Below are 121,896 nucleotides of genomic sequence, written 5' to 3'. Positions count from 1 at the left end.
TAAATATGTAGGTCGCAAAATAATCTGTACAACTATTTCACATTCCTTAAGACGAAGCGTATTTCGACATATCCCGAGAAAGAATGAAACAGATAAAACCTATATTGCAAACTTACACATTATCACCTTCAGGCATCACTTACGCAAGATTCTAATCTTAAACCTGTCAACTCCATGATAGCTCAGCCTACGATCGAATTCTCCAATATTATCTCAAAATAAGAGTTACGCTATCTTTGACGAAATTGTGCCGTATCAAAATGTTTAGTCTATAAGCAGTAAGAAGTTCATGCAAGCGTGTGCGGTGAAACTGTGTAATTACGGTTCGGAGAACCCACAACGTTGCGAAGAGGTCAAAGATGGATCGACCAAGCACGAGTCAGCAATCAGTGGAGAAGGTGGAAATGTTTGAAGTCAGAGAACACGTACCTTACCAAGCGGAACTAACGCGAGCGCCAGCAGCGTATGACGAGGAAAGTGGTGAAATATATAGCTCTTCGTGGAATTCTGCGTGGAAAGCTATCTGTCAGTTGTTCAACCTACTTCACCATATGCAAATTGCGATAGTGGTATTTAGCATGTGGCGTTTTGCCTTGACTTCAGCGCCCAACGGATCCATCAGCAATCTACAATTGCATATTATTTTTGCCGGCACAGGTGTACGTATTACTTCATTAAGATAAATTAAACAATTATGAATGTGATGTATGAGTAATTCAAAAATATTTGCACTGCCTTATTCCTTTTTTTAGTATCAAGCTAGCGATGAATCATAGATAAGAAATTATTTTTCTTTAAGATAATTTGATATCAACTACTTAACATAAATTTCTTTTAACTGTATTATGTGGAAACTAATAAAATCTGTATAAACTACTTACTATCCCTCGCCTGCTTCTAATGGTTCACACTGTATGTTGTAAATATGATTTCATAACATCCATTCTAAATATTTTGTAACATTCCCAAATAATTATTCCGGCCAAGTTTTTATGAACTCTACCTTAACCACCCTTGCGGGTGTAATTTTGTAAAATCCGCTTAGCTGATTTCTACTCGACGTAAGAAATATTCTTACCAGATATTAAATCTCTAAGCCTTACGATAGTCATCGTGAGATATAGTGATGAGTCAGTAAAAATGTGAAGCTTTAACATATATACACAGACAAAAAAAAGTGTTTTTGTCTTAAATGATGTCTTTTAATTTGAGAACTTTATATAAATTAATAAATTACAGTATCAATTATTTTTGGTGGAAGCAGTACTAACCCTGCATCGGCACAACGCGTGGTCAGGTCTTTTGTCCAAAGATAGCAAACGAATCGTCCATGGATGTCTTCAACTGATCGGATCCGTATTCGTTATAGCGGGAACGTTCCTTGGCTTAGCTGAAGTCAATATGCAAATAAACACGCCTCATGGAATCTGCGGTAAGGCAATATAATTTTTATACCAACTCTTTCGTTTAGTTTAAAACAAAAGGAAATTTGTAAACATGCTACATGGCAAAATCCGAGAATGTAGTTGCTGCTTTTGTATATAACTGTAGAAGATATTACGGCCGTATTTTAATACAAAACACTTTTAGGGTTCCGCTTTATGCAGAGATGTTGTAAAAGCACAGAAGTTTTACAGTACATGAATTAAAATTCCAGTACTGTTATCACGAATTGCCCAACGCCCAATAAATTACTTCACGGATGACTAGACAACTCAATTTTCAAACCTTCGTAACCCCTTTCATCTTCTTATCTACAAAAAAAATTGAAAATCAGAAAACGGTAAACAGCGAAAGAGAGAAAGAAAGTAAAATTGTGAACGAAATATTAGAATAAATAAAATTAAATATGATACCAACTGTGTTAATCTACTAATTTAATGAGTAAAAATGGTTTAAACACTAAATAAATTGTGGTTAAAATAAAAGATAAGGAACCCAATACCTGTGACATTTGAGAAGTGAGATGAATGAAAATGAAAGGTCACGAAAAGGTGGAAACTAAAAATGGATGAGTATGTAAGATCATTAGAAGTATGTTAGAAGACCGAACTAATGTTGAGAAGACTGAAAGACGAGTAAAGAAATAAAAAGAAGGATGTGAAATAATTAATTTAAAATTGTAATTTTCCTGTCCTTTAACGAGATAGGAGAGAACGAAAGCCCTACTATATATATAGAGCTACTATATAAATAATAGTGTTTACTACTATAGAATACATTTTTATTTCGAAAAAAATTCGAAATTTCTGATTTGATAAATTATAAAATTCAATGTCCAATTACGTATGCATATCGGCTATTATGAAATGTACAGAAAAACACCATCTTGATGTTTTGATACTTGTATTGATCATTTTATTATTCTAGATTTTTTGAATCCCAGCATTAAGAACAGACCTCTATAATTTATTACCAAAAAAATATGCTACAGAATACATCCGATCATTCGATGTCTAATTATAAGTTACGATTGAAATAAGTATTGAATGATATATGTTATAGGTAGTCTAAGGAGATACAAATACATAAAAATCAGTATAAACACGCTGATTTAAAGAATTTTCACATCGTTTTGTTACTTATTACTAGGTAATTTTATAAAATGTTGAATGTTTTGCCTTGAATAAAATGTAATTAAATATTATTTTCAGGTGTAATTGCGTTAGTATTCTCCTTAATAAGCTTTATTACCGGAATCATAGCTCTCTTCTCTTCTAAAGTACGTTTATTAATTAAAAACGGACCAATGAAGATACTGCACATCGCTGTTGGACTGTTCGCGATATCAATGGGGCTTATCACGATGGTTATTGGATTCAACATGGACTATTTTAGCGCAACCGAAGGCGGATTAGCAACAGCGCTCATGGTTTTCGTCGTAATGATACTGTTATACGTGATTGTACAACCTATTGTTGACTTAATCTCTACCACACGGAATGTTATGTGACTACTATACATTGAGGACTCAACTGATGGGCACAGCAATGCTTAATTTTTTAAATATATCTGTATTTCTTATTAATATACAGATTGATTGGCGATAAATGTAAAAGCTTCAACGGGGTTTATTTGCTGACTATTTAACTATTGTAAACTCAATGCAAAAATACAAAGGTTTCAGAAATAATAATTTATTACCATATTATCATTACATTAATGATAATTTAGTAAGAAACATATTAAATTTATTATCGTTCTCTATATTTCTCTGCAGTCTTTGTACTATCAGAAGCTATAAAGATTTTATTGCTTCATAGCTTTTGCTGGCAAGTGAGCTACATATTTACCCTTTTAAATCTTTTACATATATAACTAATCAGCCTGTTTAACAGATTTTCAATTTATAGTTAATATATACATTCAGACGCGTTTAAATGTATTGTTAAAACACTATTTTATGTGTGAAGGTAAATGGATACAAAAATTTTTATACGTAATTCTTTATTACGATAATCATAAAAATTTTACCTAATGTCTGTACGTATTAAGGTACACTTGTGTGGTTAGATCGACAACTGGTGGATTTTATTTGTACTGCATGAAACGTTTTTATTGTGATTGTTACTGATATTGTTATTATGTCATAATAATATTAAGTTAATTAAGTGACCTAGTACGTGAAAGTGAATGATTTTAATAAATGTACATTTTTATAACTTTACCGCTACTTACTATATAAAATAAAAATAATTAAAATAAAATTCTCGTATATTACTACACAAAATTAATGCATTTTATACATACACACACATGTATAATTTAATTGACAATATTATTAAGACTGTTGTTCATATACTGCATAAGCCTTTTTTAATTTTTAAAATTCGTACAGACAAGTAAGTCACTAACATGAACTTTGACTTGAATTGATACATAATAAAAATGAAAGTTTGTGTGTTCATTTGATGTAAATTTAAAAGAACAAACATTACATTTGCATATTTAAATAAAATTTTCTTTAAGATATCATACCATAATTGGAGTAACATTTGCCATTCAATAATTAACGGCAACTTAAGTTATGGCTAAGTGTTGTTTAGTTGTCGACAATCCTGAATAACCGTAACAATACATATGTAATTGAAAGTATAAACAAATTCATATGGAAATATTGTTAAACGTTGCTTACGATATGAAAAAAAGAAAAAATTCATTCGTTCCATAGGCAACGCCTATCAAACATTTTAGACGAAAACCCTTACAGATAATGACAAACTTTTCTATTCAATAAATTAATGGTAAAATAATGGCAAATTAAATTTTGTTGAAAAATTAAACATGAAATCCTTTTCTATTAAAGCCAATTAATATTATTCTTAAAATACTTACAAATAAATAAAAAAAAACCAGGAACTTTTAAATCTTATTGTTTCTTCTAAAAAAATTAAACAAAAACTTAACGTTTTGAGTTTCTCTATTAACATATAATCATTTTCATTATACAATGTTAAGAAATCGTCTAAACTTAAATTTTTTATCTGTTTATAGTACAATGAGATTTATTGGTAACAACTGATTTTTCAGCCAACTCCAAAAATATATAATAATATTGGTATATTAAAAAAAAACTTATTCCATTTAACGCAGTTTTTATGTATTAGAAAAACCAAAGTAATTTTTTTCTTTACCGATTTTGATTAAAGCAAATTAACTTTCATTAGCCCTAAAAAATTATGAATAATACACTTTTTACTGAACAAACTCTCAAAACAAATTGATTAAAAATAGGCCAAAACTTCTCTCTATTATAATGACTACTTTAAAAAAAAACAACTTTCAGAAGCAAAAGTATGCTGTCATTGTAGATATTCTGAATTTGCTGTCAACATTGTCATCCGGCAAAGCTGTTTAAGTTGTAAAATTCATAAATAGCGTTAGTTGCTCATTTTTTTCAATTATTGTTTGGTTCAAATATGGTAAGATAATAATCGTTAGTAAAGTTTCTTACGAGGATTATTTTAATTGAATGAAATAAGGTTAGCTTCATCTTGCTTGGTCATTCTGGTCTAATACAAAACTTTTTGTTTTTTTCAGGCTCGTCGCTATGATACCCGCACAACTATATTTTCACCCGAAGGTGATTATTATTAAATAGTTAAGTACTCAATATCATTATCTTCATTAATTGTTTTTTTGTAATTTCCTCAGGGCGTTTGTATCAAGTTGAATATGCAATGGAAGCTATCAGTCATGCTGGGACGTCCCTCGGTATTTTAGCGACTGATGGCATATTGTTAGCTGCTGAACGCCGAAACACTAATAAACTGCTCGATGAAGTATTCTTCTCTGAAAAAATATATAAATTAAATGAGGATATGGTTTGTTCTGTTGCGGGCATCACGTCGGATGCTAATGTCCTCACTAATGAGTTGCGTCTCATTGCTCAAAGGTACCTTCTGCAGTATGGAGAGTCAATTCCATGTGAACAACTTGTCTCTTGGCTCTGTGATGTGAAGCAAGCATACACTCAGTATGGAGGTATATTTCATTAATAATCATTGTTTTTTTTTACTCAAAAACCTTTCTTGATGTAGATCAATAATTTGCCTTAATAATTTTTGCATAAATATTGAATTTAAAAGTGCATAAATTTTAAATTAGCTAAAACATTACAAGTAATATGAGGCACTTTTTAAAAGATACTTTAAAGGTTTCTTTTTAAATTATCAAACTATAATTATTTTACATTTAATAAAAAATTATTACTGTATGAATCCTTCCTTGCCAACCATGTGAGTATTAACTATCACTAGTTATTGGTGCTTATTTTGGTCTTTATGCTTTTAGGTAAACGACCATTTGGTGTATCAATATTATACATGGGCTGGGATAAACACTATGGCTACCAGTTGTATCAATCAGATCCCAGTGGCAATTATGGTGGGTGGAAAGCCACATGTATTGGTAACAATAGTGCTGTAAGTATGATATAAGAAATATTCATTTATAATTTTCATTACAATTTATATTAAATTAACAGATGTGACTTTCAACTATCACCCAACTAACTAACACAAAACATATTAACAAAACACCAGATCTCAAAAATATGTAATGAAAAATGTAACTAAAAATTCTTTATCTTGTAAAGGCAACAACTAGAAAAATTTTAACATCTTGAATTGAATGGGAATTATAATCAATATATATAGTAGTCCCAAAGTTAAATAGTGTACAGTTATTAATAGCAACCATAGATTTGCTGTAGATTATTAAGACCACAGCAAACTTTATTGTTACTAGTAATCTGGACCAATATGATTTTAAAACTAACAATTAAGAATACATTCATGCCTCCAAAGCATTATAGATTAGTTACGTGAGTTATTAGAGACAATACAGATTTGGTAGTTTTTTAAGTACCACCAATATACATGTATACATTTTTGACAATAAATCAGATTGAAACTGTTTCTGCAACCAAACAGTAGTTCAAAACTTAATAAACCTAACCTAACATCAACTGCTTTCACATAAAAACATTAATATATGTATTTCAAATTCACTATATTAGTGTAAACTTTTGATGCTTTGTGCTCATACAAATTGCATTTTGGTATCTGTGCAGAACTGGTTTGTTATAATGTTTATCTCGTGATAAATCTCCCTGTTCCACAAAAAAAAAAATACTAGTAGAAATATGCCATCAGTGTTTGACAGTGCAGGCAAAAATCACAAGAAAAAAATTGTTTCATTTAGCAGTATCTATTAAGGCCAACTTTAAAAGATTGTGGAATCAGACTGCTAAGTAACAGGAGAGCCAATGTCAGATTTGTCTCACCACTATACAGAGTATCAGATAGTTTGGTGTGATGATGGAAAATAGTTCATTAATGTTAGTACAAAAAACAACAAACCGTACCTCCAATAAATGAAGTTTTCATCCATGTATACATCATGTAGATTATATAGTGCGATTTACGTTATATACATAAATGCAATTAATATTAATGAAATGTAATTTTTTTTTATTACAAACAAGCACTTTACTGTAGTTAATCAATGATAGTGAGCCCTTGGCTGGCAAATTTCATTGCTAATAACACATTATTATTTAATTTTGTTAACGAAAATTATTTATTATCACAAATTTTATACAGCAGTGATTTACTGTAGTTGAAAGTCAAGGAAGGCCTAGTATTCAACTAGTTTAAAACATAAAATCATGCACTTAGGCTTAAGCATGTTAACAGTTATATTGTATTATTACAATGTCCAAGAGAACCGAATACTTTACAAAAAAGTCACTATTTCTCAATTGACAGCCAAACCATTGATAATCTCTAAAGATGTGTATATGAAATTGACATATATTGGAGGTCTCCAACCTCTGGGCTACCTTTGACCTGTGGGTCATGTTACAACCTGTATTTGTTACTAATAAAAATGTAGGCAAAGTGAACAGCTTTATTGTGAAACAAAATATTGATTAATAAATTAAAATATTAAAAATAATCATGAACCACTTACACCTAGACATTTAGTTATTTTGTGACAAAACATTATTTACAAATTTTACTCTTATATATTGTAAGAGTCTTTCTGGAGCTACGATTTTAAAAAAAAAACTTATAAATGGGCTGAAAATTGTTGATAGTAAATAAAAATAAATCCTTAATTAATATTTATAATATTGTTCCATTTATGAAATTTTAATATTTTATTAAATTTTTTTATCCTTTTTGACTGAACTGTTTAATGGAAGTACTAAAAAGCTTACAATTTTTTATAACCTACTCAAAATTTTATTTAATCATTTACAGGCTGCAGTTTCAAGTCTTAAACAGGAATATAAAGAAAACGAAACAACTTTGGCTGAAGCTCAGGCATTAGCAATCAAAGTCTTGAGCAAAACTCTTGATATGACTAAACTTACACCAGAAAAAGGTAATTAGATATCATCATTAAGTAAAATACAAAAATACATGAAATGAAACAAATGCAGGTCACTGCCATCCTATCAGTTTTATTGGAAATATTTGGGGGTGGCCTGTCTCTGGTACATCCTATGAATGAAATGATGCATAAATGAAAATTTTTACATATCTTTTAAGATTCTACTATCTACATATCTGTATGTTATAATGATGCAATTAGACATAAAAGCAATTACTTCGTTTTAATGTTTACTATTTCAACATTTTTAGGATACTGTGAAATACTAAACAGTAAATCTATTCCATGTTATTCCCATCTCTCAATATCCCCTAGTGTGCTGGATTGGTTCCTGAGTTGTCTTCAAAGAAGTCTTTTGTTTAGATGATTGTTCATCAATTTGGTGCAATATCAATGCTGGTGTTCATTAATTCTTTCTCCCTTGTTTTTGATATTTATTAACCCCGTTACTATGAACTTTCATTATGCATATCATTTGTATTCTGATGACTTACAGCTTTACAGCCAAATTGACATAGAGTTTGTTGTCTCTGTGCAATTAATAGAATTAATTTATATCTAGCAAATTTATTTATACATAAAAGACTGTTACAACAAATTTAGTTTAAAAGTAAATCATGTCAATGTCAAAATGTCGGGCCATAATTGTAAGAAGCCCAAAAATTTTAAGTGAACTAAATGTAGCAAATTGTCCCTCTAACTAATGTTATGGATAAATCCAACAAGCGAATATTTAATTGACAAGAATCCTTGGCAATGATGTTGTTTGATTTTTTTTTTTGTTTCATTTAGGCTTTATCTGACAAAATGTAGATGTATAAATCTGTATTGTTAAACTTTATTTAAAGATTTGCTGTGGAGATTCTTCCTGCTTCTTCTTCACAACTATAACACCTTGGGTAGCAGAGTAGACTCAAAAATAAAATAGATTAAAAGAAATGTTGATAATCAATAAGAGTTCAGTTAAAAGTTCTAATGTTGAAAAAACTAACTTTACCTTATATCTAATCTTTAACCATTGACGGCGTCGATATTCCTCAGTGCCAGTGTTTTAAGGACCTGAGACTCCTAATAGACACCAACTTAAGCTAGCGTCTGCAGATGAATTACATTTCTCAAAAGGTGCTTTTAATTGTCTCTACGGCCAGAAGAATTTTCTTATATTCTAGACAAAGATGATGCTCATGCTACCCTTGATTCTCCCTGTCATTGATTATACTAATATGTGCCATTCTGAATTGTATCCAAATCTTCTCAATACACTAGACCATATATTGAATAAGTGCATTCAATTGGATTTAACCCACGGAAATACGACCATGTCTCTCTTTTATCTGAATTTCAAATTATTACCCATCGGCGAGCGGAGAAATTTGCCTGCCTTAACTACTCTCTTTTCTTTACTTACGTCTACAGCTTTTGTACTTATCGCCTTTTAATCTTTCATGTCTTTTGTACGCAGTATATATAAAACAAAAATGCTAAAGTGCCAGAATTATATATTACTTATATGTCGTTATCTTTAATTTTTGTTTCCACTAAGTAAAATTAAAGACGTTTTGTATGTGACATTATTAATATTTTTTTAATTTAATTACAGTTGAAATGGCTACTTTAACACGCAAGGATAACAAGACCATAATAAGAGTTTTAACAAGTTCAGAAGTGGAAAAACTCATTGCTAACTTTGAGAAGAGTGAAGCTGAAGCAGAAGCTGCTAAAAAACAACCTACGAAATCATAATATTTGTATCATATTTAAGTATGCTATTTCAAGCTAATAAAGATTTTCATGGTTCAATGATCTTATTCTAATTCTTATTATTTTATTGGGGCCTGCTTACAAGCTAATACCTTTTAAACAACATAATAAAGATTATAGACAAAATATATACAAACTACTTAAAAAATAATATCCAATAAACTAACCTAAACTAAACTACTTAAAAAGTAATTCCCTGTTTAAATAAAAACAGCTACAAATTCTGGTGGTAAAAAAGTAGTAGCAGTCTCCAGGGATATAGTTGAAAACAGTTTTTCACCCACTAAGTGATTCTTGTCGCTAAACCATTTCACACTACTGTGACACATTATTAGTACCTACTAAAGTAGTCTTCTTGAATATAAATATTTTATCATGTTTTGTTCTTAGTGTAGACATGTCCTGTTTTATTTTTCTGTTTTGTATGTATTTGTGTGTGATATAGTACTGTATAAATGTTAATCTTATTTAAAGTAAAAAGATAAATCAACTAAAGAAGCTGACACTAATATAAAGCAAATACAAAGGACCTGAACAAAGCATCTATCCTTAGCTTTTTAGCTTATCCGGGTTTTTTTTTCGAAACTTTATTCCAATTTAACTTATCAAATTAAATACACGACGAGTTAATTTTTAATACAATTGCACTAATAATATTGAAACAAAATGTGATTAATGTAGTTTGAAAACATAATTTAAATTACAATAATCTATCTAATTTCAAATAGAATTCTATACATAAATGGTAAGTAAAATACTCTGTAATATGTTACTTCAAGGTAAATAATTATGAATTTTTAAAATTAGGCAAAAAATTTATATCTTCAAATCGTTATTTTACATACTCTCAAATATACATAGTATGAATAAATATTTTAGGGTTGGCTTTTATTTTTTTGGCTACTTGTTTAATGAGATACATTTGATTGTATGTATGAATTACCTACTTTTAAAAACTATTCTATTAGTACTTCACCGTAGTGATTATACTACATATGTCGCTCAAAAACTTTTAAAGGGTAAAAATCACGATTTTACAAAAACAGGTTTAACTTTCATTGTAAGATGAATTAAGTTTAATTTTTTTTATTTAATAAAAAATGTGAATATATAATGTTCATATTAAGTAATGAAAAACTGTATATTTCATTTTAAAAAACTAGAAATTATTAAAGTTTTTCTGATTCATTTTGTTATTTTCACATATGATGGTTTTCCGTAGTATTATAAAATTGAAAAATAAATTAGAGATATCAAAATCGTGTTATACTTTACTTGCCAGACAATTTTACTGCCAGAAAATGCCCAGTTTATGTTATTGGTTAATGGTAAAGAGATAAGGAAGTGTTAACAAGCATTTTTCGTATTCAAAACACTAAAGTACATGTGTTCTTCTAATAATTTCTATTCAATCCGTAATTGAAATATAAGGAGGAAAGAGATCAAAATATCAATGTGACGGATTCGTTGGTAGATGTTGTCAGTAATGAAAGAAACCCAAATTTGCCAGATAATCAAATGACTACACATTTAATCTATTTTTAATCTGTTTTAATAAGAAATGATGCTTGCACCTTTCTAAATATTATCAAGTAAAATAATCTTTAAATTTGTCTGCAACTATTGAAACATATTAATATCATCTGTGCCTTTCCTTGTTGAAAAATATGAAAAGTTGATAGAGCCCTTTTTTAACTCTCTCCGGTGGATATCCGATAGGTTCTTGAAAAAGTATGTTATCGATATTACAGAAGATAAAACTTCTATCGAATTTGTTTAAGAAAGTGTCATCCATTATAAGTTAAACTGTAGAAGAGCCTTATTAATTAAATATTTTATTAAACTTCATTGGCACATTTTGAAGGTATCTTGTTCTTTACGTGTCAGAGTTTTTTTGTTTACTAATCGATAATTTAACTGATCGTATCAATTGCGTAAATTGAATTGAAAATATTTTATCGATTATAAGAAATTTATCCATACATAGACAAGGCTACTGATACTGGTAGGATTGTCATTGGTTTTATATTGATTACCTTTATTTATTAATGGTTTAAGACAGTTTTAGTTTGTAATTAAAAATTCTGAATGAAGATGGCAGTTGTAAAACCAAGAGTTATTTCTGGAACAGTACCTAAAAGAAGTAAAGAAGAAATGAATATACGTCTACTACTGAATAAATGCGAGATAATTGCCAAACAGGAACCTGTGGAGGGAAATTGGAGACTAAACCAATACGTGGAGGCTCTGGGTGAAATGATAACTAAATTAAAGTCTGGACCTTAGTAAGTGCTAACTTTAAAGACACTTAAACTAAGGATTTTTTTTATCTTGTCTGAAATACTTTATTAAAAGACGATCATTTTTTAAAGTGCTAATAACAGACGAGTAAATTGTTTGGCTTATGTTTGATTGCAGTAAATTATCAAAGGACGTAATTAATGAATATTCAAAGCGTGCAGCGTTTTTAAAGGGACTTATACAAACAGCAAATTTAAATAGTCCCATTGAAAAGGTACAATCTTAGCTTTTGTAGAAGTTAAAATTATTAATTTGATTTTAAGCATAATTAAACAATAAACAGTATTTTTAGTTGGAAATATGTTAATAAATAATAGTATATAAAAAGCGATGGAAAGACGGTGGCATATTTGCCGAAAATTGTAGTCTTGGCTTATGAAAACACTTGTTTTGAAAATTTTCCGTCATAAGAATGTTTGAAACAAACAGCTTATATGCTGGTACAGACTCTGAATTTAATTCCTTTTATTAATTTATCAGTTGGTTAGATAAAAGGCTTCTTTCTAATTTCTTAGCTTTTAAAATTCCTTTGCATAAATTTGCTCTCGAATTTCGGAGTTATCTGACAAAGACCTACAATGATATTGTAGTTAATAAAATAGTAATATAGATTGTAGTAAGTTAAAATAAAAGAATGTTATTATATGACCAGCCCAGTTTTTATGTGTAAATGCTTGTTTTGTATGTACATATTTAATATTTATACTAAATGTAATCATATGTTTTTATAAAGATTAAGTGCAATGTTTTTACAGTTGGAAGCTGTACAACTTTTGTCTCATGGACCTGCAACAATGACCGCAGATGCTGCTGCTCAAGAAATTCATCAAAAAACAGTTGCTAAATATGGAGTAGAATTGAGATCAGAACTATTTGGTCTAGGTTAGTAGCCTTAAGCTTTGATAATATGTTATAGGTAAATCTCTGCAAAAGCATTTCAAATTTTGTTGAACTGTTCCCTCAAAGATAATAATATTTTATAACGAATTTAATTGTTTTGTGTTTTAATTTTTTTTTCAAAATAGTCTTGTAAAAAATTTGAATTAAATATATTGTAATAACCTAATAATGGAGCTGGGGACCCTGAATTCTTTAAATAAGAACTTAATGTGTGTAAACTTAGTGTATCACTATTCAATAAAAATAGTATTTTGGTTTTAGATGATAGTGATGAATCCCTACGTAAAAGGAATATCATAAAAGCACCTAATTTCACTAGTAATAATGCAAGCCAAGAAGACATTGATTCTCTTCTTAAATATCACCAAAACATGCAAGAGAAAGTAGCGGAAAATATGGTCTTACTGACAAAAAGCTTAAAGGAACAGTCACAAATAGCTAGTACTATTATAAGAGGTGATACTGAGGTAAGTTTTAAAAAACATTATTAATGTTTCCATGATTTAACTAGTTCAAATCAGTCGGTTTACAATTCAGTTATCTCTTTCTTGAAAAAATGCACTGAAATATAATGTGCATTGTTCTTAAAAGTCTATTTAATAATAAATATGGTGGAATGCATAACCACAACATTGCTTCTTTTAGTTGAAGTTGATAATAATAGACAAAATATAATAGTCAGTTATTTATTAGTTATGAAGTTAATTAATTGGGTTTTGTTAATTATTACAATTATTCATCTCCAAATTATTTAATCATCTATTAAAGACTGAAAGAACTTATGCCTCAACAAACCAATATTAGAGGTATTGTACCTCTGCTGCCCAAAAGAGTTAAAAAGTAGGTATAAATGATATTTGCATGGAACAATTTTTTCTCAGATTTTAAAAAACAGCTTATTTAAATATAACAGATATAATAAAGTTACAATTATTCCAAAAGCCTTGATGTCAATTTTTTTTTCAAAAGCTACAGTTCTATTTTTGCAATAAATCATTCAATTTCTCTGATATTTATAAGTTATATTTTGAAAAATATATTATGAAGGCTTCTATGGAATTATTTATATGCCTCGCTTGCCTGTTTGCTAAATCTTTAACAAAAATTCTGTCCATATTAAAGCAACAACTTTCAGGTACTAATCGGTAATCATATAAAATGTGGTTTGTTTTTTCACAGGCTTTGAAGAAATCCTCGGATCTCACAGACAGAAATACAATGTCATTAAAAGTGGAATCTGAACGGCTTCAGGAACACAGCCGCAGTGCATGGAAGTGCTGGTTATGGATTATGCTGGCGGCTGTTATGGTTATTTTCATAAGTATGTTATTAATCTCTATTTGTCTGTTTCTCTGTGATAACAAAATAGTAATACTACATTGTCCAAGTTACATTTGTTTTTTTTGATTGATGTTTCAGAATCAATAATAATTTTTTTTAAAATACTTTTTTTCTTACAGATATGGTTCTATTCATGAAGGTTATGAAGAAAAGAAAATATGAGGCATAATTCATATAGGCTTTATTAAATTATAATGTAGTCCTATATATAAATATATAAGTAAGAAAGGCTATGTATATGATATTATTTAACTTGATATTGAATAAAATATATTCAAGATCACTTTTCTATTGTATTAGTGACAAGATGAGTTACTAGTTTGAAAAAATGCACATGTATGGGCAACATTACATTCCACTTTGATAGATCAGTGACATTTATTTATGGTAATAATATATTATAGATGTTGATACTTAATGGGAAGGTTTGCTTACCATATGTCATCTTAAAAAAGGTTGCTATAATTATACTACCTCTGATCTTTAATAACAGGGCCTAGAGCAAGGCATACTCTCTTTTAAAGCAACCTGTGGCGATCTGATCATTGGTTTTTCTTTAGAAGATGTTTTTTCCCGCGGTTACTGCATTTGTTGGAAGAATTCAATAAGAAATGGAAGGTACAAGTTCACTGAAGAAGGAATGTCAAAATATTGTTTGAATGGAGTTGAAACTATTCTGTAATTCATATAGCAGATGTATTTTCGTATTAAATATAGAAAAAATGAAATAATATTTGTGAAATAAAATACATTCAATTCAGTGTAACGTTTTTTTAAGTTCTATTTCTGTAGTAAAAGTCCCGTCATTTATGAAAATGACTTGATAAAGTGATACATTTGCACATATACATATGTATAATGGATGTGAGGGTAAATATAAATCATATTAATTTTGTAGTTGTAGACAGGATTGCTCCAAATGTTATGCTTTTATTTGTCTAAGTTATATGGCTACACACCTGCGGGAATTTGATGGAATGTTCCCACAGTCGTGCAAGGTATAGTCCTGAACTTCAGCCAATGCTCGAAGTGGACGTCAGGTAACAAGGCGACTATTTTCACTACAGCCGGGACTAGCGGATTAGCAAACAGCCTATAAAAATAAAGGTTTAAGTTGCAGCTACATAACCTTGATTTTTTCTAACCGTATGGACAATGATTTAGTTTTTTTTTTTTTAAAGGATTCAATGTGAAAAAAATACCGATTACCGATGAAAATATACTATACAATAATGAGTATATTTAGTATAAGATAGCACAAATTTCGTAAAAAATATATATCATAAATATTGTTATTGGATTGAAATGAAACCAGTTTGAGATCTGACTTAAGAGATATTTTTATATATCCTCTACTTATACAGAAGTATAGATTTTTCTACATGTAATCGATTGTTGCCAAATATAAATTTTGTTTATACATTAACTAAAATGAATAGACCATTGATATTTTTTTCCAATAATTAATTGTACCCAATCCACCTACTTACCCCAAGATACTGCAGTAAATGTATTCTGAACAATTGAAAAAGGTTGTTTTAATTAAAAATAATAACAAAAGCAACGTTACATAAGTATATACTTTTAAGCGTGTTTTATATAACATATGCAACACCTCATCCAAAAAATATATTTAATAGACGATAATTTAGAAATAATATTATACTCTGTGCGTGATTTTATTGGACCGTCGAACTAGTTTTTTTTACAAAGCAGTAACATTAAATTTATTTTTAATAAGTTACAACATTAACAGGCTACTGGCAAGTAGCTAAAGAAATTTTAAAATAAAAAATATATTTTCCTCTTACACCGTTTTTGAACTAGTACAGTTAGTATAACTAACTACACAAATAAAACAAGTTTATTCCTACTATTATTAGTTTAAATATTTATCAATTCCATGATCAAAAAAATAATAGCGGTAAAAAACTAGTTTTTGAAACATCGAATACGTTTTCCTGGTAAAGTCTAGATTGCCGTTTTTTTCGGCGTTTCGGTTAGACATCGCCACTTGTCAGATAGTCATTATTGCAATGTGTGTTTTTTTAAAACAGGCATCTACTAATATTGTTTTAACAATAAGGATGCCAAAAAAATTATGCGTTTGACCCAAAAGTAACTATCTTATTATTGCCCATACACATAATGATTTTATCAAAAATCAAGATTTCACATATTTTTTTGATTTAGTCTCACTACATAATTAATTTCATTTTTAACATTAATAAACTCTGCATTAAGCAAAAAATGTAGTACAATAAACATCTTATTTCCTATATTGTTCTATTTATTTGTTCATCATTAAACGTGCGTGTTAGAATTCAGAGTCGGTAAAATTTACTTGCAATTGTTGTGAAATGTCTTCAAAACAGTTATTAATTTCTTTTATGCACTTGTGTAAACAAAATTTATGCAAAGTAGTCGGCGGACATTTTAAAAAAAATTAACAGTAAAAATGGTAAGCAGTAAAACCAGCATGTTAATTGTTTTTACTTCTCATCTTAACATATTCAAAAACTTTCTTCCACGGCATGTTATGTACGGTACTATTTTAGACATAGAAATATATTTAATTTACATTAGTTGAAAGTGTACTTATTTTAAATATACGTCTAATATACATTGTTAAATAGGGATATTTAAATATGTTGTCATATAACCTAAAGTTGTTTAAGCAATCTTACGTTTATTCAATGATTGTGCATGTACTATACGCACATATGCTGACTTGTTTTATTTAGCACTAATAAACTCTGAAGAATATTTGCGAATTTAATTCGCAGTTGCAAAAAGCCATAATAGGTTTAAAGCTTTTTAATAACATAAACATTGCTGTCATCTACTTTTTATCGTATACGTCAGTCAATTCGAACTTCCAAATTTTGTTCGGTCCAATCTCCGTGACGTATAAATGTGATCCATTTCTTGTAACCGCCAAGGAATGGGGATTCGTAAAACCCTGCAAAATAATTGTTTTTATTACTTTATTCTTTTATATTAAATATAATGGATCTATATAATAAGTGGGCAAACTTTACGTTTGCGCTCGTTACTTTGTTATATGACATGAAATGTCTTATTATTCCAATATTTTTTCGTGAAATAACAACTTCAAATATTAGTCTATTTTTTTACATATGTGTATATATTTTAAGTATATAAATGTGTATACACCATGTGTATGATATTTTATACTCTGTATTATCCTCTTTTTTGTTATGTACACCCTAAGCTGCCTTCTGGTATTTTTACCATTTCTATTCAAAGGTTTTCTTGCAGAGATTGTCATGAGCGATAAAATCGGCTTTTGTACCATCGCTGCATAAATCGCGTAAATTTCATTTGTACTTGTTATTTGTAATTTTTGTTACTTTTCAATTTGTACTTGTGTTTTTATTATATAAATATAAGTAAACAAAAAAAAATCTTCAAACGATCACCTTTTGTGATCTCTTACTATTGAATTATTTTGTTACCGATATCCCGTCGGGTAGATGTGTATATTCTCATTGCCAATTAAGAAGGAGAAGTTAATTAGCTTTTTACAAAAGTATAAGTCTCATCAAAAACTTACTGTAACAGGCTCCCATGTATCCAATATATTACCATAGACTGCGTTCACTGTAAAACCTCGAACTGCAATATTCTGTGACGTCGGTCCGTTAACAGCGTAAATAATATCTCCATGAGACGTGACGGCGAAGACTCTTCCTAACGTAGGATCTTCAATAATTGTAGCTGGTTCCATAATATCTACGTAGCTTTTCAGTCCAGCTTTTGGGCATACAATTCTCATGTTTTCTCTATCAGCAACGCATACCACATCCAATTGTTCCAACAATGTAACGCTATGCGGAAGGTTCAGCGTTAATGTGTCGGAAAATGCGGGTATAGTTAAAAGTAAAGTGCCGGCCGCGTTAAATTTTAATATCTGGTTGTTGCAATAGCCGTCTGCAACGAATATTTCACCTGTCGTAGCTATCGCTACAGAGGTTGGCATGCAAAGCAACACGCGCCGTCTGTACGGGTAGCCCGCAGTAAAAGCTTCGCCAATTGTCAAGCTAGGATACTTGTGATTACTCGGAATATACTGAAATGTGAAAAAAAGATATATTGGTTACCAGTCAATGAATTCAGATTAAAAATTAAATGTTTGTAATTATTTGTACAAACTGCCTATTAATGAATTTAATTAACAAATCCTTCACAGGTCAGTGTACATGCATATATAATAAAGTTCCACATGATATCTAAGACCTTTTTCTTAGTTTTAAACCTAGAATTACAAGAATGTTATTAATTATATATAATTATGGCATTCAAACGTTTTTAGTTGATCGAAATGTGTGTTATTTACAATATAATGTAATGTATACATCAGACAATGTTAAATTTCATTTTAAAAGAGCAACTGTTGAGTGTTTGCCTGTTTTTCTCAGCAGATCAGTATTCCAAGCCGGTGGTAGCTTAGCTGCCTACACTGGCCTTTTATAATGTTAAAATTGTTGACAATTCAAAGGAGCATAAAAATGCCTACTTAAATTATGCCTATATGATATTACTTTTGCAGCCAAATGAACATTCATATTTTTTCGCCCGATTGCTTTCCCGCGAGTACCAACTGACGCCAAAACAATCATCTTTTTGACAGGTATAAATAGCCATGTAATTTTAACAAACACATGTTTTGCTCGCCTGTTTCCGCGGGCTCGATTTCGATGAAGCTGCATAAAGCCAAAGCTGGCTTGTAGCATAACTTCGTTTGAACAACATTTATACAAACACACACAAGAACACAACAGCCATTTGATTTACTTCGTACAACTATCTTTTATTTAAATTAAGATCGATAACCTCTTTACTTCTAAAGTTCTTTACTTCTGAGCTACTATTCACCTTGATTAATACAACTCTAATAAAAAAACTAAGATCTCTACATTTTATTAGACTAATAAACTACATTATTCGAATTTCGTTTTTATTGGATGATATAGGTTCTTCTCTTAATATGCTCCATTCCGGAATTTCACCTTAAAAGGGCGGGATAAAGGAAGTCAAAAATTGGGGTTAAATTTTAATAAAAAGTTGTTGATTAGCAACGAATGTTTATCGAGGTAAAGGTTATATAATGAGGTTTAGGTCGTATATGTCTCTAGGTTAAGAAGAGTTAAACGGTTTCCCTTATTAGATCCGTACAGGTTGTACTTTTTGTGTAATATTACATACCATTTTTTTTGTCTCTGAGAAAGATAATATAAAATAATAAAGAATAATACCAACCTTGAATACCTGGTGTTTTGCAACGTCAGTAACCCATACATTGTCGTGATGGTCTACAGTTAACCCATGAGGCATATAAAACGCATATGCTCCCCAGCTATGTAATACCGAACCTGTATGTGGGTCCAGTACCAGTATCGTGTCTTCTATAATCGGACCTTTGTCCAGATTTTGATAAACGTTTGACTCGTTAAATGTACTAAAATAATTTTGAAAGTTAAACGATTAAATTTCATAAAACCTGTCTAGGAACATTAAGCATACCTTTCATCCCACACTCTCTCGGCCCTATGGAAAATAACAGGTTGTCCTAATGAGTTTATAGATACTGCAGTAATTTGTCCCACGTTCAGTGATTGTTGAGGCCATTCTTTTACTTCTTGTGGCCGTAGAACGATTTCATCTTTAGGCTGAAATATGATAGGGAATGTTGATGTAAAATGCTTATTAAATGCGTAACGAAAAATATTTCTTATATTTATTGGATTATGATAACATACTTACAATATGCGTATCCAGATTTTTCAACGCATCCTCGCCATTACCGTAACTAATGTAATCTATGTTATCTCTCACCGTCTCCGGTTCACAGTAAACGTTAATGATATGAAAAATTAACAAAAATATTTGCAACATTTTGTTAAACATTTGTTGTGATTAAGTTCTTGTCGGATATATCTTTTCGTTCGCACTGGTGCTGTATTGATTGTCGGCACTTTGTCCGGCTACTGCGCATGCGTTATTCAGTTTTGCTTCTATTATAAAAAAACTAACTACACAAAGAACATTTTTTCAAGGTTAAATTTTGTTGGGTTGTTAAAATGAAAATTCAATTACATTTTACACATTTTAATTTAAAGTATCGGCAAAATACAGTTAAATCAATCACTAGACTTAAAATTCATAATATTTTACAGTAGAAGATAAACGTTAAAAATAGCGAAGTTAACTGCTTCAATAACATTGAATTAAATTACATGAAATACTATGAGAAATTCTAGTCGGAGTCTCTTTTTAACCTTTATTAAAACTTGGCACGTTGAATTTTCTGTTATAACAATGGTTTAACATGAAAATTAATAAAAAAAAATTGTATGTATGTTTAAGTTAATAAGTTATAAGCTCTAAGTTATGAAAAGATAATTAAATATTTATTAATTACACAATAAAAAAATCGTTTTAAAATGTCACAATGTTACTTTAATGTAACAATTGTCCTCCGTAATTACTGACCGCGCCATTGTGAATTAGGTTGGTCCCAAATATATCCGGTCTCTGTCATTGAACAAACTGCGTTGTAATACTTGCCGGGACTTCGGCAGTAAGACCAGGAGGGACATTTACATCTGAACAGTGTTTGGAATTCTTCCTTGCAGACTTCATTCCACCAGCAGGTTCTCTGCAAAATTAAATATATAAAATTGTTTCATCACTATAAACGTGTAGAAGTAATACTCTATAAATCGACCAATCAATTTTATATTAAAGTAATAGACATAATAAATTAAATATTTAATTTTAATCGTTAAATTTATTTACGTTTCCTTTATTTTTTTTCACATTTGTCATCACGTAATCACTTTCTTTAACTAATTTTTTTAGTTTAAATCATTGTAATTTTTATAATGCAAAAAATTATATCCTTTTAAGGTTATTAAAGACGGTAAAAAAGTGTTTAGGAATTAAAATTTGCATTAAACATTACTTTTGAGTGTAAAAAATGAATAACTCACCTCAGTAATATATCCTCGAACAGATTGATCTGAATAGCTACGTTTCGCTATAGTGGCCGACTCTAGCGTTACGTTCATCATAAATAAATACGCAACCATCACATGTTGCGGCTGAAATAACGCACGTTTTTCACAAACTACTTCTTTACAATATCACTTAATGGTATTCATATAAGTATCACAATAACTTACCTGAATCATATCAATGGTTTAGTCTTAAAATAGAAAATAGTTGTCAAATTGCGGAAGCTTTCTAGTTTACGCCCTCAGACGGAGCTTCGCAATTTTCGTTGTGTGCGTCGAGGTAGTATTTTACTAAAACAACCATTGTCTAGGTGGGTGTATATTTTTAAATAAGTGCTCTATTTTAAGGATACCTAATTTTTTTTTCTACCAAGATCCAAAACTTTTTCCTTTCATACTAATACATAGTATGTATAAATACATTCATAATACTCAATACTAATATATAGGACCTGATAATTAACAACTTGGTGAAAACAGTTAAAGTTCAAATAATTTTTTTTTAATTTATTTATTTTAGGTCAAAAATAAACTGTCACCATGACCTATTTATGTAATCATATAATTTATATAGAATATTAAAAAGCACAGCTATAGCTACTTAAAACTGTTAAAATTAAGGTTCAAATTTCATTGTACTGTTCCGAATATGCGCGCGCAATGAAAAACGTAAAAATCATTACACGCGATAATAAAAAAGTTGCAAATGATTTAACAAGAATTAAGCTTGAATTGTTCTTTGTAGATTTATTACACGAATATGCTGTACATAAGATGTTTTAATTATTTTTATTTTGCGGATTTTTATTATTAGTTATTTCTTCACTTTTTAACGAACTATTTTTATTGGGGATTTTAAAACATTTCATCACGCCCACTGCAAGGCATAGGCCTCCCTTAAATACCGCCACGATGACCGGTCTTGCGTTGTCAGAATGCAATATCTTTTCATTACTTTAACTATGTGGCCGATTTACCTAAAGTGGAGGTTAAAAATATGTAGGAAGTACAAAAAAATGTACAAATTTAAAATAACAATAGTTTTATTACAAATAGGTTTTACAAAATTTACTAGCTAACCACTAGTAGGACTTCGACATTTATAACTACAAAATACAACACATTTCGTAATGATTTTGCTAAAATTACATAACACACTCCAATCAACAAGGTCTTGTAATATAATTATATTTTAAACACTTTGTAAATATTTTTTTAATAAATAGTTATAGTATATTCTAATAAAACTCTTAAACGTAGAGATAAATAATGTAAAGAAATGTAAATTTACAAAAGCAATAAATTAAGACTTCTAAGTTGTATTTACTAAACATAGAATGGCACTTATAAATATCAGGTTCATAAAATATCGTTTCCCCTATACTTCAGTGGAGATGTATGTATATAAATTAAAAGCCCATGGAAATAGTGAGTACTATGAACGGAAGTAAGGATTACTAATTTTTATACGGAACAATATAATGCTGAAACCTTAAAAATTGAAGGCCCGAATTGAAATAGTTTTTGTTCACAATAGAACATTTGACATTAATTATCAAAAACATCAGATGATACAATATCATTTTTATAATAATATGGGTGGGCCAGAAAGGCGTGCAAAATTCAAAACGTAGAGTACACAGCAATGTAAAATATGACATCTCAAACGTCCATTGAGTCCTAGTCTTGCCGAGAGGAGTCAGTCATTCTGTGGCTTCTCTGGACCCCAGATCTTAGATTTTTTTCTTTAGGATTACCTCAAGTGCCGTATTTACGTCAATAAATTAATATTGAATGGCCATAGGCAACATTTGTGAAGAAATATCCGCCCATATCCCACGCATATGCCTGCGAGTTTTCGCCAGTGTAAAAAAGTAGTGTGGACTTTTTAAAAATAAAACTCCCATGTATTAGCTATATGACTTTTCAAAGCTTTGTACTTTTTTCCATGATTTTTAAAATCCGGCCCACCGAGTATTGCTTCTATTAAATATAGAATTTTTAACATAGAAATTCTTTATGAATAGTTCTCATTATTTCCATGAAAACTAAGAAAAAATAACATTTGTTTTTTTATAGAGACTAATTTTCAATCAACTTTGGCTGGAAACTAGCACTACATTTGGGATACGCTTTTGGCCTCTCGTCTCAATCTTACATTGCCTTCACGTCTATAGTGTTTTTGTCGATGTCGTCTCCATCATGCCGCCTGTGTAGATTTTCTGCCTTTTCCCTGATAACGTAAAAAGTATTGTAAATTAAATCACTTCCTAATAAAATTACGCATATGTCTGAAGATAAATTTATTTAATAAAAGTATTACCATTTATAAAAGCAATACTTTAATTGTCATTCGATTAATCACATATTTTTAATTTAAATTATTGCTGCGGTCTCTAAAGTCTATTAATTATTGCATGCGCGTGTATACTCAAGTAATTATGCACACACAAACACGCATGTACAATCTCTTATATACACATATACCTAAACTTACACAATCACCAAAAGCAAGCGCATTATGCCTTTCTCTGATTTTTTTCTCTTTAGTGATATTTTATTTGTTTATTTTCTAAATTTTCCTTATAATTTTAATCATTACATAGATTTTTTTTACACTTTGAATCTGAAATTTAGATTAAAAATGGGAAGACATAGGCTTCTATAATACAAGAAAAACTAGATCAGAAGCATCTTGTGAGGCTCTAAAAATTTTAGTACCGATATTTACAAAAATAAAGATTTTTACTATTATTTATTAATATGATTTCAGCCGTTGGACGTTCACAGTTGGACATAAGTTTCTCCTAAAGATTGCCAAAAAGATCGGTCGGAAGCGGTCTAAATAAATAAAGCGTCTTCCGACGATTTAAAGAATGTCGTCTGTCTGTGACTGGATGTCTATCTATGTTGCGCCTGCCAATCCACGGTCAATACTCTAGAACCTTTAGTCTTCAGAAGCTACCTGCCTACAACCTGCCTACCCGTTGGGCAGCGTCGGTACGACTATACTAAACCTCCTAGGGAATATTCGAGCATTTTAAGTAATCATTTAAAACTAATAACTAAAATAAATATTTAAACAGTAAGTTGGTTATGAGACAATAAAGGATTTTATACGATTTCTGTTTTTTATCTAAATCGTGTGCCTTTTATACTGGTTTTTAAAGTTATTTTTTCTGCAACAGTGATAGACAAGCACTGTGTCTACGTTCATAAGTAAACCGGATGGACACATTGCAGTGTACACAACAAGATATTGCTACAGATTTTCGTAAATTGATATATGTTATGCCGTCCCATATCACAGTTTTACTATAAAATAAATCAACATTTTCATTAAAAGCAATGGTAAAGTGCTAGTTTATGTGATATTTTTATACTCCTTATTGTTATGTATTCTTTTTTTGTGTTTATACTTACGAATACTTATCAGCTGAGGATGGTTGGAAGATGCTCTTTGGGCAAAGACGATAATAAGGCCAACATTCGCCACCAGTCTCACCAGCGCGTTGTGCTTCGACGTACTCTTCCAGAAGGCTCGAATACGGAGACTTGCTGGGACTGAGGATTAGATTTTAACTTTACATTTATCAAATAAAAAAAACATATACATCATATTTTATTAACTATTAATTGTGCGTAAACTATAAACATCCGAATGTTCCATTTATTGAATAAACAACCTTTATTTATTTTTAATTCAAAGTTAAAACTATTTATTCTGGTATTGGATTAAATATATTTCTTAGTGACGTCATGTCACATCTACCATTTGTGCGGATGATAAACATCTAAGACCTAAGGAGAATAAGGAAAGAAACTCAAAGAATATAACATTACATATTTAATATAGATTTAAATAACATGGAATCGTACACATCATTTCGAAGCAATGCTATCACCTGTCAAGTTATTTACAGTTTTGTAATCTTTAGCACATATATATTTTTGACAATTTGTATAAATCTAGCAATGGAACTGCTTTCTGAACATTATTTAGGATTGTTTTTACAGAAGCGTATAAATTGTCCACAGAATTTACATTGTTTATTCACTCCCTAGGAAAATTGGTAATGTTTTTGTGAATATACATTTTCACATTCAGAAGAGTATTGACTTCTCGATATGAGAAATATACTTCATTATTATTTAAAATGTTGGCAGTGTTGTTGTTATTAGTGGATTAAAATAATTGAATTATATAAATAATGTTATGTAATTATATGTCTATTCTTAACTATAACATACTAACCTAAAGAAAAGCTTCATAACTTCTCCCAGGAATCCGAAATTTGTGAGAGGGTGGGCATGAATTTCACATATTGCTCTCAGGAGACACTCTTTACCAGATAAACCGAAATTTGCCAAAAGGTCCTCTGCAATACCGTACATCAATGCCCTGAAAAGTGTATATTTATTGAGCGATTTGTGTAAAGCGTGGAAAATACAACAAAGTTATTATTAATTAATGTAAAAACATTTTTAACATAATCTGCAGTGCTTTCTATGCCATGTTTATTATATTGAACACCTTATTCCTCAGCCCGGATTTTAAACTACAGTCTACAATTATACTGTTTATGCTTGAAATATTTTAACTCGGAAGTGAGATGGCTCACGGTCAGCTTTGCATTGTTAATAAGTATAAAAAAGTGGAGTTTAAAAATAAAACAGAGTTAAAAAGTTATCGATCAATAAAAATCTTGTTAAAAATTCAAATATTAAGTAAATTATTTTTATCTCTATCATATCTTAATACGGATTTAAAATTACATTAAATTCATAAAAAAGTTAGGCGAGTCAGCTAACCGTTTATTTTTTAATAACAAGCTGTCCTTTGTCGGTTTCGCACACTTAATCAACTTCCCTTCAATCCACTTATGGATAGAATTTTCCAAAAAAATTCTTAGGAGCTTTCTATCAAAAGGAATCGTCGTTGTCGTCATAGTTTCACTAAGACGTGCACTGTAAGGCAAAGGCCTTCCCTTAAGATATCTATGAGGGATATACCACAATCGCCAAGCATAGCATGCAGGTTGGCCATTGCAGTGTGATAATGGTAGGCAGAGAAGGTTCTAGAAACTTGTGTGTGAGCATTGGCAACCACGTTTAATTACTGCCCAAAATGTGAATTTTATAAAATTTTATCCCTTGAATCGAACCCGTGAGAGTTTCTCTTCCGATGGAGTACCACTACTAAACAGCGAAAGGAATATTCCTAACAAATTTCAAGTGCATAAACGTTATCAATTTATTACTTTATTTACAATTTTTGGAAAAATGACAGCTAAATTAGATTTTTTTTTTAATTTTAAGCTAAAAGAGAATATACACGATATATATACGAAGGCAATGCAAGGCAATTAAAAGTTTTCATAGATAACCAAACGTTACTTGCGTTACAAATCATATATAGATAAATATATGTTTTAGACATATCCTTGAAAAATTCTATTAACAGAGAATTGCAAATTATCAGGAAAAATGAGAGAACGAATAGTTTACAAATGATAAAAGTAAAAAAATATTTTAATATTTATTCTGTATGTCTTTGTATATATAAAAAAAGACCGAAATAATAGTAGTTTAATATCGTTACTATGCTTAGCCCACCGTACTTTCGGTTTCAAAAGTCCTAAATCTGTTTCAACAGTATTCTAAACTATTTAAATTAATTATAATGCATGTAACTTATACAACATTAGCAAGTAATCATGGCGTTAGCGGAATTCAAAGCAATCGCGGTAAAAGCACATTCCTCGCTCGTAACCTCCTTGTTCGTGAATTGCATACGAGAATTATATTACGAGTATCAATTTAAGGGTGAAAGTCACTTACGCCTGCCAACATTGGCACCCACGTGGATAATAACTTTATAAAATATGCACCAATTACATTTAGCACACGAGCTCTTTCGATTACCATGTTTAGATGTACACAGTGCTGCTAAATTATTTATGTGTAATAGTGTTTTTCGTGAAACTTTAAATCAGTTACAAAATATAGATTAAATAATATTTGGAAGAGTCCTTACCTTTCTCCACCATGAAACCTGTCAAGAATAGCTGCTTCAAGTTCAGGAGCTATCGGTTGACGAACTGATCTTTTCCCTCGGCGGTTGTCTAAATAATGACCGATATAACTTTCCAAAACAGATGTTGCTGCACCGCCCATAGACCTGGCGAAAATTGGTGGTAGGTCGCCATATGGATTTTCGTTATCGGTAAGGCCCAATTTATCGAAATCGACTAAAAATATCAAAATTAATTATTAATTATCCTCCCAAAAAGTTGTATTAACACTCTACATAAAGGAACTTATTGATTTATTTTTAATTTACTATGAAATATATAAAATAGTACAAGATATTTTACACACATTACAAAATAAACTTTAGGACCTATTTCACTTCTTTTATTGCTTAAATAATTACTTTCACTAAATGAAAAATCGTTATTAAACTTCGTAAAAATGTTTCATTATTATTATTTTAAACTTTTTGGTCATGGGGTTATTACTGTGTCGGGTCACCAGGAGAAATCGAAAAATATTGTCTCCAAAGCTATTCCCTTTCTTGTCATTTCTTTTGGAGGTCTGGCAACATCAGACGCGCTTTCGTTTTTTACTATAACGGCTTCAAATAAATGCCGCCACAGTTTTTATACGTTGGCATTTAAAATTACATCGGGTTTGCCTCTTTAAACCCAGTGCGCTAAAAGCGCTATAGCGATAAAGAAGCTTCATTAGACCTCTATAACGAAACTAGGGATCCCATAGGAACTATGGCTCGGGTCTAATATCATTTATTACACAGGATTGCATGTTTTGTAGATCGCACCATGGCGTGACTGGGTTTCTGAGACCCCAAAAAGCGGCAGAAACTCCAGAAATGATACCTTGGTCAATAAGGAAAAATCTGCCGGATATGTGGGTGTACTGCGAATGTATAAGAGGCCGCCAATGTGAGTGAGGCGACATGTGATCTGATTGCGGTGTAAACAACTTTGGTTCCTAGCTATTGTTTTATCATCTGATAGGTTAAGCACGTTTTCCCGTCTCCGGATGTTGAGATGCTTAAAATTCCATAATAGGCGCTAGTTTTTTCGACACATTGATATGAAGTGCCGATAAATATGCATAAATCACAATTTTGATTTAATATCATTATCATATCAGTCGATAGACACCCGCTGCAAGGCATAGATATCCCCAAAGACCGCCATGATGACGGGTCTTACCCTGACCGCATCCAGCTACTTCGCGTGACCTTGATTTTAGTTAATAATTGAAAATAATTACAAAAGCGAATTTAGCGCTATTCAGACGTGTAATTCGTTGAAGGCGGAGAGACTTGAAAATGTGCAACCGAGGTTCTCGTTCCCAAACAGGTATTGTAATTATTGTGAGCCGATAATTCCACTGTAGTAATAAAAACGTGGTTCGCTTTAGCTATAACGGTAATAAAATTGCATTTACTATCACCTGCTTCTTGTATAACTTAATATTTACAATTTACATAATGGCAATATAATTCTTGACTTTCTTGATGTCACTACGGTACTACTGAAGTAATCTATCGTTACATTTATACTTAACTGCTACGGTTAATTATGTAAATTTCTTAACATAAAACATACTCAACTAATATTTTTATGACTAAATTTTATTCCTCTATACACGTGTTATAATATTTCACTATATTATCTACATACAAAGACAGCATTTGTTAATCTATTACTTAAGTTATCTTTATTCTTATTGTTAAAATGTCTACGTACATATTATTTATTCGTTTATTGAAATAAATCTATTCTACATATTATATGTATTATGCAACATTTCTACTCAATCAAGGTAGAATCTTTACTGACTTTTGAATTCCAGTTCGTACGTCAGCTTACCTGTAAAGTTATTAAGTTCGCGTATTCAGTAAACTTTAAATAGTTACTACACTAGCCCAGTTCATTTTGTAAAATACACTGCTTTTATCACTAAGTCATCAGGTGGAATGAAGTTCATAGGCGCTTATTCATCACGTTTAAAAAGAAAAAGTATTTTTTAAATTTAAATATAGCCTTAAAGTATACCGTACTTTTAGAGCTGTATTTTTAAATTCAATAGCAAAAGATAACAATTCTGTATTCGCATATGCATAAAAGATTGTTTTGTTACAGATGTGATCGTTGCGTCGTCATTAAAGCGCAAAACAAATAAATGTAAAAAAGTTTCGTACTGAAATTAAAACTATCATTGATAAATGGATCCATAATAAGTAGACGGCATATATGTTATTGAAATAAATTGTAATTATTTTTGACTTACTCGAAAATGGAAAGCTGACTGTCATATTTGATAAAAATCCTTTAGGAGGATGCCGTACAAATGGCATCGATAACGATGGGGTGATAGCCATCGTAGTCCCGGGCGGAAGTGCTAAACGGCCATCGTTCGTTATCCAGAGTATCCTTTTTTGCCTCGAATGTGGTACATTCTCTTTAGCTGTCTGCTCCTGGTTTGTAGACGCCATAGGTAGCAAAGCTGCTAGTGCTATGCTAATTATCACACGGGGTACAGTCGCCTCCATCGCGTACCTCACCTATAAAAAACAAACTTTTAATTTATTTGGAACCTAACGATCCAAAGTGGAAATATAAAAACGGAATTATGTTAGGTACATCGTGTAATGGAATGCATTTTAAAACAATTTTCTGACATCACGCGTCAATTTGAATAATTTACTACAATCAGTTTTCTCTTTACATGTGTTTTTCTTTAATATTATTTACACCATAGAATATCACTTAAACTATTAATACTATTTTCATGAATATTCTATAACATATCTTCGGTATTACAAATTTTACTTAAAATGGACCCCGATAACTGTAAACACTATATATAGAATGGATGTTGAAAAATTTATTGAACGTATTGAAAATCAATATAAAATAAATTTCAAGACGTTACCACACTGGAAGGAACTTATAAGAAAATTAAATTTCGTGACAACCTTTTGTGACAGCAAAGTAGCCGAAGTTAAAAATCGAGAATCATTAATTATTAATAGACTTTATATAGAAAATGCAAGACAATCACCTTTCGAATTAACAGATAAACTTTCAAGGACAGCCGAAGTTTGGCAGAAAATTCAATGGACAAGTCGACAAGTATATAAGAATAAGAAATTTCAGGAGAATGAAGGCCCTGTGCCTTCTTTTGAGACTTCTAGCAAATCCGGAACTACTGACTCCACTCTATCGAGAGTAGAAGCTTCATCAGAAGATGCTGTCGTTGAAAACTTTGATAGAAATATTGAAAAGGAAGACATTCTTCGTAATGCTCCGACGAACATTAATCCAAATTTGCATAAATTATTGTCACAACTTGTTCTTCCATATAGCGACCTAAGTTATCACTCTATACCTTCAGTAGAATTACTTGAAAAGATTGAATCAAGCGAAAAAATCTGTCAAAAATTGGATACACAACTTATAAAATGTAGCCCTAAAGAATTAATTATTATTGGCGAGTCACATGATCAACAGACTATAGAATTTTCATTACAAAATATTTCCAATTATAGTTGCTCTGTCATATTTAAGAATAAAAATAATTGTAAAGTATTCAAAAAGGCAAGAGTATTTCCCTATCTCACCGTGAAATTATGTCCTGGTGTGCCAGCTGTGTTCAGATTTGTTTTCAAACTTATTCAAACGAAGGTAGATTTCTCAACATACATCTTTTTTAAAGTACAATATAAGAACCCAAAACGAAATTATGTCACTAAACTATGCATTCCTGTTTCTTCACAATTTGTTAAACCAATATGTATAGAGATGTCAAAAGTTGTTTATATTCCGCCGACTTACGTTTGGAATTTGAATCTTAAGTCTAATTGTCCACGTGGAATTCTTAAAATTGAAAATAAAGATTCTGTTGAATATGAAATAAGATTATTTAAAAACAATAAGGAGTTAACAGAAGGTACGTCTTTTAAATCTATCGATGCCATTGCTCCTGATACTGAGAGTATAATATATAGGAATGAAGACAACGAAACAATAAACGAAATGGGATCGTGGTCCTCGAAATCTTCAATGGATAATGAAATTGAGGATGACACTGAAGATAATTTTATTATATCTCTATTAAAAGATGTTATTGACACTGCTTTAAATATATTTATATTAGATATCACAAATTTACATTTACCACCAAATTGTAAAAGAAATATCACTGTTTATTTTAGCAAAAGTGAACACACAGGCTACCATCAGAATTATTACAGTGCAGAAATTCGAAATGTTGATACGTATGAAATAATTGAAACAAGAACAGTTAAGGTCTTCGCTGAAATTTTACCCCACCCACTAATACTTACTCCAACAATACTAGATATGGCTGATTCTCCGATTATACATGGTGTTTGCACAGACCACTTTACTATTACTAACAATCATAAAGTTTATTCCACTAGAGTGAAAATTGAAACCTTAAACATCGCTAAGAAGCTAATTTCTATCACGCCTATGTCAGATATTATTTTACCACGATCAAGTGTGAAGTTCCATGTAAGGATATGTTCATCGGAATATAATTTTGAAAAGAAATCAGAGGATATGGTACATTTCACACTTAAAATAATTGCAACAGGGGAGAAAACAATATATGAACATATGCCTCCTATTTATTATGAAATAATAGCTCCGTGTGCCTATGAATTTAATAAAATTTGCAGTGTAAACTATCAAGATATACCTTTAAATTTGTAATAAACATTATTGTTGGTGATAGACATTTTGACTTAAGTTTTTTGTACAACTTTAAGTATTTGAATACAAGTTGAATAAGTTTAAACATTTATCATTGTTAAAAATATTTCAATCGTAGACTTGAGTCGTAATTGGAACCAAAGGCGGCAACTAGTCAATTAAAATTATACACTGTTTACAAGGAATGCTATCCACTACACGAAGGATCAAACCTGTTAACGTGGCCGACTTTTAAGTATTACAGGTCAAGTGAGTTTGTTGGCTGCACCCGCATAATATTCCAGTTCAGATCCGCAGGTCACGTATAAACCGGTTTCACGCGACAATCCATATTAAATCAACGTAAATGACGACGTCTTACGATTGTCGTATGAAATGTTATGATTGTGCCAATGCCCTCTGTTATAGAAACAAACATATTTTGTCTTTGTAAATATTAAAACGATTAATGTTTGCTTATGTTAAGTAATGGTATTCTTCACTTATTGCCTATGTTATTTTTTTTTCAACTAGACGTTTCCCTAATTTAAAGTAATCTTTTAAAACAGATGTTAACGGTTACATGTAATAGGGTCCGTAATTTAAATATGTGCCACGCTTATTATTATTGACAGATTGACGACTCTAGTTTTTAGAGAGCTCTAATCGTTTTTGTGGTTGAAAATTATAACGGTTAGGCCAAATAAATAGTAAATGTAAAATTGGGAAATCAAAATGGGGTTTATTTTCTGAAACAGCTCAGATATAGATGTACACTGAATAAGTATTTGAAATAATTCAAGAAAGGCCTGTTAATTTCCAAAATAAAACTCAATCTTGTAGAATATTCAGTAAATTTTAACGATAATTGTTTCTATACATCTGACACTTGAACATGTTCTTTTAACGAGCGTTAAAACTTAGCTAACGTATTGTTTGTTGCAGAACAATTGGCAGCATTGTCACAAACTGCTCCAGATATAAACTGCTTCAAAATAACTCGTTCTTGTCATTTAAAGTTCTATATTACGTGGAATGTTAGAAACAGTTAATAACATTTGTTTAGCTTGAAGTTTTTGAAATGTGTACCATACGTCAACCTCACAAGCTAATGCGAAAGTGGGGTAATATGAAGTGTGGAAGGTTTTATTCTCTGTGAAAATCGATTTAATAATTTAAATTTTTTTTTTGAAATCTTAGATTTGAATGCAAATTAGTCGAATTAAATTTTTATTTCTTTAGGTAACTGTCGCCACTTGCTATTCACGTAACGATTTCCGAATTGAATCTTTGTGCAGAGGTACTTGATAACCGATAAAGTAACGATTTGTTTCCGATTGTAATCACGCAATCGTTTTGTATGCGTTCCGTCACCTGCTTTCACAATTGAAAAAAACATGAAACATCCTTTTGGACGAAAGTAAAATGATTAATTTATTACACACACTGACTACATTTAGCACGGATACAATTTACTTAAGGAAGCACGACTCATGCTAAAAACTTCAGCCTACTTGATGGGTCCTTTGGTTAATAAAATGGGTAACTTAACAGGCATAATTTATTTTAATTAAATTACTTTGTGCACTCTTACTTTGCAATACTCATAATTGGCAATTAAATTAAAAAAAAACTATTTCTTTTCTTTTCTTAAATAAAAAAAATATGATTGGTCGTAAATGTTTAGTAGTCATTATTTGAGTCTTAGGGTTCAATCGAATACGTTCTGCCACTTGCCACCTGTGCTACCACACAAACAACTTTCCAGAAGATGGGCAGCAGCTTCTCCTGCATACCATAATACCACAGAGCGGTACCCGCCTGCCAAGCGCGACGATTATGGTACAACCCCTCATAAATATCTTTGGGGGGAGGCGTATGCCTTGCAATGGGTTAACATGTACAATGATTTTGGTAAATCGTAAGGTATTGGTGTATTTTTGATAAGTTATTTGTATTTTGGATATAATTAATAAACTAAGTAAATGAAATTAATTTGAAATAAAAATGTCAGCTAATGACCACGCTTTGCAAAAAGCTTGTAAATTTATTATGGAGGACATCGGCAAGAAACGTTTTATTACTTCGAGTTAACGGTTGTCATTTCTTATACGTCAGTTAACTGGTAATGTATTGGTGTTGGATAATGGCTGATTAATTAAAACAACCGCACCGTAAATAACATATCGCCATTTTACCATGTGCGTACGGCAATATTTATGACTACCGGATTGTAACTTTTATATGTTTTTAAAAACCGACAGAAAGACTCATTCATTAAACACGTAATAATTTTTAATATAGTTTATATATTAAATGTTATTACGTGTTTAATGAATGAGTATTTCATTTTAGAATTCAAATATTGTAGGGTTTGTTTTTGATTAAATTTAAAAATATGCGTTTTTCTCAAAGAAATAAAAACCAATCAACCTGTATAAGCATTTACATAACTGATACATGCTGTTGGTATATAACGAAAGGAAACCGTTAAATCAAGTTGTTTTCATTGTATTTTTTTAATTTCTAGTAGTTTCTTAGTTTTTTATTTTGTAATTTTAATCATTTAAATTGCGTTTTATAGTTTGCCAGAACCTTATATCCGTAATTTGCCATATTTATTAAATAAACTAAACTAGTAATACAATTATAATAAACAGAATTTAAGAGCAAATTGTATTACGTTTGCAACGACTGTAGAGGCAGTGTACACGCAAAATTTGTACATAATATGCACTAAAATAGAGAAAAAGCAATGTTTATAGAGATTTATGTAAGAGTAATTCCTGATTTTAAACATGTATTTTCAAATGCATTTAATATATTTTTATAAGTATTTATGTGGCCCTATACAGCATACGTTGATTTTGCAAAAAAAGGATCAAGACCTTAATATCGACTTATCAGTAGCCTTATAACATTGTTTTGTTTAGAGATTTTGAAATATACATATATAAACACAATTAAAAAAATACTATAACGCTAAAGGTTCCAATACATCCAGTATTTTGTATTTTTAAAATTATGAATCGAATATGTTAAAAAAAAGACAGGTAGTCCAAATATCTTTGTAGTCCATATATAGGTACAGAAATTAGATTTTTATATCTATAACTTTTATATCTATAATATAAAATATTTACCCACATACAGAGCAGTTGTAGCTTAGCGGTAGAGGACTGAAACTTACGATCGTGGGACGCGGGTTCGATTCCCGGGATACAATCTTATGTAACTCACACTTTGTACAAAATTTATATAGCATTACCACGGCTGAGAAACAAGTTTCCATAGGATGGGCAGCAGCGTCCTCTGTTCATAACAACAAAGCGATCGCCAACTTGTCCGCCAAGCGTGGGGATATTTTCGGGTTGAGACCCATGCCTTGCAAAGGGCGTCTATGGGCTGACAGCGACATAAGAATAAAGAGATTTTCTTATTTACGCATCATATCTTTCAAACTATGACTACTGTATAAGGCGTAGATACTTGAAATTTGGTAGGAATATTTCTTTCGCCGAGTATATGTCTAGGAACCGATTTTGTAAAATTAAATTAGTGATATTCTTTAAGCGGGAAAAGATTGTGTTGTTTGTTATAATCAGAATTTCCAAATTATTTATTGGTGTCAGCGGACGAGGCACAGCTAGTTATTTATATTGCTTCAGTCAAGTCACAGAAGTTTCTCGAAATAAAATTTCGAATTAAATCATAGGCTGAAAACTTCTGGGTCACTTAGGAAATCCAGACGTAGAGTACGCATTGTAAGTATGAAAACTGACACTGCGCGACGAATCGCGACATTTCATCTCGGCCAAATGTGTTATTGTTTTAACTTGCGGGTCGCTTTATAGCACTGCTTGCTTGTGCCGTTCCTGCGTTTTGTACAACGTATATATGTATGACCTGATTTACAACTCATTTTATTTAACGACGAATTATTTGCATGTCATTTTTGCGTTTTTTTGTGTGGAGGACGGTGAAACTGATTTCTTTTTTAATATAAACTACACAATAATACTGTAGGATGCTAAAAAAATTTGCTTTTTGTATGAACGGGACAAATGATTTAATTTTTTGATGTACCGAATAGTAAAAAAAACAAATACATGAAAGTAATTTTTGATTTTTTACAATCTTATTATTATTATGAAAATAATCTATAAAACCTTTTATAGTAATTGCAACCTATGCCGAAACACTACAGCATATCTTCGTATTTCAAAACAGAATATTGTGCCCTCCTATTTTAGGCGCTGTGGTTAGTTAAATACTGAGTTAGGGAGAAAACACCTTTTTATGTTCCAAATTATCAAGCATAAATCTGATGAGTTGGATTTCATATTTAACTCTAAAACCACTACAAGAGATGCTTTTTATTGAACAGCCGTTTTACTTGCCAGACAGATAAATGTTGTATGTGCCTCCTAACTTTAAAACGAAAGCACGTAGAAGTATTATCAGTATCCTAATGGTAAAAAATATAATCACTAAACTCGAAAACATCAAGTCTAAAACAAAACTATTAACATCTCTTTTTTATTTTTACGGCACGATTTTATTTTTAAGGCACGAGAAAGATACTTAGGAGACAAAAATTTAAAAGTTTAGAGTAAAACAGCAAAAACTATTTTTCTCCTTAAGATAATTTCAAACTATAATAGAACTGCTCGATACGTAAAATCAAACCTTCAAATATTATATGCAATATAAAATCTGTATTAATCTATAAATACAATGTAAATAAATACTCTGTAGTAGATTTAAATTTTTTTATATTGGTTTGCGATGGCCTTTCAAAAAAAAAGTTTAAAAAATTAACGTGTCATTTGTCAGTACTTTGTAAATAACCTTCATAAAGACACAATTACCCTGTTATTATTAGGCTACTAAATTATTAGGTAGCGTTTATTAATGTTATTAAAAATATGTACGCATTTTTACTTCTGCGATAAAAAATAATAATTGTTTACCACAAATATTGCAGCTTTTATCTATCTACTGGCGATTTTGGAAATAAAGTTACAACTTAAAATGATCTAGCTTATTTGTAAAGAGAAATTTCAGGGAGTATTTATGTTATTCCACTGCATAAAATAAACAGTGACAAGATATCGAAATCGGATAAGGTACATAATTAATGAAAGTGACCATTTATATTTAATTAATGAAATATTTCAACCATAAAACAAATTGTCAGAAATTACGTCAAATATATCATCACGGTTTTAGGAATGAACTTAATCTAACTTTACTAAATATTTTTGTATACACATGATGTTACAGTATTCGATAAATTGAGGACATCAATATTACAAGGTGTTTGGTAATAGGTGGAAAACCCTAAAGGAGTGAATGTACTGCTCATTTGTTGTCAATTAATGTATCTACATCCCAAAATCAAGGAATACGGCATATTAGTAAAGTGAATTGTTATCCTGTATACAAAATTGTGAACGACGTCAGTTTAAAAAGCGCTAACGTTAAACTATTTCATTAATACCTAGTATATCTAATAACCTATGGAACAAAAAAGAAGAATATTTCTTTCAACTTTATTGAAACAGAATGATTTATGTAGAAAAAGTTTTTTTTTGTAAATCCAGAACTTTTATTCGTTTTTTTGCAAAAATAGCGGGCCCAAGGCCCAAGGCCCCAGGGTAAACGCAGTTATTAACTGTTTCTAATGACACTGCTATATTATCGTTAAATTTAAAAGCATTTTTTATTAAATATTCTGTGATGTTATATAAAAAATTTGACTAAAATAGCTGTAGAAATGTAACGGTCATTCATCTCTAAGTTGCCAAAGTTACCAAATGAGAGAGACTGTTCATTTAAAATATGTAACTAGTTTTTTATACCAAAGAGTAACGCGACGGGTCTGCGAATCTACATACTAGCTTAACTTTTTTATTAATGGCTAAATATTATAATAACATTACTTATAAAAACATAATAAATCAGGTGATTTACGAAAATTATTGGTTGCAATGTACAAATTACGTACTAGATATTTTAAAACTATAAATGTTCTATCTCAGCGTACGATTTAACCGTGTTTTATTAAACTTGCTAGCGCGAAGTGGTACGAACTGTCTTATATCAAGAATCGATTTTGAAGCAAGAAATTTATTATTGAAGCTCAATCAAATTTTTCAATTATTGGTAACACAAAAATATATTTGTTTTAAAGAAATTAAATATTATGAGGAAATTAAAACTCACCTATACAATAAATATAAACGTTGAAAGATTGTTCACCAAAGCACTATGTAGATACTTGTATAGTAATTCGCACTATCAATCACAGAGAATTGCGTCCTTCACATGCGATCATCGCCAGATGAAGTGATGGATTGTGTGTACCTTCTGCGCTGCTGTAATGCTGCAATGCTGCCAAAATTTCGCAAATTCGCTGATGCGCCGGTGCATAACAATGAGAGAATTTATTGTCCGCCTTAAAAAATCGCGATAAATTTCCCTGTACTTCGGACGTTACAAATTCGCGCGGTCACGTTCGTCCGCGGATCCTTCCGTCGTGTCAGTAATTTCTTCGAGCACGACAATATTGATGACGACTTTGTATTCACTTGCCGCCAAAACTCTCTTTGCTAATTGCGATGCACAGCGCGTACGTCGCTTTCCTCTTCGTAAGACAATGGCGTAGCGTCGCACCCCGGGGTGACAGGTGCGCGGTCGTCATAGTGTAAGTTGTTTACAGCGTGGCCATCGTAAGGTCAGGACTGTAATGGCAGGAGCGCATGCCTTTCGTAATCACTGTGCTCAGTATCTGGTTGCGAGCGCTGCCGCGGCGGTACCGGTATGGAATGATGGCACGGGCGGTGTAATCGTTCGACTTCGCCTCGCCAGTTGGCCACTGGGTTAGCGGTGTTCCTTTTCTTGCTATAACTCTTTAATGGATAACTTGCGCTCGTATACCGCACCTCCCGAACGATAAAAATTAATCACTCGGGTCTCCGGACGTTGTGTAACCACACAAAAAATACATTTTGTTAGATCTGTATGTTATTTACACTACATCGAAATGTTTTAAAAGTTAAATTAAGTTTGCCGTTGGAAAATATTTCTTGGCACCACTCCAATCCTTAAATGCTTTACACATATAAAAATGTTATAAATTTCTCTGATTCCGTTTAAACATAAACCAGCATAATGTTGGTCGGCTATGTAAGCCTACGACAGGCAAGCATATTTAATTTTGTACTTTGTTAAATTATACTAATCTACACTTATATTATGTATCACTGTTAGCGTATCTATTTGAATTTTAAGTAATTTGAATTAAAGATTTTATATTATTCATTAGATTTAAAAAGTTTTTGTACATTACGCGCAAACAAATATGTCATATGGTCAAATTAAAATTCTTAAACACTTCATAATTTACGTTAATGTAAATACAAAATGAAAATTACATACTTCATTATTGATACATCTGTAAAAATAAATCGAAGAATAATTTGTAATAGAATTAAGATGAACAATAATTTTATAACAAAAGTATATTAAAACGTATGAAAGTGCTTTTGTTTTACAATTTACCTAATTAAATTGAATATTTAAATTATATGAAGGTACAAAGTTATTTTATCTGTTAATTTATTTCTTGGTAAATTAATTTTATTCAAGTGTTAAAATTAATCATTAATACTGTTCATCAATGTTTAAAAGCTTATGTCTAACCATTACTTCTAGTTTAATGTTTTAAAACTCTTTCAATATTTCTTATGAATCTTTTTCAAACATAGGTAGTTTTGCATACTGTCAATGCACCATGCATTATTTATCGACAATAAAGTAAATAACTTGTTTGAAATTACATTACGAGTATTTAATAGTTAAGAAGAATCTAAATGCCGTTTCCTGTAGCAACAAAGGCGTATTTATTCAGTGCATTATTCATTAAGCACAGAAACCCCGCACTTAACTCATGCATTGCCTATGAGATTAAGTTATTTTAAATAATGTATTTAACGACACCATTGTTGTGATAATGAACTATTTAACCCACATACAGCGGGGTGAAAACCATTTGAGATTTACGCGCGCTTCAACAAGGCCTATTTGTTCTCGCTGGCACAGATTTCCCAGGAAGTTTCTTTCTAGAAATACGACCATTTTAATAACAACGAAATGTGACGTTTCCGTTAAAATGGCCCCTCAACAACATTATGCGCAGCATTGTTTAAGTAAACTATCGTGAGGCGGTACAAATAACTGGGATTTGAAAGACTTAACATTCCATACAAAAATTAATTTACTTAACAATGTGATTCTGCGTGGAGAAACCCATTGCGTATGCTAGGCAGGTGACCATATTCTGTTAGATGTTTGCTATTTTGCTGAAATGAAGACTCATAAAAGTCAAATCACGTATATTTAATTTCATAGATGCGATGTAACGAGCTGATTGAAGTACTGGCCAAATTAAGGTAAATGATGTATGATGTATACACAAGTACATTTATTACCCAATCATACTACAAAATGATAAAAACAAAGTTCATAAAAATCTCTTTTCTACAATATAGTTCAATTTGTGTGTTTACTATATTTTGCACTTTTGCTGTCTTTATCTATTACGGTCTTGTTATCTTTATGTTTTATTATCTGTTTTACTTAAAGATACAATAATATCCTTATTACACATTTTTGTTGTATCTAATTTAAATCAAAATATTGTGCCTATCTTTCATAAATCTATGCACTAGTTTTAAGATTTCTTATAATTTTTTTCGTATATGATTAAGTTATGGATTGCCTTTAAAAATGAAATATAGAAGTGGTATGCAGAGTGAATAATTATAAATAAAAAAGCTTTAAAGGGTTGAATGAAATGATCATGATGTATACTATAATACATGATGATCATAACAGTCGAAAGACGCCCACTGCAAGGTACCCACGATCACAACTACGTCGTCTTTCCACCTAGTGGAGAGCCCACCCATGTCGCGGCGGTATAGTTATGGCTATATGTATAGTTCAATGAAAGTGTGATTCACTTTAACAAAATTTCGGAAATAATGGTTTCGGAAATAATAAGTAATGTAATGATATTAAAGAAAGAATTACATATTTAAATCAATTTTTGTTTTCTACTTGTCACAGTAAACATTTTTTTGCCAGAATTTGCCTGTCACATTGTAACAGAGTTTCAGAGTAATCGCTTTGTACAGCATGTTTGTAAATAAATATAATACATTTAAAGGTTTTTGCTAACAATAGAGCTATACATTCATCTCCATAAAACTTTTACACCTATAATCAATCACTCTTTATATTAGTCTCCTAAGAAATTAAAGTCATCATCAACGTCTTCCGTAGGAAGTATTTATGTATTACACGTTTAATATCTCGTTCGACTTATAATTCAATTGTCTAGTCGTAATACATTAAAATTTTGAAGCAAAAATTCGATACCGAACACGGTCAGACACATAAGCGAAGAGATTTTTTTTTGATGTTTTTATCCCACTTTGAATCTGGTCATTGACTTGCGTGACATCTAATTCATTATGCAAAACGTTGTTATTAACTAGCTTGATTTTTATTACAACACAAACGGTTTTCTTTAAACTGTGTTGCGAAAAATTAATTTAGTTCTCGTAGGAATTGATATTAGTCCAATCTGTTCAATTTGAAATTGAAGCTTATATTTTTTAACTTCCTTTTAGTATCCATCACTAAAAAGAATGTAACTTTTCCTGGAACTTGTTCATCTCTAATGTCTTAAAGAATTTAAAATAAGGCTTACAGTACAGTAGGTCAGGATAATGATACAGTAGAAGTACATTTACAAATATTGCTATCACATAACCAGATAGTGTTCTATCAATTTTGCACATTAGAAATGTAGTAAACCCAGGAATAGGCATGGCCAGTTTACAGTTCGTTCGCCTACACACATTGCGCCGTTTGTTGTAGTTTATTTTGTACTAACATTAAAGAAAAAAAAAACTTTACTTGTGTGGACTATTGCGATCAATTTCATTGTGATAACCATACAGTTTTTAGATAACAGTGAATAAAGGAATTAAAAAGTAAAGCAATTCATAAATCTATTAGAGAAATATTAGAGCAATTATTTATCTTAACATATAATAGTATGATCTCTAATTTCACTTATCTTCCTATATGTACATACAGGACTTTCCACATACGTGCTTACTCATCACGATATCTCTAGGACCATAAGGCTAAGAGACTTGAAATTCGGTAAGAATATTTATTTTACCAAATAAAGATCAGCTAAAAACGAATTTTATGGTATATTACCCTCAACGAAGGTTGAAGGGCGTTTTTAAAAAATACTTATTTTCGAATCTTGCTAGCTCTTATGCGTATAAAATTGGGCCAGAGTATTTTTTTATATGTTAAAAATGTACAAAGATGGATTTTATGAAATTAAATTCACAAAAAGCAGTGCTGGTCACACCAAATAGACGAGAGACAGCTAGTACAAACATCATTTAAATTCATTTATTTATTCACCATTCAAAGGCATTTAAACCAGTAAACGTGTAGAAGTTACATCAATAAAATAGGTAACAATTGTTCACTAATTTAACTTTTTAATCATCATAATCATAATAGTATAAACGGTGACAAGTTCCTTTTTCTTGTTTAAATTTTAAAAGAACTTCGTGAGGTGAAGGGCGTGAGAAATTTTACGTGTAAGCAAATATTGTAAACAAAGTGAAACCTGATTTGGTAGCAATAAATGTTTCATACGCGAAAAGTCAAGTTTTATTTGCTCGATTGGCACCTCCTATGTTTTATTAAATTGGCCAAATTGTACATTCGATAATATAACTTTTTTATATTAGCTGGAAATGGAAAATTAAACAAATTCTATTTATGCAATATTCAATAGCGTATTTACTTTAGTTCGCTTGCCCATTAGGATTTAATTGGCAACGTAAAGTGCCTCGCAAACTTGTTCACCCTGATCTGCCGGACTGTATATACTTGACACAGTTACTATGGGACATCCCAAGCAGTTTGCTAAGTCCATTTCTAATACCACTATACAATTACATATATAATAAAAAGCTTTAAACGGCCTCGCGTTCATAAAACTATGAATATTATTTTTCGCACCTTACAGGAAAACATACAATTTTAAAAAATACATGTAGATTAAAACCATATTATTAAGTACTCTTTGGCACTGACAATCAACTTTTCAACCACGTGTTAAACATGGTGTGTTCGTCCTTTCGTATAATAAATATGGACATCTTTAACATTGTCCACCTACTCGCATGTATAAATAATTTCCAAGTCCTTACTGTAATCTCACACGTTTTCAAAATACCGTTACCCTACAATGATACCCTAAAATATTGCAACCTCAAAGCCTACATTGTTTTGGAGCTTGCAACCATGAAATCCTTCCAATAAATTTGGAGAGAAGTAACAATAAACTTTTTTCGTTAGTGGTATTTTGAATTTATGTACAATGTTTGGGATTTTAAAAACATTTCGGTTGTAAATTTTAGTATAATATTATTTTTTCCTTAAGCTCTATCTCATATTTCAAAAATTAAAAAAATCGTAGGTAGTCAGAGCTTTTAATAAATTTTATATCAATTTCGTAAACTGCTTTTCATAAATAACAGAATTTATTTTTTCATTGAATTATGTAGTATTATAGTCAACGATGTTTGTTTGTAGAATATTATGTCATTTGGAAAATAAAATGTTAATAGTTGTAAAACTATATTTATATAAAAATAATATAATTGTATTATATATATATATATATACTATTACATATATTATTTATATTATTATATAATAATAATACAATTACGCGAACAAAAACCTTCAACTAAAGCCAATGGGATAAAAGTGGGATTTGGAATAATCTTTATCGTAAAATCATATAGATATCATTAGATAGAGAGACGAGTATTTATATTTTTTTTAGGTTTTAATATGATATCAAGTTATGTCAATAATGATTATATCTGTCTCAAGAAAAAAAAAGCAAAGACAACAATTAATTAAAATAGTTTGTTTTTTTAATAGCTTTTTTCTATTTCGTTTTAAAATGGAATCAGAGGTAAACAAACTTCAATTAATTTGTTATCGAATTACGAACATTATACTTTTGATTAGAATAACGCAATCGCATTGGTTAATTATGTACTTATCTTATCACTTTATTCCAATCTAGTAGATGTCACCGGGCAATTGTTAAAATATCATATTGATAACTAAAACCGTTTCCTTTAGTTCATAGTCGGCATTTTAAGTGACCAGAGTTAAAATGGCGGAGAAAGTTAAAAAGAAACCACCGTTCTTCGCACTCAAGCGATGGAACAGTCAGAAGCAAACTGAAGAAAGCAACTACCCTAAAACTCCAAACACACCGCAAGTTCAAAATCCTTTACAATTGTTCAAACCAAACGTTTTATCACCGACAACACGTTCTACTGTCCCACCTGCGGCGGAATCGAAGCCAAGGAAGTAAGCTAAATTTACTATTCAGCTAATTACCCCATGATATACGTTATCCATGATGTACGTCACCACGTACGTAATTGCATTGCTTATTATTTAATGTAATAATTTAACCATTTTTAGTGATTATAAATGTGTTACGTAATTTATATATTAAAAGTAAAAATAATGAATGTACTCTTAAAGGTTGATATTTTAAGAATAAACATGTATTATAATAAACAATTATCATACATGAATATCCAAAGAACCAATCGTTCGAGTAATTAAGATGATATAAAATACAATACGTCAAAAGTGTTTGTTGAATAATATAACAAAAATTAATACGTGATATACAAATCAGAGTTAAACTACAGTTAAACATATATAGATATTACTCGTAAATTAATATTTATTATGTTGTCTCGTTTCAATTAGTTTACTCATTAAAGTTTATTTTTTGTATACTATATTACACACAGTCTTTTAAAGTTACATCCCTACTCACTACAAATGTAAGAATTTAAAAAAAATCCTAGACTAAGTAGACAACGTAAACTAGACAAAAAAGCGCTAAAGATTCATCAGCATCTTGTTTTCAGATAAAGTTTATTTTTTATTTTGGACTCGTTCATAAGTATTACTAATTCTATTAAAGTATAAATATCAAAAATCTCAATATCAGAAATCTCTTCATTCACCCAACGTTCGTATAAATATTGCTGAATTTTCTATAAAAAACTATCGCGAAAAATTTGAAAGCTATCGTGTGCCAAAAAGTGTGAATACTGAATTAGCTGTCAACACTGCAAACAAGTTTTTAATTGTAAACGAATAAATCTATATTGTTGGCAATAAAAACTATTGACAGTTCAATTTGTAAGGTGCGTCTTATAAGTCAGTCTTTGGGCAATAAAGTCGTATTGATATAATTTTTATTAATGAATACTCTCACTACTGAACTGGTTTGTCTACATATTCCACATCGTCAAATGGATAGAAGCCCACTGCCAGGCATAGGTCACCTCTAAAAAGCCGCCATGATGACTGGTCTTGCCCTGTACGCACCCATCGTTTTTCCGCGTCCTTAACTATGTCATTTGACCATCTAATGATCACTACCGACTTGTGATCACTACTATATGTAAAATATACACATAATCCAATAAAGATTTTCCAATGCTGAACAACAAAGATTAGTAACTGAGATAAACTTCAACTTGATGTACGTGCGTAGAAATGAAATAACAAAGTTGTAGGTAATATTTCAAACTTCTTTATTTCGAAACATTCTTGGTCAAATTTACCAATCTTCTTATATTTTTACTTTATTCAAATTTCTTTAAAAACTTATCAATCATGTTTAGAAATAATAATGAAGAATTTGTAAAAATGAATTCCTGTTTTCGGTGTCCAAGTTTACAGGCTCTGCCAAATTTGGGAACCTCTGGGAAGTTTCATATTTATACCATTCCTGAATTTTTAATAAATATGTATTCTTGATTAGTTACTTTAGTTAACAGCTTCTGTATTGCATTATGTATATGGCACCTGTAAAGATGTATGTTTCAATATCAAAAAAAAAAAAAACAATTTAGTGCCTTAAATTATTTATATCAACTTAAATATACAGAGTACGTATTTATGTCACATCACTATCTCGGTAAAAGTTACTTGGCGCCACAAAGTGTCGCGAAAACCTAATGTTTGGACAGTACAACAAGGATTTATTACTAGGTATTGGGATTCTGATGCATCGAGGAAAAAAGCATGATTAAATTAAGTTCATGTTAGACGATTAAGTATAAATGAGCTCACGCCTTAGCTACAAGCAATTCCGGAACCAGAAGGTTTTAAGCCTGTTACTATTTTAAAAGTGAAATGATAAACAAAACTTTATATTTAAAAATATATTTTTGAAAGTGCTATCGTTGAGATTTATGGCCATCGTTTAAATGTCTGTGAAAAACAAAGCTCTTGGCAATTCACATAATGAAGTGATTTAGTTTACATGTCGCATCTTGTTGTTAACTCATGTTAATACTAAATGTTTTATGTCCATTGTTATATTGCTTTTTGAACAGGGTATCAGCGGGTGGTATTAAAGAATTGGTGCAATGTCCTCTATGTTTAGAAGTACTTCACAATCCCAAGATGTTGCCATGTCAGCACACATTTTGCCTGGCGTGCCTTAGAGTTTACGTCGATGGTACGTAACATAACTTATTATTTATTAATATACTCCTTTTTATATCGTCGTTCCCTGACCTATACAGAGTATAAGTATTACGTAACTGAGTTTGTGTAAAATCCTTTGCTAATTCTCGTTATATTTTTTGCTCTTCTATTACTCAATAGATTTAGATTAACTTTATTGAATTTTCTGTTAGAGCTACAGGTCACGTTGGTTATTTCAACTTGTTTTGAATATCTTATATCAGAAAATAATTGGGTATGCACACTACGTCAGACCGACGCCACGATGGTACATAGATATCAAGAGAGAATATTGCGAAAAAGATCTAATCAATGTATTAGTATTTTGGTCGCACGGCTAAATGAAACGATAATATTTATATTTTGTTTTTTGCGTATAATCATTGCAGCCGAACCGATAATTGATTGCCCTATTTGCTACACAAGAATACAAATACACGGAGCAAATTACGTAGAGGAACTGCCCACGAATTTATATATCAATACATTGCTGCAAATGGTGGGCATCAGCAGTTCACCAGCGAAAGCACCGGACACTCCACCTACTACTCCAGCAACTGGTGTTGGTGGAATGCAGAGTGTTGATTTATTTGCCGGCGGGTTGCGTTGCTGCCATTGTCGCACCATGTGCGATGCTTGTGATATAACATCGTGTGGACATTGCAAATTGGTACGATTATTTGCTTTTATGAACATTTAATAATATACTCTCGATTAAGTGCATCTTTTCCATTCTTTCGAAAAGTACATAGGAACAATGTCAGAAGTTTGTGTAAAATGAACCGTATAGTATAATGGATCTCAAAGAGGTTCAGATGGACCCCAGTGGACCACAGGAGATTACTTTGGCTTGGAAAAGAGGTTCACAGAATCAGAAAGTCATCAGAAAGTTTTATCTGCATCTAATGCGAAAGACTAAAATATTGCAATGGCAGTACAGGAAGATTTTTAGAAGCTCCTCTCATAGCACAGTCAATTTATTGATTAATTAACAAATCAATTATCTAAAAAAAAAAGTATCAAATTATGGATGGAAGTCAGCCACAACGTAAATTTCCATAGTGAGGTGAAATTTTCACGTTCTTGTCGAGTTTTAGGAATATGGTAGAACTGCAGATGTAAGTCCACCGGAACGAGCTAAATTTTGAAAGAAGCTCTGCTCTAGAGTATTCTATGATATGGATGGATATGGATTATTGATTATTATTTGCATTGTTGTTTTAAAATCTTTCTATCATATCTATTTTATCATAATTAATAACAATATACTAGGATTTCATAGCTTTTGTAGCAGTGTTACTACATAGAACATTCGATGGTGAAACTTCAAACCGTAATATAATGATTCACCTAGCGTACTAATTACCTATAATTTACTTTTAAATTTCGATTAATCTCATATTATGAACAAATCTAGTTTTATAATAAAATGATAAGATTGTAATTAATGCGATAACTTTGATTTATTGGGGTCACCTAATGATTGACTGATATGATTTTAGAAATTTTGCCGAGTTTGTTGGTCGCAGCATTTAGAGGACATGCGCACACAAATTGGATCAATTTTAAAACAGTTAGACTCTGCTGCTAACCGTCTCGAACATAAAATTGAGCATTATAAGGTAACTGACATTTTAATTTTGTATGCAAAACATTTATGACTAAAAATTATATTTGGACATTACCTACCTTTTTATCATAAAAACTTAAACTTTGCTATAAATTAAATTGATTTAGCCATTCATCGATTACCTTACGAAATGTTTATAGAGGAATTGAGCAGCTGTTGGAACTTCTTACCCTTCTACAACTATTGCGGTGAGATTTCGATCAGGCTTTTTCACTAAAACTGTTAATTCGTAAGGTTTAGCTTGAAACATTATGCAAACTTCCGAAGCTATTTTATCCCGTTAATTTATCCTTCAGCCAGAGCGAAGCGGGACATATAATTTTGGTTAGTCTTATAGTAATGCTTTTGTTTTTACATCGTGTAGGCAAAATGGGGCTCAGTATAGACAATACTTATGTTTTAGATAACATAAGATTCAGTTCATATTTGATGATGCCATATCCTGGGTAGAATTTTCTTCTCCTGGAACAAATTTTATTGTTAGTGTAGAAAATATTTATAAATTCCCTAAGTAACAGCATTGATCATGGCTGAAAATTTGTAGCTCACATGAAGCCTATTACCAGGTCCGTCATAAATAAATGAAAGCTCATTATTATTACTTTTTATAATATTCATTATACAAAAAAACCAAAGAGACTTTATGAGGTTCATAATTGGATCTGGCGATTTGTTCGACTTAACGCTACCGAGTCAAGGATATTATTTATGTGACGCTAATTTGCATTTCTTCTTTAGAATTTTATATTTGGTATAAGCAACCAAATGTAAGGCCTGAATGAGGTTTGGGATAGAAAGGTTTGAACGATATATCAAATAATGTTATTGTAATTTTATTTTACTTCCAGGATCGATGTGAACGCATAACAGAACAAATAAATATCGTTGCAGATGAAAAAATTAATGCCATACTTACTGCTAAAGTTAATCTATTGCAAGAAGCGTCAGACCTTCAGAAATCGGGCGACATGTCAGCTTTAGCACTACAATCTTCTTTAAAAGAAGCTCGGGAAGTAGCTTTGAAAACGATGAGTTCTAAACAACTAATTGATGACAATGAGAAGGCAAGTGATTTGGACAAATAACACTTAAAGTTACGATTATCATCATTATTTCAGGTGATAAAAAAGAGCCTTACGATACGATAGATCGATCGATTACGATAGCCACGATAAGCGGTCTTGCCATGCTTGCATTCGGCTATCTTAACTATATCACGCCCATCCACCTAGAGAAGGCCAACCTTTTATTTCAGCTATTATACCAGACACTAATTCATTACATGTTGTTTCATGCATAAATATACTGGTACTATATCATTTTAAAAAAATACTGGTAATATTTTACGTTATGCTAGTTGCACGTTGCTGATCCAACTTGAGGAGGTTCTACCGGCTCTTGGTCGCAACTCGAGAACTTTTTGGCTCTGAGGTCTTTTTAGATGTGTGTAAAAAAGTAAAGCAAGTGAAGTATACTGGGTCTGACTAATAATATGAAATGTGCATTATTCACTTAAAAAGATTTTTGGAAAATTTCATGTTCATTCTGTTGTATGAAAAAATATTTATAATTTCCTTAAGATAATACATACAACAATGGTTATTTATGAAAGCGATTATTTTTTCTTATCGAAAGATAAGTTTGTACCTAGTAAAAATAATAGTTGATAATAACAAACTACGATTTCAGAATTCGATATCAAATCGAACATTATTTTTACCGAGAAAATTCTATTGTTTATGTTTGGTATTTTAAAAACACAATTTTGTTTGTTCGAGGAATTTTGTTCTGTATATATTATCACCTCTTTTTGTAATATTTACTTTTTAATTTTAGTATGTAATCTTCCCGAATATTCGATAAAAGAACATTTTCTTTTTTTACCTCGTCGTTTCAACACATAGACGTCCACTGGAAGGCATAGACCCCCCCAAAGATATCTATGAGGGTGATACACCATAATCGCCACGCATAGCATGCAGGTTGGCTATCGTCGTGTGGTATTATGGTACGCAGATAACGCTACTGCCCATCCTCTGGAAACTTATTAGCGAGTACTGGCAATTCTATATAGGATTACGTTTAATACACAAAGTGATGAATTATATAAGATTGTATCCCGGGAATCAAAACTGGAACCTACGATCGCAGACCTCAATTCTCTATTGCTGGGCTACCATTGCTTTTTTACTTTTTCATCCCCTTTCAACACAAAAAGTCAATTCGTTTAAATGGTAAATAAATAAAACAATATTATTGTAAAATATTCTTCCACTTCGTTATTTATAACATATATTTAATACATTCACAGGTAGCTACCTTCATAAACCTGCACCAAAATGCATTACAATTACTAACAGACGTTTCTAAATGGGATGCTAACAGCTTTGTCTTCGATAAAGAAAACTTTTGTATAGAATCAGATATTACAACACCTTTGGATGCAGAATCTGATGATCCATTACCGGAAATCGCTAAGCATAATAATCCACTTGAAAACGAAGAAAGTTTAATAATGTTCTACAGGTATTCCTTTTAAACATAAATATTTGTTTACATACTAAATAGCTGCCTTGACAGATTTCGTAGTATCAAATGTATACACAGGGTGATTAGATATAGGTATAAAAAATTCGTATTATTATATGTTAAAATTATTCACTATTTACTGACTTATTGTACTGTCAACAATTATTAATCAATTGCATTGTAATCGATTTTTTTTCACAGTGATCACTTTATGATCGCAAATTGATTCAAAAGCTTTATTCTAAATTATGAACTATTCACACATTCAAAGAATATACACTTATATTTTAGTAATAATATGATTAACAAAAGATAAAACTACTATATACTTTTTGTGTGGAAAAAGAACTGTTTGATTAATTATTTTCCTCACAGTTTTTTTTTTCATATTTTCCGTAAGAACCGGCCTTAACAAATTTAAATAGAACAGAAACATTTATCCGAAACAGTATATCCATTTTCTGGTTTCGTGTTTAGCAACACATTTGGCGATTAATTTTATTTACGTTGGTAATTTGCTAATTAACGTCTATTTTAATTATAAAAAAATAATTTCGAACACAGAATTTATGTCAGTGACAGTTTATATTTAAAAAAAGGTTATTAAAGTAATTATTAAGTGAATAACCAACTTCAGATCACGTAATTTCACGCCTCATTACGTATGGCGAAAGACGGCTCGACCTTGCGGAATCGGGATAGGTCCATGGAACGAACACCTGTATATCTGCGCAATGGACAGCCACAGTGTGCTGGTAGTAGAACGCTCACAAGCAAAAACTGTGATGCGTCTCACCTGTGAAGAGATGTTATGTCCAGTACACATCGCCTTCTTTAAGAGTTTGGGAGAAATATATGTAACAGGTAATACATTTTTTCACTTCCATTCTGTACCGATTTTTCAATTGGGCTTTAATTGCATAATTACAGGAGAAGTAAAATAAAACATGAAAGCAAAAATAAAAAAAAATCCTCTGATTGGCTTGAAAAAAACGGTCCTGACGGAAGAACAGCGCTATCGCAGTGCTATGTTTAACGCTCAGAAGCAATGCTAAAGCAGCGTCTTTTTTCTGGATGTTCAATTTATTACTCTATTACATATACCTACCATTGTTATAAGACTCATAACTATTTTGTTAATCCAGTAACGATGTAATTCATTCATTCTTTCATTCAAATAACTTTAATTAAAAAGATTACTTTTATAACGCGTAATCAAACTTGCTGATAAAATAACCATTTTATTTATAACATATTCTATGATGAGTTAATTTTTACTATCTATGCAGTAAATTTAAATTAATAATTAAACATGATAAGTGCGTAGGAAGGATTCATTCTATCTCTATTAATTAAGCTACGTGTGGTAACTGGCTCGTGAAGTTAAACATTAATCATATTTAAGTTTTTTCTTTCACTGAGTAAATAAACCGGTAATTTTGTGATTAGAATACTTTTTTTAACCTTTACCTATGTCGTCGTCTTATAACTCCGGACCAGGATTAGTTGCGAGTAATAATAATAATTTTCCCAACTCCTAAACATATTGTGCTGGACATAGGCCTCTCTCGTGGATTTCCAATTGGACTGGTTGACAGGCCTGCATCTAGCCATCTTGTGTAAAAACGGAAACTAAATGTGGATGAGAATGAAAGTGAATCATGTGAAGCAAGAGTGCAGAAATAAAAATAGAAAGTAGAAAAAGTTATTACAGATTGTAAAATACTCAGTCCCTCCTACAATCGGAGTGAATAAGGGCCCACCAAAAACGAAGCACATGAAAAAAGAAAGAAGGCCGCTTTCTTCACATCATCGCTGCGATTTCCAGTCCGCGGTCTCCATTCCTGAACCTTAAAGCCTCAACGCTCCCCACTACCACTTCAACTAGCCAATCTGCTAAACTATGTCGTTTACTTTAAGTATCTTACATATTTCAGATAAATGGAAACATTGTATTCATGTATTTTCCAAAGAAGGTGAATATCTTAGATCGATTGGCCAGAAGGGCAGTCGCGATGGCATGTTCCGATCACCAGAAGGCATAGCGATAGACAATTCGCAACAACTTATTTACGTAGTCGACACCGGTAATGACAGAGTACAGGTAAACTGATTTATTTATTTTACAAACTCTAAAAAAGACTATGTTATCATAATTATAAGCATATACATATTGTCGCCCTTACCGAATAAACTTGTAAACTTTCATTATATTCAACCTACAAGGGTATACAAAAATCAAAATTATTTTATCCATTTCCGTTATTTTATTTAATATCTGTTTATATATTCAGGAAATTATATGAGTTATTACGGAAAAAAGATTCTACTTGAATTAAATTTAAACGTTTTTAAGAGTCATTTTCTCTCTTTCGCCGCAATAGTTTTTTTACAGTTTTTTTTGAGTCACATTGGCTTGGTTTGTGATCGATTCATTAAAATAGATTATGGCAACAAGACGTTACTGTAAATATATTTATTAATTAAGGACACAAGTAACAATTTTTTCCGCGAATAATGTTGCAATAGCTCATACGATCGACGCTCATATTTTATTTACAAGAATTTCATTTCTTTCATTTTCCATTATAAAAATCCCAAAAAAAGAATCACACGGTGCAATACTACCTGTAAGTGCCGAAATTGACAGAAATGGCATAAGCCTGCAATAGCATAATATGGGCTTATTCGGTGGGACGACGATATGTAAGGCTCAAAAATGAAAAAAGGATAAACGCAAAGACAAATGCTTCTGCTTCTTTTTATTAATGAAAATGGATGAAGTAAACCTAAATAATAATCTTATTTTTAGATTTTGCAGCCCGATGGGAAATGTGTGGACCAAATCGGCGTTGCTACGAGGAAGCAACCATCACAGACTTCCAGTGTATGGGACACTAAAGAAATTCTGTGCACAGAGCTGAACGCTCCGACGGCCGTCGCAATATCCAATGATCGAGTAATCGTGCTAGACAGTGGAAACCGACGAGTGAAAGTGTACAACAAACAAGACAAAAGCAAACTTTTAGAATTTGGCTCCTTAGGGCATAGAAAGGGGCAATTCAGACAACCTGAAGTATTAGCAGTTGACCCTATGGGTTTTATTTTAGTCGGAGATTCTGGCAATTGTAGAGTACAGGTTTTTAAACCGAATGGACAATTGGTTAGAGTATTTGGAAGACTAGGAACAGAGCCTGGTAAATTTGGATGGATATCAGGAATACACGTCACAAAACAATTAGATATTATAGTCAGTGACACCAAAAATCATAGTGTCAATTTCTTTTAAATAAAACACCTTTACAACGTTACTATTTTTAATAAACTGTTGACTTAATATAAAATTAAAATATATTTAAAAACAAGGTATTGGATTAATCTAAAATTAAACATAGATATATTACAATCGTAATTTATTTTTAATCAAATTTCTATTTTAAAACTCAATGGGAAGTGTATGAATTTGTAATAATAAATACTATTGTATTCTATTGTATTGTGTATTACACAAAATTAATGTATTTTATTCACAGTGTAATTACTATACACATAAGAACAATAATTGTCAAATTTAAGGCAAAAGTAACGTAGTTATTACATAAATCGTTTATTTAAATTCTTTTTAATAGTTTGTGGTGTTAAAAAGCTATTACAAAATTTATATTTAGTAAAAAATATATACCGCGCGCATCTATTATTTTTTTTAACTCATAAGATTCAATCGTTATTAGACCCGTCTAATACATTAAAGCTTTGTTTTGCTATAAAATCCTTATAAATTATATTATTTTTAATAGTAATTACTTTCTTCTCCAGTGGGTATTTTTCGAACGGGTAATATTTTTAAAAGTAAAAAAAACTTGATCTACATGTTTTTGTATAATCTTACCTGTAAGTTAATTTTTATATGAGTGACTGAACAAAATAATTTCCATTTTTTAAATTGGCAATTTATTCCACAGAATACCATAATATTATATCGCCTGTTAGAATGGTATCGTTCAAAAAACTTGTTCCTGTAGCAAAAAGCTTTCGAAGTTATAAGTTTCACGCAAATCATATTTTCATGTTTAAAAATGTTAATAAATAAAATAGAGACAAAACGATACATTACAATCAATTTTGTTACGCAATTTTTTTGAAAGCATATTTCCAAACGGTTTGGTACAAATCTTTAAAAAAATGTCAGACTTGATCAGAACACGATATTTAAAAAATTTAAAAATTGCTTAAAAGCAAAGTAATCGCCGGTTTTTCGCCCTTTGTAAAAAGTTAGACATCATGAAATAATCTTGTTTTACTGTTTGTTACTCATATGAATTAATTGAATACTGAATATATTTTTTTTGTTTACATCATAATTATATTGCATGAATGTTAGTTTATTAAGATTATGGGAAAAATATAAAAACATCAATAACCTTGTATGTTAAAAATGTCACGGAATCATCATTTAGTAGATTATGACAAATTCATTGACTAACATCCGTGCTATCAATTATTTCCTTTGTAAAAGAAACCAATATTAGTGTATGTTCAAAATTATTAATTTTACTATAGTTTATATCATTAATAACATGTTAGTAAAAAAATTTTATGAACATCATGAAAATTTGAAAAAAATTGTTGTAAATATTCCTTTGTACACATTAATTGTACAATATGTATAAACAAACCAAAAATATTTCCATTTAATAGCAATTGAGCAAATAAAACATCACATCTCAAATAAATTTTTACGATTATTCTTTAGCATCTAAGAATTACTTGTTTTATATTGGATTTAATCAATTAGATTTGTTTTTCTTGCTCTTAGTTTTAATAAAATGATTTAAATTTAGTAATGCTTATAGTGCTACTGTTATTCTTAGCATTACCTATAAAAAATTGAAAATGTTAAAATAATTATTATCTAAAATTGTTAACAATTCATTTTGAAATGAATATTTTGTAAAAAACATTGCTTAATGATTATGAAAATACATATATTAATCAATGATATATAATTTAAAATAATGATAAAAATAAGAATAAACAGCATTTCATTGATGTCATTATGTTAACTACTGACATTTTGAAAACCATATATAGATCATAATATTCTATGCATTTGTTAAACATCTTGACTCAATAAAAACATTAATTTAAAAAATGAAAATGTTATCGGAAATAAAAAAAATGTTCTTAAAAATTACCAAGTTTCATTCACATTTTATTTCATTATATGGCTTACCTCAGTCTCGGTTAAGTGGTATTAACAAAATATTTACATGTATGTACAAAATAACACTAAGCTGTTAAGACTAATGAGTTTCTGATTAAAGCATATTCCAAGGAGACTCTTGGTTGACTCTATTCAAATTCAGAAATTACAAAATTCAAAATCGGAAATTCTTTATCCAAAACAAAAGTTTATAAATGTGAAATTGTATCTCTGAAAAATTAGTCAGGCTACTTTCCAAGCAATGGCAGCTTACTGCACTTTACAAATATAACATACCGATGAAATGAAATAAAAAGAAAATAAATTTTAATTTATTTACATAATTGAATTCTTAAAAGATTTATCATATTTCACACAGATATTTCATAAATATTTATGATCTCATCTTTTCATTTTTGTGTGAATAATATAGAAAAATATTTAGTGTTAATAAAATCGAGATTCAAGTTGTACATGATGATGATTGACGAGTACAGACAAAAATCAAAATAATTTGTTGAAAGAAAAAAAAAATTCTTAAGTTTCTAGACATTTTCAAATATAACTTGTGTATATTTTACTACATTGTTTATAAAGTTAAATTTTAATAATGTTAAAAACAGTAATTATTTTAAAGTTCTGCAATTTATTTATATAATTATAGAAGAAATCATTAGTTTGTGTACATGTTTTCACATAGAAGTTTATTTATTTATCCGATATTTTTAAATAAGAGTTTTAATTGCCATTTTAGTCTGAGCAATATTAATACCTTCACTAATTTCTGGTCACATATTGATTGTCACATTTATTTCCTCAACATTGAAAAACTTTCTGTGGTTTGGGATATTATGTGGATAATATGTGGATACTTGTGGTTGAAATAATATACCTATATGTAATTAGTTATAACCTGGAGCTTTTATGTCTATTTAACAATACTCCAACATTGTTAAAAAGTTAATTAAACAACTTAATTATTAATAAAGCTGTAACTTGTGACCCTTAATATGTAATTGCATTACTAACTAGTTTTTCATAGCCAAGTAAATGTGCTTTTGAGTCTAAAACCCATGCAATGACCATGGCAAGATAGCTTTTCTATGCCCCAAGAAATACAATGACATTTGAGAATGGGGTTTACAGGAGCTTCCAAAAATTAAGATCACTATAGATTATAAAAAACAGGATGTTGAACATCAGCAGGATTCTGTAATTATTGTTATTTTTACTTAAGAAACTCCTCCTTTAAACATGATTAAGACAGCATTGTACTTGTCGAGTGTTGTTTTCATTGCAGCTTATGATGTACGGCAAGGTTGACATCTTGTAACAGAGTGGCTTTCACCTAAAACTACTGAATCTTGCTCAGGTGGCGGACCCTCACTATTATCATGTTGTCTCTAAAATGATAAGAAACATTTTCATCATTTCACTTTGATTTGATGCAAAATAATTTACAGAAGTACTAATAAATTCACCTTTAATTCAGTAGCCAAGCTTCGGAATGTGTCTTCAACATTAGTATTATCTTTTGCAGAAGTTTCCATTACAAACATTATTTCCGGAACATATCGACAAAATGACTTAGGTTCATCTGGTTCTACTTCCCTCTGCTCTGTTAGATCACATTTGTTTCCAATCAAAGACACAATAACATTAGATGAAGTGTACCTTCGAACTTCTTCTATCCATTTTTGTAAAGACAAAAATGTGGATCTTTTTGTTATATCATACACTGAAATTTTTTTTAAAAAGACATTCAATAAAGAAATAAATACAATTAAAGGTATAGATATATTTGCTACAGGGTCCTTCTTCAACTGGTTATCTAAGATAACCCTGTAATTGTATATCCAAAACCCCTACCACTAAAATTTCTATGGTTTTGGCAGGCAAAGATTGTGCTGTATTTTACATTGTATTATGTAGAATATTGTTACAGAGTGGTTAATTGGTAGGCCGGTTACCTTTAGACAAATGATCTCTTTAAGTTGTCCCTTAATTGTATAAGAAAAATCAATTGACTGTCGCAAAGTACATTCATAATCGTAATCTGGGTAGATTAATAATAAAAAAAAATTGTCTCCAAGCAAATCACCTATAACACACAGTGACAGTGATTTGTTATATAAAGATGTAACTATTATAGTATAACGTACCGATAATTACCCCGTTTGCTGAGCGATAATAGCTTTGTGTAATTGTTCTAAACCGCTCCTGTCCCGCAGTATCCCATATCTGCAGCTAGTAACACCAAAAATTATAGATAAAACGAAATTTCAAAGAATTACAGTACATACAAATGATTAGTAAACACAAACCTTGACCTTCTTTCCATCCACAATTAAAGTTTTCATAGAAAAGTCTACGCCTATTGTATTTCCGTGCCTTTCTATAAAATTTCCTGACTTTAATCGTTGCACAATACATGTTTTTCCTGTACCACAATCACCGATAAGCACAATTTTAAATAGATAATCGAATTGTTCATCCGGAATGCTCATTAATGTATTAGGATTTCGGTTACTCATGACTGGATTTTCATTAACTTTTTGATAAATTTCTGTTTACGTTGTTAGCCTGACAACCATTTTAACTTTTGACAGTATATTTTTTAAACTTTATGGGCATATTGTATCAGAGATTTTTAAAGCCACTTCATTAATAAAAACTTCATGTGATGGATATACATATTCAATTTAATGTAAATGATGAATGAATCTTGTGTAAAAAAAAGTATTATTTTAAGTTTAAAAAAGACACTAGACAGAAAATAATTTCTTCGTCAAATCAAGTTTAGTAATTAGTGAGAGATTAATTTAACTAATTTATTAATTTAATTAATAATTTAATTAATTAAATTAACCTCACTTAATTCAATTTTAATATATAATATGGATATACATTTTATAACGATAGTGTGACGTCGGAATGAAAAATTACTATATGACAATACTATGTGACTGGCAATAAAAGAACACTAATAAGAAAATTGACAGTATTCAACTGATTAATATCCATATATGTGTTATAAAAGTTGGGGCGATAAAAAGGAGAGATAATGTTAATAAATCAAATATTCTTAATTGTCCTACCGTGTATATTTTTATTTCCTTTTAATGAAGCCATAGAGGTAGTCTTAAACTTGAAAAAATATACGTTAACATTAACTACCTATTATAATCTTTGAATGTTTTTAGATACCGAAACAATTTAAAAAATCAAACCACACAAATAACTGGGCGGTTTTGGTCGACACATCTCGGTTTTGGTTTAATTACCGTCATGTAGCAAATGTGTTATCAATTTATCGTAGCGTCAAAAGACTTGGTATTCCCGACAGCCAAATTATATTGATGATCTCTGATGATATGGCATGTAATCCACGAAATCCTCGCCCAGCCACAATTTTTAATAACGCTCATGAGCTGATAAGTGTCTATGGAGACGATGTGGAGGTAGACTATAGGGGTTATGAAGTAAGTATCAGAATGACCAGCTATCAAAATATATTTGATTGCATTTGCTACCATTGCACCTTGTGATATTATCACATTAACCTTAAGTACCAATTTATATCCTGTAATGAAAACTGTATTACTACATACAATTTTACATTTTACTTTTAACTTTTTTATATTAATAACTTTGAAAACTTCCTTTTTAAATTTTAATTTTACAATATTTAAGGTCAGGATGTCCTGCTGTTTCTTTAATTGAGAATTAATGTATTTTATCGCATATTTTCTGATTATATACTTAAAGAGAAAATTGCAATGTAAATTTAACTTTCATTTATTAACTTTTCAGGTTTCTGTGGAAAATTTTGTCAGACTACTTACGGGTCGTGTACATCCAGATACTCCTCGTTCTAAGAGACTACTTACTGATGAAGGCAGTAATATCCTTATTTACTTAACTGGTCATGGTGGTGATGGTTTTTTAAAGTTTCAAGATTCCGAAGAAGTCACTAGTCAGGAATTAGCAGATGCACTAGAACAAATGTGGCAAAAAAGACGGTGATAATTTTATTAACTCCATTACAAAAAGACCAAATATTGTTACCAATCTTTTATGCATTGTCCGTAACTTTTATGAAAGTTCTGCAGTGTATTAGCGTTTAAATACAATTATATTGGAACCAATTAATTAAAAATATACAAAAAAACTACATGAGTAGGTACCAAAAAGTTTCACAATTAAATTGGATAGTATTTTTATACAGCAAATAAAGGCTATGTAAAAAAGTTTTAATAGTCTGACAAAATGCATACTTTTTTGAAATTAAAAATGTTCGGAATCACTTGTATCACTTTAAGATACTATCTTGTATATTGCACACATATATTTTTGAGAGTACTGATTTGCCACATTATTATTAGTTAATTTATTTTTAGAATATTAAACTAAAATATACTGTTTTATCTTGCAGGTATAATGAAATTTTCTTTATAATTGACACTTGTCAGGCATCATCAATGTATGAAAAGTTTTATTCACCAAATATTTTAGCAACAGCAAGTAGTTTAGTTGGAGAAGATTCATTATCAGTAAGTTGAAAATGTTCTCTTTTAAGTTATTAGTGCCCATTGTAGTCCAAGTAAACCCCTAAGGGTCAACAGGAGATTTGTTGGGGGTCTATGTTAGGTTTTCCATTTGTAAGTGAAGCTCCACAAAAATTTATCTGCTTTTGGTAGTGAAGAAATAAAATGTTGACTTGACTTTGACTATCAATGTATGATGATAATATTTTAAGAAGCTCAGTAACTGTAACTTGTGAAAACTCATATATTCCATAATAAGTGCGTATATACACATATTCAGTATTAGTTGAAACTTGATCACATTTTTTTTTTCATAAATTCTAAATTTGTGGTAGGAACTGAGTTGCACTATAAGTTTACATAGTTAGATCTAATCTTCACATTTTTTGTCGAGTTTTGAAAATATGGTGGAAGTGTAGTTGCAGAGGGTTCACAAGAACCAGCTATGTACATGAGAAAAATCTAAAATGTGCAGAAAAGTAAAATGTGATTATTAGTTTTTGACAAATATTTGCTATATTTTTATGTACATACTTACAACTCATTTTTATTTTTTCCAGCATCATGTTGATTCTGCAATTGGTGTTTACATTATAGACAGATATACATACTATGTTCTTGATTTTTTGGAAAATGTCCAGCCTAATAGTAAAAAGACCATGTCAGAGTTTGTAAGTTTCTACCTATATTACTTATTCATTATATCTTGTTTAAAAAATTCTAATTTATTCAATATACATGATGTTAGAGATGTAAAAGCAAATATCACCAGTCAACCAGTCACACTGTATATATTCTACATATTAAATCATTGATTTATTAATTTTTAATGTTAAATCAATAAATATTTTCTGAAATTAGAATATAAATATAATTAACTTATAAACATTTTTTTAGTTAGCAGTATGTCCAAAAAGTGCTTGTTTATCCACCGTGGGCGTTCGAAAAGATTTATTTAAAAGAGATCCAAGCAAAGTACCAATAACAGATTTCTTTGGTTCTGTTAGACCTGTAATTCTTACCACGAAACCAATTGAAATTTTAGATACTCCAAAAAGGAAGAAAAAATCGGCTTTGTAAGTACTTACAAATATTTAATGTTATAATTAAGTCTATCATTTTATTATGTAACATATTTTTTACAGGAACAAAACTGTGATAGCAGAGAAAAGAGCATATCTACCTCAGTTTCCAATGCATCTAGTCCAGAACTCATAAACCAATAATTCCAATAATAATTTATGCACAATTTATTGTTTTACTCATAAATCCTTTTTACATGTTCATTGGCATATTCCCATTTATTATTATGCCCATGTTTGGGAGATTAAAGAAACATTTTATTTATTTATTATTCTTTATTGTACGCGCTATGTATCCATATTTAAGTAGTTTCATAGTAACAAAAGAGGTCTTGCGCGGTCTTATTACACAAGGCAATCTCTTTCAGACAAACGTCGTATGGAAAAGGTAGAAGTATAAATAATAGGTAGTACAGGTGTACAAAGCTTACATGTGTACAAACACATAGATATGTATATAATATATGTATTAATAATAAATAAGTTATAATGCATATTGCGATATAATACATAATATTATAAATATAATACGATAAACAAAAACATCAAACTGATTTATAGAAAATAATAAAACTTAAACATTACAATCAAACTTGGACAAGTGAAAGCTCAAGGTATCGCGCACATTTTTTCTCTTATAGAGGTTTCTCACTAGCCCTAATTGTTAGGTTATAGAATTATAGGAATCTGTCTTACTTATGGAGATCTATAAAAATCGGTTAATATGCGCGTATTAAGAAAATAAATACACGTAAAAATGTATACTACATCGACTCTAGTCGCCCACTGCAAGGCATAGGCCTTCGCCAAAGATATTCATGTAGGAATAGGTAATAATCGTCTAGTTTTGTAGGTGGGTTTGCGATCGCAGCGTGATAGTAAAGTACGCAAAGGACGCTGCTGCCCATCCTCTGGGAACTTGTTTGTTAACAGTGGAAATTGTATACAATTAATGAATAATATCAGATTGTGTCCAAGGAATCGCACACGCGTCTCAGTCCCCATTCGCTGGTCCACCACTGCTATTTCTTTTATTATCGTTTAAAATATAATTGGCATTGTAATAATATTTTTTTTTACATTTATCTCAAAGTGAAATCTATTTTTTATAATCTTTAATCGCCAGGAAATCTAAAAGTTATATGTACGTGATTATCATCGAGCCCGTGGTTTAATTGTCATAATAAAGAATTTAACTATAATTATAACCAGGTATTGATTATTGACAAGAGTATTAAGAAAATTAAAAATTGTATTTTAGTGTGTATATTTATGTCACTTATTACTGTTGTGTAATAGAAATTGTTTTCAATGTACATTATGTATTTATGAAAGGTGACACAAAAGAGATATGTAAGAAAATACCAATTGGAATATTAAACTTTTATTTCTCTATAAGTACTAAGAATAAAATTTCTTCAACATTATGTAAACACAACCGATTTAATTACAGTTGAAATCTATAACACAATACTTAATTAGCAACAAGTACGCACTGCAACCATATCTCACCTTCTGATATGAGATCATAATCTAAAGGACTATAGCACCATTTCTGTTACTATCATAGGCCATTTTTGGTCGTCTAGTATTCGTTCCATAATAATTACGTAGGTACCATCTTTCTTTAACTATTTTAACTACAAGCAATCGCTTTCTAATTCGTCCGAACAGCAGAAATCTGATAATACATTTAAGTGTTTTAAATTTCGAATCCTGCATTTTGATATTAGTTACAAAAAATAATTAATGAACAAGTATTTAAGGAATACTTTTATAAAGTCTGAATGACTTTTAACTAATTTACTTTTTCTCATTATAATACATATTACAAGTAAATCATATTCTCTTCTAGCATATTCTGCGAATGAGAAATTTATACGAATTTCTGCGCTGCTAACACTGATAAATAACTGATATTATAATATTTTTCCAATTGGTGAACCAAATTCCTCTATTCTCTGTTTATGTATATTATTTCTAATATATGTCATGGTGCTACCTGCCTCTACTCAAAACGTTTTGTCGTTGTATTTAAAAAAAAAACATCAGAAAATGTCATAAAATTGAGAATGACATACATATACACTTGCAATGATTGATAGTAATTCAAACACAAAACATATTTTAATACACATTACATTAATAACAATGTTGTATTTACTTAATAAGCCCAATAGAAGTAATTATTTTTACAGGGGTAATTAAATCTATAGATTTAAATAACAATGGGAAATTTTAAAACTACGACTAGTTCAAAAACAGCAATAAACTTGATTTCTAAAAAAAATTAACATTTTTTCTAAGATTATCAAGCTCCGGTATATGATATATTGAGTCGATTTTTATATAAAAGAAATTTGCGGTCACATTCATAGCAATGAAAAATAGATTTATTTATCAACGTTAACATATTTTCTGCAATTAACCTAAATAATAATTACTCAACTTTCTATTTATAGAGAAAAACATTATAGAAAAAACAAAATAAGAGTTAATATGTATTTTGGTACATTATTACGTTAATTACCATCGATATTACATAACATCAACATTATGGTAACTTTAAATGACTCTAAAAAATAACCGTATAATGTTTAGATGCAAAAATTGTCTTATATTTAAACATTAGTAATGTATACAAATTTGTTCATTGATTTTTGTGCGATGTTTATTATGACTACATGAATTGTTTTTTTCCATAAAAATATATATATATATTTTTGTATTTTTCTTAACGTTCTTTTTTGGAAAATTTTCTTTTATATGAATATTATAATCTAATTATACTTTGTACTTACAACGAATATTTTTTGGTACTTTATATACATGAGAAGCATGAGTTTCGATCACATATATATTGCCGTGGCTTGTGTTATAATATAAAAATATTATCAATTACAAATTTCGCGAAATATGTATTTTTAGTTATCAGCATTTAGCATGCACTTTTCAACTACTGTTTATGTGGTTCATATACAACTTCTAATAATTTAAATATCATAAATATATTTACGGAAGCACAATTAACTTTATTCGTAAATAATTAGATATACTGCTATTATATTTTTTCCGTTTATTTTAATTCTAAGTGTCTTAATGTGTATGATTTCAACATTTACTACACATTATTTATCTTACATTAAATAACAAAAATTGTTATATGAAAAATATGATGGTCGAGTGTTGCTACGAGCTAATGATGATATTATCTGAAGGTATTTGAATGATAAGAATATTTCGTAAAATCTGGACTTTTAAAAGCATAAGAATATATCAGTTTTTTTTATTAAAGTGAACAGAAATCGAGTGTGCACTAAAAGCTCTGTCTTCGTTCATGGTGTTCAATCTTAGAAATATTTTAATTCAATTCCTAATATCGTATCATATGAGGAGCGGATGAAATCTACAAATAGTTTATATTGGCTTTTGAATTGTCTTCAAGGGAATAAATCAATAAGCTGCCCATCAATCTTCGCGTTCTAACAATCAGTCTTTCCGTGTCATGAACTATCATTACTTCTTTCTTGTATCTTTGATTATTATAGTTTGCACGCACCAGATGTAATCAACTTTATCGTTAATAATTCACCCATGATTACTATTATCATCGTCTTGTACTATTTCGTAGTAATTATCAATGGTGTAGTTGAATAGCTGGAAGTCGTTCCTGAAAAGTGACGAAGTTAAGATTACACTTTAATAAATTATAACTGTTACACATTTTGTTTCATCTTATATGAATTTATCTCAAAATAACAGTGTTACAAAAATGTACAATAAAACACCGACAATTTTTTTTTGGTCAGTATTAACAACGTTGACTTTCTTGCATTTTGGGATTCCGCGGGCTTGAGGAACATGAGCGTGGAAGGCGCTTAAGCCTCTTTTAGGAATTCGTAACTAAATGGCAACCTATAGACTAAGGACTAATGCCTGTTCGTGGACCCACGGCTCGGTCACTCATTATGCTTTTAGCATTTCGACTTAGGCACGCGAGAATGCTTAACCTTGACTGGCGATAGACTGGTGCTATGCTGCCTGGTTAAAATTACTACCTCCTAGGAAAGCGTTATTGCTGGGAAAAGTAGAGTAAGAAACTTCAACTTCTTAGATGACAAGGAGTTGTCTCCCTCTAAAAATAAATTAAAAAATAAATCTAATATAGAAATAAATCATGTATTTTTAATCGATTGTGGATTTCTTTGTACGCTATTTGTCTTATTGTCAGAATGCTTATCTTGGCCTAAGGACGGTGGACGTTTGAATGACCATGGAGGGATTATTTTGTACATCTCTTTTCCTATAATTTACGTATTTAATGTTTAGACAGTTCTAGAAAATAAATATTGCAGAAAATTTATTTCAATAAAACCAATTTTTACTTATAAAGTGTATTGTTATCAGATAAAAAGTTAAGAAACTCCAAACAATGGTTACTTACTATACACCTGTTTATTATGTAGATAAATTACATTACTTTCTTGGGACATTAATATCTTCATTGGAATAAATAAATTCAGATTTTAATTTGTTGCCCGTTACGAACAGGACAATAAAAAAGTAAAAAAATATTTACTCTTTTTTTCTGCCGGCAGTGATCTCGCGCCAGTTACAGCTTAAAATTATAGTAATTAAATATTTTTCTTAAAACTGTATTACCTGTACAATTTGTATAGACCATCCAGCTGTGATTTCTTGAGTCTTGAATACAGGTGGTTGATGTTGTGTAGCGTATTTGTGCCTTTGCCACTATTACGCCACTCGGGCTTTACAACATCCTGGAGTCTTGCCATTTGTATAAGGAACCGTTGGTCTTCCTGATGAAATAAATGTATAGATATAAGAAAACATAATTATATTTTATTCTTTTTTTGTTTAAATTACTATCTCTTAATCTACTTACAAAAAAAAACCGATGAAAAGTAAAATCTCGCATAATACATAAATAATAAGTTGCTTTTGAAAAATTATCATAGCAACGCACGTAACTGAATACGTATGAATAGCGTTGGTATGTGCAGACACGAAACGACGGAAGAATTATTAATAAGGAATGTCATAACAGTCAATGGAGTCGTTAAATCTGACGACGCAATCATTACAAATAGCTCTATGAGTACTAACTTACATTTGTATATTGCTATAAATATTCATGTGTTAAGCTTTACTGTTTTACTTTCACTTACAAGACATTATTATATTAGTATTTTAGTCATTATCATATTATATATGGAAGATGCAGTATCATCATCATCCTGCCAGCTGATAGAAGCCCACTGCAAGGCCTAGCCCCGAAGCGAAAGCGATTTTCCGTGTCCGTGGCTACATCGTAGGTCCATTTAGTGTCGTTGTTAGGACCTATCCACTCTGAGTCTACCAGCTTGTGGTTGTCATTCGAGAATCTTTCCGCCCCAACAGCCTTCGATTGTGCCCCGCCCATTGCCAGTTCATACGGGTAATTCTACGAGCTACTTCGGTGATCTTGGTTCTTCTGCGCATCTCTACATTTATGATTCGATCTCGCAACGAAGCTTCGAGCATAACCCATTGCTCTCTGGTTAACCTTGAACTATCTAATAAGGCTCATTGTAAGCGACCACGTCTTAGATCTATGTTATCATTGGCAATACACACTGGACAAAAATTTTCATCTCCAGATATTGCAGTAGTTTGAACGAGACTATATAAAGTACAATAACTAAAATTCGCTAAACCATAAATGATAAACATTTATAAAGGATATAAAAAACGAATAACATTGTCTGTTACCTTAATAGGTAATTGAATGTTATAGGAAAGGCTTGTATATATTATACAGGGAATTCCCCGGTGTTAAATTTGCGACAAATCTTATGACGTAATTTATAAACCTGAATAACTTCAAACTCTGGTCTAGTTTACCAACGCAGTATTTTTTATATTATTTACAAAAATAGCAAATGTGTCATTTTCCTGTGTATTGAGAGCTTTTTTTATTTTTAACAGTATTTAACTTACGTCAAGTGTTTCAAACTTGAGAATGACGTCAAAGTTAAACTTGCACGGAGTACAGAAGTCGGTGTACGGGGTCCAATGCATGTCGAGCGTTCGCTTAGCACGCGCTTCGTCCAAGACGTACGACACAAACTCTTCGAACACCGGATATCTTTCGGTCGGTGTCAGCTTGTCGCCGTATACCTGGAATGTATTTATTTCAAATTATCGGTGAATTTTTGTTAATATATGTTATATCTTAACTAACAAAGATATTACTATAGTCCTAATCGTGGGCTCAATTTACGTGAAACGGAATTGAGTGGACAGAAATAATGCCACATTTCTAATTTATTTATTTCTAATTTCTCTAATTTATTTCCTATAAATAAGGTTTTATTCTGAAATATATTATATTATAATTACAATACAAAAATATCTGTATATTTTTGTATTGTATATCTTTTTATGAAAGTATTATTCTTGATTATACTTGACTCTTTTTAACGACATAAAATAAAATGCGTGACTCTACGGCTGAAAATATAAATCCTGCTTGGGCGATACTAAGGTAAAATTTTTGCGAAATAAAAACATTTCACTGTAGTGCAAGCAGTTTTGGGGCATAAAGAGGCCTTGTTTGGGTACATCGAACAGAAGAGTAGGACTTTTGGCTAAAGTCGGCTGGTTTCGGTATATATTCGGTTATAGAATAATTCCCCGACTGTTTGGTAAATATCTTCGTTTCAGCCCATAGATGCCAACTGCAAGTCATAGGTACCCTCCAAAGATATCTATGAGGGAATATACCATGATCGCCACGTTTAGCGGGCGCATTGGCATTTGCTGTGTGTGGTATTATGACGCAGAGTAGTGGCAATACTATATAATTATTGCACAAAGTGTGAATTAGATTGTATCGCAGGAATCGAACCCACTGTCCACTATTTTACATCACACTCTCGTATAATGTCTATGAATTATCATGTAATAAATTTTAAAAGTTTTTTTTAACAAAAATTGTGAGAAATCATATTACAGTGTAAAATGAATTTTCGATTTTTTAAAACGCTTAAAGATTGAGAATGGTAATTGCCACGCTTTAAGTGGTTTCTTTTCAGATCACAGCGTGTTTAGAACCTTTGTAGTTTTAAATTGTAGGTTGCCATTGTAGGAGGATTTCATTTAATACTAATTTATATCAAATTGTACTCTTTTAGAATTCTGATGACGTACACAATATAATGTAATGTGATCCTAAGCGGATTATAATACTAAATTATAAAACTTTTATTAAATAATACCTTTCTATATTTTCTTATGATCCTGCGACCCATTTTGTCGTGGAATGATTTCGGCCACGCGTGCACAATTTTATCATTATATGCCGACGCCAGTCGTTCCAGAGGATGCCTCACGATCAAGAACGTGATGGAGTCTGGTTGAGCTTTTCTTATCATCTCTACTGTAGGTCGCGCATACTTTTTCCTTGCCAGTTGTAGAGGAACTTCTTTTGTTTTATCCAAGAAAGCCGCTGAATAGTTTGCCATTAAATTAAAATTGTACATCCAAGACGTTGAAGCTGCTTTGAAAATATTGCACCTGTAGGATGGGAACGACATATAAATCCTACAGTTTATTAAAGTAATAACACATAGTTATATTACGCTAGGTTACGCCTTTTCTGTGTTTATAAATTTGTATTTATGTTGAATAATAAACATATTTATATTTTAGTCCACAACATTCATATGTGCATTATAACAGTACAGAAAAACATTGCTGTGTCCCATAGAGGGCGCTGTAGCTTGTTCAATTACTGCTAATGAGACGTACAATCTTATATCTCGAGGTCATGAATGCGCTTGTGGTGTAGCGAAGGGTATACTTAGTCTGGCCATAAATAGTGTAGCAATTAAAAAAAACAATGCTATATTTCAATTTGTAATTACTTATTCTTACGTGAATATTTATTACGTATTCTCATTTTCGCGCCAAGCGATGTAAAATATTTCGTGACTTTAAATGGTGATAAAGGGATCATAAATGCTGTAATAGCATTACACTAAACAGAAATGAGGTCAAATGCAATTTTGGAAACTAAACAATTGCTTTATATTTGTTGAATGTTTGTGTGTACTGGACTATTAACACAAACAATGAAACCTCTTTTGTTAGTGACAGAAACATATTTGGCCGTCAACGTGGTAGTACAAAAATAGCGAAAATTAATGAAGAAACTTTTCGCAGAAATCCTGTCTAAAAAAAAATCTAAGGAAATAAATAACTTATTTTGTACTCGTCGTTTATGGTTAGAATACGTATAACGTAATTCTGAGTCGACACTCATCATATTTTCAGCTAAAGTATGTCCACCGGTGGACATGTGCTTCCCAATAGATTTTTAAAATGGATTGGAAGCAGCCTGCTTCTAGCGATCGTAACAAAGTCATATGTCCACCTTGTGGGAGAACTTATAATACTTCGCTTGCCGACACGTGGTCTTCACTCCAAAATTAATAAACTATCTATCTAATAATTCAGAATAATTCCATCTAATAGAACATGTAAATTTACATAGATAACATCTCGATTATTTTATAGTGAACACACCTGTATAACAGATCATTAAGACAGTAAAAGACAGACATCAAACAGCACATTTGCACTGCTATATTCCGTTTTGATAAGTGGTACAGATATTTGTCTAATAAAACACCTTGTCTAAAATCTAAACGTATGGTGCGCGGAAGTGAAGATAAAAACGAATCATTTTGTACCGATCGCACTTCGCAAGGCAAAATTAATCTTATGATTAAAAATTTGGTAAAAGCAAAATTATTTTAAGTTAACACATTAGTTAAGATTAATTAACACAGAATAAATCTATACTATTTCAAACAGCTATAAGGTTAAAATACATAACAAATGCTGATGTTAACACATATGCATAATAAATTGAAGCATTGCGGTCATATTAAAGATTTGACGATATTTGTATAACCGCATTTCAAATTAGTTGCTCAATTTATTATATAATAGTACGAGTATATATTTTTTATGTCACTAAAAATTTCATATTAACCCAGTAACGAATATTTGAGTGTCTTGTATTGTCTCAACGGGCAGTTTTTCTTAATCAAGTGACATTACGCTAATTTGGCGTCCAATAATATATTTTGTTTGCCATTACCGTGTATAGTTAAATAATCTCGTAATTATCGCTAAACAAACATTCTCTCTTTTACACATTTGACGGTTTATTAAAATTTTCTGTGTTCGATAATTGAAAATAGATTTAAAAATATATTATATATGTATAATATGTGATATTCAGAAAGTAGTGTCAACTTTACGTAAATATCAAGTACCAGACCTACTGTGAACTATGTATACCCTTACACACACCATAAAGCCATATAAATGTTTTAAGTTCATTAAGGCTTGTAGTTGGCGTCTGACCTACAAATATTTTTAACAAATAATTACCTATATATAATATTAGATTTCTGTTTTAGATTAAATAAATCATTAGCTTTATAATATTCTCATTTCATTATCAACTTCATTTCGTAGGATGCTCGCTGTTGGACATAGGCTTCCCTTTTGGTTTCCAAAAGGACCAGTTGAAACCGACCCGAATTTAGCGTTTTACAACGACCTTAATTTTGTCTATCCACCTTGTGGGTGGACATCCTATGCTGCGCTTGCCGGTTCATGTCTCCACTTCATAGACGTGTTCCAATGGTTCATGGTTCAGAATAATGTTTCTCTTAAAATATTATTATCTGTATTTCTTATATAAAATTTTTCGCTTAGCGACTGTGCGATCTTTCATGTTTTCTTTGTCCTTGGATATATTTCTGGTTGATGTCGTTATCTTACGATAAAGACATTGAGAAATTCCGATGTTTATCTTTATCGGTTGTAACCTAAACTAAACATAGGTCATTGATTGGTGATTGATGTGTCTAAAAAGAGATAATTCTAGTGCCATGTTGTAACTTTAACACGTTTACTAAGTTATGTGTTAAAGAGCTAGTTTATTGGTTTCATCAATGTATTGACCTGAACAGTCGAAAGTATACTCCTAATAATTTTAGCTGTCATAACAGATGTACTACTTATTGTACCTGTTGATGTTAAACAGCTAGCCTCTGGGCTTTTGCAGCTTTGGAATTGAGTTCGCAATACGGAATGGTTCACGAACTTTACAAAATAAAACTGGCACTGAATTTGCACTTGAACGAAGACGATAGCACGAAGGTAGGCTACACGCGTGTGCTTGTATATAGTAAGGAATGTAAGTGGACGATTTGAGATGAAAGCGGCTATCGAAAGTGGGATTCAGGAGTAATTCGGACTGAAGTAACTGTGCGCGGAGACAGGGGCAGAATTGGCAATGCCCAGAATCGAAGCGATTTGTAAACTTTGTGCTGCTTGATTTCGCCGCATTCTACTCTTGTTTGTGTGTGATATGTCATGGGAGGAGTTGTTATTGTGGAATCTGCGTTTGCAGTGTTTTGAGTGACAGAGGAGGGTGTGATGTGATGAGTGGGTTGTGGAAACTCTGAGGTGGGATCAGAAACGTTTCTAGGACGCCTTTTTCTGGTCTTGGAGAATATTGCGTTCACTATTAGGGAAAACAGATGTATTGTCAAAAGTTATTGACTTGTCGCGATCTAATAGAAAATATAAATAAACGATACGTAATCTAAAGTAATTACAATTGTGTATATTGGGTGAATGGTTATTTATAGGTGTAAATGATTTAAATGAGGGAATGAACAGCTCATTTGTCAACAAAAAACTAAAAACTATTCTAAATAATCCAGTATGAAGTAATAATTTTTAATGTGTTATATTTTTATCTATTGGAAAGCAACAGGTCAGAAAGTTCGAGCAGTACAAAGTCTTTAGGGATGAAGCTTTTCCTTATGTATTATTTCTGAAATCATTGATTTCGGGATAGGGTGTATATTAAAATAACAGTAAATAAACTACACATTCACCGCTTCAAAGCTTTTACACCTATCACTAATCACTATGTTCTATATAAACAATAATTGTATACAAATTCCAATGAAGATGTGTAAAATGTTTATATCATTTTATTACCATATGACGTGGTACTGTCGATTGATCAGATATTCCCAAGCGTATGCTTTGTGACTGGAGCTGTCCAGGCCCAACCGGGAACACTCGCTTCTCAGGTAATCCTTTCGTACATCCATCCTTGCGCCGACTTCGAGGAACTTTTCACTAGGCAGTAGTTCATCGTGAGTGCCGTTCTCAAATAAATACTGGAACAAGAATAGAGTAGAAATCATTAATGTGTTTATTTTGTTGTTTCCACTTGGAATATTAGTTTTACCCAAAAGAGGGACGGGGAGTGAACAACTGTGCAAACCCAATACGGATTACCGGAATGCGTCGTATTGGAATAGGGAGAGTAGCAGGGAGTGAGGTTATATAATACATTATTTGTTCTTATCAGTACGTGCCGGTTTTATTTGTGTTTTCATTCACAGTTGTAAAAGTTTAAATTTTATACAATTCACATAAATTGTACTGGTTTTTTTGAACTGAACACGCCGACCACAGCTGGACATCAGCATGCGCTTTAAATTTCTAATAGGACCGGCTGAAAGCGGCCTACATTCAGCGTTTTTCGATGACTTGCTCTCCGTTCCAAAAACTTAAGATCCCAATGGCATTTTAAGCAAATTCGAAGCTACTTAAACTTGCTAATTAGCTGGGCTATATCGGCTACTTCCGTTCGTCTAAGGATCTGTTCATTCCTTTTTCGATATCGCTAAGAAATGCCGAGCATAGCCCCTTCCGTGGTACTTTGCAAAGCTATAAACTTTCCATTTCCATTTTCCTTTTTTTAATTTAAATATGCAATAATCTGTTGTTGAAGAGATTGCGATAATATTATTTAGGTGTAACATTATTTTAATGCAGCTTAAACTATTCACAGAAATAGCAAGTAACTTATTTGAACTGTACCAAGAAAACTCCTCCATGAGCGATATTCGTCGCATGGTTATAATTTATCTTGTAAATTTGTAGCAGATATTTACAAGATAAATAGAGATATAGATAATATATATGGTGCGAAATTTCGCAGACGGACTCGTGTATTGTAGTAGATTTTATTATACATGAGTTTTATAAAAAAATTCATCGCTAATTTAAAAACATCGAAGACAAAAAAATTAGGACCGAATAACTTTCAATATTACTAAAGTTTTAAGAGTAAAGTGACTTGATAAGCATTCTACTAACGGTATAAGATTACATCCATCAATAATAATGCGGTATTGCGGAGTTGAGTAATTTAAGACTGAATGCGCACGCATTTATACGCCGTGGTTCTCAATAGCCTAGTAATTTAACTAAATAATAGCACCTTCAGACTAGATACGTTAAAGTTTTATATAAAGATAGATTTGCAACTTTCTTTTGACAGATAATGATGTATATACTGAGCAATGGTAGCCATGCGGCCAATGATTAAGACTTGTGATCGCAGGATACATTCTTATATAATTCACAATTTATACATTAATTATATAGGATTGCCACTACTAACAAATAAACTTTCAGAGGATGAGCAGTAGCGCCCTCTACAGTCCTTAATACTGTGATCACCAACCCGCCAATCGCGGCGATTATGGTATACCCTTACAGATATCTTTGGTACTTACGATTTAAGGTGACGTCAGTATACATCAATGGGATGGAACGACAATGCATACATTTTACTTTTTATACTTTTTTGTTCTTAACGTCTTAACGAAAAGACTATGTTTTTATTTATTCATTTTAGATTATTAATATAAAATGTCAAATATAGCACAATAAGGCCTAATGAAAAATGAATGAAATAAAAACAAGTATAAAAGCCTTTTACTTTTTGTCCAAAATTTTCAATTCGTGAAACTCAAAACTAGATTACATCCTTCAAGACAAACGATGTTTAAGAGAATCCCTCAAGAAAATATTAATTCAACAGAATATTGTAAGCCGTATCGAAACAACAAAAAATAGGTTTTACACTGGACTAAATATAATTTAGTCCAGTGTAAATGTTTACTACTTGTGTACGTCATGAGAAAAATGCCAGAGAAGTTCAATTTGATAGAAACTATAATAAGACTTATCGCTCTTAAAAGGCTTTCTCCAACTTAAAGTTACGAGGGTTCCAAACGCACCCAGATCTGAGAAGAGTCCACAACTAAGATAGGATTTTTTATATTCTCTTTTACCATATCCTTAATACAATAGTTACAACTATTTATATTAAAGGTCAGAATTAAGATTATTTAGGTAAATAACATGGGAGTGTTTCCTAATACCGTGACTTAGTTAACCGTGAATAATCACATATTCGATTTTTTTTACTTTCACAATTCGTCAAAAATACTAACAACACAAAATATTGTGCAAGTTAAGTTTTAAATTTATCTTAATTGTTCCGTCATGCTTAGTGGACTCAGTGAATATATTGTCTTTAATTTAAAAAAAAAAAAACTTTTTTTATAATCAACCACTTTCTAACCTCATTAATTATATTTCAATTTACAATATTGTATTCGCACCTTCTTATAGACATGTTATGAACTTTTTCATATTTAACTTCAAAAATACTACAATATTGGTTTGTGTAAAAGGCTAACATGAAATTGTATATGAGAGATTTGTAAATGCAATCATAAATGATCTGCAAATATATGCGATATATAAATAATGACTAGGAAGTCACGAACACATCGTCACAACAACATCTTAAAATAATAAATAAAAAGCTTGCCTGTTAAAAATCCAAAAAAAAACGCTATAGATATGTTTGAATGATCTGTGAATCTTTGGTTTTTAGTTTAATTGATGACATGCATTTTTGCCTCAATTATCAATGTACACAATTTGTTATTCATATTTGTCAATTAATAAATCGGGATTACCTAAATAATTTATTGGGTTATTTATAACTCGCTAACAACATTTTTTATACCTCCGTGATCAAATTGTAATAGATTAATTTTGTTTTTGTAACCTTTAGATACCGAACGATAATTGATTTCACAGAGTAGTGAACTAGAAAATAAGAGGAGAATTGTATTGATCCGGTGTATCATTAATTATAGATATAAACATATGTCACGTCTCACATTAATTGTGAAGTCTATTAATTAAAGCAATATCGATTGGACTTTTTCTTACCCGGAGGCGACATCGATCACTAGTTAATTAAAGATCCACAATTATTTTATTATGTATGAACCGTTCCAAGTGGTTTGTTCTCGACTTTCTACCGCACATTGCAGAGAGTTAACGGTATGCGCATGTTTGACAAGTCCTTTACTTTCTCCAGCATATTCTTGACCTAATTACTCAAAATATCCAAGTATAACGTACTTTCGTTATTACTTCGATTCTTGTGCAAATAAGAAGTTAATTTTCATATTTTTATACATAACAATTTATTCATATTTGTCTTGGTCACGACTTAACTCGAGAAGTATTTTAACCGATTTCAGTCATCTTTTTTGAAACTTTCCTAATAGTTTTAATATATGCTCATTTCCTCTGCTTTGTTTGAGGCATAGATGTTACAATGCAGGTGTAAATTTTTTAAAGTTTTTATTACTATTGCTCTCTGTACTTTATTTCCTCACAAGTTCCTTCCTTCCGTTCCTCACATCCTACAAAATCTTCTATTTCTTTCTGTTTAATTTTCAATAATTTTTTTTAAAATTAAAGTCTCAGTTTATTCAACCCTTTCTTTCTTGGCCTCCTAATAATTTGTAGAAGGTTCTTATGGAAAAAAATACTCTTTACTTTGGTTGCATTTTATTCATGCAGCCAATGTACGAGTATGTTGCCTAGCGGGTATTGGAAAAGCATGCACATTATTTATGTACGCACCAGAATATAGAACTATCAATATTGTTTTTCAAATGGCATTACAATAAACACTGTCTTACAAGTACCTTATTTTTAAAATTCGAATCTATTATTCATATCTAAGGCGTCCTGTCTTATATAACGACAGATTTTGTTTTGTAACGCTTTTATAGTTTAAGTGAAGCAGTGTCAAAATTAAAAAATATTAATTGTTGAATCGAAATTGAGATCAAGTCGTTTTTCTTTTTCTTTTGCTCAAGTTCGCGCGTTGATGATCGTCGATGATGCGCTGCCCGCATCCAGGGACTTTTCACGACCTTAACTATGTCGTCGGTATAGATAGTAGGGTTCCTGAATACGCCGCGTCCACCGGTTCGTGGTCGCCACTCTAGAACCTTTCGGTCTCAACGGCCTGCCATTTATGACGAGCAATTCTTCGAGCTATGTCGGTGATCCTGACATTTCAAAACGATAAAATTATTAATTGATTGGAACGAATGTTATTTTTACTAAAGAAGTAATATGTTATATTTCAAATGATAAATACCTTTGTTAAGGATTCTCTTAAAAAAATGTTTATTTGTGATAATAAGTGTAAAACAAAGTGATAAAAGAGGAGTGGTAATCAAAGTGATTGTTAAACATGGAAGGTATAATCATGGAAGTAATAGTGACATCACATACACTGCCACACGTTTGTGTTCACATGTTTTCCCGTAGCAAAATGAGCGCAGTGTCGTTTAGTTGTGGAAATCAGCTTGTTATTATGTTGCGAGTGGAAGCTCTGTTTGCTTATTCGTTGTTGGTGTTTTATTTTATAATTATTATTTAAGAAATTGTTTAAAAAGAATGACAATAATGTGAGTGTAAACTTTTCTTGTTGTCTTTTTGTCCTCTCAAGTATTTACTTTCTAGTAATTTAAATTATATTAAAAAATTCCTCCAGACTATGACACTATTAAGACAAGCCGTCTCATTCAAGAGACAGAAAGACGTCCTTGCTCGTCTCGCATCTTACAGTTATAAACCAAAATGTATTGAGGATATAATGATACTATTAATTTCGCAGGATTTGAATAAATAAAAAAATTAAGATCTTCTTAACAATGAGAATTGTTTTTTTTTTGTTGCTCTTTCCTATGAGGTTATGTTGAAAAAAAAAAACGTTATAAGTCGGGCAAGTTACGGTCTTACAATCTCTATTCAGACTAAACAAAAGGTTATGTGTAATGTTTGAATAGAATATGACCTACATAGAAACAAAGAAAATAAAACTAATATATATTTTTTGTTAATTTGGTCCGTCTCGTAATTTAATACATAATAAATATAACAGAGCATAAAACTAAAACATTACAAATTTTTTTTTTGAAAAAGAAAGTGTTAAAGTAATAATAGGATGATTGTTTTATATAAATTAGGAAAATAATGTGTTTGTACTCATACGCACTTGGTCTTAAGGTTTTGCAGGCAAGGTGGACAGACGATCTTGTTAAGATCTTATTGAAAATATAACGGGGAGGTTTATGTATCCGAGTGGATGTCTTACAGGTGAAATGTTGTTGATAATGATGAATATTTAGGGTTTAGCTCTCAGCAAGGCATAAGCTAAAATAATCCTCTAAAGATTGACACGACCGGTCTTACGTTGCCTGCATCCAGTGATCTTCCTCGATCTTAACTATGTCATCGGTGCTCACTATTTCGGGAATTATACCTGACACTAGTTTATCACCTATTGTGTTACTAATTAATGTGCTATTATTATTTAATTTAAAGTATTCTATAAACACAACAAAGAAATAGTGTGGTATACAAAGAAAACGCTGTATATTTTACATAATGCCAATTGCATGTTGCTGATCCAACGCGAGTTACAGCAAACATACTGTACACATGAAATGCAGTTTCATTGAATGCATCGCATGCACGAAAAAGGCGTTGCAACATTTCACGCTCCTTTTATTTATTGAGCGTCGGGCTTGTTGATTGTCTTTTTTTTAATTATTGCGACGGTTCATGATTTAGATTTTCATTTTATTTCAAATGAAAATGCTTATTTTTATTTAATTTAAAGCCGTTAAGTCAGTTTTAATTGTACTAGTAAACCAAATTTGTAAAAAAGTGTCGTTAATATACTTCAAAGTATATATCAATTTAGCAGTAGCCGTCCCACGGCTAAATAATTATAATGATGGAAATACATTACGCCCTAAATAAGCCCCGAAAAAAATAATTGTTTCCTTTAATTCCTCGTGGCATAACAGTGAAAAAATTATTATATATATAAATATATATATAAATATATTTATATATATATATATATATATATATATATATATATATATATATATATATATATATATATATATATATGTGTGTGTGTGTGTGGGTGTGTGTGTGTGTGTGTGTGTGTGTATGTATATATATGTAATTATATAGGTGTGTATAGGTAACATTGAATTAGTCTGTTGTGATATCTTCTATGAAGTCATTTACAGTCAATCTAACCATTGAAGTTATCTTAACAATATCAGGATCTTATTGTAAAAGCTAATTACACACAAAATTTGATAAATCGATAAAGTCGATACTGAAGTAAACGAAACTTAATTTTTGTTTCTAACGACATTATGTACATTTTTACACTACCTAGTAAAATCGGCAATGTTTTTGTGGACATTCTAATCTGAAACTAAAGTGTAATTTATAATTTAGTAGTACATTACGAACAGTACATTTAAAATTGTTAACAGACAAGAAGAGTAAATTACGTTACGCTAGTAAAGTTTTATTTGTACCTCATTCAAAAGACATAGTTACTGTCGACGGTATTGATCGTAAGCGGTACCGCCTGAATCAACTCAATTAACTTGTAGCGGGTTAATCGATACGTCAAAAATAACTTTATAACGACTACTTGAATGGGCTGTCATGACTTGGATACAATTAATAAAAAAAATTCCTTGGTAATAAAATTCCCACACACATCATAGATACATGCTTCCCTATTGTCATTTAATACACTCGAGCAGTAATAGATTTAGCGTCTGAGATCGTAAATATTGTTTATTTAATAAAAATATTTATTTCACTGTCCAATAAATATAGACAAAGAAACCGTGTTTAGTCTCCACGTAAAGGTATTTATAAATTAATGTACATGTGTCAGGACACTCTGCTCTTCTTTGAACAGATACGTTTACAAAATTTGATCATATCAATGAGACGCCGACAGTGTCAATAGACATATTTTCTTAATTCAGACAATATACAATCACTGCAAAGCATAGGACTACCTCAAAGACAGTCACGACGACCGTTCTTGCCTGGCCTTATCTATCGATTTTCTTAACTATGTCGTGGTCCACCTAGCGGAGGGCTTCTCCACGCCGTGTCTACCGGCTGGTGGTTACCATTCGAGAACTTTTCGGATCAAATAACCAACGGTTGCACTAGCCATGTGCAACCGTTGGTTTTTGGCTTTCCTCCCTGCCACTACAGACGAGAAATTCTTTTAGCTAGATCAGTGACCTTGGTTCTTCTGTATATCTCCTCATTTCTGATTTGAAATAGCAACGAATCTCCGAACATAGCTCTCTTCGTTGTTCTGGGTGACCTTGAACCTTATAAGGACCACTGTAAATAGACGTTTGTGTATTATATTTTTTTTTATTAATTATATGTGTCAATGTGCAGTAATGTACTTATTTGATTCAGACCTAAGTTTGCAGATACCACAGATGTTTATTAATCTAACTGAGGTAGGTTAAGAATTAATTTCAGAGATATGTCCATAAATAGAATTATCTCCAAAATCTTTGTTTTTAATGTAAAAATATTTTAAGTGACGAGACAACAGTTTTTCTAACACTTATTGAAAAACTAATGATTTAAATCTAATGAACTGAAGCTTTTTTAATTAAAAAATATGTACGTTTTGCATATATGTATTCGTTTTGTATATATTTGTATTACTTATAATAAAAAAGACTATACGCATTTACATTTTTGGTTGCTATTGTCTGTATTCTAAATGTCATCTTGATCATTATTTCAGTCGTACGATATCCGCTGCCTTCTTTATAGATTTCAAATGGAACCGGTTGGATGGTCAATCCATCAGTTCATCGGTCTATCTGATAGCGTCTTTCGACGACTTTAGCAAGGTTATCTGTAGTCTAGAATACGGATCGTCAATCACAACGTAGTACGTCCACCCACATGTTGCATTTGTAAAGGTTTAATTGTACATGTAAGTATTATTTATAGCTATAAATATTATCAGCCTGAACAATAACATTTACTTCATTTGTTAGACGCATCAAATATTATTCAAAGATAATAATGTAATCAAAATTCAATAACACACATCATTTGCATATTTATGGTACACTGTTTGATTTAGTTTATTACAACATTACGCAAAGTTTACTAAACAATGAAAAGTAATATGATAGAAAGAGCAAGATTGTTTGTAGATAATCAAAAGCCATAATGCAAATAAATCCTAGTTTCACGAAGAAAGGGTGATCTTGATAATTTCTCTTCACTGTCTTTCACAGATACCTTTTGTTTCTAAATAACAGAAGCTGATTATATAATTACAGTTTCATTTCCTGTTATTGTTAGCTGTGATACGCTCAGAAATTGAATTGTGTGGATTATGACCAGCTTGCTTATTTACATATTTTTCGTCTTATTATTCCTTGTTTTAATATTTCCAGTTTATTTGTATATGTGAAGGTATCTAAAATGAAAGACCCTCTTTCTGGAGTACAAAAATAAAATCCGTAATTTTTAATAATATCTGCTCATTATTGTCATGATTTCAGTTAAAGAAGTTGGACGTAGACCTCCACCTGAGATTTCCTATAGGACCTTGTTGGTAGCGCCCTGCAATCTGCGTAATACGCTCAAAACCTTAATGTCCCTCTGCGGCCATCTGTTCTGCGTGTTATGTGACCAGTAGGCTGCCATATCTTACCAATAAAAAACATATAGTTTATTATTAATGTTAATTATTAGGACACTGGAAAACGATAGGTTAATTAAGAAATTTTGCTGTACAGTCATCATTATTAACTACCGCATAGCGACCGAGGCTTGCGTCCGCAAATAGATCGACAATCATTGTTGCATTCATGAACGATGCTTAAACCATAATCTGTTTTAATTAGGACCAATTAAAACCTTGTGTTTGTAATGAAGATATAGTGAAACTTTCTAGTTAGTTTATTATATTATAAAACATGACAACATTTAGATAGTAGAGGCCATATAAATATTATAAATACAGAGATGTACTTGTGACAAAAGAACTCGCTCTACCTTAGACAAGTTGTCCCTGTCATTATCATCTTTATTTTAACTTCCACTGTTGAATATGAGCACATTCCATAGACTTAAAAAGGATTGATTAGAAACTACCTGAATTTAGTGTCACCCGCCAACTTTAATAAGAACAAACATGTAATTATAAACTAATTTAAATTTAATAAAACATGTTTATGCATTGTGATCCCATTACTATCAATTATACAACAAATATATTCTATTATGAACGTAGCTCAACAGAGTTCAAGGTGCATTAAGCTTCTTAGTATACAACTTCATGAAATTTAATTCATTCTGCGCCGTAGGTAAATTAATAGTCATAACTGTTGTGCTTTTAATTATTTAAAAGGAAACAAACACCTTGTTATAAAATTTTGATTATAATTACCAACGCTATTATTTAATGTCTTCATAATCTTTGTTAATTCAATTAAATATACAACATTATGCATATTTCTTCAATAGAATCAACATTCCGAACTTGGCAATAGTATGTAGAAAATTATGAGAAGAAAAAACATTCTTAAACGTGTACTGTCTATTTTTATATAATATACATTTTACATAATATTTTTACATAATAAGTCAAAAAACCAATCTTCATACATTTGCGACTAAATACTCTTGAAAGATATAATAAGATATATTTATTAATATATTAGATAATAATTTAATTTTAGGTCTAAAACTAAGAACGATGGGTTAATGATATCTTGTGGAATTTTATTATGTAGACGTATATTCAGACCCACTAAGGAGATAAACATGCCTAGGATTAGTATCAATGCTAATTTTTGCGTGAAAATCGACGATTTATAACAGGAAAAAGTAAAAAGTATATAGTAGTAAAAAAAATTGTTTCATAAAATAATAAATATTAACGTATATTGATTCTCTAGATCGATAACCCATATTGGAACTTAATTTATCCTTAATACAGGCGAAGGCCTCACATCAATCAAACTCTGTCATGACAATTTGTAGCTAGGTCGAATATTGGTAGCATTTGGCACAATAAAAGCCACGCCTTTTATGTTGGCTATGAAGTCCTGCGCAATAAGGTGAAGAATAAAATTGCTCATACTGAGCGATTGCGAGGTTTTAAATAAGTTCCTTAACATGTAAGAATAGGTTCCTTAACAAGTATTTATTGAGGACTTAATTTGAAAAAAATTATCACATCTGAATTGTTGATTTCTGAAATATGCTTACTGTTATATAATACAGTAAGCATTATTTTTTATTGTTAATGCGACATTGATATTATAATAATATTATCACGGGTTCCAAATTGGGCAGAATTAATATGCCATCATACATTTTTTCTAAAAACTTCAATAGACATTATGAAATACGAGTGTAAGTTTCTGAAGACACTAATGTCGCTATTCTCGTCAATTTTTCATAGTTTGTTCGTTGCCTTGTTACGCTATATTTTTCTTTAATCGACGATCCGCATCTTACAATAATATTTATTTACAAATATTACTCTAATTTGTTACTGTAATTTGGTCGTGTTTGAATTATTTATTCATTCCAAATTATAATTTATTAAAAATTTGAATAATAATTTAACATTAGGCAGTCGAAATAGTTGGGCGCATAGCATGAATTAAAAAAAAATCTAATTGTTTAGAACCTCACGAAAGTTATACATGTGTTTAAATTATGAAAAAAAAAAGATATAAATCACAGAGATTGATCCATTGTTTGCGAAATACAATCTACCGATTATATAAACGTATCTTAATTTTTCTTTAATTTTTTCTCCACGATTCTGTTAATAAATTTATAATTGTACAGAAATGAAAGAGGCACAAATTATGTATAACGTGTGCAACGTCGCTAGTTTGCGGAAGCCAGCTTGTTAAGACAATACTTATATCAGTCATTAATAAATAAAACTAATTAGTCTAATAAAAATGCCTATTGCAAAGTATGGTGAATACCGTCAGGTTTACTCAAATACTAATAATATAATAGTACCAAGAGTAAAAAAGAAGCTGAGTAGAACTTTATGGTAAATAAACTAGTTAAAAAATTAAAATCATAATTTGCTTTTGATTGTACGAATGTACAAAGTGGCTGACTTCGCAAAATTTTTGATACTTTCTCCAAAAGAAATATGGAAACTGAATATTATTATTCATGTTCATGGTTGAGCAAGATTATTTAAATTACGATTTTTTTTTGTTTCTTTTGTATTCTATATAAGTTAAACTTGGCTTCTTTGGGTTAACCTGTAGCCTTAGAATCGAAAGTTGCCGAACAACTTCATAACGCTTATGTTTGTAGCGAAAGTAAGAATTTTTAATGCGATGTGCCATTTCCGTACGCGTTCGTTGAATAAGATTTGAGAATTGCTGAAGACAACGCATTTATCTTAATCGAAGATAATGGTTTTTTGAACTAGATAATAAACATTTAGGTGTAAAATTAATTTTCGTATTTAAATAACGTTATTGTACTAAGCTTTTGATAAAATGTGACATTCGTACACAATCTTCTTTAATTAGATTTATAATACAAAGAAGTTAAAAACGCACGAATGTGTCAGATGTTTGTATCACTAACCTAACGAGTAATATATAGCCACAGAAGACACAAATAGAAATTAAATTACATTTGCATGCCTTCCTCAATGACGAATACTTTAAAACTGTGTCGCGGTATTGACCGATATGCAAAATATTACATTCGAATCTTAAGTAGTTTTGCGTACATAAATGAAATTTAATAAAATAAGTATTTTAAGTTTATTTATAGAGCAAGATATGTTGCGTGGATTTTCCAAAGACTTTTCTTTGCAACTATATCAGAAACCCATTTTGACATTCGTAGGCAAGAAGCCGTTACCGAAACTGAGAACACTATATATACAGCTAGCACGCCCCTAGGTCGCCTATTGAATTCCCGGGATACAATCTTGTATAATTCACAATTTGTGGTTTAATTATATAGGATTATCACTGCACACAAAAAAGTTTCCAAAAGAAGGTCAGCAGCGTCCTCTAAGTACCGTAATACCACACTGCGATCGCCAACCGTTATGTTAGGCCTATGCCTTGCAGTGGGCGTCTATGAACTAAAACGATGACCTATAAGCCAGTAAAAATATTATTATATTAAGTCAGTGAAGATTACTACTAGTATTTTTTATCTCTATTTTTTGGTTAATTTCATTATATTTAAGACCGAAAATTTTTTATTCCTTTAAAAAAATCTCATTTTGAAAATTTAGTTACCACACAAGATATTAGAACAAATCGTTTTATTATTAGAAGTAATTATCAGTAAAAGAAGATTTTAGTTTCAATTTTTTTTTCAATGATTTATTTCTTCACTTCAAAACAGTATTTTAGATTAAATTTATAAATAACTTTGCTTTCACATTATTGAATTGAAAATATTAAATGAAAAAGCGATAAAAAGAAATGAATAAGCGTCGATGAACAGGAAATACAGGCTCGTCGGCTTCCGAGGTGTACTAGACGTCATCGTATCCGTTTTGTTGCCGTATGACAGAACCCGTGTGACTATTTGTTTTGAAGCCACTAGGAAATTGAACAACACGATGTTGAATAATGCACAAGCATTATGCAATAATGTTTACAATGTGTTCTTCGTTAAAACTAAATAAAAACATTATTTTCTCGAAATGATTGCTTTGTTTATATTTTCAATTTTTTCAGACAACTCTTTTTAAAAACGAACAAGGAAAAATTGTTTTCTCGAGTATTAATATTCCATACACAAATAACAAAAAAATTGTTTGTGACGAGAATCGAGAATAATAAGACGTTCAAAGAATGAATAAAATCGTGCTGTTTTATTCGACATCAACTTAAAAAAATAGTCCCCTATTTCAAATTAATATTGCGGAGTTCGTACTTGTGTTCGATTATGTACCTTGGATGGTTTGCCGTCTAGGGAATTCTCTGATTGTTGCCGTGCAAGACCGCTCATAGTGGTGATCATAAATGAAAGCCTATGCCTTGCAGTGGGTGATCATCGTGTGACATGATGATGTTTGAGATAGGTAGTTAAATGTATATAAATAATACTACCTGGACTATATCATCAGTTTACCTAATGGGCGGTCTACCCAAGCCGTATCTACTAGCTCGTTGTCGCCATTCGAGAATCTTTTTGCCCCGATGGTCATTTGTTTCACGAGCGATGTGCCACTTCAGCCGAGCAATTTTTCAAATAATGTCGGTGATTTTGGTTCTTCTACGGATCTCCTCATTTTTAATTCGACCTCGGAGATATCTTATATTTTGCAAACCATACACCGTATTAAAAATCTGTAGGGAGGCATATGTCAAACAGTGGATGTCTTATGTTTTAAAATGAGGATACAGTTTTTGGTGTATCTTTACAACTCATTATTTCTACTCTTTACTTACTCATTACCCTATCTCTATGTAGAAATGGCGGTATATACTGATCAACATATATATTCTTATTAAAAATATATATTAAACAGCGAAGGCGCTTTCAAGTAAAACGCGTGTGATCAAATTTAGGTGAAGCAAAGCTACGAATATATTGCTTATTCGCACAATATTATATTGCACCGTCCTACACCGTTAACATTACGTCATAAAACTGAGTCGTATGAAATTTAAAGCCTCTGAAACATTAGAAACTATATAACAATGTGGTTTCTTATTTAATAAAATATGTAAAGCATTTGAAATACATTGGATAGTTACCATTTTAAACACAATAAGAAAAGATAACAGGGAAAATATTTTAAATAAGTGGAATAAAATTTTGATATATTAATTAATATAAAGTTTGATGAAAATAATATCCTTGTAGACCACTGTCATATTTGTGAAAAAGGTTTGTATAGCTTGCATTAAAAGAAACTACAACGAAATGTCAAAGAAAGAGTCAAATCGGTAACTTTAATTAAAAGACATACATGCCCGACCGAAAAGGCTAACCTAAAAACTAAAGTTCTTTTCGGCGGTAGGTTGTGGAATATGAACAAGAAAAATGTTGATAGTGTAGCTCGGAGCTCTGTTGGTGAAGCTGTCTTCTATGTAGTAGTACAAAGCTACTTAAATTATGTACTACATTTAAAACACAAATATATATAGTAGGAGATATATGCACAAATACATAGGTCGAAGTTTGAACATACCGTATGCGGCCACACGTGTAACATATGCAAGCAGAATGTTGGCGCACTGCGGTACTCTCACCCGTAACAGAGCCGCCTCGGACATACGTGTTTTTATTTATTAAACATTAAATTAGTATCATAATTACTAAATTTTAATAAAAAAATAATCTAATTGTTTTGCTATATTTACTTGCAATCGCTATTATTTAAAACAGGTCTTTGAGGTTCAACTTGAATAAAATTAAAAATTCATATCAGTTCTGTTACGGGATAATTTGTACATCGTAATATTAGTGGAATACTAATTTTAGGAATTATTGTCGGTAAGAAATAATTCGAGAACTAAACTTAGTAAGTGGTTTTGGATTGAAATAAAAGTTTTGGAACAAATAGCGAATACTATTTTGATGGTTAACATTACAGTAGGTACCGCATACAATAATGAGATGCTACATAGAGTTTTGTAAATACAAAATCTTGACAGACCCACGTTAGGGCTCGACTTTGAATTTTAAATAAAATTTAAGTTATTACATTAAATAGCTTTGTCGACTCTCAAGCCTATTCACAATGCTTGTGTGTCTTTAGTTTTTATATTAGTATTAGTTATAAGGATATTATTTATCTCTTTGTCGAACTTCATGAACATGAAACATGAACATGAACATGAACTTCCAAATAATCTCACGAGATACGCGAAAAAACAAACCATTATCTTATTTACAATTTTATTAATCTTCAGAGTAAAAGGTTTATTATTCTATAATGCTTATTAGGGGGAAGTATCTTTAACAAGATTTCACGTAGTTAACCAAAAATTAGTGAATAATAACTACAATGTACGGCGCTAATAAGAGATACCAACTAGTGCCAAGGTTGCAATTACAAGCTTTGTGCTGCAACGCTTTTTGTATTTCACAACTATGGTTAACACCGGAAATTCGTAGCCGATCTAAAGTAATCGACATAGTCCAGGAAATGGGTAAATTTATATAGCAGAAGTCAGCGATTGCATGCAGAAGAGATCTATGTTAGGGTCCTAAAGTTCTGGAGTGAAGACCACGAATCGGTAAACGCAGCGTTATCTTGTGGGTGGACAAACGATTTTCTGAAAAAGGACGACCTACACCAGAAGTCACTGGAAGTAGGCTACTTGCAACTGATGTACTAGATAGAATGCTCTAGGGCAGAAAAGATGATGATTAGACATTGTTATTATTACAATTCAAAGGCCTTCCTCTAGTCATTATATAAAAATGAATAATTAACTTTTTCAACCCATGGGGACGAAATTACCGTTGTCGTCAATTGTACTCTACAAGATAAAAAAAAATTAAGATCTGTATTTCAAAATTATTTACACAGTAGAAATGACTTAAAATTTTTATTTTAAATAATTTATAGTGTATTTTACAATTCTTACTGGCGTGTTTAACGAATGAATATGATAATACTTATTTTATCGACGTGAAAAAAGTGTCTATCAAAGTTAAAAAAGTAAAAAACAGAATTTAGAACATATTGTATATACAATTAGGTTTAATTTCAAACGACGGTGTAATACAATAGAATTATAAGAAGTAAATAAATTTCTTTAATAAAGTTTTCGCTATTAAAATTTTTTATATATACACCCACATACATATATATAAATATATGTGAGTGGGTGTATATATTTATAATTAATTAGGTTTTGTTCGATAAATCTGGTTGGTTACAATATAAACAAAAACGTCCAACGAATCAGATGAGCAAAAAATAAAAAGGCGCGCTCGGAAGATAAAGTAATCGGCCGATTATATTCAGTCAATTTTTTACGTCCGAGTTCACAGAAATTTTTACTTTAACTCTCGTTTTGTAACCGGTTGTACAATATTTTAACATGGTGCGTTGTATTAGCCTATAACTATTAACTTTATAAATTACACAAAGGTAAACAAATGCATTGAGCAGAGATAGCTCAGCAGCAGAGGACTGACACTTGTCATCGTAGGTCGTAGTTTCGGTTCCCGAGATACAATCGTATATAATTAACATTTTGTGCATTAATTATATAGGATTGCCACTACTCACAATCAAGAGTGCCGCCAGCCAAGAGTGGTGACAACGGTTTATACCTTAGATATCTTGGGGGAGGCTATTTTCGAAAATTCTTTATTCTGGTTAACCTAACGCATGTTGCGGTCGTCTATTATTAAATTAGCAATAAGTCCTTAATTTCTTTTAAAACTTTGTAATATCAAAACTTTATTGGAAATCCATAATAAATCAAATAAATGAATGAATGATAAAATTACAATTAATCTGCGATAAAAGTTATAATATTCACGCCATAGGTCGAATCTAATTTGTGTGTGATTATAATTTATATGATATAAATATAAAGTCATGGATATAACATTTTTGGTTATCGTCATCATCAATTTTATGAAAGGATTTAAATTGGGCCTATAAAGATTTTTACAATGATAAACTTTGATTTTATTGTCTGTTTATACATTTTAGGTAAGTCGTGTTAGCATACAATTCGACGAAGGTGATTTTATCGGTGTCCATGCGATGTCGCGATGACTAAATGTTTATTTGAAATACGTTATTCTTTTACTTTTTGCCTTTACACATTCTTTGGATCCGAAAAACGATCGTTGTTTTGATTTTATTTGGTTATAACACAAAGACATTTTATACACGATACAAAAAAAAATTAAACTCATAACGTCTAAATTTTGTCTTCAAATACTTAACAAGCCCTTCATGGGCTCGTGTTAACACATGTTTAAAAAAGCTCCATAAGATAATAAGACTTTCTTTTACTCAGTTTTGAATCGAAAATTAAAAGCATATCATCATATTAATCTTAAGTAAAGCATTTAATAGCATTTAGTTAATTGAAAAGAGCAACTGTTGAGTTTCTAGCCGGCTCTCTGTTGCTTGTTATGTTAAATTAATTGACGATTCAAAAGTCAGTTTTAAAGATATTTTGAATTTAGATTTGATAGTCTATAATAAAAGTTTGTATGTGATTTTTTATCAGCTATAGTGGTCAAGAACTTTAAATTTTTATTTAGCGAAATGACGCACGTTAGATCCCGGATGTGAATTAGTATAGCGATAAGAACGCTTTACCGTGATTTGTGTAACATTATACTAATCAGCATTATTACTAAGCATAAAATTAAAGTATATACATTAGTTTTTTGCTTAGTACCACTGGTAACACACATTATTCATTAGACTGATTTGTGTTACTAGTGATGACTAAATACACAGAACGTAGTTTCTCACTCTTAGCCTCATTAGCAAGCTTACTGTCGTTCAATAGGCCACGGAGAGAGCAATGCTTAGAAATTTTCTACAAGATCGAATCAGATATGAGGAGAGGTGATAAACTAAAATTACTGACATCGCCTAGCAATTTGGCAAGTTCAATAGGCAGTGCCCAGGTCAAATGGCACACCTTATGCCTTAGGTGGAGGCAATGGACCAACGCAGCGGAAACATAAGGAAGGAATATTAAATCTGTGGGGGAGACCTTTGTTCACGATTGGACGTCCTAAGGATGATATGATAATGATGAAGTAGTTTTAAGTTTGACTTGACATTAATTTTAAACCATAAGTTTGTGCAATACTCCTTTCATATTGGAAGCTGATCCATACTCGTTTTTCAGCTATGAACGTCTTATATTAACAAATTAAAACATATTTATCTACTAATAGTTTAATATTAATCATAGAATATTTGCAATGCATGCTATTTATTCCGTATCGCGCTAATTCCTCGTACGCAGACAATGAACGGATTCGTTATAAACATATTCTATTTGCAGCGTCCATCTGTCTAGTAAACACGCCTCATGTGTCAGGGTTTGCTATCTCTCTTACATAGAGAGATGTTTATAAATTACCAGCGAGAAAGGAGCACTAGTGCAAGTAAACGAGATTTTAACGAGACGGCACGCTAATAAATTTTGACCAAAATGGGTTAAATACATAAATATTACTTGAAAATTATTTTCACATAGTGACACGTGATTGGTTATAGATGTAAAAGCTTTAAAGATGGGAATATATAGCTCATTTGCTGTCAATTATTGTATGATAGATGTTATACAAAAATCAAAATATTCATAAAAAAAATAAGTAACGTTATGATAATACAATCTTTTAACAAATTCTGATTACTACGTTTTAAAATTAATTATTGTAAACGTCTTTAAACATTTTGTATTGCCAAATTAGCAACAGGCCTGTATTTCAATAGAAAAATTAATAAATGTAGCATATTTAGGAATGATTTATTTAGTGGTTGGAAATAAGTGCAAAGGCTTTAAAGCATTTTGCAGACAAATAAATTATATATTAACCTCTTTAAAGTGTCTTCACCTATTACAAAAACCATGTGTGGATTAAGTTTTAAATAAAATGTTAATGAAAATATTTAGGACATAATTTATATTTTATGTGGATAATCTTTTCTGTAACATTTGTGTAACAAGTTAGAAAAATGTATTGTAAACCTATTGTAAACTAGACGCAAAGTTATTTTAATTATTTTTTATACTTGTCCCCTTGATACAGATTTCAGGTCCTAACTTACCTGTAATAAATAATGTCGAAAAAGAATACTATCTCAATAATAAGGAATGTAGCTCATATTTAAGTATAAAGTGTATGTTAAAGCTTCATTTAAATTACTAATTTGTTTATCAAAATTACTTGCTACGTATTTGCATACAATCTTAGTTGGTAAAAGAGTACTTAAAAACATTTAATTGCGAAATAAACCACAAAGCCGGTATGCGCGGAAGAAATCGCGCAGTGTCAAGGCGATCCGTTATTCAACGCTGCCCTGTAATAAGGCAAGCCGGCTTGCGGTTACAACGCTCGCTTCTTTTTGCCGAGTCACCTGGCCCAGCGCATCGTCACTCACCTTCTATTTAAAGTAATAAAAACGTTGCGCGAAAATATAAGTTAATGTAAGATAATAAGGTCCAAATTAAACATATATTTATTTTATTTATTTGTACTTTCTTCTACACCATAATAATAAAATACATCTAATATGATAGTCATGATCGCAGGAAATAGCTATATGCAGTTCAGATCAGTTCAGATCTTCAGAGCAGGCCTTGCAGTGGACGTCCATTGGCTCACATGATGACCATAATGAAGTTACGTACCAAAAAATATAATAAATAGTAATAAATAGTTTATACAGCAGTGATACAAAATGCGGTCTTGTCTCGAGGAGATCTCTACCAGACAACCTTTGGATGGAGTCACGAAGGAAAAGAAAGTTTAGGGTGTACATAATAAAAAGTACAACGTAATTCTGAACATATGCTTAGTATATACACCTCACATAAATAACGTTTTTGTGGTAATATTTTAAATGATCATAACTTCCAAAAACATTTGCCTGTAAGAAATATTAATATTCGTGACCTGTTTACCAGCCCGGTCTACTTGAAGAATATTTAATTAATTAATGTAATGTATTATCCTTGTATTTTTTACATACTTGTTATTATACTTGTTTCATATAGACAGTGCGTGCAGTGCAACCAACCTATAACCTTTAAATGCATGTTGTTGCCAATAATTAGTTCTATCTAATTATCAAAAAAAAATCTGATACCAACCGCACGTTGATAGCCATAGATAAAAACGTATGAAAGAATACATAACTTCTTAATTTATATCTTACGTAACCTTGACTATGTTCGTTTTAAAATAAACTTTGTTTACTACATAACCACGCCTTTAAGGGTTAACTGTACATTCTTACACCGTGTATGCCGTGCCACATTTACGCTGGTTCCTCTAGTCACGGGCGGCACGCATTTTCGTGATACAACGGTATGAAAAACGGACAAGAAGCTTTACCCTTGGTTGAAAATTATTTAATACATGTCGTAGAGAAGCGGAACAGTGAATTTGTTTATTGGCTTATAAACTAAATAAAACAAAATTAAAAAGGAATACACAGTGTCATAATTTTTTAACGTATCTAAAAGCCTAGGTAATTAAAGCGGCATAAATAGCCGAACATTAAAAATGTTAGGTTAATTGAATTTGATATCAATGTATGTTTATCACCGCTAATAGTTTCATAAAAATGTAACTGTGATTGTTATTCGTTATCTAAAAGAAGTAATTTAATTATTTGATCGATAATATCTTTAAGCTAATTAACTCATTATTTATTATCAGGATAGTCTCATTATTATCGATTATTATCGTTACGAGCGGTTTAATTAACTTGTACCGGGCGTTGAATCCCATTGAGTACATATTTAATTAATCCTTGATATATTTGCGAATTGCTTTTTATACGGAGTTAACTCCTAGACGCTGAGGATTATGGACCATCAGATAATTGACGCCTTGAAGATGTGGTTCTTGAGACGGATGCGGCGAATCCGTGAATCAACGTTTCGATTTTCAAGGAACTTAATACAAAAAAAGTTTGTCGTCGACTGTGCAAATACGAAACCTCAAGTTCTTTGGACATATCACCCGTAATGAGAACTCAATGGAACGTTTGGTGGTGAAAGGTAAAGTGGAAGGAACGCTCTCCAACGAGATGGACAGACATCATCAAAACTGTCACTAATAAGTCGGTAAATGAATGTTCTCACTCCGCTAAACACAGAGCCATATAACACTTAGCGGGAGTAGCAGAGGCCCCAGACTTTTACAAAGACGAGCACGAATGGAAAGAGGATATTGTTTTATTTCAGCAATAATCATCATACGCTTTCCCTAATGATCGTCACGAACACCACTCTTGCACTGCCTGCATCCAGCGATTTCCCACGACGTTATGTCCAGAAATATAACATTTTTATATTACAATAGTTAGCATTGTCGCCGTCGCTGTTGTTTCAGCCCATAGACGCTCACTGCAAGACAGCCTTCCCCCGAAGATCTAAGGGGGAATGAATAATCGCCACGCTTGGCAGTCTGATTGGTGATCGTACTGTCTTATTGTGGTACGCAAGGGACGCTGCCGCTCATCCTCTGGAAATTGAGCAGCAGCAATGCTACATAAAGTGTGAATTAAATAAGATCGTATCCCGGGAATTGAACCGACCTACGATCGCAAGTTTCAAAAAGTAACACTCACTGCCCAAAAAAGGGAAAAGTTGAGAGAAAGAAGGCGACGAAAAAGAAGAATAAGTAGATTCATTAATAAATACATAACTAATTATATTTTGTCGTGTTAAGTACTACAATTTAAATAATTTCAAAGTGTAGATGGAAGCTTAATATTACGCCTGCAGAATGTAAACGCTTCTTGTTGAATGTTGAAATCTTTAGAAATAACTTCATAATAGGTTGAGGAAAAACTTCCTTCGCATTTTATATAGGATTCCGAAACCTATGTTTTTTCAAATGCGGATTTTTTACTTCTCCTATTGACACTGCATCTGGTCCATTACGTTATAATTGTATTCTCTCTTTGAGTTTTATTTTTTATTGACGTTAAATTTTAGAATAATTCGTATTTCTTTATTAGATTTACTCATTTGGGGAGAAAAACAAATAAAAAATAGCTCGACACAAAATTTACTAACTTGTTTCTTTTTTTAAATGTGGTCTTTTCAATATCATCAAAAACTGCCAGATACAAATAGTACAATTAAAGAGTTTTTATTAGAAGTATGTTCATTATACTATTTGCAAAAATACTTTTTTCTCGACCGAAGTATTAAAACCAACAGTTCGAATTTTAACTATGAAAACAATTTTGTGCTTTCTCCGCTTTTTTATATAAAACATATTTACATACATTGAGCATTTCTCGAGACTCATTTGGTTTTCTTATCGGGAGCGCTCCGACTGACTGCTCCGTTGCTACGTGATGGAAGAACCAACAAACGACTCACATTTATTTTTACATGAACATATTGATTTTATCGATTTCTAACAATTCAAATTAATTTATAAAGTTAGTGACACGTTTGTTGACAACTGTGTGCGGTGTTTCAATACGTATTCACGTCACCATCATCGCTATATCAATCGATACACGTCCACTGCAAGGCATAAACTTCCCCCAAAAATCGACATGATGAACGGTATCCTCAGGACCTTAACTATATCGATGGTCTACCGAGTGGGGCCCTACACACGCCGAGAACTTTTCAACCTCAACGGCCATCGGTTTCAATAGCGATGTGCCCCACCAACTGCTACTTCTAACGAGAATTTCGAGCTATGTGTGACTTTGGTTCTACTGCGGATCTCTTCATTTTTGATTCGATCTCGCAGCGACACTCAGAGCATAGCTCTATCCATTGCTTTATGAATTATCATGTAATAAATTTAAAAGGTATGATGGATTTAAGTGATAATGAAGCTTAATAAATAATTGAGGACATTGTTAAAGAGGCCAAAAAAACTGTCTGAGTTTGTTGTGGAACCTTTTTTAGATTAGGTCGCGTTTAAAAGTTACGGAGGTTTATATTGAACGATGTCATTAAAGAGGAGCTGAATTTGATTCTAGTTTCTAATAAATTGGGCTCGTCTGGCTTCTCATATTTCGCTCAAGTGGTCACTACTGTAAGTGATGCTAAATATATAATAATATGGTTTAATGAATAAAATATATTTTTACCCATTTTCCAATTCCCATTTCCATTTTTAACAAAATACACTAATCTCCTCTGACTGTATATACAGAGTGATTAGTTATAGGTGTAAAAAGCTCTATATTTATATTTCACTTATCATAAAAACTTTAAAGATTTAACATCTACGAGTATTTTCAATTATTATATGTATAGTGATGAATCTTAAACACATAATTTTTTTTGGAATGCGACCGGCCATTATATTTTTTGTTTTGTTTTATTATTTTATTGGTTATTTCTGAAACCATTGATTTTCGGATCGTACTCCTATAATATATTAGTTGATAGCTAATGAGTTATAAATTCACTTCTTTAAAGCTTTTACACCTATTTTCGAACACCCTTTACGAATAGTATGCAAGCAGTCACGATTTGATCGTGACAGAATTCGTACGTGACGTTACACTTTTCAGGAATGATAGACATTTTTTGTTCTATGTAAACGTTTGAAGTGGGTGCTCTGAAATTATGCCAAGTGTCCGCATTCGCCGGTTACTGTACTCTTATTCGACATTACAAATTAATTAAGACTATATTTATTATTGTTCTCAGCTATAATTTTCATTCTATCATTTTATAGTTTAAATTTGGAGAATGGTAAGAACGCCCTCAAAACCTTCTGCCGGTGGTATTTTATAAAATTCATTCTTAGCTATTTAGCGTAAGAAATATTCCCACCAAATTTCGATTCTCTAATCCTTTTGGTTCCAGATAATATCATTGTGAGTTATTAAGTAGGTAGAAATCTTGTTTACAAATATACAGACTATCAAACTTTGTATCAATATCTTTTTACATTGTAATTTTTAAAATTTCCATAGTCTTTGTTATTACAAGTTGTATTGTAAAATCCTTCCCAGGCTATTTGTCTTTGCAACCCGAATACCGTTATGTCGTACGACCTCAGGTTGGGACTTGCATACCAATTTTGAGGTTTTAACGGCGGGGCAAGAAATGATTTCGTATTCTACAGTTAATCATTTGCATACTACACCAAATATTTTCGACTTGCACAGTTTTGATTTGAAATGCAAGCAATTAAATTTACATTAATACGGGACAATTTAAGTTTTATTAAATATAAGTAATTAAATTTTTTACCTTAGCTTTAAGTTTTTGTACACGATAATATTAAAATAAAATCACTCATAAATTGAAGATTAAACGTTAGCTTTTCCTTCGACATTTTAACCAGAAGTATTTGTTAAAATACTCTTATGGCAATGCGTTTATTGCCTTATATTCCAAGCCGATACTTCAGTGGAAATATTTTTTAGATTTCTAATACTATGGTTTAAAATAAATTCTCTTTTTTCATTCAACGCCAATAAAAAGCCTAAGTACATGACACATTAAAAGCAAATCTGTATGGGATAGGCTTAAATCAAAAATATGGATCTCGTGCAAAGTCGTCACTAGACCTTTGTTAGTACGTGGTAGGAAGCACAGGTGCAGTGTTAGTCTCAAGTTACGTGTCGTTCGACACTCAATATTTTTTCAGTTACCTTCGTCCGTATATTAGTGGGTGTCGTTAACGTGTATGCGGGGGCGTAAAGCGTCCCGTTAATTTTATAGAAGTCGCTCTGCAAAAGAAGAAATTTTGAAATATACATTTAACGGTATCATGTGGGCTTTATGGGCCAATCAGTTCGAATATTAAGTATTATACACATTGTAGTAAGTTTAATAAACATTGTTCGCGAACAGAACGCTTAAACAAGGCGAAAGTGAAACATACGTCAAGTCCGTTCAAGTCCTGCCTGGTAAAGACTTCATCATAAATATTTATTTGTTCTTAATTTTTATTTTATTTAAATTATCTTTAAGTTGCATAAAGCGAGGTAATCTATTTACATATTTGAAAATAAATCCTTATTACCTTGATCAAACCATTACTTGAGAACGACTTTACCTACTTCATTTGTCTTTTTTTATAACTTTCCTAATACTTAGTACAAAAAAGTTCTTATGAAAAAAAAGAAAATTACGCAGTAACTTAAAAACAGTAAATCTAAATAAAAAACTAACGCTTTAAAAAATTGGCGCATTTGACAGTTCACGCGCTTAAAATTTATACTGTCATTTAAAAGTGGGTGTCAATAAAAATACAAAATATACAAAAATAATTCATTTGTATCGCGTGTGATGATTGACTAAAGTTATCACACTGTGATATGTACTAAACATTAATTTATATTTTCTGTCGTAATTTATATTATTTTAACTGTCAGAACCGCTGGTGATCGATTAAAACAAGAAGTGACAAAAATAAAAATAACCACTTTTTATTACTTTTCAATTAGTATTTATAATACTCACCTCCTGATAGAATATTCGCTTCGAGCTGTAAGTGAAGTTGTACTGCTGGTCGAATACCATTAGCAGAATTGTGAACGGCAGAAGGAAAGCGGCAGCAGCCAGAAATGCCACACACCTTCCCAATCGCATCATACTCATGTTTCTCCTTCCCATCTTGATGTGTATATTCAGTCCATCGTCGAGATACAGATTAAAAAAAAGTATTATTTTGTATTATAATAACAACACGGTGTCTGGCGTTTCTTTATCTGTAATAGAAAAAAGAAAGATTGACTGAATTATTTGTAGTTACTGAAATATTTTGTCATGTAATATTTTTAAATCGTAAATCACACATATCAAGGTGAAAAAAATATATTTAAATTTAAGTTTTGAAAATAGTTTATATAATAAAAATGTGGGGTTGTGCAATAGAAGCTTCAATAATAATCGCAGAATAGCTGTTAACTAATAACGTTTTAGGTTCTTTCCTGTATTAGCTGCTATTGACGGTTGAAATAATCTATGCACGTGTGGTTTGAGAATTTCCATACTAATGCGAAGTGAGTCGAAACTTGACACACAGTTCGAAAGCTTATTTTGAAATAATATTTCATCGTATTTGTTTTGATTATTTGATGTACAAGGTGATTGATTGATTTCTTTATTAAGAAACTATAATAGTAGGTTTTACGGAGGTGTCGATATTTGCACAGAACAGAAGTGAACGAATGAAATAACTTTAGGTATATATTCGTTCATTTTGCATAATTGATCATTGGGTGATAGACTCTGTTGCTAATTAAGTGTAAAAATGTTTCCAAATACTCTTCAATAATATTATAAATAATGAAATAAACTTTTGATTACATAACTCATAGGCGTAACTGAAGGATGAAGGATATTATGTTAAGTCAAGATTTTAGAAATTATTAATGAAACTACACACACACACACACACACACACACACACACACACACACACACACACACATACGCGCGCGCACACACACACACACACCCCACGGGCTGAGGTGTACTGCTACGTGGCGCGTCCCCAAGGTTGCGGATAGGGGAAAGCCCGAGAGTCGCAATTTGCGAAACAGGGTAGGGGTGAAATAAAATAGCCCTCGCGGACAAAACACAACCCGATGTCAGTGGTCTAGCGTGCCCAGGACTGGAAGGCGACAGGGAATGGTCGTCGCAAGCGCTCCCCTGAGGGTACCAGGTCCCACCTCAGGCGTACTTAAGTGGCCTTACTTCGGTAACCGGGGCTCTGCCGAAGCGGACTGTATATTTCCCTAGGTTCTCGTGGGAACAGCATGGATAAATTAATCAAAAAACAAACAAAAATGAAAGTAATATGGAGCTTAAGAAGGCATTACAGCTCCATGAAAATACAATCACTGCCCTGGCGGAGTACATAAAGGGCAAATTAAACGTTCATGGAGAGATCCGCAAACATGTGGCCGCGCTAGGTACATCGTTTGCAAAGATCACCAGGGAAATTGGAAGCGTCGGAAAATCAAACGCCACCACATCTGTAGGAGAAGTGCAAACGTCACCGTCTCTATACAGATTGTATTCGGACACGACTGTAAAAGAAACCGAAGAAGAAAGCAAATCGGCAACACTGAAGAGCCGAAAAACGCGAAAAGTCAAAAGGACGGAACGCTCTTCACCCTTGGAGATCAGCCAGGCACCGAAACTGCGAAAAGCTAATACAACGGACTTAGCAGTTACGGTAAGGTCAGAGCTGAAGCCAAAGCCGCCACTTCCACACGATCACTCGGAGTGGAAAGAGGTAAAAAAGAAAAAGCAACCCAAGAAAAAAGTAGTAACGCGTCCGAGTGCTCTTATCATTCGCCCAAGCCAGAAGGATCAGTACGCCGAGATCCTTAAGCGGGTCAAAAAAGATACTTCCGCGGATCATATAGGCAAATGTGTTGATAAAATTAGAAGGACGGCTACGGGCGATATGCTTCTTATCCTAGCGAAAAATCAAAAAGATAAAACGCAGGAGATAAGAAACACCATTTCCACAGTTCTTGGAAAAGATGCTACGGTAGTATGCAAAGTACCTGAACAGGAATTAGAGATTAAGGACCTAGACGAAACCACGACGGTGCCTGAAATCGTAGAAGCCCTACAGAAAATAACTGGCGGAGGAAGCCATATTTCTGAACACTGCGTCAAGTCCCTTCGCAAAGCATACGGAGGAACACTTACGGCTTCTATTAGAGTAGCAGCAGAATTGGCCAGAACCTTAACAGAGCGGCAAAACATCAAGATAGGTTGGGTCAATTGTAGAATAAGAGCTACTCAAAGGCCTATAAAATGCTTCAGGTGCTGGCACTATGGTCACGTTGCAAACAAATGCAGCAACAAACATGACAGATCGAAGAGCTGCATCAAATGTGGGGAAATAGGCCACAAAGCCAAAGAGTGCGGTAAGGAAGCCCGATGTGTCCTCTGTGTTGACATTGGGAATTCCGAAGACTGTGCTCACATTGCAGGATGTGGTCATTGCCCTGTATTTAAAAAAGCACTTCAGATGTTAAGACAGCCTCAAAAATGATCAAGGTACTACAAATTAATCTTAATCATTGTGAGGTTGCCCAAGACCTACTCATGCAGACTGTACGGGAGCTAAAATTAGACATAGTACTAATTTCGGAACCCTATAAGCACATCAGTGGCCTAAACTGGATCACCGATAAGGAAGGAAAAGCTGTCATCTGGGCATGTGGCACTAAACCTCTCCAGGGTAATCAAAATAATTGTTCTGGATTTGTAAGAGCCAAATTTAATGGAGTACATTTCTACAGTTGCTATGCACCACCTAGCCTAACACACGATGAGTTCGTCCGGTTCCTGGCCAAATTAGTGGAGGATGCCCGAATGTACTCCCCGGTAGCTATAGCTGGAGATTTTAACGCTTGGGCAGTGGACTGGGGTAGTAAAGCTACTAACACTAGAGGTTGCCAGCTTCTGGAAGCGATGTCACTGTTGGACGTCGCCTTACTTAATACAGGCGATAAACCCACGTTCACAAGAGGCGAGGCGAGCTCAATTGTGGATCTCACTTTCGTCAGCAGTACACTGGCAAGAGGAAATAACAGTTGGGAGATCTCGGATACTTACACCGCTAGCGACCACTGTGCCATATACTGGGAGGTATCATGTAAGCCAAATACAAATAGAGTACCACACACAAGAACTGGCTCAGTGGGTTGGAGGACTAGCATGTATGATCCCGGCCTGTTCAAGATAGCACTCGAGGATCGACCACTGCTTTCCAAAAGTGCCAGTGAAAAGGCGGCTGAAATCATAAGGAGGCTGACCGAGGCCTGCGATGCAACAATGCCAAGGCGACGCAACAACAACCGAACCCCACCGGTGTACTGGTGGAATGATAACATTGCTGAGCTTAGGAAAATATGTGTTAAGGCGCGTAGAACCTCCCAACGGGCTCGGAAAACACCACAATTCGAGCAGCTCTACGACAAATATAAGGTAGCGCGATTAAAATTAAATAAATCCATTAAAGAGAGCAAGAGAAACGCGTGGAAAATATTGTTGGAAGAGGTTGAAAAGAATCCATGGGGCAAGCCGTACCAGGTTGTAGTTAAACAACTGAGACATGAGAATACAACGCCCACTTGTCCTATTCTACTAGGAAGAATTGTCAGAGCTCTGTCCCCCACGCAACCAAAATCCTCCTTTCAACTAGGGATTGTGGATCCGAATGAAATCCCCCCTATTACCGAGAAGGAGCTAATGGTAGCATGCGGTAGGGTTGGAAACAACAAAGCTCCGGGACCGGATGGGATCCCCAACGTAGCTCTTAAGCAAGCTATTGTAGCAACACCAGGAGTCTTCTTGGAGGCCTACAATAGCTGCTTACTGGAAGGCACCTTTCCTACCGCGTGGAAACGACAGAGACTGGTACTTCTCCCTAAAGGTAAGAAGCCACCAGACGAGCCATCGTCATACCGGCCCCTCTGTATGCTGGATACTGCGGGGAAAATACTAGAACGTATTATCCACAGCAGGATCGAAGCAGCAGTTGAACCCCACCTAGCTAACTCACAATATGGGTTCAGAAAAGGCCGGTCTACGCTGGACGCTATAGAGCAAGTAGTCAATATAGCAAAACTAGCAGTGTCTGGGAAAAGATGGAAGAGAGGCTCGATAAAATACTGCCTGGTTGCCACCTTGGACATTAAAAACGCCTTTAACTCAGCAGAATGGGAGGTCATCATGGGGGCACTTAGCTCACTGAATGTACCTCTATACCTACGTAAAATAGTCGCTAGTTACTTCTCTGATAGGGTCCTCATATACACTACGGAAATCGGGACAGAGGAGTACAAAGTCACCGGAGGCGTCCCACAGGGGTCAGTACTGGGGCCACTTTTGTGGAACGCTATGTACGATGGACTCCTAAAGAAACATCTACCCAGCGAAACTAAACTCGTCGCATTCGCTGATGATCTAGCAGTCGTTATAGTAGCGAAACACGTGGAGGAAGTGAAGTGGGCATTTGAAAGATCCTTCCAAGTAATCACCCTGTGGATGAGGTCAGTCGGACTAGAACTGGCTGAGCAGAAGACGGAAGCAGTGCTCATTACTGGCAGGAGAGTTGCGGAGACCATCACACTCAATGTCGGCAGCTGTGAAATCGCAACTCAACCAGCTATACGGTACCTAGGAGTAATGATCGACCATAGGCTAAACTTTAAAGATCAGGCTGAGAGAGCAGCAGCGAAAGCGTCTCTGGTGACAACTAAACTCTGCCGACTCATGCCTAATGTCGGAGGTCCCAAGCAAAACAGAAGGAAGTTATTAGCGTCGGTGACTACGTCAGTGCTTATGTACGGAGTACCCATATGGTCCGACGCACTGAGCAAACAGGAGTCCCGACGGAAAATCGCCTCTGTTTATAGAGTCAGCACTCTACGGGTAGCTAGCGCCTTTCGTACAGTATCGGAGGATGCAGCATGCGTGATAGCAGGTATGGTTCCAGTTGCGCTTCTTGCAGACGAAAGAACTGATCTGTACCGTAGCAAAAAAAGCAAATCAGACCCAACTTCAGCTGAACTTAGAATTCGGGGAAGACTGAAAAGCTTGCAACAGTGGCAATCGTCCTGGGATAAGTCGACGAAAGGAAAATGGACGCGTAAGCTTATACCAAACCTAGAGTCATGGGTAAACCGAGATCATGGAGAGTTGAACTACTACCTGACTCAGATGATATCCGGCCACGGCTGTTATCGAGCGTATCTCCATAGGTTCAAATACGAAGATTCCCCTGACTGTCCTAATTGTGTCGGAATGATTGAAGATGCAGAGCATGTCTTTTTCGTCTGCCCCCGATTTAACGAAGCCAGGAGGTCTTGGGAAGAAGGTGTAGGATGCAAAATCTATCCTGAAACTCTGATAGCTACAATGCTATCCTCGCCTTCGGCCTGGGAACTTACGAGCGCGTACTGTACGACGGTGCTAAAGGAGTTGCGTAAAATAGAGCAAGAGCGGAGGAAGTTGGCCTGAACAGCCACTCTATCAGTGAAAGCTGCGGCTAAATCCCCCCCGCGAAGTAATGCCTAACGGCCATGCCGTGGGGACCAGGGATACCGAAGAGAGAGGATTGTTTTTAGTCGGTATTGATCTAGATCGAGTCCGACATACGGGGCACCAACATCAGGCCCTATGATACGTAAACGTATCATAAACACATAAAAAAAAAAAAAAAAAAAAACACACACACACACACACACACATATATATATATATATATATATATATATATATATATATATATTTAAAAATGTATGTATATAGATATTATAATTAACATATATTAAGCATATAAAATATTCAAATGAATTGGAAATTTGACTGAATAACTCATGACACAATCATTTACAACAGGTTTGACATTTAAGCAAGATGATTGAGAAATTATTGATAAAAACCAGTTTCTTGCATTTAGAATATTTTAAGTTAACTATTTCTTTATTTATTTATATAATTTATTCACTGAAGAGATATTATAATAAAAAAGCAAGTAAATTGAAAATCCCATAACCAAGGTATTTATTTGGATGCTAATAAATTAATTTTGTAACGGAAAATCACTCTTAAATAAGTTTTGCTGACGACGTTGGCATATTAGTATACAAGCATTTTTATTTTAAATAATTATCTACATTAGTTTCAAGAATTTACTTCTTAAAGTACATTTTTAAAACATATTTACCAAATATTTTCATGACAAATTACTTCACACATCTCGTATTACAGATACATCTCTAAAAACTGCGTTTTATTCGTGACATAAAAAATACAATAAAGTGAGGCCTTAGCAAGTCGGTCTTTCAGAGGTCATTTTCAACCGGACTGGATTTTAAATCTTTTTACCGATCACGCTTCACTTACGAGGTATGATCTTAACCTTGTGATATTTTTTATACATTTGAAGACCGGGGCTAAGCTTCTGTAAACATTAAAACCGCGGCACAACACTGTTAAACATATCACCTTTATTCTATTCAATTTAACTTTTTTGATTTTCATCATCATCACCATCATTTCAGCCGTAAGACTTCAACTGCTGGACATAGGCATCTTCTAAAGATTTTATAGTATAACCGGTTTGAAGCGGTCTGCTTACAGCGTTTTGGATTTCATGCAAATTTTTTCAATTACACAATAAAGTAAATGTGTTTATTTTAGTTTTCTATTTCGACCTTAATATTTTGTCGCGTCATTGGTATATGTTTTAACTACCTTACGCCTAGTCAGCGATATACCTTTGGATCTGCAAAATATTCAGATGTTTATGTTTATTTAAAACCATCGCACGTCCACTACTTTTTCCGATATGTATAGCTAATAGATAATTATATAATTTCATTGAATTTTTTGAAAATGTATAATATTTTACTAATTCAATAATTATAAATTACTTTAGTTCTCCGGCTCGTAATAAACTTGTACAATTATATGACTTCAACGTATACATATTTAATAGTAATAGACAATATGAAATGTTGTAATTTTTTCTTCTGAAAAATTATACGAAGAATTCATGACAGACAAACAGAAAAATGCGCCATACAAAATTTTACTATAAATTTTGTTTTTTTTACTGTTTTTATAAAATAAACTTTGGCATAATTGCACTTGTAAATAAAAGAGACCAGTGATAATAGTGGTGTCAATTGTAAAAAAAATTGAGATGCGTTTTCATACGGCTACCTTACCAAAAGTAAATATCAAATTAAAATGAAGAGTGTTTGTAATGCAGTGTGCTTAATTATTAATAATTAACTTAAAGATGCTTTCTTATAATTTTGTTACTAAAAATGCTCGCAGGGAAAATTCGTTTGCGAATTTGAGACACGAAAATTGAGACAATCCAGTCATTCCAGTGGTTTCGATGACCTCCGCATTCTTATAAACCTGTTTTGGTACGTGATTTATTTGAGCGCATCATTGTTGCAGTTTAAGACGCTTGAGCTGGCCACAGTGCGCAGAAGACACGGTCGCTGGAGCCTTAAGGTTCTGTAGTGAAGATCACAGAATCGCAGGCGCATCTTAAGACGTTCGTCTGTAAGGTGTACGTGCAACCTTATTAACGTTGCTTATGGGGGGGGAAATTTTTATAATAGATGAAAGAAAGAAAAAGCATGTAAGATACTGTGAAGGAAGGAAGAAGACAAATTTTAATAAAAAGATGTATCAGAAAAACTTATTACCCCATATTATAATTTGATAGCAAAGTAAAACATTTAGTACCCCATAATATATCAAATTTGAAAAAAAAGAACCTTATTAACGTCGTCTCAAGAGGCTGGATTCAGACCACAATTAAATCTCTGTGTCTCTTTATATGTCTTATTAAAAATCTATGGGGAGAGGCCTCCGTTCTGCAATGGATGCCCTCTGCTTGAACTGAGGATGCTGATCATTGTTGCATTTAATATTGATTATATTACAGTTATTCCTTAACATTGCTGTATCATTTCATAGAATAAAGCTTTAAACTCCAATTTACCGAACTGGAATGACAGTGCGATTCAGAGTTGAGGTCAGACATATATAAGTGAACTCACGTCATAAAGTGCACATTAAGCGGAGAGTCGATCAGAAATTGATTTGACTTTCACACGTACGTTTGGAGTATTTGGAGATGAAAGAAAGAAGAAAGGCCTATACTTTTCTATTACAATACCCATTGTAAAGATTAAATGTGGCCAATTTGAAAGATACGAATAAATATCATGTAACACACGATATAATTTAATATTTTTAATACCACTATTGACATAAAGTATATGACGATATTATACTTTAAACATGAAATTAAAATTTAATACAATATGAGTAATTATCTTTATCGTTTCAAGTCGGAAGCGGCCACTGCAAGGAATAGGCCACCTCCAAAGATGTCTATGATATATCATAATCGCCACGCTTGGTAGGTAGACCAGTGGACACCACTGTCCATTCTCTGGAAACTTGTTTTTAAGCAGTGACAATTCTATATAATCAGTGCACAAAGTGCGAATTATATAACATTGAATCCCGGAAATTAAACCCGTGACCTATGATCACGAGTCTCAGTTCTCTACCGCAAGGCTACCACTGCTCTTATGAATATCAGGCTTCAATTTTGCAAAGTTTTTCTATTACGAAATAAATAAAATCCGAAACCCTTAGAGAAGTGTCTCGTTTCAAGTAAGCCGATTCCTTTGAAGCTGGTTGAAAATATCAGATGTTATTTGAGTATATTGGCAGCCATATTAGGCTCTTTTAACAAGCGTGTTCGTTTTCAAAATAATAAATCCTAACGACAGTTGCTAGTTTTTAAAGAAAAGGTTATATTATGTATTTTGATGACTACTTAAATGTAATTTCTGTATATATCTTCACTATATAGAACAGTAATGTTGTTATATAAAGAAATACATCGTTCGACTCCTAATGCTTTATAAGAAATGTATAATATCGGAAACTGTAGGCTAAGACGGCATTTGTCTGTAAGATTTTTTTACTAATATTTAATTACAAGTTAATGAATAACCAAAGTAATATAAAGTGTTTTAATTTAGAAAATGAAAATAACTAATCATTGTCGCCACCCTTTGACTTTATATATATAGATATAAATAAAGTCATATTATATATTTATATATATATATATATATAAACAGTTCTGTAACACCCCTTAAATAGCTTATTAGTCATTTAACGTTGTGGTGTTTATCAAATAAATAACTTTAATTCTATATTTAGCTTTTTGGCGATGACATTTATTATCACGTCATGTACCTCACATACGACTAGAATGCGATTTTTGTCCGCTCTATATATCTGTTGCTATGCCATATTATTTATTTAAATGTCGATTATTATTTGACCGTCCAAAAGTATTTTGGAACGGTTCCAACTTTCTCACTTTTAGTAACGATATAACTAAGAAAAAATATATAGTGACAATACTATTGTACATTGAAAATAAATAAATGTTGAAGGTTTATATTTACAAATAAATTATAAGTATATACTTTTAACGTTAAAGTGTTAAGCAGTTTATAAGATTGATCTTTTTTACAAGGATGTCTTGATTAATTTTCTATATTGTTGTATTTTCGTCACATATTTACTTTAGATTATTTTCACACTTCCATCATATGCTCACCATATAAACTGCTAGACAAAGGCCGCCCCTCCCTATAGATTTTCAATAGGAACGACACTGCTGGGTCATCTATCTAACGTGTGGGTATCCACCAAATCCTGCGCACACTTTGTCTAACTTTATTTAATGTCATTTGAATCACGTGTACATATAATAAAACAGAATCAAGGCAATAAAATGATTTTGAACTAATTTTCTCTCGGGGATTGATTTTATTATATTTTATAATACTAGGGGGACCGGAAAGTATTGTCACTTTCTAAAGTTAAATTCACACGAATTCATTTTTTACAAGTTTTTATTTCTTATCAACAATATATTCACCGTCGATATCAACAACCTTTTTCCATATAGTATACAAATTTTTAATGCCGGAGCGGTAAAAATCAGTCGGTTTTTCTGTAAAATATGTCGACAGAAACGACATTACTTTCCGGTCTCCCTAATATATGGGAAAGGCATATATCCAGCAGTTGATGTACTACGGCTAAAATATTGATGATTATAATCCAGATTAATCACCTTATATAAACGTTTTAATCTGTAGGAACTGTATGTAGATAGTAACTATTGATCTAAAAAGTACCAGTCCCACAATACGGTACATTGTAGATTGTTTAGATCGAGTTCTCACGCTCATGCAACTTCGTAACCGCAATGCATAGATTTCCATATAAAAGCAAATCACATTGCATTACAACTATGTAGGCATAAGATGAGATAACCACCGTCATCAGAGCGAAATAAAACAATAACGATTGTATACTTTGACTGGAAGTTAGTGTAAGTACAGACGTAATAAATAAAACTAAATTGAATCTCGATAATCTCTTTATAAACATAAATGTCGTCGTCGGATGCAGGCCGCCTCCAAATAATCCCAATGGAAATCTATAGAACAGGCCAATATCCAGCCGTGGACGTTCTATGGTAAATAACGAAACTGTTAAAATAATCGAATGTAATACATGATTTAAACGAAAACAACAAAAGAAATTTAACAAGAAATTCATTCTTGTTAAAAAGCAAGGTCAATAGTACGAACTGCTAAAGACTACAACCTTTTAAGTGTTTATATGTACAATTTGTTAGTAAATGTAAACCTTCAACACATAGATTCGGTTCAATAGGATTTTGATTATATATAAAGTTACAATATTTTTAATGCTAAAGCCAGAACTTGGAGAAGACTCGACAAATTCTAATAAGTAGTTTATTTTTATATTTTTGTAAGCACAAGAATGGTTCTTGTGTAAGGGAAAAAATAATAGAAAAATAGTAAAAATTATTTTGTGTAAGAAACTACTTTATGCTGAAAGCCGTGTACGAAATATAAAATTTATTTTTTTATTATTTACGAAGAAGAAAAAGTAGTATTTATGTATTTTAGTACATCAATGAATAAAATGATCAGTCCGATAAATAATTTTATTTTCCATTGGAGTGTTAGAGGCTAATACCTTTTGGCGAACGAAATTTATCAAACTAATTAGGTGTGTATAAACATAAAACAAGTGTGCAAGAATACTTCAATAAGAGATAAACAGAAAAATCAAAAGGTTATTGTGCTTCTTAAAAATCGAGCGGAATTGAATTCCGCAATATTAACCACGAAAGAAAGAAGTACATAACCTTAAATTTAAAACTTAAAATTAGTCATTAGATACATTCGCACTTTATATATGTATACTCGTGCAAAAAAGTTACTAATTTGTTATAGATCATCGTATTTTGTACAAGCGTCAATTATTTTATTTCAATAAGTTATTATAAAAGCTGAAAAAATCGCAAAAATATAAAATGTATCAGCTATAAGTATGTAATTTTCTTTTCGACATTTTAAATTCTTATGTTAAGGAAGTATCTACATATAAAATAAAATGTTTTAAAAACATACTTCATTCATTGCATATGTTACTTATGAATACAGTATTTGAAAGAATGTCCAAAAGAATATAAGTACAATTTCATATTGTATACCGTCGTAAAAGATAGCGACATAAAATCAAGCACCCCTGCTAGTTGCAGCCTGTTGTTAAATAAGCGTTAAGGTATTTGATTACATTATTACAACCTTTATCTTACACAAAAGTAAAAAAATATATATATTTGAATGATGTATTAAACGCTAATATTTTAATCTGTTGTTAATGGCAAAGGTTTGCTTCACACGGAATCATTTACAGTGACTATTTATATTCAACAAGAGAATAATGCTAGAAGAGCCCATTTTAATACTAACCGGAATCAGATCGATCACTCCTATAATGGCATCATTCGTCTTCACGCTAAGTGGGTTCCAAACGCGCCCTAATTCAAGCCCAGAACAAACTGAAATGTTTTTTTTTGAGGTCTCTTTTACAATAGTAGAACAACTTATTCACAACCTTTATTATCTCTCAAAAAATCCTTCACTTTTTGGATTATTTACTCTTTTGTGTTTAATTTCGTGAACTTTTAAATTTATTGCACTATAATTTAAACACCTTCAAGTCAAAATAAAAATATGTATGGTTTAACAATAACGTAATGTGTAATATTCGAGGGATCGGAAAGTAATATCGGTTAAGTCTACACGTTTAAAGAACAACCGATTGATTTTTACCGCTCCTTCATTGAACATTTATTTACTAGATGGCAAAAGATTGTTGGTAACGAAGGTGAATGTATTGTTGTTTTGAAATAAAAACTTGTTAAAAATGTAGTCGTGTGAATTTAGGCGACATTACTTTCCGGTCCCCTTAATAATTTATTTGCCAGATAAATAAACTTATATCATAACTGACTCGAAACCGATAATTAATATGATTTTATAATATTTGATAATAGGAAGAAAAGTATGTTAAAATAGCCTAGAAATAAGCGCATGCATGACAACACGAAGGAAGCCACGCGACCAGCACTGTCGTCGAGAACGTGCCAATGCGGCCTACGCTAATGACTAAAGGCTAACTAGCTGGGCTAGTAGGCCTCTAGTCCAAATAAATAGGGCAAAAAGTATAAAGGAATGTATTTTTTATCTTCTTCATTTATTGTGATTTGTCGACTTTAAGGGAGTACTAGCCCGTTCCAGTAATAAATTAGTGCTTTTATGATTGCAGTATATCTGGGTGGGATGATTTGCTTGCGTCAACAAATTAAAAATATGAAGCCATCCGAATTTTGAAATTTTTTAAACACGTTATTTATTATTTCTGAAACCTTTGATTTTTGGATAGGGTGTGCCACACATTAAAGTCCTTTAAAGATTTAACACCTATTAATAATCACCCTGTATACAGCGGGGAATTACCAAACAAGTCAACTTTTCTTTTAAGATTTTAATTTTACATTTCTTTTCATAGTATAGTGATTAATTTTTACTTGGCAGAAGGACGATACAAAGACCTGAATGTCATTTTAATGACACATAAAAACAAAATATTTTTTGATAGCACTTTTAGTGACTTTTCACTAAATGCTATCAATATTTACTCCTCAGTTCCATTAATGTTTCTAAGTTTAGCACTCGTTAGTCTTTGTGGATTTTTCCGCTTAAAGAATCGTAAAAAACTTTAGGAAAATATCATGTTTAGAGTTATCACTGTTTTAAAGTCCTCTTGTAAAATGTTATTTGTGTGGAAAGTTAATTTGAAAATTATTATTGAACCAATGTCAAAAGAAAGATTGTGTAACGGTCGCTTAGTGGTTAAGAACACAAGTTTACGACTGTATGTCGCGCGGCTTCGATCCTTGGCACATAAATAATTGTGTAAATTTTCATTTAACTACACTACTACTCCTAAACAGTAAAGGACAGGAAGGAAACCGCCATATCCTGACACTAGGACAATCGGAAACGTACGTGACTTTTTACGCAAGTCGCGTAGGATACGGCCCCTAAAAGAGTGCTCTAATAATAGAAACATTATATACATTAATAATATAAAAAAAAAATATATTATACACTTGCATTTGAATAGCTCGAAATAAAAACAAGTTACTAAAGTTAAAACCAAACGAAACATTAAAATAAGTCGAAAACTTAATATTAAAAATATATATATATTACTAAGTATTTAATTGATATTATTAACGAAAATGCAATCTTATCAGTAAAAAAATTTTGCAAACGTGCATGTGTAGGATAAAAATATTTATACCACAAAGGTGACTGCCTGAAGGTCTGTCGCATTCCGTTAGAATAAAATATTAACATATTTGTGATCGATCACTTTGTTTATTGATTAAATAAATACTGAAATAAACAGTTATTAAACGACAATATAAAATTACATCACGCGAATGTTAAACGCCCGAAGTTCAAAGCCAACTGTCAAACACGTGAACTTCATAGCAAACTGTCAAATGCGCTTAATGAAATTCCTGAAATTTTTAAATTTCAGTACAATTTGCTATTTTTTTTTAATCAGGAACTTGTGTAAAGTGTTAGGAAATTTATAAGAAAAGATTAAGCAAATCGGTAAAGTCTTTCCCAAGATATGGCGTGACCCATGGAAAAAGTGATTCGTTTTTTTTTTTTAGAGGGAGTATTTGCTGTCAATAAATATATGGTACGCTCTTTAATGACAATATAATCAGAAAAAGCATTTTTAAAATTCGGATTACTCCATATTAAAATTAGTTATTGTTTACTCTGTATCTGTCTCTACAGACTTTGTACGTCCAGATGTAATTGGCCAGGCGTATTATTTAAAAAAATAAACGAATACCACTTATTTCAGAATAAATGATTAAACAGGGTGATTGGAAAAAGGTGTCAAAGTAGATTCAAAACTTTTAGCTTGCAAAATTACCTATAGATTCAACCCTTTAAAACTTTTACATCTATGACCATTAAAGTGATTACTCTGTATATATGGACTTATACAATATAAATTAACTTGATAGAATCCTGAAGAATATGAGTCACTTTGCGAAATATAAAATGGAACTAAAAATTAGAACATTTTGAAAATCACCTACCTAGCGACGTGCGAGTTGTAAAATAAATGCCAAGATCATCCGGTTATTACAACGGATCTGTTTTATGGGAGTCATAATAAATTGCGTCGTCGACAGATTTTTGCCAGGAGAATGATTTTATCCATCAATCTCGTTTATCTTAAGATAACGTCTCAAAAACTATCAACCATATCACTTTTCAAAATTTTCGAATATATTTTCTTAATATTACTGGCCTAAGGTTGAAAATACTGTGTCAGTCACTGATGCTTCATTCGTCTTTAGAAATACTTAAACGATAAGACACTTCAAATTTGTCTTTTGCTCTATACTTCAAAAATGTTTTTTTGAAATAAATGAAACTTATAACCAAGTTTTCTATATTTTGCGGTTCAAACGTAAATAATAGCTTACGTTACATAATACAGAAATTAATTACATATTTTTAATTCAAAAAATATTTTAAATATTCTATCCGTTCTTTGAACACCGAAAAGTTATTAAATTTTTAAATGACACCAGCCAACTGGGGAACTTTTAATGAAGTAAACTGTGCTTAAGTTTCAAAAGAACTTATTTTATATAACGTATTACATTGAAATATTTTGAAAAGAAATAAGAAAATGTCCTATTAGCTTGAATGTGTACATTTGTACAATTATAATGACATTTAAAAAAACTTGAAAATTTAACTACAGTTCTTATCTACAAATCGTTCAATCTCTTATCGCAGTAATATCCGTTGAACTTTCACCCTTTGAACACAGTACTGAGAACTGATAAAAAGAAAAAGCAATGAAAGGGAATTATTATATTTGATATACGTTGAAATTACAGTAAAATTGATCTTAGCATTATTTACTGTGAAACAACATGATTTGTTTTATAATTACTAATAGAATTACTACATTAATAAAACTACTATTAAAAGTTTTAAAAAATTATATTTTTAATTGCAAATAAAAGAAATTTGTCACCAATTACGAATGTTACAAAAAGACAAATTTACTTTTAAATTATAAGGTTTTTAGTTTTTGTGCGTTTTCAACAATTTTCAGTATTCGTTGGAGTAAAGAAAGGCAAATCGTAAAAATGATTGAAATAAGCTTGTAAAAATAAACACGATTGTTACACTTATCTACATAAAAATGCAAGTTAATGTATTTTTGGACACAAACGTCTGGACACTTAAATTCTCAAATGTTAAAGGTAAGGAGCGATGTAACGTATGTAGCCACTGGACGGCCTTGATCCGATGCTATAATTCATAGTGGAATATTTACTACAGGTACCCGAAAAAACATTAGAGAAATCTATTCATATTCAAAAAGTCTTTACTACGCAAATAGGCATTTTTGTATCGTTGATATTTTTAACATTATAAAAAGGTCAGTGTAGTCAGTCCATGAGAAAGCTACAACCGACTCGGAATGCCGATCCGCTGGGAAGAGTAGGCCAGAAACCTAACAATTGCCCTAAAAAAACTCTTGAATGCTCCAGCAAGGTTAATTTAATGATACACTTGTCACCTAAATTTTCATGTTATTTATTAGAACTTAAATATTATTTGTTTTTCATTAAATTGATACAAAATTGACAGACAAATTTAAAATATAAAACACAAATATAACACAAAATATAAAAATGTTGAATGAGTCAAACTTTTTTTTACGTTTTGGCTTATGAATTATTATACGTTTTAAAACAGAGCTTCTAAAATTTTTGTGCTGATAGTTATAAGAAGAAAGATGATCATTAATATAATTATCTGATGAAATAATTATTAAGCCAGCTCCGAAGATTCCCAATAGGATCGATAGGAAGCTATGTAATTGAAGTATTTAATACAAAATGTTCTTTTCATAATAAACTTGTAAAAGATCAATGCTTTTTATAATCTTAACGTCTATAATTTTAGTGCCAATTTCATTGCGTAATAGTCTTAAAGCTTGCAGCGTAATAGTCTATTTAAATCCTGCAATCGTGGAAACTCGAACATTTTACATGACGAAAATTACTGAACAGAGGTTCATAGTCAACGCATTGTATACGCAAGCTCGCACAAAGAATAACTATTTTGAAGCATATCGCAAATGCTAATTATAACAGAGTATAAAATTCGTTCACGCTCTATGGAAATTTACAAGCTTTTTTGACAAAACCTATAATGGCTATTGCATAGAACACGTTTTAAATATTCAGTTTAGGCCTTCGATCAGTGGAGAAGTAATAAACGTTTTAATACATAATTAACTCTAATAAGTTACTTTATTATCTCTTTATAGATATCATTTTGAATTATTTCTTTGGATCGCCGGTGAAAATATTTATATGTTTCGTTGTAATTTAAACATTAGATTTAACTTGCGATAGGTTCACGTTCATAAGTAACGACGTATGTGCGTACGTCATGTGCTGTGGTTAGTCTGATTGAGGCGTCAACCTTTTCCGGTGCGACCGGTGACATAAAATTGGCGGTCGAATCAATCTCTATGTGAAAATTGCAATCATTGAAACTTGAACTAACATTAATTATAACAATAGTAATAGAAACAGTAATGTTTCATAAAGGTAACGTATTATATTTTCGGTATTTTTGAATTGGTTCTCCTTTAGGGCTCTTATGGAAGCCGTCAAACTCAAGACTTGTGCGGACGTTCCATGTAGTCACGAGGTACAAGAGCTCCGAAGGTAAACCTCGCCTTGGGTTATTACAGTTTTATAAGATATTTGCAAATGTTCCACATGTTAGGATGAAAAAGAATTCGATTTCCAGTGCCAGGGCTAAATAAATCTTTAAAAGAACTCTGTTTATTAGTAGATATTATGATAATAAAAAAATATACCGTCTTTAAAATCTATAGCCAAAAGCATACAGATATGCAATTTTTAATTGTATTATATAGCATTAATGTATGGTAGTAACGCGATATCTTTTATACTAAAAAAGCTAATTATTTTTTACGTATTTAAGGGTCTAATAATCAATATAATATTTAAGTGTAATATAATGTATTTTTTAATTAAAAGGTATATATGTATCACGTTTACAGAGTACCAGAATCCATAATTTATCAAATTTACTTTTTTTAACATTTTGTGATTCAAATGAAGCCGCTCTACGATTTGAATTAGGATGTTTTCGAAAACAGTATCTTTGAAATAATGAAATGTGGAACACAAACAATTAATTAACATATATCTATTAAGTATTACATTAATATAATCATATTAAAAATAAACAAAATTCTTTATGACCAAACTAGTAATGTAGGACAGTAATTTACATATTATGTTCATAAGAGTTATACATTATCGTTTGTAAAATAATTTATGGAGCTTACTGTCACGCGATGGTTACTTATTAAAACCATGTTTGTAAAAGTATTCACAAAGATATTTTGTTCTACAATATTAGACATTAAAGTAATGCAATGTTAATTATATATATATAAACATTGCATTACTAGAATATTTATGTTTTCGAGTATTGTACGTGTTACAAATCATACTTTGCTCCGAGGGATAAAGAAAATTGATAAGTGTGTAAGTGAAATATTTATAACAATTTTTCCTTCAATTATAAAATAAAATATTTAAAAAATGAAGAAACTAATTTTTTACAATTTACACTGATTTCACAATGACATTTATAATTAGCACGATATTCGGTAGCCGGGAAAAACTTAGTGTAGTAAAAATGTGCAGAATATTATTCCTACCTCTTTAAAAAAGAGAAAAGAAGTAGAGGGAAAGAGATATTACATTTAAAGTTGGAAGATGTTGTTGTGTTTATTGAGAAAGTTTTAGAGATATCTGTAGGTAGATTCATAGTTCACGGATACTGGACGCCGATTAACAAGGAAAGCCGAATCCGAGAGCTAGCCTAGACTTCAATGAAGCTTTTTAAAGTGAAAAAGGTGATCTAATGGTAATGCCGCGTGCCAAATTATTACAGCACCGAGATTTGCGTAACCTTTGATATTGCTTCTAATATATTTAGTATGTTTATAGTAACTTTAATGTAATTACATAATGCTTACATTCCTAATTACTTAGGCCGTTAAGTAGAAGTGGCTACAGTTAGAGCTCCAGTACGAGCCCCCTTCTATTAAAAAAGATACGCGGTATAGATGGTCTGTATTCAGTCGTGATTGAACACATATATATCATGGACTGATAATTTCCAAGTCATTTTGATACTTAGATGATGAAAATAAATATAGCTTAGTAACAATTTACTTACGGAAATGGACATTTAACGATAATAAGCATTATTAAAACCATTAACGTTGGTTTCAATTATAGTGAAATATACGTTACACAAGAATGAAGACGCTTATTTTGTAAAATTGTACCAAATGAGTCGCAATCGATTCCTACATTATTTATTAAATAGTAAAAAAGATCCTAATAAAATTAAATTTTTGCAGATTTGCAAAACATAGCTTAAATATTTTTGATAATAGTGATACATAATTTATTATTTTATATTAACGTCCATTTAAATTTTTTAGATCTAAGAAAAAATGATATGTTCGTACCTTACAAAAATCAATCGTGCTTTTGCATTGTTCAAATATTATCCTTATATTCAGTAAGAATTCACAACGGAATGTCACCAATTAAATCTCACATACTAATCGACTTGATAAAAGTGAAAGTAATTAATGAAAATATTTTTGTTTATAAATAAAAGCTCCACACGGTTGCGCACTTTTCGCGTGTCTTAAGAGCAGCGCACATAAATTTGTTCGTTGAACGCCCGTTCGCGTTGACGGTCGCGACGATACTGCCAGAATGCTAAGTATCGACCTCCGGAATGACAATGAATGGAGGGCCAGCTCCGCAGTCTTTCGCTGCAAGCTCACTACTGCACTGCAGCCTTTTTTCTGGTATATCACCCTGTTACCGCAAGAACACTCTTGTCTTGCCAGAGCGTATTGGAAACTGTGCCAACAATGAGGGGAGTGTGACACGTAACCGCTGACCCGATTCCTAGGATTAGTTCGACCTCCGAAACATTTATAATGCATTCAATAATCCAGTACTCTATTACACTGTTTTATTGTGATTTTGCCGGTCTTTCGCATTGAATAAGAGTATAATACGCATGCGCAGCACGAACTACGCAACGGTAGCCGGCGGCAGATGAATAGCCTTGTTCTCTCTCACATTTAGTCTCCTTGACTTGTTAGTAGCTTGAAAAGGTTACATTCTAGAGGTTATAAATCCACGTATAATAAAGAAAAATACACAAGAAAAATTACTCATACAAATTTGTTTAAAATTTACCTTCACACGATGTACAAGAATATATTACAAATTTAACCTAACCTTTAAACCCACAGACGTAGGATGCTTACTATCACAGCGACAATAAACAATATCGTCAGAGGATGTTGTTGAATGAGATATCAAATGTTTGAAGGGCTTCAAACGCTCCATACTTTTATATGATAATAAAATGTTATGGTTTTAAATTTGCTTGCATGGTTTTGAAATAATTTGGTTTCCAAGACTTAGCGTGGAGCAAGCTAAGTTTGTTGCATTTTATAAGTCACACACGCTTTACATATAAAATTATTTGATAAAATATAATATAATACAAAATATTTTAACTAACAAACATGCTTTAGTAAGCGTATGCCAGTAGACAGTGCATAATGAATGGAGACTAAATACGAAATATAAAACAGAATTGAATTACTACGTACAATATAAAAAAAAAAAACAAAGAATTAAAGATTAAAACTGGTCCGATTTTAATGTAAACTCTAGTACATAACGTGGACGACCATGACGTATGCATTCATTGCCAAGGGCAGATTTATTTATGCGTACTGTTATAGACTAACTGCTGCAGTTAAATGAAAACGACACCGCCATCAAGGTTCTATTACGGATTAGTATAATAAATGTTATTGTTAAAATTATTTTTTTCATTGAAACAGAAATATTCGAATATTTTTTTATTACTTTATTGTAACATAATAATGACAATACAAAAGTACAATTGGCTGTCTTGAGGTATAGCAATTTCTTAGAGACCTTTGAATGAATAAGAAAAGATTTGTATTTAAAAGACGTCTGTCGACTCTAACGAAAAAAAAAATCGATTAATGTTAAAAGTATCGAGATGTAGTTACTAAGGTATAAATAACTATTAATATAATTAATAATAAAATATGAAATAAAATATAGATATCAAATATTATAGTACATGAAAAAGAAACCAGAAGAAGTACAGACTAGAAAAAAGGAAAATGCATTTTGAAAGTCTGTTGACAGTTGATTAAATCGTCGTCATAGTAGTATGACTGGGAATGTTAATGTGTACTTTACACAAATTTTCGTGCACAGCAAAAACACAATTCTGATTTCACTTCATACTCTGTTATGAACCCTTTACTAGGAATTTACAAACATTTTTTTATATTATTTAATCGGCAACGATTTTAGATAAAAGAAAATAGTAATTGTAAGCTTGAAAGTGGTAAATGTAGTATAGCTTGTTTGTCAACAAATAGATTTTAAAACTATTTCCAATTAACCTGTATAAAGTGACTACACTGAAATATGTTATACACACAGATACATTATGTTACATAGACAAATCATCATCATTGAATTAGCCGATAGACGCCCACTCAAGGTATAGGCTTTCCCCAAAGATTGCCTCGATGACTTGCGACAGATAGTAAACAACTATTAGTCTTAATATGTAGTATTTCGAATTTTGAAAACCATAATCTATACAAAATTAGTTTAATTTTATTATTCATATTAATTTTATTATTTATATTATTTTTATTTATTTATCCTATAGATCGGTTATTGTATGAAGGGAATTGATAGCAACTATTTTTTTTATTTAGTCTATTGCTATTGTTATTTAAATTTCAATCTAAGAATTAAAAAAAGAAACATTATTTTCTTGTCGAAACTGAAAGTAATTTTGTTATTAGGCAATAAGTTATTGCACTGTTGCATAATGTCTATGATGACACATAATTGAACCTCAATCTAAATGTTCTATCGCTATTTTGGTGACAATCGTCTTCCATCTTGCTAAAGGAAGTATGCCATTTAAAGAAACTACTTTAAAGTGTCCAACCCACAGACGCTTTCTGTGTGGGCCGCTTATATGTTCTAGTGTCCGACTTGATATTTCAGTAATTTTAAAAATCTTCTATGTTTATCATATGAAGATAATATTTCGTTGTGAACTGAAATTATTTATAGTTGTAATAATGTATCCACCCACACAGTAGACACACGACTTTAACAAGGTGGAAAGATGTTTGCCACTTCCGGCAGTGACCGTCTTTCTGATCCTCCGTTTCATAATCCAGTAAAATGAACAAAGTAACAGCCCAATGGCGGCTCACGAAGCCCTCATCCCATGCATCGTCCTATCATCTTGAACCTGATGAAACCATTATAATCGCAAAAACATCAGGTTACATTGATCTCTACGAGTTGCTATTAAAACGGTTAGGTAATTAATACCACGCTTCGGTGGCTTTAGTTCAACAACATACAACCTAATATATGTACTCGCCAAATTGATCTGAAATATAACAGCAGATAGACGAGAATGTAATCGGAAATTATAGCCATGTATACCCGTATCAAATCCAACAATCGTCCGTCCCAGAATCAGTGAACCATACAGAGTACATATAACAGGTTCATGACATTATGTACCAGGCAGACGATAACCTTTGGATAATATTTTACTAATAAAAAACTCATTCTTCACTATCTAAATTATACCACTGAAATATTTGACATTGTAAAACAATAATAATCTTTAACAGTTAAAAAAATTGTTCAGACGAATATTATTTAACTATTGCATTAGTTATGTTAACATTCAAAGAGAATCATCATTAGATCTAGCAACCTTTCGCGTTCTTGATTATGACGGCAGTCCTTGTAGGTGCCTACCCAGGCCGCGTCTACCAGCTCGTAGTCCTAGAACCTTTCGGCACTAACGACCGTCTTCACTTTCTTCTAGTTGCATCGGTGACGTTATTTTTTACATGTAAGTCCTGATTTCTGATTCGATAGCAGTAACGCTCCACGGATAGCCCTCTTCATTGTTCACTCGGACATTAAACTTGAACCTTCACATAAAACCCATCGTAGACAACCACGTCTCAGAGCCATAAGTCAGCACCGGCACCACACTATTATTAATTAAATCCAGTGATTTAAATACCGCAATAATACTCTATAAATAATGATTCCTCTGTCTTTCTTGCCTGTACTAATACTCACTTCTCGTATATGTTGACTTAGATCATTGTACGTACTTGTGTATTGCTTACAATCAAAATATTAACCTCCATAAACAACAGCATACAAGAAATAAAAATATTATAATTGTAGCTATAATCAATGTATTGCACTCTCTCACTTCTTTATTTTTGTACAAAAACCAGCTTCCATTGTTTCATGTTTTGTTAAACTAAAAGCTCAAACAAACGACGATCTACGTACAATGAGAAAAATAATACGCAGTGGGACTTTGCCGTGCATTACACGAGAGGCATTAATGAAAGAGAAAGTCGTATAAAGAGCTTCTCGCAAAACTATACTCTGTTCTTTGCCTTTGTGTTGTCTTTTATAGATGAAGATTTCAAGTATGTATTCTTTACATTTTTGAGTATCTATTGAGATAAGAGGATCTGCAGAGATATTGTTGTAGACGTAAAGATTTTCAGTGTCACTCCTTGTAAAGTTACGAGTTACAGTAGTAGCCGAAATAGGTTATTAGTAAAATTTCATGCCGATTATGTCGTTAACAAACTTGTAAGGCGAGTCTATTGTACGCATACTTGACGGACGAATGTCACTGGGGTGATGAGCCGTAGGCTCATTTTTCTTTATAGGTCTTTTTCTCGGCGCGAATGCAGCTACAGCATCTTCGGCATCTTCAAGTCGCACAATTTTATTACTTTACCAATTTTATAATTTTATAATTTTATTACTATTCGAACAAAGAACGAGGCGATCATATTTTTCCCTCCTGTCTTATTTTTGTTGGTATTTTTTATAGGAAACACTGAAGATTGTGATTTTAGGATCATAATCATAGATCTAAGTTTCGCCACCTGTGACAACGACAAATACCACATTTGAGGCACCACCATTAAATTTTATTATTATTTCATGATACCAAACAATGCGACGGAGTTTAGCTTTTCTCAAAGTATGAAGTATCAGTCTAGTAGTATTTCTACTTACAG

At 31.6% G+C, this 121,896-nt stretch overlaps 9 protein-coding genes across 12 annotated transcripts; 5 read left to right on the top strand and 4 right to left on the bottom strand.

The window, feature by feature from the left end:
- Positions 1–287: 287 nt before the first annotated feature.
- LOC137921749 (uncharacterized) lies at positions 288–3,102 on the top strand. The gene is made up of 3 exons (XM_068764567.1): positions 288–659; positions 1,240–1,432; positions 2,655–3,102. The coding sequence occupies exons 1-3, from the start codon at positions 360–362 to the stop codon at positions 2,951–2,953; spliced, it is 792 nt and encodes a 263-aa protein (XP_068620668.1). The 5' UTR covers positions 288–359; the 3' UTR covers positions 2,954–3,102.
- A 1,714-nt stretch (positions 3,103–4,816) lies between these two features.
- On the top strand, positions 4,817–9,710 carry Prosalpha3 (proteasome alpha3 subunit). The gene is made up of 6 exons (XM_068764220.1): positions 4,817–4,922; positions 5,041–5,083; positions 5,155–5,484; positions 5,794–5,924; positions 7,770–7,893; positions 9,503–9,710. Exons 1-6 carry the CDS (start codon positions 4,920–4,922, stop codon positions 9,643–9,645), a joined length of 774 nt encoding a protein of 257 aa, XP_068620321.1. The 5' UTR covers positions 4,817–4,919; the 3' UTR covers positions 9,646–9,710.
- Positions 9,711–11,597: 1,887 nt separating this feature from the next.
- Positions 11,598–14,945, top strand: Use1 (Vesicle transport protein Use1). Of its 2 annotated transcripts, XM_068764253.1 has the most exons (7): positions 11,598–11,668; positions 11,758–11,948; positions 12,082–12,178; positions 12,720–12,846; positions 13,126–13,331; positions 14,044–14,185; positions 14,325–14,945. In XM_068764253.1, exons 2-7 carry the CDS (start codon positions 11,758–11,760, stop codon positions 14,372–14,374), a joined length of 813 nt encoding a protein of 270 aa, XP_068620354.1. In that variant the 5' UTR covers positions 11,598–11,668; the 3' UTR covers positions 14,375–14,945. The 2 variants fall into 2 exon arrangements, with proteins under 2 accessions (XP_068620354.1, XP_068620353.1); XM_068764252.1 differs by lacking the exon at positions 11,598–11,668 and having other exon boundaries at positions 11,685–11,948.
- A 2,009-nt stretch (positions 14,946–16,954) lies between these two features.
- LOC137921647 (peptidyl-alpha-hydroxyglycine alpha-amidating lyase 2-like) lies at positions 16,955–20,136 on the bottom strand. The gene is made up of 5 exons (XM_068764450.1): positions 19,993–20,136; positions 19,753–19,898; positions 19,489–19,687; positions 17,783–18,298; positions 16,955–17,167 (listed from the first exon to the last, which is right to left on the bottom strand). Exons 1-5 carry the CDS (start codon positions 20,134–20,136, stop codon positions 17,048–17,050), a joined length of 1,125 nt encoding a protein of 374 aa, XP_068620551.1. The 3' UTR covers positions 16,955–17,047.
- Positions 20,137–23,399: 3,263 nt separating this feature from the next.
- LOC137921750 (uncharacterized) lies at positions 23,400–29,832 on the bottom strand. Its single transcript, XM_068764568.1, has 5 exons — positions 29,571–29,832; positions 27,283–27,496; positions 25,501–25,647; positions 24,669–24,809; positions 23,400–23,478 (listed from the first exon to the last, which is right to left on the bottom strand). The coding sequence occupies exons 1-5, from the start codon at positions 29,830–29,832 to the stop codon at positions 23,400–23,402; spliced, it is 843 nt and encodes a 280-aa protein (XP_068620669.1).
- Positions 29,833–44,275: 14,443 nt separating this feature from the next.
- Positions 44,276–54,299, top strand: LOC137921528 (tripartite motif-containing protein 3-like). The gene is made up of 9 exons (XM_068764316.1): positions 44,276–44,500; positions 46,561–46,685; positions 47,083–47,363; positions 48,196–48,315; positions 49,172–49,387; positions 50,635–50,849; positions 51,490–51,716; positions 52,790–52,956; positions 53,665–54,299. The coding sequence occupies exons 1-9, from the start codon at positions 44,301–44,303 to the stop codon at positions 54,139–54,141; spliced, it is 2,028 nt and encodes a 675-aa protein (XP_068620417.1). The 5' UTR covers positions 44,276–44,300; the 3' UTR covers positions 54,142–54,299.
- A 2,298-nt stretch (positions 54,300–56,597) lies between these two features.
- On the bottom strand, positions 56,598–58,638 carry Rab19 (RAS oncogene family member Rab19). Of its 2 annotated transcripts, none has more exons than XM_068764069.1 (4): positions 58,380–58,638; positions 58,218–58,302; positions 57,537–57,793; positions 56,598–57,458 (listed from the first exon to the last, which is right to left on the bottom strand). In XM_068764069.1, the coding sequence occupies exons 1-4, from the start codon at positions 58,587–58,589 to the stop codon at positions 57,357–57,359; spliced, it is 654 nt and encodes a 217-aa protein (XP_068620170.1). In that variant the 5' UTR covers positions 58,590–58,638; the 3' UTR covers positions 56,598–57,356. The 2 variants fall into 2 exon arrangements, with proteins under 2 accessions (XP_068620170.1, XP_068620171.1); XM_068764070.1 differs by having other exon boundaries at positions 57,367–57,441.
- A 426-nt stretch (positions 58,639–59,064) lies between these two features.
- Positions 59,065–61,841, top strand: PIG-K (Phosphatidylinositol glycan anchor biosynthesis class K). Its single transcript, XM_068764357.1, has 7 exons — positions 59,065–59,191; positions 59,259–59,537; positions 59,869–60,077; positions 60,491–60,608; positions 61,163–61,273; positions 61,500–61,678; positions 61,748–61,841. Exons 1-7 carry the CDS (start codon positions 59,120–59,122, stop codon positions 61,818–61,820), a joined length of 1,041 nt encoding a protein of 346 aa, XP_068620458.1. The 5' UTR covers positions 59,065–59,119; the 3' UTR covers positions 61,821–61,841.
- A 2,664-nt stretch (positions 61,842–64,505) lies between these two features.
- On the bottom strand, positions 64,506–117,418 carry LOC137921506 (carbohydrate sulfotransferase 11). 2 transcript variants are annotated; one of them, XM_068764285.1, is made up of 8 exons: positions 117,184–117,418; positions 98,008–98,255; positions 97,194–97,271; positions 72,779–72,963; positions 68,965–69,262; positions 67,685–67,864; positions 66,347–66,504; positions 64,506–65,354 (listed from the first exon to the last, which is right to left on the bottom strand). In XM_068764285.1, exons 2-8 carry the CDS (start codon positions 98,158–98,160, stop codon positions 65,273–65,275), a joined length of 1,134 nt encoding a protein of 377 aa, XP_068620386.1. In that variant the 5' UTR covers positions 98,161–98,255; positions 117,184–117,418; the 3' UTR covers positions 64,506–65,272. The 2 variants fall into 2 exon arrangements, with proteins under 2 accessions (XP_068620386.1, XP_068620388.1); XM_068764287.1 differs by lacking the exon at positions 97,194–97,271.
- Between the last annotated feature and the right edge of the window lie 4,478 nt (positions 117,419–121,896).

Source organism: Battus philenor, unplaced genomic scaffold (genome assembly GCF_028537555.1).
Source record: "Battus philenor isolate CCGP_79_NKW_IND1 unplaced genomic scaffold, ilBatPhil1.0.hap1 SCAF_19, whole genome shotgun sequence".
Taxonomy (NCBI): Eukaryota; Metazoa; Arthropoda; class Insecta; order Lepidoptera; family Papilionidae; genus Battus; species Battus philenor.
The sequence above is the reverse complement of the archived record's forward strand: the minus strand, read 5'-3'. Positions and strand labels throughout refer to the sequence as shown.

What these genes read in the sequence shown, in the direction of transcription:
- LOC137921749 (XM_068764567.1), top strand. Translation starts at nt 360, where the DNA reads ATGGATCGACCAAGCACGAGTCAGCAATCAGTGGAGAAGGTGGAAATG. An exon ending in TTATTTTTGCCGGCACAGGT is followed by an intron (nt 660 to 1,239) that starts GTACGTATTACT and finishes AATAAATTACAG; the next exon opens with TATCAATTATTTTTGGTGGA. An exon ending in CACGCCTCATGGAATCTGCG is followed by an intron (nt 1,433 to 2,654) that starts GTAAGGCAATAT and finishes TATTATTTTCAG; the next exon opens with GTGTAATTGCGTTAGTATTC.
- LOC137921528 (XM_068764316.1), top strand. Translation starts at nt 44,301, where the DNA reads ATGGCGGAGAAAGTTAAAAAGAAACCACCGTTCTTCGCACTCAAGCGA. An exon ending in CGTGTGGACATTGCAAATTG is followed by an intron (nt 47,364 to 48,195) that starts GTACGATTATTT and finishes ATATGATTTTAG; the next exon opens with AAATTTTGCCGAGTTTGTTG. An exon ending in GGGAGAAATATATGTAACAG is followed by an intron (nt 51,717 to 52,789) that starts GTAATACATTTT and finishes TACATATTTCAG; the next exon opens with ATAAATGGAAACATTGTATT.
- LOC137921750 (XM_068764568.1), bottom strand. Translation starts at nt 29,832, where the DNA reads ATGGAGGCGACTGTACCCCGTGTGATAATTAGCATAGCACTAGCAGCT. An exon ending in AGTCAGCTTTCCATTTTCGA is followed by an intron (nt 27,497 to 29,570) that starts GTAAGTCAAAAA and finishes TGATATTTTTAG; the next exon opens with TCGATTTCGATAAATTGGGC. An exon ending in GTTATGAAGCTTTTCTTTAG is followed by an intron (nt 24,810 to 25,500) that starts GTTAGTATGTTA and finishes TCTAATCCTCAG; the next exon opens with TCCCAGCAAGTCTCCGTATT.
- Rab19 (XM_068764069.1), bottom strand. Translation starts at nt 58,589, where the DNA reads ATGAGTAACCGAAATCCTAATACATTAATGAGCATTCCGGATGAACAA. An exon ending in TGGATGGAAAGAAGGTCAAG is followed by an intron (nt 58,303 to 58,379) that starts GTTTGTGTTTAC and finishes TGGTGTTACTAG; the next exon opens with CTGCAGATATGGGATACTGC. An exon ending in GCTTGGCTACTGAATTAAAG is followed by an intron (nt 57,459 to 57,536) that starts GTGAATTTATTA and finishes TTATCATTTTAG; the next exon opens with AGACAACATGATAATAGTGA.
- Use1 (XM_068764252.1), top strand. Translation starts at nt 11,752, where the DNA reads ATGAAGATGGCAGTTGTAAAACCAAGAGTTATTTCTGGAACAGTACCT. An exon ending in AAATTAAAGTCTGGACCTTA is followed by an intron (nt 11,949 to 12,081) that starts GTAAGTGCTAAC and finishes GTTTGATTGCAG; the next exon opens with TAAATTATCAAAGGACGTAA. An exon ending in TAAATAGTCCCATTGAAAAG is followed by an intron (nt 12,179 to 12,719) that starts GTACAATCTTAG and finishes ATGTTTTTACAG; the next exon opens with TTGGAAGCTGTACAACTTTT.
- LOC137921647 (XM_068764450.1), bottom strand. Translation starts at nt 20,136, where the DNA reads ATGTTTAACAAAATGTTGCAAATATTTTTGTTAATTTTTCATATCATT. An exon ending in AAAATCTGGATACGCATATT is followed by an intron (nt 19,899 to 19,992) that starts GTAAGTATGTTA and finishes ATCATATTTCAG; the next exon opens with CCTAAAGATGAAATCGTTCT. An exon ending in CAAAACACCAGGTATTCAAG is followed by an intron (nt 18,299 to 19,488) that starts GTTGGTATTATT and finishes TTCACATTTCAG; the next exon opens with TATATTCCGAGTAATCACAA.
- Prosalpha3 (XM_068764220.1), top strand. An exon ending in AGCATACACTCAGTATGGAG is followed by an intron (nt 5,485 to 5,793) that starts GTATATTTCATT and finishes TTATGCTTTTAG; the next exon opens with GTAAACGACCATTTGGTGTA. An exon ending in GTATTGGTAACAATAGTGCT is followed by an intron (nt 5,925 to 7,769) that starts GTAAGTATGATA and finishes AATCATTTACAG; the next exon opens with GCTGCAGTTTCAAGTCTTAA.
- PIG-K (XM_068764357.1), top strand. Translation starts at nt 59,120, where the DNA reads ATGTTAATAAATCAAATATTCTTAATTGTCCTACCGTGTATATTTTTA. An exon ending in CTTTTAATGAAGCCATAGAG is followed by an intron (nt 59,192 to 59,258) that starts GTAGTCTTAAAC and finishes GAATGTTTTTAG; the next exon opens with ATACCGAAACAATTTAAAAA. An exon ending in TTGGAGAAGATTCATTATCA is followed by an intron (nt 60,609 to 61,162) that starts GTAAGTTGAAAA and finishes TATTTTTTCCAG; the next exon opens with CATCATGTTGATTCTGCAAT.
- LOC137921506 (XM_068764285.1), bottom strand. Translation starts at nt 98,160, where the DNA reads ATGGGAAGGAGAAACATGAGTATGATGCGATTGGGAAGGTGTGTGGCA. An exon ending in AGCGAATATTCTATCAGGAG is followed by an intron (nt 97,272 to 98,007) that starts GTGAGTATTATA and finishes CTTCTTTTGCAG; the next exon opens with AGCGACTTCTATAAAATTAA. An exon ending in CCACTAATATACGGACGAAG is followed by an intron (nt 72,964 to 97,193) that starts GTAACTGAAAAA and finishes TTCTTGTTCCAG; the next exon opens with TATTTATTTGAGAACGGCAC.